The following is a 102,581-nucleotide window of genomic DNA, read 5'->3' as shown; positions in this document are numbered from 1 at the left end:
AAAATACAGTTACAGGAGTGACATCCTAGCAACTGGACCATATGTGCATTAGACACAAGTCATGGGGCCCACCCACACTCAAGAAGGAGGGATTGCACAAAAGCATGAATGTCAGAAGGTGGGGCCCAGGGGCTACCTTAGAGTCTATTCACACCACTATTCAACAAGTTCACAAACGATAATATAAAGATACTGAGTTTTCTCTAAACTCCTTTGAGCAAAACAATTGTGAATGTTACCATTTTTAATTTTTATATAAAGAAATGGTAAGATGAAAGACTTTTGAAATTAAAGAACCTGGCCAGGATTGTATAACTAGCCAAAAATCTGAGTAGAAAATCGTATCCAAGTTTATGATTGACCTCCCAACTTAGTCTGCAAGTACATGAAATGATAGATTTTTAAAAAACATACAGTAGTGAACCAGTTACTTGATTTCACAGTCTGCTCAGGGAATCTGAATGTAGTTAAGTGATTTCAGTGATTGACATGCTGCTGGACTCTATCACTTCTATGTGGGTGCATATTTGTGAGCAGAAGACAGGGATTCCACAGAAAAACAAAACAAAACTTCCACAATCAAAATTACAAAGCACAAAAGGAAATGATCGACCATGAGCAAAAGTCAGGAGATTCCACAAATAGCAGAATTATCCGAACTTGAGAAAATAATACAGTTTGAAAGAATATAAAACATGTATATCTTAGGAACAGAGAATAAGTTGCACAACTTGATGAAGAACAACTACAAAAAGCCTACAGCCAATGCAAGAAACTGGATGCTTTTCCCCTCAGATCAGGTACAAAGCAAGCATGTCCTCACACCACTCTATTTACCACGGTACTGAAAGTCCTAGTAAGTGCACTAAGACAAGGAAAGGAAATAGAAGATATGCAAATGGGAAGGAAGACATTAAAACTGCCTTTGCTTTCGGATGATATAATTGTCTATGTGGAAAATCCCCCCAAATCAATAACAGCAGAAAGTCTGAAACTAATAAGTGAGTATAGCAAGGTCACAGGATACAAATTACTATGAAAAAGTCAACTGATTCCTTATATACCAGAAATGAACAACTGGGATTTGAAAATCAACAAACAGTACCATTTACAATAGTACCAAAAAATGAAATACTTGAGTATAAACCTGACAAAATATGTATCTTTTGATCAGAATCTATATGTGGAAAACTCTAAAACTCTAATGAAAGAAATCCAAGAAAATCTAAATAGCTATTCTATGTTCATAGATTAGAAGACTGAACAGTGTCAAGATATTATTAGTTCTTCCTAACTTAATCTATAGATTTAGTGAAATCCCAATCAACATTCCAGGCAGCTATTTTGTAGTCAGTGACAAACTGATTCTGAAGTTTATATGAAGAAGCAAAAGACCTAGAATAACCAATGTGATACTGAAGAGGAAGAAGAAATAAAAGAAGAAGGAGGACGAGGAGGAAAAGAAGAAAATTGAAGGAATCACAATACCCAGTTTCTAGATTTTCTATAAATCTACAATAATTAAGACAGCTTGGTATTGGCAAAAGAATAGACATATAGATTAATAAAACAGATTAGAGTGCCCAGAAATAGACCCACACAAATATAGTCACTGATCTTTGACAAAAAAGTAAATGAAGTTAAATGGAGAAAGGACAGTATTTTCAAAAATGGTTCTTGAACAATTGGACATCCATATGCAAGACTTTACACATCTCACAAAATTAACTCAAAATGAGTCATAGACCTACATGAAACATAAAACTATAAAACTTCTAGACAATAACATAGGCGAACATCTAGATGTCTTTGGATTTAATGATAAATTTTTTAGATACACCAAAAGGATGATTCATGAAAGGAAAAGTTGATTAAAATTAAAAACTTCTGCTTTGGGAAAGACACTGTTAAGAGAATTTTTAAAAAAGTTAAAGACTGGGAGAAAATATTAGCAAAACATATATTTTTTAAATGTTATTTTTTATTGAAGTATAGCTGATTTACAGTGTTAGTTTCAGGTGTACAGCAAAGTAATTTAGTTATACATATACATACTATATATAAAATTATATATAATTTATGTATTATATAAAATACATAATCTTTTCAGATTCTTTTCCATTATAGCTTATTCTAAGAAATTGAATATAGTTCTCTGTGTTATACAATAGGTCCTTGATGCAAAATATGTATTTGAAAAAGGACTTGCGTCCAAAATATAAAAAGAACTTTTAAAATTCAAAAATAAGAATGCAAACAACCCAATTAAAGCATGTTCAAAAGATCTGAACATACACATCTCCAAAGATGATAGATAGATAACAAATAAGTGCATTAAAAGAGCTCAGTATCATTTGTCATTTCGGATTTGCAAATTAAAATAGCAATAAGATACTACTACATGGCTATTAGGATGACTAAAAGCCAAATAACTGACAGTACCAGTTGCTGGCAAGGATATGGAGCAATAGGAATGCTCCTTCATTGCTGATGGGAATGCAGGCTAGTACAGTACCTTCGGAAAACAGTTCGGCGGTTTTTCACAAAACTGAACATAGTCTACCATGTGATCCAACAACTGCACTTTTAGGTAAAGGCATACCTTGTTTAACTGCACCTCATTTTATTATGCTTCACAGATACTGCATTTTTTGCAAATTGAAGGTTCATTCTTTTACAAATGGAAGGCAACCTCACATTGAGCAAGTCTATCAGCACAGTTTTTCTAACTGCATTTGCTCACTTCATGTTTCTGTGTCACATTTTGATAATTCTTGCAATATTTAAAATTTTTTCATTATTATTGTATTAGTTATGGTGATTTGTGATCTGTGATCTTTGATGTTACTACTGTAATTGTTTTGAGGTGCCACAAACTGTGGCCACATAAGAAGGTGATCTTAACTGATAAATTCTATGTGTGTTCTGTTTGCTCCACCAACTGACTGTTCCCTCATCTCCTCTCTTTTCTTCAGGACTCCCTATTCTCTGAGACACAACAATATTGAAATTAGGCCAGTTAATTACCCTATAATGACCTCTAAATTTTCAAGTGAAAGGAAGGGTTGCACATCTTTCACTTTAAATCAAAAGCTAGAAATGATAAAGCTTAATGAGGAAGGCATGTCGAAAGTTGAAAAAGGTCAAATTTAGGTCTCTTGTGCCAAGTGGTTAGCCAAATTGTGAATGCAAAGGAAAAGCTGTTGAAGGAAATTAAAAATGCTACTCCAGTGAACAGAAAGCAAGACAGCCTTGTTGCTGATATGGAGAAAGTTTGAGTGGTCTGGAGAGAAGATCAAACCAGCCACAACATTCCCTTAAGCCAAAGACTAATGCAGAGCTAGGCCCTAGCTTTCTTCAATTCTATTAAGGCTGAGAGAGGTGACGAAGCCGCAGAAGAAAAGTTTGAAACTAGCAAATGTTGGTTCATGAGGTTTAAGGAAAGAAACCATCTCCATAACTTAAAAGTACAAGGTGAGGCAGCCAGTGCCAATGTAGAAGCTGCAGCAAGTTATTCAGATCTACCTAAGATAATTAATGAAGGTGCCTACACTAAGCACAACAGACTTTCAATGTAGACACACTTTTATTGGAACAAGATACCATCTAGGACTTTTTGTATCATAAAGAAGAGAAGTCAATACCTGGCTTCAAAGAATCAAAGGACAGGCTGACTTTCTCATTAGGGGCTAATGTAGCTACTGGCTTTAAGTTGAAGCCAATGCTCATTTGCATTTGCCATTCTGAAAATCCTAGGGACCCTCAGAATTATGCTAAATCTATTCTGCCTGTGCTCTATCACTGTATCAAAAAAGCTTGCATGACAGCACATTTGTTTACAACACAGTTTACTGAATATTTTAAGCCCACTGTTAAGACCTACAGCTCAGACAAAAAAAAAAAATTCTTTTCAAAATAGTACTGCTCACTGACAATATACTAGATCACCCAACTGATCTGACGGAGGTGTGCAAGAGATTCATGCTGTTTTCATGCCCCTGCTAACGCAGCCATTCTACAGCTCACGGATCAAGGAGTAATTTCGACTTCTAAGTCGTATCATCTAAGAGATACATTTTGTAAGGCTGAAGCTGCCATAGATAGTTATTCCACTGACGAATCTGGGCAAAATAAATAGAAAATCCTTCTGGAAAAGATTCATCATTTTAGATGCCATTAAGAACATTTGTAATTCACGGGAAGAGGCCAAAATATGAACTTTAACAGGAATTTGGAAGAAGTTAATTCCAACCCTCATGGATGACTTTTTGGGATTCAAAACTTCAGTGGAGGAAATCACTGCAAAATTGGTTTCTAGCAAGGAAACTAGAGTTAGAAGTGAAGCCTGACGATGTGACTAAATTATTGCAGTCTCATGAGAAGACTTTAACTGAAGAGGAGTTGTTTCTAATGGATGAGCCAAGAAAGCGGTTTCTTAAAATGGAAAACACTCCCAGTGATGACGCTGTGACGGTGGTTGTAATGACTCAAAGGATTTAGAATATTACATAAACTTAGTTCATAAAGCAGCAGTAGGATTTGAGAGGATTGACTCCAAGTTTGAAAGGAGTTCTACCTTGGGTAGAACACTATTAGACAGCACTGCATGCTGTAGAGAAATCCTTCACGAAAGGAAGAGTCAATCAATGTGGCAAATTTTATTGTTGTCTTATTTTTTAAAATTGCCACAGCCACCCCAACCTTCAGCAATCCCCACCTTGATCAGTCAGCAGCAATCAACATTCAGGCAAACCCTCCCTCCACCAGCAAAAACATTACAACTCGCTGAAGGCTCAGATGATGGTTAACATCTTTTAGCAATAAAATATTTTAAAATTAAGTTATGTACGTTTGTGCTTTTTTAGACATAATGCTATTGCCCACTTAATAGGCTACAGTATAGTGTAAACATAACTTTTACATTCCCTGAGAAACCAAAAAAATCATGTGACTGTATTCATTGCAATATTCGCTTTATTGTAGTAGTCTGGAACTGACTGAAATATTTCCCAAGTATGCCTATATTTACTGGATTGATTTGAAAACTTATGTTCACACACACAAAAACACACACATTGTAGCAGCTTTATTCACAATCACCAAAAAATGGAAGCAGGTGAAATGTACGTTAATAGGTTAATGGATAAACAAACAATGGAATATTATCCAACTATTGAAAAAATGAGCTATATCCAGCCAGGAAAACACTTGTTGAATCTTAAATGCATTTTGGTAAGTGAAAGATGCTAGTCTGAAAGGGCTACATACTGCATAGTTCATTTATGTGGCATTCTGAAAGAGGAAATACTACAGCAGTAGTAAAGAGGTCAGTGGTTTGCAGGGTTTTTGGGGTGGCGTAGGGTGGTGTGTTTGTGTAGAGAAGGTCGAATAGTTGGAGTACTGATGAATTTTACAGTGTTCTCTTAGTCTACTTGGGCTACTGAAACAAAAGACCACAGACAGGGTGGCTTAAACAACAGAAATTTATATTCTCACAGTTCTGGGGGCTGACTGCCTAGCAGAGCCTTGGGGGTAGGGAAGCTATCTGAGGACAAAGAAGCCATCTGCAAGTTAAGAAGAGAGCTCTAACCAAAAACTGAACCCTGGCAGAAACTTTATTTTGGACTGGATCTGGAACCTGCATCCAGAACTATGAGAAAACAAATTTCTGTTGCTTAAGCTACCCAGTGTGTGTGGAATTTTATTACGGCAGCCTGAGCAGACTAAGACAAGAGTGGTAAACTACTCTGTATATTATTATAATTGTGGATACATGACACTATGTGTTTGTCAATACCCATAGAACTTTCAGCACAGAGAATGACTCAATGTGTGCAAATTAATAAAAGCTCACTTAGCAGGTTGGGGGATCCCAGAAGTGAGTGCAGAATGTGACAAGACAATCTAACTACATTACTAATGTATGAAACAACCTATGTAAGAAAGTGGAAGGAAAAGAAGCTGACCTAAGTAATTTTGGAAATGATTGAATTCCGTAAAATTAAAGGCAAAAGAAATGATACATAAATACTGTACTCTAGTTGAAAAAGTTGTTTTCCATGGGGGTACTAGTTAAACATGCTGATGTTGTTTCACATGTCTAGTGGAATTAAACTATTATAAATAAATGGCTAATAATGGGAACCAGGTTTTCACTGTTAGAGTGGCAGTGGGCGTTTACAGATAAGCAAGGAAAAGGTTAGAATGATCCATATGGAAAAGGATTAGAGTTGGAGACATCAGAATGTACTATTACATTAATATAGACAGAGATGGTTCTACAGAGAAGTATTTATATGTATGCCATGCATATACATATATTAGCTTGCTCTGTCAGCTGAAAGGGCCTAGAAGCAATGACACTCTGGTAGCAATGAGCATATGTGGAACTAAGAGCTTGGTTTCTAATACTGTTCTCCAATAAGATAAACCAGCATTTCTTGAAAAAATGACTGAGTCTGGGACTGAGGCAAAAAATGTACAAAAACAGCCTGGAGTGTTTTATACTGCCAGAATGTAAGGAAGTATTTAAAAACTAAAACAAGACAAAATCTTACAATGATGGGGATATATCAAAGGGACACAGACGGCAATTGAATGAGCTTCCAATGGTCAAATATGGAACAGTTTGAGCAACAAAATAAATAATAGAATATTAGATTATAGCCCAAAATATAAAATAAATATCTATGTATGAGTCCATTCATACTGATACAAATAGATAACTGAATAATAAACAGGTGAATGGACAAATCTGTGCAGAAGGATTCCAAGTAATTTGTGTAGCTACTCCACCTTCAAGGCGGTGGAGTGTATGTCCCAGTTCTTTAAGCATGGTGATTTCCTTCCAAGGAGTACAACATAAGAGAGGAGGAAAAAGTAACTCTACAGTGAAGATACTTGATAAACACTACTTCAGCCAGGTGTTCAAGATCAACATCGGTAGTGACAGGTCATGTTGATATGAGAGAGTGAGAATGGCACTTTATCTCTAGGCTCTTCCTCCCCTAAACGTATACCCTGAGTCTAACAATGAGGAAAACATCAAAAAAAAAATCACAGTTCAGAGATATTCTACAAAATACCAACCAGTACATCTCAAAACAGTCAAGGTCATCAAAACAAGTAAAGTCTGAGAAACTGTCATAGCCAGGAGAAGCCTAGGTAGATATGATGACTAAGTATTATGATATCTAGATGTCATCCTGGATCAGAAAAGGAAATTAAGTAAAAAGACATTCTGAATAAAGTGTGGGCTTTAGTAATAATGTATCAAAATTGGTTCACTGATTACGACATATGTACCATACTAATAAAAGATGCCAATAACAGGGGAAACTAGGTGCAAGGTATATGGGAACGCTACACAATCTTCACAATTTTTCTGTAATCTAAAACTGTTCTGAAAATTAAAGGTTATTACATTAAAGGACATTGAAGTTGATTAAAGAGAATACAAAGGATAGAAATCATAGTGGAATAAAAATATTAACATTAATTGGGAAGATTTAAGTAAATATAAACACATTTCTAAAAACATTGTCACTGAAATTAAATCTTCACAATGGGTGGAACAGCAATATCACACACAGATACAGAGAGAATTTGTGAACTGAAAGATGGAGGAAATTACCTTAATGTAGAGAGAGTGATCAGAGAGTCAAAGTATTAAAAACAGGCTAAAAGTGAGGGAGGCAATAGCTCAATGGTAAAGTGCATGCTTAACATGCATGAGGTCCTAGGTTCAATCCCCAGTACCTCCAATAAAACAAACAAACAAACAAAAAGACCAGACTAAACACAAGGTGAAGAGAATGAAAAGTCCCCATGTACAACTTCTGGACATTCTGGAAGGATGACAATAGAGAAAATGAGAGGGAGATGATATTTGAAGATCTGATGATTGAGAAATTAGCAGAACTGATAACAACCTAAGGATGTATAAGTGAATTTTTAAACTATTTTTTAAATTAAAAGATAACCACAGAAGATGATAATGGGTACAAGTCTGATCCTCACTAGCTGCACCTGAAGGCACAGTTGTCATTTCCTCACCACAGTGTGTGACACTTTTATTTTAGTTTTAAAACTGTAGACACAGCCACTGATTAAAAACAGGATGTGGGTGAGTAGTCATGCACAGGACTCGCCAGGCTAGACATGAGCTAAGACAGTGGTTCTGAAACAACAGTCATCAGACCAGTGCTGATTTGCTGTGTAAGAATCACTTGAGAAACTTCTTAAGATGCAGATTCCCAGGCATCAGATCCCAGAGAGTCTGTCAAATAGATCTGGGCAGGGTCCAGGAATTTTCCTTTTAAACAAGCCCCACGAGAGAGTCCCACATGGATAGCCAAGGAATCACACTTTGAGAAACACTGCTCTAGAAGCTTACTGTTTCTCTGCCAGCTCTGGTCGTGGTGAAGGGTTGGATTCTAAATGATAAGGAAAGTACAAGGAATATTATGAGAAATGTCAAAAATATTAAGTGTCTTTAGAAAAAACTGCTTCCTAGGAATTTCCTGTTTGATTTCCCATCATGGCTGTGTGAAGGCTTTACTCTTTCCAGTATCTATGACCCTCTCACTTTCAGCCAGTGACCTGGACTCTTACTCCACTGAAGTGGAAGCCATCTGGAAAGTTTCCTTAATTCTTTTAGCCCCAGTGATTTCTGTCTCTCTTTCCCTTGGCCCCCATTTCTGAGATAAGATACTGACTGAAGCCATTCCATGTTTTTCTCACCTCTCACATCTTTTCTACTTACAGTTTTCTTCCATCAGGCCTATAAATGTTTTCTGTTTTTCCTTATTCTGAATTTAACCAGTTAGAACTGCTTTACCAGCATAAAGTAAAAAGAACATCGTATCTCTTCAAAATTAAAATTGATTTCATGAGACCATAATCTGCTCAACTTCTCAGGAGAAGATTAACACTCATAGATCCCATTCCATCTTTCTTCCTAAATTCCCTGAAAATCATGGGTCCTTGCTTGGCTGTGCTTCCAAACTTCTTGAAAAGAGAAATGGAAAATTTGAAAATCCAACAATGAGCCCAAGTTCAGTTCCTGCTGCATCTGTTGCGGTCACAAAATGGCATTACCAAAATCCTGCTCCATAGAGTTCAAGGCACTGACACCATTCCTGGTCCTGAGTCTTCAAGATTTTGATACTTTTTTGAAGAGAAGCCAGTCTAAGTCATTTGGTATTTAATTCAGCCAAAAGAATGTGAGCTCCCAAGATGGCAATTCTTTTAGTTTTCTTTCATGTGCTTGGTCTTTTGTCTTCAAGACCCCTCTCATGAGAGGATGGCTGAGTTGGAAAGAGCTGTGGTCTAATTTTCACACTGGAACAACCTCTTTTTGCATGCCTTGCAAGCTTCTGGTATTGAGTAAAGCCCACTGGTTGAGATTGTTCCTTCCCTTGTGGTGAAATCTTTTTGTGAACTTTTCCTGTTAGTGGACCTCATTAAGGACAATCTCAATTCATCAGAGGTCTTAAATAACTAATTACAGAGTTTAAAGAGAGAAATCAATGTTTCTTTCCTGACTCCAATGTGTCCAACTTCACATACCAAGGGCAGCCATTGTTAGCTGAGGAAAGGTCGTTTTATCTTTACATCTGGGATGTAGATTGCAATTAGCTAATTAAAGAACCACTCTAGTGATTCTTCCCTTAGTAACAAAATCATACTCCAACATAACGTGCTATCTCCTCTTCTAGACTTAGAGAAACTTGTCATAATTTCATGTGCCTTAAATATATGTGTATATATACAGATACATGTCTCATGAAATTGATTTTATATATATATATATATACACAGACATGCATATGCATACATCTGTATATATGCATCTTCTTCTGACTGATTTCTTCTTGCATCTGTTGCTGAATTTTTTTCCTTCTGTTAACAACCAATCTTGGAAAGTGTCATTGACAACCTTCTAAAGAGCAGTGCTATGTCTTTTTCATTAAACCTCATCTTCCTCAACCTCTTTGTAACATGTGCTATCTGCTTTCAGACTCTTCATGAAGTATTCTACTCCTGCCTTCCTGATTGTTCTTTTTCTAATTCAGCCACCTACATGGAGCCATTCCTTAGGTTGTCTCCTCTCGCCTCTCCTTTCCTGGGGTTTCTCATCTTCTGTCACAACTTCAAATATCACTTCTGTATATCTCAGCTATTTTCCCAGACCAGAATTTCTTGCTCTCAGTCTAACTCTCTGACCATATCTTTCCCTGTCTCTCTTATATATCCTGTATTTTAATCGTGTTGAATGAACAAACACTTCTGTCTATGACTAGAAAGATTAGGGAAGATACATAAATGAGGGGTGTGGGTCAGGTAAAGACAAATCACTTTGTGATAGACACTCAGCCTCAGTGTGAGGACAACAAGGAAAGAGGACACTCAAGAGGTCATGGCCCAGGAGGCCAGCTGCTACTCAGCTCTAGTGAACTGCTTTTTAGGTTTTGTCTCCTTTCTTTTTTCCTTCCTTCCTTCCTCCTTCTTTCCTTCTCCCCTTTTCTCTCTGTCTCTCCCCGCACCCCTCCACCCCCTCTACCTCTTTCCTTTCTCTCTTTCTCTCTTCATAGTCTCCTGGTATCTAAATATTGACAGCTAAATTTTAAATTTTAGAAAACACAGTGCAAGCCAAAGAAAATACATTTGCCAGCCATATGTAGCCTGATGAAAATCATTTTGCAACTTCTGACCTAAACATAGATTATTGAAGAAACTCCCTGCACAATCCACACTCCTACTCCAGACTCTGCCTGCTCCATTCCTCCTACACAATTGCTAGGTTAATCTTTCTAAAGGTGAAGTGAAGTGCAGATCAAGTCATGTCCCAAGTGAAATATTCCTTTGTTGATCAAATTAAGCATAGAACCTCAGAAAAACCCTAAAATGTTTTCAATGTGGTCATCATTTCCCCCTCTAGCCTTACGTTCCCTGCTCCCTTGCACGTGTCTCCTGCCTCTGGGCAGTGGAAGGGGCTCTCTCAACAGATCTCTCATTAATGGCCTCACCAGAGGGACTGAAGCTCTGGGTTCCCTCCCTCACTCACAATTGGTGTGCCCGTGCACTTCTGCTCCTGCTAGTTGAGATGTGCCATTCAAGATTTTGTTGTTTTTGTTCCCAATTGCACTTGTTATTTAAAAATTGTTGCTGAAACTGGGTAGGCAGCTTTAAAAGACTGGAAGGAAATAGCAAAAATCCAAAATTCTGCACCTAGATTGCTTCATAAGGGTTTTAATTCTCCTTTTGCTTTTAAGAAACTGGGATTAGATATTCCAAATAATGTTTTATACAAGAATGATGACATTGTAATTCCAATTAGCGGACCTGTACTCGAAGAAGAATATGTGGCCTTTGGTCAAAATGGTGGTGAGTGAATCTATACCTGTATATTTTAGGTTAAAAAAAAAGTCCTCAGGTGCATATTATTTTATGATTACCTGCTTTAACAGATTTTGTAGATTAACCAATTCTGTGTCAACATTAACTTGAATTGTATTTGGTATTTTGCACCCTCACTCCACCCCAAGATTTCCTGATATTTTTGTTTTGTTTATGCTGTTCTTTCAGCCCATATGTCCGTCCTCTTCATTTCTAATTTTCTGAAATTCAATCCATTATTTGTAAATTGGCTCAAATATCACCCTCATCACTCCACATGTGTACAAACATGCACATGCATGCACAGCTATACCATGCCCACAATTTTCCCCTTGATTTCTCTACTTTGATACAAGCACTTCACCCTTTATCCACCCTTGGTCTTTTTGCTTCTCTTGCTTGATGGCACTGATTCTACTCTTCTTTGTTGTACTGGATAGTCATTTGTGGTTTTATATTATGCCTTATTCCTTGAAGGCAGATTTATTTACATATTCAGTCTGTTTCTCACAGTATCTAGCATGGTACATACACATGGGACATATCTAGACTAGCTGGTTTCTTATACCCCCAAACTCTTTCCTCTCCTTTCACTTAGGATCAAATAATGCTGACCGGCAGGCTCATCTGGGCCTCGAATGGGTGTTCCAACTTGTTGGTAATAAAAGAGATTTTTAGTGATTGTATTTAAATATTCAAGAGACTTTACCTCAGAATTTGCAGGCCGGTCAAACATTAAGTGAATGCTTCTCTTTCCCTGTTGGCAGAGTTGGCACATGAACCAACTCTTGGTAAAAAGATACACTGAACTTAGAAGTGGTATATTGCCAGGCCAGTGCTGAGTTGATGTTCATTGCTTTTAGAAAAATCTTTGGATTTTAATGCATGATCATGTTAGCAGTATCTACGCTGATTTTACAATTTGAGACATTATTTTAAAAATCCACATGATTTACCTTTGTGTAATTGGAGGTTTTTGATTGTTGCCATTTTAGGGGGAAGAACTTCACACTCAAAATGGTCCAAAAGATATTTATTGACATTTTTGTCTTAAAAACAAAAAAAATTTTAAATGTTGTGTATGCATCACTAAGCATGGGACAGACAAAAATCTGGCAGTCATTTTCAAAAAGCAATAGAAATATCTGTGCCCTTCAGGCTTATTTTGGAAACAAAAAAAATAATTCGAAAATGTCAGGTTTACAAGAGCAGAATCCCCTTGTGAGGTGCCAGAACAAGGAACACGTGTAACAGGAATCAAGCACGGATTATTGACAGGCCTCAGATGAGAACGTTCATGAGCATAGTTGCCTGACAGTGACAAAACAATTTTTTATATTTTATTAAACAAGTTTAAAATGTTCACAGTTAACTCCTTTCCACTTCCTCAGAGGTATTTTTGTTAATACCTTGATGAGTTTTCTTATAGGCCTTTGTCTGGGCATTGATATATTCAATTGTGCTTTAAGAATATTTATTACATATATACTGAATTGTAGCCTTTAATATCTAAAAATCCAAAATTTAGAATTTTTATTTATACTGAATCACATCATACATAATGTTCAGTAACTTGATATTTTAAATTTCATCAGAGGTATATTTCTGAAGACTTTGATATATGAAAATATCTCTGCTTTCTCAGGTGAATGTTATGCAGGTAAGTTAGTACATCCTTAGGATCACAGCCCTTTGTCAAGATGGTAATAAATATTGTTTGCTCTTTGGCTTTTAGTTTTGCAGGAAAACAATCCAAAGCCAGTTTGTTTCTCTTGTAAAGTGTTTTTTTTTTTTTAAATCCTTATCCTTGGAATTAAATTTTTTGCCTATAAATCATACAAGGAGCGTGAGAGGTATGAGTTTTTATTAAATTTGTCTTTTGATCTTTTAACCCCCCAAATTAATCTTCTTTTTCATCTCTGTGTTAGTTTTTTTTTTTTCTCTGTGCTTATTGGCTCTGCATCGTCTCTCTTTTCTCTTTTTCTTGTATGTCCGTTTTTCATCGGTTCAAAATCTTAATATTCTATTCTCCAAGTCTTTGATCTTTTTTCCAGATTTCCAGCTTTTTCTTTTTTTCTTTTTTGTTTATAAGCATGCTCTTCACAAATCAAGGACTGTTTTTCTATTCAGTATGTACACTTATTTCTGTAAAATTTAGAATCAAGTGTTTAATGTCTAAAGCTTTCTTAAATTTAATTAAGTCCCTTTGAAATTTCTTATTACAGGTAAAATTTTTTTCTTCTAATTAACATTTTAACCACATCTTTTTCAGTTTTGTCTTGGGGGAGGGGAGGGAAGGCAGGGGGAGGGGCAAGGAAACGGTAGAGGGGGGGCGGGAGCGGGGGAGGGGGGAGGCGGAGGGAACCACCTGAGGTTCCGAGATGAGCGGCGAGCGTCGCCCTTCTGAGGTAAGGGCGGGACTGTGTGGGGAGCGAAGGAGGGGGACGGAAATGTCGAAAGAGAGAGAGGAGAGGTATTGGGGAGTCCGAGGGCGTTGAGTCTGAAGGACAAACTGTGGTACTTTCCTTCCTATCTCTGAAGCGGAGTTGAGGCGACGGGGCTGAACTCCGGGCGGGGAACATGGCGGCAGCCCGTCTACGGGAAGGGGCGCGACCCGGGGCTGGAACCTGAGAGGAGTCAGGAAGGGCCCCGCGTGGGGCTCACGATGACAGGTCTCAGAGAGAGGACGAGGGAAGTTAGGGTGAGGTGGGAGGGAGGGGGCTTGAGGTGAAATATCTCCAACATAACGCCGGGTTTGAGGAGACCCATCAGGAGGTGGAATGTGGAGATAATTTAAGTAGGAGCTTTAAAGGGGAATGGGTTGTTGGGAGGGAACCTCCTTCTCAGAGAATCTAGGAGTTGGGGTGACTCTTCAGGTTGGGGTGAGGGCGTGGATTTGATGAGTGTCAGAAAGAAGGGGGAAGACACGTGAGGTGGAGCCAGCGGGGGTGGAGTGGTATCTGTCGAGGGGATGTGGAGGAAATCTGGCGTGCAGTGTGACTGGGGATCCAGGGGTTGAGAAGAATCATCTTGCCAACTATGAGAAATAGTGGGTTAACTATCTTAATCAGCCTCCTGTTCATTGTGACTGCCCTTGCTTATGCTAATGATTTCCTGATTTTCTTAGTCCTTGCCTGTGCTAGTTACAGATATCCAGTCACCCCACTCCCACCCCATCCTCCCTATCCTATTTGAGGTTTAAGATTATCCAAAGCTTTCTAGTCCTGATCATGGTCCTGACTCTTAACTGAATCATTGTCCTCATTGTAGCCCTGTGGACTATCAAGGTAATACTAACCCTTAGGTTTCAACTGAGGAATGTCTTCTCTTTCTCTATTCTCCTGGAGAATTTTTGAAAGAGTGGCATGGTCTGGTACCTGAAGGCTTGGTAGAACTTAACTGTAAAATCATCTAGATTTACTATTTTCTTTGCAGAAAAAACTGTAAAATTTGATTTGATTTTCTCTACTAATTTTTGGATTATTCAAGAATTCTGTTGTTTCTTGAGACTTTTTTTTAACAGTTTATGTACTTCTAGAACCCTTCATTTTGTGTAACTTTTCAAAGCCTTTAGCATACTATTTTTCATAGTATTTTATTTTCTTTTTAATCTCTGCTAAATTTTTAGTTATGTTACCTGTTAAAAATCCTAATATTGTTTGTCTCTTTCCAATTTCCTCCTTCAATTTTGGCAGAAGTTTGTCTGTTTGATTAGTCTTTAAAAACAAATTTTTATATTTGTTGAATTTATTGTATTTTTGTCTTTGATTTTATTAATTTCTGCCCTTTAAAAATTTTCTCCTTCCTATTACTTTCTTCAATAGTCTACTGTTATATTTCAAATTTCTTATAATAGATTTGTGTTTTCTAAAGTAATAATTTAAGGCCATAGATCTCTAATTACTAGTTTAGTTATATTCGACAGGTTTTGACAAATATTTGATATTTGTATTTTTATTTTTGTTTAGTTCTAAATATTTTAAGTTTGCACTAATATTACTTATTTTACAAATGAGCTGTATAGAATTGTGTTTTACATTTCCAAATGTATAGGATACTTTAACATTTTTGTTATTTATTTCTTAATTCATTGCAATGCAAAGAATATGGTTTGCATCATACATATTGTTTAACATGAGCTGAGATTTTTCTTTAACTTGATACATGGTCAAGTTTTTTTTATTCCATGTGTATTGGAGCAGATATCTGTTCTCTAATTTCTGGCTACAGAATTATATATAATTCACTTTTCTATGTATAGTCAATGAGACAGGTGTGTGGAAGTCTTCCACTTTGGGTTAGATTAATCAATTTCTTGTGTTTAAGTGAAATTTTGCTTTATGTATTCTAAAGCTATTTTATTAGATGTATAAAAGTTTAGAATTATTGTATCTTTCTGATGGCTGGCAACTTTCACACCATGTAGAGATGTGTTTGTCCCTATAATACTTTTTGTATTAAAGTCCATATTTTAAATATTAATACAGGTATTACAGGATTTTTAAATTGTTATTTGCTTGACATATTTTCCATACTTTCAGTGTTTTGGGATCTTTAGTTTTTAGATGTGTCTCTTGTAAACAGAATAGAGCTAAATGTTAAAAATCTTATCCTTAAAAATGTTAAAATCCTTACTCTTTTTAAAAATTTGGAATATTTAGTTGCATCTTATTTATTTTGATTACTTATGTTAATAAATTAATTTTTTTGTCCTAGCATTTTTATATTGTGCTACTAATTTGCTTTTTCTGTGCTTTTAAATATGCTCCTTTTTAAATAAGCTGATTTTGTTTTTGTTTTTCACTCTATTGTGTTGGGTTTGAGATTTTATTTCCTATTTCTATTCTTTCAACGGCACTTTTGAATTTGTAGTATGCACTTACTAACCTAGCAAGGTTTGAAGTTAATAAAAACAACCTCCTCTTTTGAGGAAAGCAAGAATATTATCCATTAACTGTAATCACTCTTCTCTTCATTGCGTGATGTTGTTTTCCAGTATTTCACTTCTGTCTTCTAACTCTACAAATTAAATATAATAACAATTATTATTTTGTAAAGACAATATTTATTTACCCTCATCTTTGTTGATTCTTACTATTTCTGTTTGTATCTCAGACAGTCCTGAGATCATTTTCTTTCTTCCAAATATTGATCCTTTAGAAGATCCTTTAGTTAAATTCTAATGGTGAATCCTCTTTTTTTAATACAAAAAAATTTTATTTCACATTTTTTAAATAAAGATTTTATGGATTCATAATTATAGGTATGTGGTTTTTTCTTTCAATGCATTGAAGATTTTACTTTATGACTTCATTCAATTTTTGCTCTTGAGAAGAGTGCTGTCATTTTATTATCCTTTATAGGTTTTTTTCTAAGTGAATAATTTTAGTATCTTTTTTGTCTATGATAATCTGCCTTTTCACTATAATACGTCTAAGTGTTGATTTCTTTTATTTATCTTGATTGGCATATATTTTGCTTTCCATATCTAAGACTTCTTATCTTTTATCAGTTCTGGAAATTTTTGAGCCATATCTCTTAAATATCACCTTGCCTTCATTCTGTTTTTCTCCTGCATATTTAATTAGGTGTATGTTAGATAATTCTATTCTATGCTTCTGTGTTTTAACCTCTCTTTTGCATTTACCATCCCCTAGTTCCACTGTTAAGTTCCATTTTGATTTCTTCACATTTTGTTAATTTTGGATAATTTCTTCAGATTATTCTTTCTGCTCTGTCTAATCTCCTATTTGATTCATCCACTGAATGTTTAATTTTGATGCTTATATTCTGTGAATGTTCTACTTGGTTCTTTTTCAAATTTTTATCATTGCTTAGTACTCTTTTGTTTCCTGCTCTTTTAAAGAAAATCAGTCTTTCATTTTTAAAAATACCTAGTACATAGCTATTTTATGGTCTATATCTGATAGTTCTATTCCGAAGATCTTGATAATACAATCTGTTGTTTCTGGTGACTCTTACTCAGAATGACTTGTTTCCTTGGTGTGTTCTTGATAACTGTGGCTCTTCATATCTGAGTCTCTTTTCAGAGTTCATAATCCTTTGAATTTTATAAGAGCATAGGGTAGTAGAACTTAATTTTCTTCTTTTTGATTCTTTGCTTGTTCTTGTTCTTTTATTTATTTAAAAAAATTTTGTAGCTTCTAGTTGAGTCTTATGTTGGAATCTTTGTTTATTACTCTTCTTGAATGAAGAAATTAATGCATACCTGCACTTTGATTAAGAGCAGTGTAAACTGACTATACTTCAATTAAGAAAAAAAAAAAACAAAGAGCAGTGTGAACCAGCACCCCTGGCCTGAGCTGGGGGCATGGATATCTTCAGATCAGGAATGTTGCCTCACAAGTCTTCATCAATTTGTTGTAGTTTCCTGACCTTGCAGCACATTTCCTTTCAGGGTGAGCAGGTGAACTAGTCAGAGGTCATACTGGGTTTCAGTAGAGCATTTTGGCTTACCATGGTCTTGAACATGAGCATTCTGGATTTATTTCTGCTCAGTTGCATTCATCTTTAATTGCAAATCTGGCCTTTGTTCCCCTTTTATTCTCCTTCTCCTCATGTTACTTCCAGATGGTGATTTGAGATCAAATATCCTGGCCTAGGTGGCAGTTTCTCCTGTGCTATTTGCACAGTATTGGCTTTGACTTTCTTTGGGCTCTACTACAAGTCTTCTGTGGAAGCCATGCCCTTAATCCTCCCTATATTATAGCAAATGCCATTGGAAAAGTCTTTGAGCGATTTTCTGGCTTACTTTGAGATTTATAAACTTTAAGTTTATAGCTTTCTCCCTTATTTTGGCCCGTATTTTACTGAACTCGGTAGATTTTGTATGAGTGTCCCTCTTGATTTTTTATTTTTATGTTTGATTGTTTTATAGCTCTTTTCTGAACTTGTGACTGTAATGTTCTTTTCCACTTAAAACTTTTTTTTGGTACTTTTGGTAGATTCCAAGGAAAAGTATAGAATAAATATGCATTTAATCTGACATATTTCCCTATAATTCCAAACCAAACAATTTTAGAAAGAAATAGTTGAATGCAAAACCTGATTCTTTTTCAGTGTAAGCCTGCAGGATGTGTTTTGATATGAGATACCACTTATAGTGGCCAACCCAAGCAGCAAAGCAAGAGAAAAGGTTTATACACTATGAACTTCTCCCCAGAAAAACATTTTTAGGAGACTCTCTTTCCCTCATTTTACTTCGATCATAAAGAGTGATACCTTGCATTCCTGTTTCTATCCACCAGAGTCTTATAGGTATTTTGGGTCACAAAAATACTGTGGGAGCCTTTACTTACAGCATCCTCTCTCCATAGAACTTGGACACTAGTTCACATGGAGAGTGGGGTTGACAAGTCCAAGCAAGATTAACCATCACCAACTGTAGTGTTTCAACAGTATGTGATCAGGTTGAAGTCTTTCCAGGAAGCTTCTCTGTCCTGCCATTATTGCAACTTGGTGCTTCACAGGACTCAAGATACACCTGAACATGTTTGTATAGAGTTTGTCATTTTTATTTGAAGAACACTGTTGGATAGAATTAAAATTTTAGTTAGCATTTATTTAATGCTTGCTATGTATGCTCTATAGCACTCTTCAAACTCTTACTCACACATTACCTCATATTTACTCATCTTAATTTGAGGGCCAGTTATATTATTATTATTATTTTTCATATGGGGAGATTGTGGCTCATTGACATATATTTTGCCCAGGGTACACATAGCTAATAAAAAGTGACATTAATCCAGTTTTACAATGACTAAGTGTTTGGGTTTGCAGTCACATAGCTCTGGAATCAAATCCTGTCCCTACTTTTTGCTAGCTTTGTAATCTTGACCAGAATGCTTAGCTTTTCTGAGCCTCAAGTTTTCTCAGACATAACATGGAAATAATAGTAGCATCTCCCTATAGAGACATATAAGGATTAAATGGGATAAATTATGAATAGAGTTTAGCACCATTCCTGGCCCATAAACACTCAATAAATGTTAGCTATAAAAAATAATTCATATCTTCATTGAAAGCAAGAGATTACATCAGAGGAAGGAATTCCTATAAATCAATCTGATAATCAGAGTTTACTGAAATTCATACCTAGTGATACTTGTAAGAGGAAAAGAAAAGGGAATAGTTTTGTTTATAAATTCAGTTAAAAAATAAAGAAAGAAACTCATTATGGAGACTTTCACAGGCTTTTCAAGAAAATGACAATAAATTGTCAGACTGTGTCCCAAGTTACACTGCTCATTTTGAAAACTTTGATCCCATAAGTTATGGTTAATTACACCAGGAAGCTGTTGCTGGGAAGTGGAAATGTTTGAGCAGAAGCTTGTGAGATTTACCAGTGTTTTTAAAGAGTACAGTGAAAGGGTTGAGAGTTTGGACTTTGGAATCAGATCCTGGTGTTTCTGTCTAATAATTGTATGATCTTGGAGCATTTTTTAATCTTTAAAATGGAGGTCAAAATATTACATTCTTCACAAAGTTGCTAGGTGATTAAATGAGATCATGAAAGTGAGTTCTCAGTATAGGGCCTGGTCCACAAGTAAATGTTAATTGTATTTAAAAGCTGCAACACTTTGACATTTAGCTCCCCAACTCTCTTAAAAGGGTGAACGTTGGGAAATTCTTTCATTGGTTCTAGAATTTGTCTTTAAGTATAGATAATCCTGCTTGAGTTCCTATAACTTAGATCATTACTTTCCAACTAACAAAATTCACCTAAAATAAATCCATTCTTGGTGCCCTTCTCTAGACTCTCAGATCTCGTCTCTAAAAATGCCTTTCAGAGAGAAGAAATTGCCTGTCTTGTTAGCCTCTTACTTTCATTTATTCCCTTTATCCTTAAGCCTGTAAAAAAGGCAAGTTTCTCATTATCCTTTGTCCTGAGCTTCTAAGCTAACAAGAGTAAGTGTACTTGTGTAAAGAGATGGTTAATTCATTGCCAATAATAAAATGTCTCAGTGTAATTACAGAGGATGATGCACTATTTTAAGGGAAAATAAAAATATGCAATTCATTTAATTTTCTTACTTCTTGAATAGATGCTATTTTCTTTAAATACAAAATGATATAGTTTTGCTACCTATAGTAGTGGAGAAACTGAATTAGATGTGAATGTGCTCTAGGTATTATACACCATAGGTCGGATGCTTCTAAAGTCATGTGTCATTTATGTCTTTGAGCAACTCACTGAGATTAACTTTTAAATTAACTTAATTTTACAGTTAAGGACATTGAGGTGCAAAAAAGGTGAAGTAACTGGCTTAAGATGACGTGGCTGGTAAGTGATGGATCGTGGATGCAAGCGTGTCTTTCTTCCTAGATACTCTGTGCTCTTTTTGCAATAGCATATGACTTTCCAGTAAAGTAGCCTAAGCATGTGAATCAAACTCTAATGCATAATCTAGCATTTGACATATTTCCCCAGGTTTACCTTAATTATCCATATATACTAGTTATTTTTTCCTCCATTGATGAGAAATATTGTCTAGAGGGGCACACTGGTACTTGCTGATTTTCAATAAAAAGGAAAACTTGTTCTCTACTTTCATATCATTACTTTTATATTTTATATAGAGATAATGTGTCCCTCTCTCCAGCCTCATTATCCAATCTACCTTAGACATTTTACCATGAAAAGTTGTGTATAAATACTCCAATTTTAACTCAAGTGCCACTTTATTTTGTTTATTTGTGTTGACAAAATATCTTCTGTATCTGTTTTTAAAAGTGAGCTAAAAAAGCTTTGAACCTTTAAATGTCTTCTACTTTTTATGTGTGGCTAAAAGAAGCTATTTCCCAGAGGTAATGAGCTAGTAAAACTGGATGCTTACAATTGCCTTGAGACTTACAGAGTTAAAGCTTTGTAAAGTTTTCTACTACTCAAGTCTACTTTCATGAGATTCTTAATAGAAATTTCGTTGCATCATGTATAAGGCTATGAAACTAGGTTTACCAGAATACCAAGGGCCATGCAGTTCAAGGCAGATCTTTCCACTGGAAGCCTCGTGCAACTATGTTTGTACTTCCAAGGACGTAGCCTGAAAGCCCATGCTATTCTTCCTCTAAGTACAAAGGGTTCTGGACATTATCTCTGTAATACAAATACAGATTGCAGACTTGTTTTCTTGGTTTTTTTCTGTTCACCTCCACAAATACAAAACTTTGACAGACATAATGTGATTTTTTCAAATGCCTGTCACAGCATTCAGACCTTTGCTTTGTCTGGAAGCTTGATGCATGGTTACTAGATTAGCCAACAGAAAGGATGAAAAAAACAGAGGGGAAAGGCCTGAAATGCAGTGGTTTGGAGCCCCAATTCTCTGAAGAGTTTTTCTTTCAGCATTTCATAAAATTTGTTTCACTAGACTTTTCTTTCACTAAGGGGAACTAACTTACTGAACCAAAAGGCTAGATTCAGATTTTTTTTTCACTGAGAAGCTCATTAGAGGACTTCTAAATATGCCTCCGTCGAGTAGACTCATTTAAAATTTTCGTATTACCAATGACACGTTAACAGTCTTGGCCACCTTTTGAACTCACACAGTTCCAAATTTCCTCAGTTCAAAAGTACACATAAGCTGATGATTAGAAATGAATTTGCTTTGTATTTTCCAGGCATGTTTCAAGCTTTTTCTCTCTATTTCTTTCATTCTCTTTGCCTTTACATTTTTTTTTCACTTTCATACTGTTTTTTCTTTGCCGACATCTATGCTAACCAAATTTTATTAAAGTTATGTAATAGAATGGTGGTGCTTAATGAAACTTTGTGAAAAATTTATAGTCTTGTGTAAAATGTAAAGACAAAAGTACAATAACCTGTTATAATAGAGGGAGGACAGAAAAATCCTACAAATCCAGATTCCCTGGCCTTCTTACAGTGATCACAGAATTAGATACAGTATTTGCTTACTTTTGTTGCTACAGAGGTCTCACAATGCATTGTTCTGTAATTCTCTAGTATCTGGTAGACCCTCATTCTTAAACTTTGTTACTTGCATATTCTTTATTTTTATTATTAACTTTGAACTTTTACCATGCAATGCAAAGAATGGTATAAAACAGACAAGAATGAAGTACAGAAATTGCTGCCTCAGTTCCTCATTTTTATTTCATGTGTCATATCAATCAAAAAAGCCCACTGGCTTTACATCCAAAATATATCTTGAATCTGACCACCTCTCACAGTCACCATTTCTTCTCCCTGCCCACCTTCAGCAGTAGTCCAAGCCATCAACTTTTTTTGTCTGTATTACTGCATGTTTTGAAATCCTAAATGATTTTCCTACTTCCATTCCTATCTGTCCTGCCAAACAACCAGAGAAAGCTCTTTAAAATGTAAATTAGACACCTTATCTGTTTATTGCTAAAAACTCTCCAATGGCTTCCCGTTAAATTTAGGTTAAATACAAACTCCTCATCAAGGCACCCATGTCCTTGCAGAATCTGGCTCTTGTTTATCACACTGACCACATCACCAGCCACATTCTGATGCCTGTGTTTCTCTCGTATGCCTCTCTTCCCTAAACATGTCACACTTACCACTGTGGTTCCCTCTGCTTTATCCATCCTTCCTCCCAGTGTTCAAGTGGCAGGCTTCTCATCACTCAGTTCTTCACTTCTCAGAGCCTGCCGTGATCATCCAATGGAAAGAAACTCTTCCTTGTCCCCATCTCCCCATCTCCTTGTTGCTTTTCCTTATTCTGTTACCCAGTTTCTTTTCTTTATTAACACTTATCTCCGTCTGGAATTATCTATTGATTTGTTTGGTTCTTTAATGTCTGCCTTCCTAAAACAGAATTGTGAGTTTATGAGAGCAGGGTACTCATCTGTCTTGTTGACTGCAGTATCTTTAGCCTTGGGAAGAGTGCCTGGCACATTGTAGAGGCTCAATAAATGTTGAACAAATGAGTGATTATCTGAAAAGAGTCATGCATTAAGGAAAAAAAAGATGCATATTACCTCCTTCTTAGATCTGAATTCTTTCTGAGTTAGCCACAAGAGGAAGATTGGTCTCAAACAAAACTAATGTTATGAATATAAAGATATTTAAATAGTCCATCCACTTGTCATTTTAGTAACTAAGAATTTACTGCAGTTTCCTAGATACTCAGTGAAATGATTCCCAGAGGCTAAATATGTAGCACATTAAAATAACATGAAAAAAAGCTTAGATGTGTGTATGACAAAAAACACACAGGAAATCTATTTTTAGTGATATGTCATGATTCTTAATTACTATCTCTGCTTATTCCAGAGAACAAGAAATGTGTCATGACAGTCTCTTGGGTATTTCCCCTAGGATTTATTGTCTAAGTTGTAATTCAATATGACTTGCAAAGACTAATAAGAAATACAGAATAATTGGTGGTTCTATACATATGAATCATTATGGGAAATCAAATCGGGCAAATATGGAGATGGGAAAGGTGAGAATCAAGGTAGAACGATTGTCTGGTAGTAAGTCTGTCACCAGAAAGGTACCTAAAATTCCAAATGCCCAATTTTCTTCTGAACACCAAACAGCTACTCTATAATTGCTTGAAAGGACATACTTTGATAACTGGCGATACTGAAGGAAATAAATCCTGTGATTTTAATCATTTCTGGATTATTGGTTAATGGTATTACAGAAATTTTTGCCAATTCTAAAGAATCACACTTCTAAGATTTGATTCCTACATCCTGAAAGCCGGGTGATAGTCTCTACATTTTTGAAATGAGGAAATGGAATCTCAGAGAGTTGAAGAGATTCCCATAAATTCAGGAAGTAGGAGGCATAGTAGAACTTGTAAACTATATGCTTGTGTCTGAATACTTATTATCTCATTCTCATTTCTCTCTTTTGTCTCGCTTGTTAACAAATGGTCTGGGATTAGAGGCTTCTGTTGAAAGAAGTAATATTATATTCAGTTAATGTTTTGTAGTAAATATGATGCTAGCAAGTCTGTTATTTCCATAAGACCTACAATTTAGTTTGTCAATATGAAGAAAAATAATGGTTTAGAGTTATGCTCTAATGTAATAGAATATTAGTGTTGGAAGAGACTATAGAGGAGATCTTATTTAACCCTGCATTCAAAACAGAAGCACCTTCTGAAGCGTCTTATAAGACGGTGGTATTGGATATGTCATTGAAAGTGTCTGCTATTTGTGTCCTTGCTTAAGAACTTTCTTCTAAGGGCTGTAATGTTTGCTATCACATGACCACAGCAGCCTTGTCATAGCTGAGTGGAATATACTGGATAACTAGCTCTCCCAAAGGCAGCAGCTATCTGGAGAAAGTGGTAGTAAGACAGCTGAGTGAGAGAACTCTAATTTTGATGCCTTATACTGGAGGCTGACAGGCCAATACAATAAAATGGTGTCCTAGGAAGTTTTAAAGTAAGTCATAGGGAAAATCCTCAGATAACAGAGATGGCAGAAACCAAACAACAGAGAAACTAGTAATGACAAACTACGGAGCAGGTTCTCCTGCTCTGGAGTGTAAGAAGCCATGAATAGGAGAAGCCATGAGAAAGAAAGAACTTAAGTCAGTTGTGGGGCAGGTCAAAGCAGTTGGAGCAGCAAAGAGGAGAGGCATGGTCACAAGCATAGTCAGTGCCTGGGGCTGCGGTCTGTTGGGTCAGTGGAACAGTTCTTTGATAACTAAAGATGTTATTGAATTCTGGACATCTGTAAATAAAAATCTATTTCTTCTTTAATCACAGCTGTGAGATTTCCGAGACTTCCTTTTCCACTAATGAATTTTCAAAGTGAACCTCATTAACTGAAATCTGGAAAAATACCTGTTCCTTGGCTACTTCTAAGAGACTAACAAGTCTAATTCTACATCAGCCTGTTTTCTTTTCAAATATCTTACTGAATCATATTATTATGTTACACCTGGACTTAATCCCTTATAACTATAATTTGTTAGTCCTAGTTCAGCACTCTAGAAAAAACCAACTAAGTATACACCATGATCTTATAACAATCTGTTAACTATGGAAAGATAAGTACCTAATCTTAGCAACGCCAAGCCTCCAGCCAAATATTTACATCAGTTAAAATATTCTCAAATTCCCCAGTAATGTCACATGACATAGTACCCAGAACTTTCAACTTTATTGTCAATGTTTGATTCTTCTTTAATTTGTCAACATTCTATTTCAAGGTTTCATCCAGGACCAGACATAACACCCTAATCTCCCTTGATAAAGGCAGTATACTTCTATTAATGTAGTCTAAGATTTCATTAACTTTTAGCTTTATCATCATCTTTTGACTCATGGTGGCCCTTCCTCTGGGCATCTTTTTTATTTATTTATGAATTTATTTTAATTGAAGTATAGTCAGTTACAATATATCAATTTCTGGTGTACAACATAATGTTTCAGTCATACATATACATACATATATTCATTTTCATATTCTTTTTCATTATAGGTTACTACAAGATATTGAATATAGTTCCCTGTGCTATACAGAAGTTCATTTTTTATCTATTTTAAATACAGTAGTTCATATTTGCAAATCTCGAAATCCCAATTTATCCTTTCTCATCCCCTTTCCTGCAGTAACCGTTAAGTTTGTTTACTATGTCTGTGAGTCTGTTTTTGTTTTGTAAATGAGTTAACTAGTGTCTTCTTTTTTCTTTTTTTTTTTTAGAGTCCACATATGAGTGATATCATATGGTATTTTTCTTTCTCTTTCTGGCTTACTTCACTTAAAATGATGATCTCCTGGTCCATCCGTATTGCTTCAAATGGCATTATTTTATTCTTTTTATGGCTGAGTAGTATTCCATTGTATAAATATAACACACCTGCTTTATCTAGTCATCTGAATATGGATATATTTAGGTTGCTTCCATGTCTTGGCTATTGTATATAGTGCTGCTATGAGCATTGAGGTGCATGTATCTTTTCAAATTAGAGTTCCCTCCAGATATATGCCCAGGAGTGTTATTGCTGGATCATAAAGTAAGTCTGTTTTTGTTTTTTTGAGAAATCTCCAGTCTGTTTTCCACAATGGCTGAACCAAACTACATTCCCACCTACAGTGTAGGAGAGATCCCTTTTCTCCACACTTTCTTCAGCACTTACCATTTGTGGACTTTTTAATGATGGCCATTCTGACTGGTGTCAGGTGATACCTCATTGTAGTTTGATTTGCATTTCTCTGATAATTAACAATATTGAGCATTTTTTTCATGTGCTTATTGGCCATTTGTATGTCTTCAGTGGAGAATTGCTTGTTTGGGTCTTCTGCCTTTTTCTGGATTGAGTTGGGTTTTTTGGTTATTAATTTGTACTAGCTGTTTATATATTCTGGAAATTAAGCCTTTGTCAGTCACATCATTTGCAAATATTTTCTCCCATTCCATAGGTTGTCATTTTGTTTTGCGTATGGTTTCCTTTGCTGTGCAAAAGCTTATGAGTTTAATTAGGTCCCATTTGTTAATTTTTGCTTTTATTTCTATTGCCTGGAGAGACTGCCCTAGGAGAACATTGCTAAGAGTTATGTCAGAGAATGTTTTACCTGTGTTTACTTCTAGGAGGTTTATAGTGTCTTGTCTTATATTTAAGTCTTTAAGCCATTTGAGTTTATTTTTGTGTACGATGGTGTTCTAACATCATTGATTTACATGCAGTTGTCCAGTTTTCCCAGCACCGCTTGCTGGAGAGACTGTCTTTTCTTCATTGTGGAGAAAAGGCATATTTTTGCCTCCTTTGTCAAAGATTAATTGACTGTAAGTGTGTGGGTTTATTTCTGGGCTCTCTATTCTGTTTCATTGATCCATTTATATGTCTATTTTTGTGCCCCTGGGCATTTTAAATGGCATTGTTGACCTGATTTTGTTCTTGCATAATCAGACTTTAAAAATGCCCAATGCCACGTTTAAATTGCTCTTTATTAAATTTAGTTTTATTAGTTTAGCTCTGTTGTAGCCTTTTGGTATCTTTTCCAAAATGCTTCCTGTAGAACATTCATGTGCTCACAAAGGTAGTAAGAACACACACACACACACACATTTCCCATCATGTTACAAGTTTGGGAAGTTCTGGGTTAAGAAGAGGTTAAATAGATTTATCTCTGCATAACCTCTCAGCCTAAACTCTAGAAGAGAGGAACAGCATGAGCTGATTTTCAAAAATTGTTTACTATGAAATTCTTTTTTGTAGATTACCTACCAACATTTGCAGGAACAGAAGTATCTTTGTGACCTCAGGCACATTATGTATCTTCCAGAGCCATGGCCTCCTAATCCATAAAGTAGAAATAATAATATTTGACTTATAAGATTATTATGAATGTTAAAAGAGGTGATGATTTGACCCACAGAAATAGCCCAATGTTTCTTCTTTTTCGTTCTAAGACTTTTAGTTCACTATTTATCATTTTTCTTGATATATTGTTGTAATTATTCTTCTTAGTCTGCAAAAATGTTTGTCTTCAATTTTTCAATGGACTTAACAGACTCCTCTATGATTCTTTCTCTAGTCTTCTATTCTAGAATTATTTTAGTTTTCTATTCAAACATCATATTGAAATTCCACTTTGTTAGTTTTGATCAAGTTTAATTCAGTGCTGTTTCTTGAGAATTCTCACCAAGCACGTTGGCCCTGGCCTTCTTAGCCATGCATCATGAGTCCTCATTCTTCCTCTCCATCCCTTTTCCCACTTCTGAAGTGAAATCACATCGAATCTAGGGCTTTTCAGACTCTCTTTCACTGTCTCAGTCCAACCTCTTAATCAGACAAACAGCTCTTGCCTACTGAGATGAATAGCTCTTTGCAATGAAGTAATTATTTTAATTGGAAACTCAATCTCAAAGTGATCTTGGCTGATATTTGCAAAGCTTTTCAGGTTTTTTGGTTTACTTTTAATTTTAGTTGTGGTAGAAATTGGTAGAAAAATTAAAGAAACACACAAATGAGACAGGGACTTAAACCACACTTGCAACTACTCCGTTTTGGTGTATCTTCCCTTCATACAGAAGTAGCAGAACCTCCCCTGTATCTCTCCACCCAGGTGTCTGGGGCTGTCCCAGAGAATGCCCCAGCTTCCTCTGTCAGCTGTAATGTACAGTGACCTAGTGAAGGGCAAGGTAGTGAAGGGAAGGGAGCCAGCACGAAGAGATGTGGCTAAGCTAGCACATATGCTTTAAAATAACAACTGCTAATCATCTAGAATGTTAGAATCCATTTTACTTTATTTTCGCTGTTCCTCCTCCTGATTATAATTAGTCTACAGGAAATTCTATGTTAGGAACTTATGTGAATTAACAGAACTCTCGGAATTACTCTGAGTCCGCCCTTTTCTCTCCTTTGGGAATCTGTAGTCCCCATCCTGGATGGCACTGCTCTGGAGAACTTTATCAGCCCTTCACCTGCCAGGGAGTGGATGCAGGTGTTCTGGGTCCTTCTCAGGCAAGATGGGAAATCGGCATCCCCACCTTTTCGTGCCTCGCAGTTTCCTATACCACTTCAAAGCAGACTTGTTCCCTCAATTCTAAAGAAGGAAGCTGTGTTAGACCCATAATTTTATTCCCATAAATAGACATGGTGTTGATAGATAACTGGTTTGTGTGTGTGTGTGTGTGTGTGTGTGTGAATTATGTTGGCAAAATTTGGAAGAGACAGTGTTAATCTTTGACACCCCTTTCCACTCAGTTTCCTCCATAAAAGGCAGGATCATTCAGATTCATCCTCCCTTTCTTAGCAAGACTGGAACCTGTTCCCCGCTTGTATCTAGTCCCCAGATTCTTCCTTCCTGTGTAGTGATGTGGAAGTTAATGGGTTAATCAAATTAAAAAAAATTTTTTTGTATGTGACTCAAAAGATTTGTGTTCATGTTATCACTATGCTGAATTCTATCTGGGTGATTCTGGCAAGTCTCTTAATAATTCTGGACCTCAGTTTTCTCATCTGTAAAACGAGGGCAGTGGGCTAGAATGACTTCTAAGGTGCCATCCAGTACTAAGTTATACTTTAGTTAGCCATGGGTAGTATATGTATCCAAGGTGATGGAAATTTCCTTACCTTCACAAGTGTGCCATTTATTTCTTTGTAGAAATAGCATGGGGCTCAGAGCAAGATAGCCTAGGTTCTCAACATTTCTTATTAAATTATGTCATTATATCAGTCAAAGTTCAATCATGAAAATAGAAACCACTGTGGGGGACATAGTGTGCTCCCTGTGACTTAGAACTCACTGCTTACTCTTCAGAGAGCTGTGGAAGTCAGCTCTCTAAACGACTGAAGAGTGATTGTGATAAGTTGTCCCACTAAATGATAATAGTAGTGGGCTTTCTTTCTCCTTATGATTTTGATTGTATTTCAGAAAACTGTGGTCCAAAGGCTTCTAGAACTTCATAAAAGCATTTGTGGTGTAGGAATCCTTTTGGGGTCTTTTCTGGCAATAGGTTTATTGGAATAATTCAGGGAAGGGTGATATTTTCAAAAGAATAAGGAGAGTTTTGACCTAATGATATGATGAAGGAAGAAAACACTATTTAGGAACATGAAAAAATATATATGGATATAAAGTTCATATACCCCAGGCTGCCTGTAGATGAAATAAACAGATGCTAACATGCATTACTGGTCAGAAAATTTGGGAATCACAGACTCCCATATGGAAACTTTCAGTAGGCAGCCAATTATTCCAAGCTTTGTTTTTCTCTAAGTGAAAACTTGTCTTCTTTGAAAAGCTGAAAGGGTCACAGACTATTTCCCTAAGGTTTGGCTATACATACAAGGGAGGAGTATTATTTGCAGATTGCTCATGCTTATTACATTTCCAAGTGCTGCTGGTCTGTAGGAAATGCTGTTGATGACATCCAGAAGGCATGACTTTCTTGAACTTGATAAAACAGCAACAGCAAAAATTATTAGTGGTGAGAAAAGACTTAAAAAAACATGAAGGTAAATAGAAAAACAGAATTTAAACAGAAGTTTAGAAGTCTAAACAGTACACAAATTATAAGCATTAGCAAGATGTGGAAGTCCATTTATTTTCTGTATTTTTTACAGAAAGGACAAGGGTATAGTAGCCAGCTTTAATTATAACCATGTATATATGAAGTAACTATAGCAACATTTAAACAGAGGAGCTCTTTCATCATTACACATTGCTAGAGAGGGTATTAAATATCTGTAGAGTACTGATTTTCTTTTTTTTCTTTTCATATTTTTTTCATTATAGGCCAGTAAATAATATTGAATGTAATTCCCTGTGCTATACAGAAGAAACTTGTTGCTTGTCTATTTTACAAACAGTAGTTAACATCTGCAAATCCTAAACTCCCAATCTATCCCTCCCCACCCCCTTTCTCCTCTGGTAACTATAAGTTTGTTTTCTATGTCTGAGAGTCTATCTCTGTTCTGTAAATAAGTTCATTTATGTCCTTTATTTAGATTCCACATATAAGTGATAATCGTATTGTATTTTTCTTTCTCTTTCTGGCTTATTTCACTTAATGTGATGATCTCCAGGTCCCTCCATATTGCTGCAAATGACATTATTTTATTCTTTTTATGGCTGAGTAGTATTCCATTGTATATATATACCACAACTTCTTTATCTAGTCATCTGGATATGGATATATTTAGGTTGCTTCCATGTCTTGGCTATTGTATATAGTGCTGTATGAACGTTGGGGTGCATGTATCTTTTTGATGCAGGAAAACACTTGTGGGGCATGAGAAGGGCTGTGTCCCAGGTCTCATTTGAGCCTCTGGGATGTGCCCCGCCAAGTGTGGGTCCTTGGCTTCATGCAGGAAAGAATTCAAGAGTGAGCCACAGTTGAGTGATGGTAGATTTATTCAGAGAGATACATCAAAAGAAAAGAGAAAGGCCACAAGGTGTGGGAATTGGGTCCTCAGATTAAAAGTAGGTACACATTCCATAGACAGAATTTGGGCTGTCTCTGAAGAGGGAGAGAGAGGGGCCGCAAGGCACCGTGTTGCTGGTTTTTATGGGCTTGGTGGCTTCATATGCTAATAAGTAGAAAGACCAGTTAAGGGAAAGGGGCTGGGACTCCCAGGAAGTTGGCCATTTCCCACTCTTTGAGCTTTTGTGGATAGCCTTGGGACTGCTGTGATGCCTGTGGGTGTGTTATTCACCATGTTGATATATTACAATGGGCATATAATGAAGCTCAAGATCTACTAGAAGTTAAATTTCTCATCATCCTGAGCCTCAAGGCCTACTGGGGGTTGTTTTCACCATTTTGATGTTAATTGCTGTGGCATTCCTTGAATGGCTGTGCCCTGTCCCCTTCCATCCTTTCTCATTTTCAAATTAGTTTCCTCAAGATATATGCCCAGGAGTGGGATTACTGGTCATAGGGTAGTCTATTTTCAGATTGAACAGATGAGGAAGAATAGTTGCTTCATAAGGCAAGTGATAAATTAATATTGGATGTAAGTCAATTGAAATATTTCATTTAATATTCTAAAACATTCTTAAGATTAACTTTATGAACAGCACTCTTTTGGAGCTGGCTGGTGTAATAGATAGAGAATGGCTTTTGTGGTCAGATATACCTGAGTTTTAATCTTGCTCTGCTCTTCACAAGTTCCATAACCATAAGTAATTTATTACCTTTCTAAGCTCAGGTTTCCTTTTCCCTATAATACAGGTAGCAAGATTTTCTCATTAAATTGTTGGGAAGACGACAAGAGGGAAATTACATAAAGGGCAAAATGGAGCTTAGTCTTTCACAAAGTAGTTACACCAGATTCCTTCTTGAGGGCGGATGGAAAACTGGGGAAAGGCTTGTTATCAGCTAGCAGTCAGCTTGCCCATGTTCAGAAGGTTCAGAAATCTAGGCTCCACTGAACAACCTAGCATGCCAGATGAATATCAGAGTTTGGGGTTCTAGCCAATTGTGTTATTTTGGCAGTCAGCCATGCTGCTTTTTTATTAAGAGCCTTAAGAACAAGAGTCAGAAATAAAGGAAAAGCGTAGTACTAGTTGAGAGGATTACACAGGCTTAAAGAAGAAGCTAATCAAATGGAACTGGTGTGAGCTCTACTAACCCAGCTTCTAGGACAGAGAATTTTAAATCAACCTTTGGCTGCCTTCCTCTGTAGGCTTTGGTTTTCCTTTTAGATATTTTAATGGTAAATAATGCTTCTCATGAATATTGAAATGAAGTTCCTGGAAATATTCTTCATTTCTTTTTCACTTGGGACTTTGAGCAACCTTCTTTGTGATTAGAATGTAAAGGCTCTATTTTCTTTTTCTGATTGGTTATAAAGGATTTAGGCATTTCAGACATTAAAATGTCAGAAGCTCACAAGCAGAGAATAGAGATGCAGATGAGATCCCTGAAGAGGAAAGTCAAAAGGTCTCACCTTATGACTGTTGATAAAAGGTCTCTTTATAAAATATGTGTTGTCATGGTGAAGGGGAGCAGGGACTGAATTGGGAAGGTATTAGAGAAGACACATATAATTACACTTAATGATATATAATTATAATTATAGCATATATGAACTATAGAGAAATGTACACTTCTTTGATCTAGCCTTGGACATCACACAGCCTGCTTACCGGGTACTGTCAGGCATTATGCAAAAGAACTCAAGATTCCAGGAGCCAGACTGTTTTCTTTTGTCTCTACATTATCTGAGTGATAACTTCAAAGTTGAGTGTGGGAGTTAGGTGTGGAAATTGTCCTGCTAGTTAACATCAGGGGATACTTTGAGAAAAGTTAGGGAAGCACTGATAAACAAACTTTCTTGACATACTTAAATGTCAGTCTAACACATCTGAATATTTGCTTAGCAACACTTGTACACCCAGCATTCTGACAGTCACTGTAGGACATACAAAGGAGGTGGGATATTATCCCTAACTTAAAGGAGATAAAAGTCAGATATCAAAGGCAAGTTGCATTTTTATTATTTATGGATGAATTCTTTTAAAATTCTGTGTAAGAAGCTTTGGGAATCAGGCATAAGAACATGTACTAAGCACCAATTTTTCAAAGAATTATTTGTTTTTAGTAATAAATAATAAGACTATAACTTCATTGATAATACCAGTATAATACATTAAAGTGTGTCCATTGCATTACAGGATATTTCCTCAGTCCTTTTTATACTCTGCGAAACCTTAAACAATCTATTCTAGTTTGTACTTATTTAAGATAAATCAATTTTCTTTTTATTTAAATTAGTTTATTTGAAAAAGAAATGGGAATGAAAACAAATATGGCTTAAATAGAAGGTAATTATAAAAATAAGTACAATTGAAACAAAATAATGTAATTAAATTCTAGATAAATGCTGTCACCTGCTGAAGGCCTGTGACCTCCTTTGTTTAGAGAGTTTAACAAATGCTAGAAAAGTGTGAAACCGTACTAGCACCATAGATTTTCTTCTTTACATAAGTAAAAAAATTAAAATCATTTTCTTACTATGTGACTTAATGTTGTTTAGTACATGTCCAACAGCCATAAAAAAAATCATCATGTTCCACACTTTGAATTCACTGCCTTAAGGCTTTCAAGGTCAAGATCATATACTTTATTTCATTTACCCTTACAAAAACCTTAAATGAGGTTGGCATTAACATATTGTTCATTTATTAGACAATTTTAGAGATATGAAAACAAAGGCATAAAGAGATTAGAAGACCCTGCTGTGTTTAGTGAGTGTTAGATAGAGACAGGAACCCAGATTTTTGAGAAACAAAGCTCTTTTCCATTGTACAATTTTTTATATTATTTTATTGCGTTTTTATTTTATCGTATTATTTTATTATGTTACACCCTAGTATTATGTTACACATTATACAACTATTATTTCAAGCTCTTTTTATTCGTTTTTTCTCCCCAGCTTTATTGAGATATAATATTGTGTAAGTTTAAGGTATATAATGTGTTGATTTGATACACTTTCATATTACAAAATGATTACTACCATAGAGTTAGCAAACACCTGCCTCACTTCACATAATTACCATTTCTATTTTGTAATAAAAGCATTTAAGATCTACTCTCTTAGCAACTTTCAAGTACATAATACAATTTATTAACTATAATCACCATGCTGTGTATTAGATCCCCAGAACTTATTCATCTTACAACTTGAAGTTAATACGCTTTGACCATTGTCTCTCCTATTCCTCCATGCTTCCAACCCCTGGTAACCACCGTTCTAGTCTCTGTTTCTGAATTTAGGTTTTTAAAATTCAACATATAAGCGAGATCATATAGTATTGTCTTTCTCTGCCTGACTTATTTCACTAAGCTCTTTTTAAATTAAATATCTCAAATAACTAATAATAAAAATTATCAAAAATAATTCTTATCAAGAAACAGGAAACTAATTTTCCTTATTTCAGTACCCTGAAATTATAGGCATTTTATCAACTGGCATTTAGTCTCTGCTTGTGATTTATTTCAAGAGATATCTAGGTTGGTAAGTAAATTTCATTCATCTGCATTCATATATAGTCCAATGGATATATGGAGAAGGAAGCAATTTGGCCTGGGTGGCAGTATAGCAAATGGATTAGACTCTCCAATGACCTCAGATTTAGAGCAATGAAAATAAGGTCTAATGACACTGAAAAATGTGAGGTGACAGCGGAAGGGGAAGCAAAGATCTGAAGATCAGCTTTAGAAAGGCTAAGGTCCAAAGTGGTTTACAACTTATGAGAATGTCAAGGACGACCAAACAGTCTTAGCTACACTTAGGACAAGGATAAGATCATCGAAAGAATAGGCTCAGGAACAGGGGTATTTCACAATTAGGATATAAGGTTGTTGGCTGACATGCGGGAGTAGAGCTCTTTAATTTTCCAATTGTCTTTTCTGTGAGATAGATTTCTACATTAAATTGTACAGAATAAACATTGGTAAGGCAGAATAGAAGATAAAGATGGGATAAAATAGTCTAAGAGATAATCCTTCTACTAAAAATGAGTTCAAGTTTCCTGCTGTGGCACATCAGGAGTACAGTATCCTAGGATGCAAATGAGGAGAGTGATATGGGAAGAAATTTGAAAGATGAAGGAAAAGTTGAAGATAGGAAAATGCAAATGTAGACTCACATTTTAAAAAGAGGAACAAAGAAGAGTACGTTTTTCCGTTCCAGATTAGTGAGCTTTAAATTAACATTGGGCAAGATTCCAGAAGGAATTATTAAAGAGATAATTCAGAAAAATGTAGAAGATCCAACAAGAGTTCACTATGCCAGAATAACATCATTTTATCTTTTAGCAAGAAATATTGACTGTTATATGAGTGTATCTGATCTTCCACAGGCATATCGGAAATACTTTCATAAAACTTCTGGGGAAAGGATGCAGCAGGTTTGATTTAATGCAGTGATAAATATCCTATTGGAAAATGGTTCACGTGTGTCTGAACAAGTGTTGCTTAAAGAGATGGTGTCATCCAAAGAGTTGCTTCCTAGGATTCTTCCACATTTAACATTTCTTACAGGATAGGTCTGCTGGTGATGAATTCCCTCAGTTTTTGTTTGTCTGTAAGAGAAAAGTATTTTTCTCTCTCTTTTTTTTTTTGAACGATAATTTCACAGGATATAGAAATCTAAGTGAGTGGATTTTTTTTTTTCTTTCAACACTAAATATTTCACTCTATTCTCCTCTTGCTTGCATGGTTTCTGATAAGAAGTCTGTGGTGATTCTTATTCTTGTTCCTCTATAGGCAAAGTGTTTTCCCTTCTCTGGCTTCTTTCATGACTTTCTTTTTTTTCTGTTTGTTTTTCTGCAGTTTGAATATAATATGATTAGGTTTTTCTTTTGTTTTTCTTTTTTATTCTGCTTGGTATTCTCTGATCTTCCTGGATCTGTGCTTTGGTGTCTGTCATTAATTTTGGAAAGTTCTTGGCCATTTTACTTCAAATATTTTTTCTCCTTCATTCTCTCTTTTTAATCCTAGGATTCCAATTAATGTATGTTATACTCTTTGAAATAGCCGCATGGCTCTTAGAAGTTCTGTTATTTTTTTCTCATTATTTTTTCTCTTTGCATTTCAAGTCTTGGCAATCACTATTGATCTGTTTTAAGCTCACTGATTGTTCCCTCAGCTGTGTTGAATCCATTGATGAGCCCATCGAAGTCATTCTTCATTTCTATTAAAGTGTTCTTTAATTTTGAACATTTTCTTTTGATTCTTTTTATTGAAGTATAGTCGATTTACAATGTTGTGTTAGTTTCTGGTATATAGCACAGTGATTCAATTATACATATAAGTATTCATTTTCCTATCCTTTTCTATTATAGGCTATTACATGGTACTGAACATAGTTCCCTGCGCCATACAATGGGACCTTGTTGTTTATCTGTTTTATACATAATAGTTAGTATCTACAAATCCTCTATTCCCAGTTTGTCTCTCCCCACTCCCTTTCCCCCTGGTAACCATTAGTTTGTTTTCCATGTCTGCAAGTCTGTTTCTGCTTTGCAAGTAAATTTGTGTCATTTTTTAAAATTCCACATGTAAGTGATATCATATGCTGTTTTTCCTTTTCTTTCTGGCTTACTTCACTTAGTATGACATCTTTTGATTCTTTTTTAGAGTTCTCATCACTCGGCTTGCATCACTTATCCATTCTGGCATGTTGCCTACTTTCTTTATTAAAGCCCTTATATATTAATCATAGTTATTACACTATAAATTACCAGTCCAATCTGTCACATCTGAGTCTGGTTCTGATGATTGCTTTGTTTCTTCAGAGTGTGTTTTTCTGTTTTTTGTTTTTTCTGTTGTCATGCCTAGTAATTTTTTGTTGACACTTACACAGGTAAATAGGTAATAATAGGCTTTTAGTGTGAGAATTTATGTTAATCTGGCTAGTAGTTTAGTGTTCACTATAGCTTTAGGTGCCAGAGGTTTCATATTCTTCCTTAATTTTGTCTCCCCTCTTGACTGTGGGCTTCCCTGTGTACTTTTCCTCAGAAAGAGTCTGTGTCTTGAAGCTCCTTCATTAGTAATCGACTTTTATACTGGAGCCTCCTTGCTGTGGTGGGAAGATGTGGGGAGCAGAAACATTCAATAATTTTATGATTAAATCTCAGTCCTTTTTTGGGCAGTGTCTCTGGGCTGCCACCTTCACAAGTGTTTCTCCAGTAGCATAGCTTTTTAATTTCTCCCTTAGGTGAAACAGGGAAGCTACAGGGGGCTGGAGAGGGAGGAATGCCCCTCTCCAGGTGAAATAAGGCTCAGGGAACATCTATCCCCATGGAGAGTAGGACTTTGTTATACAGAAGACTCTGGGGCACATTTCATAATGATTATTCTTCCCTTTTTTCCTGCCAGGGCCGGTGGAAGATCCTTCTCAGATCTTCACCATGAGAACCTGGCTGGTTTCTTGAAGGTAAACCCAACAAATGTGTGGGGGCACCCCTGAAACTGTGGCCCCAAGGAATTCCTACTCTTGCACTAGTCCTCACTTAGCTTCTAGCAATTTGTCAAAGTTATTGTGTAAGTGTTCCTAACGGTTTTGGCTCTAGTACTTTCTGCTCTAAGTAAGCAGATATCAGTTGTGTCTCTCTGGATAACCTGTATCTCCAGATTTGGGTGTGTTTTGCCCTCAAACCTCAGTTCTCTGACAGGGCCAAGAAAAGTCAATGATTCTTAGTTTATTCAGATTTTTAATCATAAGGATGGAGATAATGACTTGCAATGTCATTACCTACTAGGGCTGAAACTGAAAGCCCTCAATTCTTCTATGTTTGACATTTATAATTCCCAGTCTAGGTGAAGATGTAGAGCATATAGTCAGTCAGTGTGGGGAAGAATTAAAACAAGAGGAACAGTGACTACACAGGATGGCAGATTTGTAATATTGACAAGCTGGAACAAGGCATGAATTTAACCAAAGTTCATATAAAAGAGATAAACTTAAGTTTCTGCCCTTGGGTGCAAAACATGTTTTTCAAGGATAGAAGAGGAGAGCTGATCTTTAATGATGACATCTGTGAAAAAGATCTGGGGCTTTAGTCATCATTTAGATTGCTGTGAATCAACAATGAGGATCAGATTCCAAAAAAAAAAAAAAAATTAAACCATTGGTTCACCTAGGTGCTTATGGGTGTTAAATAGGAGTCAAACCTCAAATACATTGGATTAAACTACTTTCCTTATTGAAGAACTTCTTAGAATCTTTAATGTGTACAAGTTCATCATGATTTTCCATGAGGATAAAGAACCTGTAGCATTTGCCAAATTTATTTGACCATCGATCTGTTTTGAATTCTGGCTCTGGCAGTTAATAGTTGTAAAACGCTGGGCAAGATATGTGACCTCCACGGATCTTAGTGTTCTCATTTCTAGAATAGGAATAATGATGACTCTGTCACGGTCATGCTATGACAGTTAAACGAGAATAATGTTTGAAAACACTTGCTGTATTGCTGGGCATATAGGCAGTGTTGAATAAATGCTGAAAATTTTAAGTTTTTTTTTTAAATTTCTGGGCATTACGTTGAAAAAGATACTTAGCAATGGGTCATATTTAGACGTCTAGAGCTGTTATGATTTAGTCATTTATTAATCAACACATTGCTCTAGGAACAACCCTTAGTTATTGGTCACAAAGATGTCAGAAGGATCCCAGGTGATGAGCAAAGACAATGGTGGACACTGAGGAAGAGACTTAGAACCGTGGCTTTTTATCAATTATAGTGAAATGATTTTAATATTTTAATACACAATGTGTCTATACTAGTTTATATCTGACCCCTGTCAACCCTGTACACAAGCATATGACAGTATGTTCAGGGGAGAATGTTTGACAGTTTAAAGATACTCAATACAGTGTTATATGATGAACAGCTAAAGGAACCAGAGAAGTTTATTCCAGAAAAGGGAAGACTTGGGGGATGGGGGTGGGCATGAAAGCTGTCTTCAAATATCTGAAGGGTTGTCAGGTGGAAGACAGACTAGACTTGTTCTGGGTGGTTCCAAAGGGTTCAGTCAAGCACAATTGATATGTGAAAGCTTTAGGGCATGATAGTTCACCTCCACACGGGGATAAGTTTTCAGAACTCAGAGCAGTTCAAGCACAGCTGCCTTCATGAAGTGATGAATTCTCCATTATTTAAAGATTTTTTTTTTTTTAAAAAGAGAATAGTCAAATGCCTGGAGTGGGTCTTGTAGGGGAGATTTAACTACTGAACGGTCGGTGTCATAGATTCAACTCAAAGATCTCTTCATCCCTGAGCCTCTTTGATTCTATGACCAAGAGACAGGAGTCTCAGTGGTAATTCTGCCACTTCCATGAACTTCTTACATACAATAAGCTGATTCCCTTCTTCAGCCCCTAAAATGAAAGAGAGCAGAGAACGACATGAGGTAACTAGCAAGATGTGCTGCTAGTAAGTTAGACTATGAGTGGAGAACCTCTTTACTCTTGAAGGCTACTAACCCAAAGAGAGACAGAGAAAAGCAGAGTGTATATATCATAGAGACCGCAACTCAAACCTAACTGAGGTCAGTTTTTTTTTAGAGAAGCCTGTTTAGATGTTTCAATTTTTCTTAATTCAGTATGTTACTTAATTTAGTTACATATTAATGGCAGTTAATTTAGTCAACAAGGAATCAAGAGAGGATAAGAAAGATTCAGAGACATGCAGAGAGAAGAAGAGAGAGAGCTGAGGAAAAGGAGGGTAGCTGGCAGAAGGATATTCTCTTATATTCACCTGGCTCTTTTATTCTTTTTGTGCCTCAACTTCTGCTTCATGAAACTTTCCACTTTCATGAGATTTGAGTTTTTCATCTATAAATGGAAGGGGGTTGGGTAAGAAACTTTGTTTATTCACTTAACTGACATTTATGAAGTTCATCCTTGATGGCAGGTACTGCCCTAGTTCTCTGTGATGCACACACAGGTCCTGGCTCACCCTCAGGTGCTGAGCCCACGTTGAGTCAGTGACAGGATGGCTGTGATCCTGCCCTGCCAGCACTGCCTTTGGAAAGCTCCTCACTGGACTCAGCCTGAAATGATTTCCTTCAGTCATTTCAAATGAATGATTGTTGGAGACTGTGAACACTGAGTGCTCCATCTATGCACATATTCTTATTATCCAAAAGCCTGTGCACAAAGTGTGAGGGATTAGAAATGAGAAAGGAAACGAATCACTGTTGAATTGTCACCAATTTGCCCTTAAGGATGACTGTGGGTTCTGAGTCCTGTCATTCTCTTACTCATTTTTTCCTTTTCCCTCAGGATTTTGGTTGGAAAAAGTGGCAAGTCCCTCCTTTAAAATTGGTTGCAAAAGCCAGCCTTAGGCATGAATTTTATTCTCAGTTGTAGAGTCTCCTGAGAACATAGCCTGGGAGATGTTACCCATTAAATTATGTCTCTTACTGCAGATAGTAAAAACTAAGTATAGCCTTTCGGCTTTAGGTACATATTAGCTCTTTCCTTCAAAATCAGCCTTTCATAGAGGTTGCTAGGACTTCTCCATCCTTGGCTTTTAGTGAGGATGCACTAGTTTTATCAGGCAGCTCATTTTTTTGATTAAAAATGCAAACAAGTGTAAAATTGTTTCAAGTTTATGCATGAACACCAGACTAAAGAATATTAACCATGGAAATTCAATCACTGAGATACTGTTAAGTAAAAGAAGTGAAGACCAACCTATTAGAACAAATTTTAAAAAAAATCAAACACAGGATGGTGGAATGCATTAAAGGTGGCCTGTGACTATAATATTAGTTATTTGTTCTCCTGGGGCTTCTATTACATGGAAAAGCTCTTTAAGAAATTTGGTCCCCTATTAGAATAACTGTTTGGTCCATGTGATTTGGTTCAGTAGGAAATATTGCTATAAGTTTATAAACAATGGATTATGTTTAAGAGCTTGGGCTCTAGAGCCAGACTTTCTTAGTTTAAATTCTGGTTTCTGGCTCTGTCCCTTACTAGATGGGTGACTTTGGCAGGTTACTTAAATTTTCTGTGCCTCAGTTTCCTCTTCTGTAAAATGATGATAACAAGAATACTTGTCTTACAGGTTGTTGTGAAGATTAAAGGGCTATTGTATTAAAAGTTCGTCGACCAATCTTGGTGCATAATAAGTACTTAGAATGTGTTGGTTATTATTATTACTGTTCTTTTTATATTATTACTTTTACCCCCAGAACTTTATTTGTCCCACGTCTTTAAGTTTTTAAGTAATATGAGTAATGAAAACAAATTTGTCTCCAAGATTTTTTTTTTCCTTGCTTAGGTGTGCCTTTTATTTTGCCTTATTTAGGTGTGTTTGAAAGTTAGAAAGCATAGTATTGTTTATTAGAATATATGCCAAAATCACCCAGGTGCTTGTTTATGGTGTATAATCTGGGCCTCAACCAAGTCAGAATATCTGGGAGTATAGTCAAGAAACCTGGATTTTAAATGAAGTGCTTAGAATATTCTGAGGCAAACTGAATTTTGAAGATGACTGAGTTATGCAAGCATAGCATCTTTTGCTTAATCATAGCAACAGGTCGATTTTTACAGCATATGTTAGACACCAGCCACTGAGATCTCTGGATAGGATATCATTAAAACCTCACAAGAAGCCTCTAACAGCAGGTTATCATGACCTTAGTTTTTCAGATCAGGAATTGTCATTTTCATGGGTTAAATGATTTTCCCAAGACCTACTGGAGAGGGGGAACATTGAGGGATGGGATGAGGGTTACCTGGTCAGAATTTAGGGTTCCTGAAAGTGTCAGACAAGTCACTATTTGTCTGAGCACACATTCCTCCTCTGCTGAGGCTTTCTGCTCTGGGAAATCTAACCCAGAATATTTACCTCCAAATGAGTCCGAGCTGACTTAGAAAACTTTCTACATGAAGACTGTATTAGCCAATATGTATTTTACTGAGAGGGTCTGTGCAATGAGCAGTTAGGAGGGCAAAGACCAGAACACTCAGAACAGTCTTCCGTTGAGCCATAGAGCTGTGTTTATTTCATTTTCTAACGTAAACTCTGCCTATTTGCCAGTAGGTGGCGTCTTCTAAATCCACACCACAACCCTACACCATAGAAAATTCAACTCTTAGATCCTGAATCCCTGAAACTTAACTGGAAATAAATAAAAACAGATTCATAAATGAAGGACAAACAAGGGGTCAGAGACACATTCAAATAAATTTTACTGTCACATTTTAATGTCAGTAACTGCTATGGGCAATGCAAAGCATATGTATGGATCATGATCCAGATGGTATACTTGTCTCTACAGAAGTGCAAAAATGAATCACACAAAGCCTGCAAGGATCTGACAATACATTCACAAATAGCATCGTTACTATTATTTGGCTCTCAGTGTGTGTCAGGTACTGTGCTAGGTGATCCACGTATATTTTGTGAAGTGATTTAATCGTCTCAAAAACTCTGAAAAGTAGGCATTCTCCAGATGTTCTGAAGTTCTGAATATTAAGTAATTTGCCAAAAACCATTTAGTTTTTCAGTGGAAGAACTGAGGTTTAAATTGAAGTCTTTTAGTTACAAACGTAAGCTTTTCTGGTAGTGAGGTAAGACAGTCGCACAAATAATAATACAAGGCAAAATAATGAGGTGCCATAAAACAACATAAGACTGAATTGTTAAGGGGGCTCAGAGAAAAGTACAGGTAGAGCCTCTGGACTAAAGTGTCAGAAAGTGCCTTGTAAAGGGTGCAGTGTTTGAGATGCGCCTTGAAATATGGCTCTGGCTTTTGTAGAGAGAGTGAAGAAGATGCTAGGGGATGTGAGGAGGCAGGCGTTGCAGGCACAGGGGAAAGAATAAGCCAAGACACGGAAATGGGAGTCTTGTTTGGTAACACGGAATACTTCTCTGTGGCAATGGTAGAAAAAAGAACTGGGCAGTTTTGGGTGATTAACCCAGAAAGTAGCTATATTATGTTATAAAGAGCTGGTATTTAATACGACAAGCAAGGGACCAATAGGCAGAAACTGAGTGAGTGTGTGTGTGATCAAGGAAATGAGAAAGTCTTTTAACAATGTATTTTTTATTGAATATCTACTATGAACCAGATAATGCATTTGGGATTTACAATAATATCATTTGGAGGTGGGAGACTATTACAACAGTCCATGTGAACACTTCGGAGAGCCTGAATTTACTTTGTTGTGTAGACCCCACTGAGTAAGTGTGCTGTTCTTCTCCTACGTTCCTCTGAGTCGAATGGTTCTCGAAGTACATTTCCTGTTTGGCTTCAAGTTGCTTTGGGGTGAATAAGCTAATCAATAAATGGAGCTTTCAAATCACTACTCTCCCCATCTAAAGGTCAAGAGAATCTGCGCAGCTGTCCAATGTTCCTCATTTGGATTCAAAACAAAAGCTTTACAAGAAATTCTAATCTATCTGCAGATGTATTTCACTCATTGAGAGTGTGTGAATTTCTCCTGCTAACCCTGAGATAGTTTTCTGAGCTAAATTACCTGAGGCATCTTAGGAGAGATTATATTTGTTCATAGTCACATCACTACCACCTTCTTACAAAAGCAGAAACAACTTGGTTTTTTTTCCTTTTTTTTTTTTCTTAAGGAAAAATGTATTTAATTATTTTGTTGCCTTCCTCCTCTGAAAAACAACATGTTGCCTTAAACTCCTAGTGACATTCAAAATAGTTCAGGAGGGATGCTGCTGACAGTGATATGGTATTCATGCAGCTCTGCTTCCCTAGGGGGGTTATAAAATGCTTTCCCACTACCAAAGAGAATGTATGCACATGCAGTTAAAAATTCTCTTTCTGTGGTTTTATAAACACTTGCACAAATTCCACTTCTAACTAATGTGTATAGAGAGTCTGTGAATAGATAATCCATTCTTTCCATTAAAGTGCATCAAGAAAAATCTCACTGTAAGTAAGACAGGAGTATAATTGCCTGGCTAAAAGCTCTTGAGAGCCCAGTCCACTGGGGACACTCCTTCATGCATCTAGGATAGTATACTCTTAAAATTATGGCCAAAAGAGTGAAATAATTTTGTTTCATGTGGCTTCCCCTTCCTTACCTGTGTGATTGCTCTGCAGCAGTCTCAAACGTAATTCATTTTCCACTGCAAGGACTGATGTGTGAGAGAGTTCTAGGGGTCAAGGTCTTCATAATCTGCCTGATATTTCATACATTTGTAGAATCAGTTTCCACCAAATCAACGCATTGGTTGTTTGTAGACGCCATAGGCTGGTGCTCACACACTAATCCCAGTTCAAGGTAGGAAGGATGAAGCCACGGTACTCACCCACATGTGTGCTATTGGATGGAACAGATGCCACCATTGTTTGCAAGGATCCTCTACAACAAGCCATTCTAAAGAGTGGCGATCACTGAAGTTTTCCCAGGGACTACAGGAAGGGACAGGACCAAAGCCACATTAGATCTAACTTCCATGTGTGTGTGTCAGTCTCGGGAGCAGCCCCTACATTGTCTCCTACTGTGAAAAAAGAGCCTTTCAGTAATGTAACTCTACCTACTCAGAAGTCAGATTTCAGAGTTTGGCTTGTAAAAAATCCATGCATATGTAGATGAGATAGGTGTTGTCCTGTTCCTTCTTTCTCAGATAACAGTAAAAATAACATCTACTCTTCATGGGTCTCTCCCATGAACGAGCCCTGTGCTAGGTACCTTGTACACATTAACTTGCTGCTTCTTGTCATGCATCAAGGGATGTGTCATTATAAATATTATTATGAAGGAAAGGGCTCAGGTAGGTTAAGTGACTTTTCCAAAGCTACATGGTTAGTAGAAATAGTAATAGTAATTACTTAGTTAACTAAATAACAATAAAAAACAAATATGAATGAATACCTATTATGCCACACTGTGCTAAACAATTTCCCTGGAGTAACTCATTTAGTTTTTACAGTAATTCTAGGAGGAGTATCATATTAGAATCTACCATTTACTGATGGGGCATCTGAATCTCTTCAAAGGGTAGGTAGGCATCTACTACTGTCTGTTTCTGTTTGTCCTATGGCTCTTCTCATTGTCTGTGCCCATTTTTCTGTTCAGGAGTGGACAATTGTCCCAGACCAGGCCAATTAGAGGATTCTGTCCCTCTAGTCACAACTAGCTCAGAAATTAACCCCTACCCCAAAGTAGCCCAATGAGGGCCATCCCAGAGTGTTGGCCTGGAATTAATGGGAAAGAAACACTTCTCTCTTTCATATTAATAATTATCTTGATAATGTAAGCTTAGGGTTGCCAGAGGAATATTTGCTCCGACCTAGGAGTACTTACCTGAGAAAAAAGCCAGTATAGAGGAAAGTAGAAAAATGACCAAGAAAGAAAGGGAGAAGAGAGAGAGGGAGGAACTTTCCAGAAGCCAGAATCATTCTCATTTCTGTAGAATTTGTTTTGAATTGAATCTTTCATTTTCAACCAATGAAACATTGTATAATCAAAGAAATGGACAGCAAGAGTGATACGTAGATTATAGACCTTAAAATGTGGGATTGGATCACTAAGAGGAGCGATGAGAAGCAGTGAGAATTCACCGATTCCTGATTGTGAAGCTGACCATTGTTGCTATAAACTGTCCCCTTGAATCTTGATTCAGACTATTTCCTACTAAAGATTGAATTTTAGGTGACTTGATAGAAAAATATCAAGATACTAGAGAGTTTGTCATTTTTGTATAGTTTTTAGCAAACTGCTACAAATTTCAGTCAAACCTGTACTGATGGAAAAGTGAGAGAGAAGAAAATACAATCTTATTATGAGAGTATCAGAGGTATTTTTGGTCAGTATCAAGTAATCCAAGATAGCTGAGATTCAAAAATATATACCTCACAAATAGTTGGAAAGGCTGAATTTTCTGCCCCCAGCTAGTCAATGAAAATGAAGGCAGAAAAACAAGATACTCAATGTACTAGTTTCTTACGACTGCTGTAACAAATGATCATAAATTGAATAGCTTAGAACAGCACAAATTTATCTTCTTTCAGTTCAGGATGTTGGAAGTCTAAAATCATGGTGTTGGCAGTGTTATAGTCCATTCAGAGGCTTCAGGGGAGAATCCATTCCCTTGTCCTCTTCAGTTTTTAGAGCCTGTCCGCATCTCTTAGCTCATTCTGTGTAGCAGTTCAACCTCTTACTTTCATGTCACATCTCCTACCACTACCTTTCACTTTCTTGCCTCTCTTTTATCAGGGCCATGTGATTATTATGCTGACTCAATTTGATAATCCTGAATAATCTCCTTATCTCCCTAATTTAACCGTGTCTGCAAAGTCCCTTTTACCCTGTAAGGTAGCAGTTCCCAGGGCAGGGGAGTTAGGAATTGGACACCTTTGGGAGGTGCCATCATCCAGCCTACTACATTCAGCTGGAAATCTTACTGGACCTAGAGAAAAGGTTCACCCAAGTACCTCCTAACAGTTACCTTCCTTGGAATCGAGAGAGAAAGGTTGCCTGTGACGTTGTTTAAATCCTTGGATCCAAACAAGTGCAAAGCCAATTCTGGACTTTCTAGTGAAATGATCTGTTAAATTCACAGAGTTTAAGGTTCTTTGAATTGAGCTTCTGTAATCTGCGACCCAAACATGCCTGGTTCCTACACTGGCCCAGGGGTCACAAAACAGCAAAGCTAGGATTTCAAGCCAGGTCATTTGATGCCTGAGTTCATCCTGTTGACCACTGTAGGAATCACCAATGATAATGCTCCCTTGCCCCTTATTTAAGGGGCCTCTTAATTCTTGCTTAATGCTCTCCCTTCCCACCCTAACCCTGCATATCTTGGCCCCAGGGATTTACCTTGCGGCTTCTTTGTTCAGGGCTATATTCTCCTCTAATCCTCACCAAAAATCCCAACCTGTTTCTTCCAGTGCTTTCTAAAAGAATGGTAAACAGGGACTCACTGGGAGGCCAGGTCCCAGATTCTAGAGCTGCAAAGAGTTAAACCTTTCCTGGGGTATAAGAAGGGCTTTGTCTTTAGAGAGACAGCTGACAGTCCCCTCCCAATCTGACCTACCTCCAAGGTTGAAAAGCATGTTTCTTTCTTTCTTTCTTTTTTTTTTTTTTTTGGAAAGCATGTTTCTAATAAGATACAGTTCAGTTTTCAAATTCTGTTACATTAAATTCTTAAAACTCAAATGTTATCCATAGACTTCACTATTGGCTACCTGGAAGAAATCATCCTTTACTTCAAGACCTTATATTGCCAAAATGACAGCTGTTGCTTCGCAGTGGGCTTAAATATAAACACAAGGTACAAAGATGGCACAAAATATCAACTTAATCTAATTCATACTAGGTGGTAGGCAGTTACTGTTTTTTGAAGTGAGGTATATATATTCTGGTTTCTCTTTGGATTGTATAAATCTTTCACCTTTTTTTTTTTTGAAGTGAAATATATGATTACTGATTGATTTTTTTATGTTACGATATTTTATATTTCTGTAACAGTTCATTGCTGGGCTGTCCCTTCAATTTGGAATGTTAGTCCCTTAAGTGAACCAAATCAGGTTATTCTGGCTCCTCAGGGTCCTTCAGGGTTTCACATTCCCTTGAGACATTACTATATCCCCTCTAGAAGATTCTGAGAGTTACTGGTAGGACTTTGAGTTGAAATATTTCATGTGGTACCACACTGTCTCAGAGACATGTTGAAAGTCCATAGTGGTGACATGGTTATGTGTCAACCTGACCAGTCTCAACTCTGTTTCCCAGAATTCCCTTTCCTGTGTGATTCTAGAAAAAGAACAGTAGGCAAAAAGAGGCATTCTTGTCTGGGATTTGTAGGGCAACATTGCAGCAGCTGCTCTTTGTAGCTCACCACACACTCTGTGACCCATCCACCCATTGCCTGGGGCAGCCCTGGGTCTCCACCTTCCTTTGGATCTTCCTTCAGCTTCCCTGATCCAGGACCATGGTCAGGGGACCAGCTTCTCCTGGAGGACACCCACACATACCACTAAGTTCAGAAGCAGTGAGAACTGACACAGTTCCAACTTGTCTTTGTGTCTCCAGTTTGTTCTTGCCCCTCACATCCATCTTCCCTTCCCACCTTCCTGCCCTGAAGACTTCAAGCTCCAGCACCAGACTTGACACGAGACTTACAGAGGCAGCTTCAGCAGTACCTACAATTGTATAAAGTTAAATCCCTTCAGATGGATGGATAGATAGACAGATAGGTAGGAAGGTGGATCAATCTATCCATCCCTTAATAGTTCTTTCTGTTTCAACCATGATTGATACACTGCCTCTTCCCAACTATTCAAATCTCTGTTTGTATAAGAGTTGTCTCTAATCTGCCAAGATGAAAAAAAAAAAAAGCCAATCTCTTAAATTTATTTCTCGTTTTGTTTCAGTGCTCACTAACTGTCTCTGAGCTATAACGTTAACTTGTGGCTTGGCTTTTCACATATTATTAAAGGTCAGGATTTTATGACTTTTCCCCAAATCCTGTTTCTGGACCTAATATAGCCTTAACATCAATCATTTGGCATTTGACAAGTGAAATATGGGTTTTTACATAATGTTATTTTGATACTTTTTACATTCCCATATGAAGATTATTTCATTATCATGTTTTTATTATAGAGTTGATAATGTTTACATTTATATGATATCCTTTACCATTAAAATCATAACTAGGGGAAAAAATAACTCCAGTAAATTCTCTTAAAAAAAAAAAAGGTCCTGTTTCATGCAGTGAAGATTATGCACTAGTATTTGAATTAAGGATCATTAGTGCAAATTCTAACACATTTAAAAAATCATAGGTTGTTACAAACAATGTGTGACAACATACCTCTTAATGGATAAGATGCCCTGTGTTTTATTTGGTAGTTAGATAGACCCGTCTTGAAGCTAAAAGTTTCTTGTGTTGCCGTCTACTTGTAGGAAAACTAATGCACATGACAAACCATTTTACCTACGTCTGTTATTCTGTAGGACAGTATAACAGAAGTGAACACACGGATTAGCCAAGGCTGGTAGAACTCTGGGTCATTTTTCTATCTTTATGAATCTGAAATAATTCTAATGCCAGAAAAGAAATGTCAAGCAAAGCATTAGAAAAAAGATAATCCCCCCCACCAGATTTTAATTCCTGTGAAAACTAAGCTGTAGGTATAAACTGCAAGTTGCTTTAGGGTCATAGAAATCTAAGAGTAGGAGAGAGAAACTAAACTCTGCTGTGTCCCTGAATTGAAGTGCTTGGCAGTTGAAGGAATTGACAGTGGTTGGAGACAGGCCTTTAAAGCTAATGTGAGTGCTCCTATATTTCTCTGTTTATTGCTGGCCATTCAGTTGAATTAGTACTACTTCTTTCCCTTAAGGATCTCACAATCTAGTTTGTCCCCATGTGTTCCTGGCTTTGGTCTTAGTCTCTGCATTTCTCACATCTACATTCCTCCAGTATTTTCTGTTTGCCCTAGATCCTAGGCTATTCTAACTCTGCTGGTGGCAGTGGACCAACCTGGCCCTGACCCCAGACTCCGGTCTTTGAATTAAGTGAATAGCCCTGTTATTCCTGGTGGAAGGAAACTCCCTGACCCTCCCAACCATGTTCTCAGCAGCTGGGGTGTCTGTTTTGGGAAGACTGGGACGCCACCTCAGGCCCTCTGTTGCTCCTTCCTGGCTATAACTACTAATGATGCCTACATGGTTAATTCATCAGGCTGGAGCCCAGTGGGTTCTCTGGACCAAGGAAACATCAGCACCCAGACCAGTGATGGCTCTTGGCTTCATCTAAGCTGTAAAAACTCTCAATAGTAGGTTTACTAGCTGTGTGACCTTGAGCAAGTTTCTTAATCTCTGTGCTTCATTTTTCTATTCTGTAAAATGAGGCTTATAATGGCACCTACCTTTCAGGGCTATTTTGAAGATCAAATGTGTTACCATCTGTGAAGCATTTAAACAGTGCCTGGCATATATAAATGCTATATAAGAGTTTGTAAAAAAAAAAAATTAAAAACAAACAAATGAAGAGTAGCATAATATGCCACACCAAAATATGTCTTTTGGGCATAAGGATTATTTTGAGCTGATTATTTTTGAGAACTAACAAGCACTAGAGAAGCACAGGAAACAGAAAGTTATGTTTTGCAAGGGAAATTGGCATTTATAAAGGAGATCTCCCTATGTAAGGGTGCTTCCCTCTCTGTGCTTCAGGAAGAAAAGGATGCCTTTAGCTACTTCTCTAGCTAGTTTAGCTAGTACTTCTCTTCAGGAAGAGAAGGGTGACTTTAAATCATAATAGAATCTTGTCAGTGGAGAAGGCTTCCATTTAAATTAGCATAACAAATCTTACCCTTGTTTACTGTGCCTTTTCCTGGAAAACTCTAACTAGCCTCCCCATTCCTCCCCCAGCACACACCTTTCTCTTTTTTGTCTTTAGGTGGAGATGGTATTTAAGGTAGCTACTTGGTTCCCCTGGATGTCTCCTATGTATATATGAGGCATACTTTGCTAAATTAATTCAACAAGGAGGCCATTAGACTAACAGCTAAGGACAACCAATCACAAACAGACAACTAGGTTTTAAGCTGTAGTCAATCAATAATTTCTTTACTTTGTTCCTGCCTTTTCTCTATAAAAGTCTCTCCCTGATGTCCTTTCCCATGGAGTGCTCTTAACCATTTCTCGTTCAGCATTGCCAGAGTCAGATAGATTTTTGCTCAGAAAACCTTTTAAAATCTTTACTATGTCTCAGTATGTCTTTTAAAAACACGTTAACAAACTTCTGTTCAATTTTCTCTTGTTAATCTGTCTTTTATTACAAGGATGTTAGACAAGAACTTAGAAGAACAGAAGGAAAATTAATTTTCCTCCCATACAGAAACAAACAAAAAATCAGTGTGTTCAGTAGAGAAAAGCCAATAATGACAAGGGAAAGGATTCTAGGATTGTAGAGATGGCCTCCAAGTCCCTGGGAAAAGAGGATGAGACCAGAGTGCCTTGTATTTGTCATCTCTGATGTAGACCCTAATGGGCTCAGCCGTAGACACAGTTTTAAAGGTGATAAATTTGCAATTACTCTCTGATTTCTAATCTTCCCTTTAGAAAAGATCTGAAATGTGTTCTTTGGAGAGTAACTTTTATTCATTTGTTCAAAAGTTGTTTTTTTTTCTTTATTGAGTACCTACTTATTTCAGGACAGATACTGTATGCTGGGGACACATGCAAGTTAATCATGGTCCCTGCCCAGATGAAGCTTCGATCCTAGTTAGTGAAAGAGACATTACACAGATAATTGTGCAATTACTTATTTAATCACAACTGTGAAGAGCACTCTGAAGGACAAAGATCATGTGTAAGAGGAGACCCATCCTAATCCTGTGGGTCAGGGAAAGTGTCTTTAAGGAAATGGCATTTCAGCCTAACAGCTGAGAACTCAGAGGAGCTGGTTAGGCCAGGAGTTTGGCCTTGAAGAAGAGAAGGGCATTCCAAGCCAAGAGAGCAGCATGGACAAAGGCTGCAGAATCATTTTGTACTAGATGAGATTCAAAAAAGAAAAAGAATGAATGTCTTACTTTAAGAAGGAAGGATTGGTAGGCGGCAGATGTTTTACATAATCATCTCTTTCCCTCAAGGACAGGCAGGGTTGGTGCTGTATTATTTTACCAGCATCTTGCAACATCAATAGGTAATGTTGAGAGCAATTCTGGCTGGGGGAAGGGAAGGGAAGCAATTACGTTAGAATTGTACAAGATGGGGTGGGCTTCAATAGATGTTTAAATAAACTAGAGAATAAGAAGGTATAGGCCAAATGAATTACTCTGAAATGTAAAATTTTTGGTATTAGTAAGATGGCAAAATTTTTGTTTGTTCTTAGCTTTGCTTCTCTGGGCTCCTGAAAACATACCATGGAATCTGCTGCCAGAACCACTCACAATAAAGTTGTCTTGTTTACAGGTTTTTGGTAAGCTGTTTTTATTCTTTAATAAATAAGAAACGATGCCATTGTCCTTTACAAAATAGCTGAGGTTTTACTTGAACAAAATCTGTTTGGAAATGTTAAGCTGGTTACACAGAACTAATATGCCTCAAGGTGGTCATTCTCTCTGGATTAAAGCTGTGGAACAATTGTGGCTCCTGTTACAAGGAAAATGACAAAGGGCCATTATGAAAGGGGACAAAAATCTCTGTTCCCAGAGGGGGACTGACAAGCTGAAAGTCCCCCTCTACATGGCAGCACAAAAGCCTGATTGCCTCAGATTGTTTGTTTATGTAAATCAAAAGGCTGCCATTAATTGTGCAAGTGGGACTGCTAAACAGCAAAGAAGGTGGTGATTGGCTGGATTCTTGCACATGAGTTGGTGGCAAATCTGACAAATTCTATTACTTTTGTTCTAAGCTCCATCTGGACACCTTTAGGAAAAGAAGCTAGTTATTATGTACTAAAGTAAATAATCTGTACTCTTAGAGTAAGAGTTGGAACTGTAGGATTTAAAGGCAAGAGAACTTATTAAGGGTCTTCCCCAAAGCTCTCTCCAAGTGAGACTAAACTGTACATCATGACAGATGTTCCAGTGACATTCAGTCCGGTTGAGTATAATGGAGATACACCACCTGAAAATGGTCAACAAAAAATCACTAAAATCACTGAGGAAGCCGCTGATGTGGATGGTGCCCCATCATACAGCAGGGTGGAACCTAGTCTTGAAGATATACCCACAGGAGGAAATCGGGAGAAAAGTGAAAAATTACAAGGGACCATACTGCTCAACTCATCTATGGATGAGAAGATTCTAAAAGGTAAAGCATTTTCCTTCTCTCTAATTTGCTTGATTTGATTTGTAAACTCACTCAGGAGTCTTGGGATAAACTGTTATGACAGGAATAAGCTGCATACCCTCCCGCCCTCATCCATGCCCTAATGTGATGCCTTATTCTACAGGCCTGCATAGCATAAGGACTAAACTTCTGCCGTGGGTAAAATCCAGGCTTATTTATTTGATAGCTCTGTGACTCTAGGGAACTTTCTCAGTCTCCTGAAGCCTTAGTTTTCCCACTAGAGGAAGGCAGAATAATAGTACCAACATCTGTAGAATTGTTGCAGAAATTACTGTATTGGTTAAATGTTAACTACTGTCATTTATTATTATATGAACATTACTGTTTGATTAAAGGGAATTCAGAAATTCAACTTTTTCTTCTAAATATAGCAGAAAATTTCTGAATTCATGGTAATATACTTCATGTAGACATTAAAAAATGGGAGGTTATCATTATAAATAAAAGTAACCAATGAAGAGATGAGTTCAAAGAGTGAAATAGTTATTTTTAATCATCACAATTAAAAAATCAAAGACATCTACCTAGTTAGAGTCTAAATTGGGAATTTATTTATAATAAACTAATTAAATGTTAAAATATTAATCTTGTGGATTTTTTTCCCCAGAAAAACCAGAAGAGAATCTCTATATAGTTCATAAGGCTATCACAGATCTTTCTCTCCAAGAAACAATTGTTGATGAAATGACATTCAGAGGAGGTAAGAGGAACTTCCATTTTGTACACAGAAACTGTTTGACTAGACATGGAAAACAGTTTTTGCATGGGATGTTGCATGAGTGTGGTATTGAAAAAGCAATCCAGGCAACGCCTTCAAAAACTCAAAGCTGCTATAGGCAGATAAAGGAGTCTGGACTTATCTGTGGATTCCACCTTAAAAGCATTACAGACCCTTCAAGACTGAGATGGCATGGATCCGTGTAACTGATTGGCATGTTTCGACTAGACGATATGATACCTGCGTTTTAATAAGTTAGTTCACTACATTAACATTTCTTTTTGATTTAGTATCTTCAAATCTATGTTAGGCACCTTGCAAAATGTGAATGCTTCAAAAATGGGTTTATCCTAAAAGTTTGCCATTGACATACAGTTTAAAATAAATCTTATAAATTTATTTGATTTATAGGAAAATTCTAAACCTCTGATGTAAGCACAAAATGGTTACCTAATTCTTGTCAAAAAAAATCTTCCAGATGATGAAGTTAATTTTAATTTATTCTTTCAGAAAATGAGAGAATAGAAGGAACATTGATTTTTAAGGGACTGTATTATTTTCAAAGAAACTCAAGAGTCTAAGAGACACAAAATCTCTTAGACTTCTCTTCTAAGGAGACATCTACATTCAAACAGTTTCCAAATGAGTACAGGATAAAAATCTATTAATTTATCATTCATTTCCTCTCTAGCAGCCATAAACATCTTATCTCAAAATTGAAGTCAGCTTGGTAGACCTAAGCAATTTAGCTTAGTTGGGAACTTAAACAAAACATTGAAGAGATTATCAGTTGAAATATTAGAACATCACATAAAATAGCAGATGTTGAGGAGGACATGGATGTGATTGGCAGTTTCCTGAGTTTTTTCACTCTGCCTGGACACCTCTCAGACTGCCTGCTGACTACACACAGTGGTCTACTGGGTAGTCACTCAAGAAAGAATGTATTAAGCAACAGTCATTGTCATGCTCTTACACTTTCACAGGTTATTTATGAGATGTAAGCCCCGTGAAATGGGCTAAGTAACCTCTTTGCCCTAACCCTTCTGCTTCCAGTGAGTAAGCAAACTCTCAGAGGCAGAATCTCAGTCTTTCATCTAGAGCCCCTTTCAGATTTCTGACCAGGAGACAATAGTTTTCTAGGATCTTTTATTTTTATTAAATAAAGAATAAAAGCAGTCTGGATTTTTAAAGTCGATAGTCTCAGGGTGAATTTTTCCTTGCAGGAATCCTTTTGTGTTTGGTAGAACATACGTTTCTCCTATAGGGGAGAAGGACACATTTTGGTGCCTTTTATTTCCACAATGGCAAACAGCTATAAAGTCTCCAAAGAGAATACTCCTAGACTGAAAAACAGGAAGATGCTAAAATTATTGAGAAAAAAATCTATAATTTAAATTCAAGAAGTTATTTCATGCATGACAACTCCATGCCTGAGTCATGAATATGAGCAAAAAGATCAGTTTCTTTGGTTCTTGTGGGGAAAAAAAGAAAACAACACAAAGCTTAAGATTATAGCAGACATTCTAATGTGTACTTTTAGTTATAATGTAAGGAATATTGACTGGATGCCAGTGACCTGATAGGAGTGGTGAACAACTAGTGAGGGGTGATAATCCATCTTCACATCTGTCTCTTTGTGTAAGTTTACAATCTGGTTCTAATAGTTGGGGGAAAAAATAAAAAGAGAATGAAAAATCTTTGATGGAAATGGACTTGTGAACACCTTTCAGTGCAAATAGGAAATTATGAAGAAGAGCAAAGAGGAACGGTGCCTCTCACTTTATTTAAAAACTCTTAAGGTGTTGAAAGGGAATAGTGAACACAACCCTGAGTCAAGCAACTTCAGCCTGAAGCTTCCCACAGAAGTCCTTTAGGGGTGAAAGCCCAGAGAATAGCCTCTGCTGTCTTATTACTAATTCATTTTAGCATGCTCAATAAATATTATTGAGGATATGCTGATATGACCTGTTTGAAAAGTGTAAAGTTTGCAATGAATTAAGCCTTTTAAGAGTCCCTATATGGCACCAAAAATTTGAGTTAATTAAGGACATGCTTAAAACAATAGGCTAAACTAGCACTATGTTGATAGGACCTCAACATGATTTTTAAATCTTGGCTGTTTGGAAATCAGACCTTAGACTATATTGTGTGTCCTTTGGTGGGCTCGGTGCCTCTGTTAGCCCAGATATGACTCTTGACCATCTGTGGTTCCCTGCCCCTCCTCTGAGCTGGTACTTTAGGACAACTCTGACAATTGTGGTGGCAAATACTGAATTTGCTACTATGAGCATGACCAGTCATTGGCAGTCGTTTTTACTGTTGGAAGAAAGCCTTTTGTCACTGTGAGATATTTTTCTAATTTTCCTTGAGGAGTATGTGGAGGTGGGGGGAGTGTGTGTGTGTGTGTAGAAGATAGGTCCAAATACTTTTTCATATATTTACATATCCAGTCATGATAGCCTAGACAGGATTTTTAAGTGTGTCTCAGGGAATACCAGTCTCACTAGAGACAGTAATTCGCAACAAAAAAGTTCCAGAGTCAAGTGAAACTGGGTTGCTGACTTATTTGGATGCTAATATTCATTAGCATTTAAAAGGCTTGGATAGATTCTGAAGATGCTTACTTAACTGTGTTTAATGCAGTGTTTTCCAAATTAATTTGATGGTGTAACCTGTTTTATTGTGTAAAACATGTTAGTAACCCACAGAACAATATCCCATAAATCACATGTTGGAAAATGATTGTCCAGAAATATAATTTGGAGAATATCTGAGTGTTTTGGAATCTCTGTACATATCAACTACCACTTGATTTTGCTACAGGGCGTCAGTGGGAGAAGATTCCTTTGAGCAGTAGTAACCAAGAAATAAGTAGACAGAAAGGAAGAATTGCTGAACAACCTCTAGAAGAGAGAGAAGATGAGGATCTGAAGACCAAAATTCGTCAGGCAACTGAAATTGAATGGTTAGGATTCCGGAAACCTAGCCAAGTTGATGTGTTATATTCTAAGCCTGATGAAGAGCAAGAGGTTTGGGATGAAGAAATTAATGATGATGATAATTGCAAAGATGATGAAGATGAAGTTCAAGTAATAGAATTTAAGAAAAAAGGTGAAGTGGGTTCTCAATTAAAAGAGGAAGTTGATGCAAGTGAGGACTCCCCCCTGAGCAGCCCCAGTTCCCAACCTGTCACACCAGATGAGCAGCCAACCTTTGAGAAGAAGAGTGACATCTCCAGAAATGCTTATTCAAGATACAACACAATATCCTATCGGAAAATCAGAAAGGGGAACACCAAGCAAAGAATTGATGAATTCGAGTCTATGATGCATTTATAAACTAACTAGAACTGAGAGCTTCTCACACCCACTAAAGCAAAAGCTAATTTTATTTTCCTGAGATGCATCTTAGTATGCCTTCTTTGAGTCATCCCCTTTAAAGAAGTGGAAGCTTAATCTCTATTTCACTGTAGAATAATGTGAAAATAACCATAGACAAAAATCCAGTCTGGTAACCTCAAATCAAAAAGCTTCACTCTTGGACGTTTGCTTTTTAAAACTTCACTAATATAGACCTATGTGATAAGCACTAAATGGCCAGCACTGCAGGGGAAGCTGGCATTTAAAAGTTTGGCTTTCAAAGTAGTAATGCTAGGAATTGTAGTTGTCAAATGAAAGAGGACTATTTGAAATGAAATGTGTTTCTTTTAGTGTCTTTCTTCTGTACACTGAGGGTGATAGAAAGCCTGGTATTAAATCTCTTTCTTTTAAACATGGTTTTATAGACTCTGGCAATAAACTTTCCAAAATATTTTGCCTCTCCTATTATCTTCAGAAAAGATTTAAGTTGTTTTTCTTGGCATCTACAGAGTGAAATTCTGTACAGGCCTCCTTCCTAGGTATTACCATTCACTGAATTTTCTCACTAGAAGGACTGAGCAATTGTCAGTCAGGAAAATTCTATTTACTAAATGTTGCCTTTATGTTCCCAAGATGAATTAAATCCATTGTGAAGTTGCTACAGGGAGGGGCTAAAAAGATTGGTGGGCAATAGACTACAGAGTTATAGCAGATAGTTTATTTCTGTGAATATAAATAAAATCTTGTCTAGCACAGTTAAAATCATTAAACATGAAAATGACAGCTTTAACACGATTTTAAGAAAATACCCCTCTCTATTACTACACTTTCTCTTATTAACAGTATCTCAGAATAATTTTCTTTCCTTAGAAACCTGAGACAACTCTAGTCATAACTGTACTAGTTACTATGAAAATGGAAATAATTATCTTAGAATATTTTCAAAGTAGAGTGGGAGCATGTATTTTTAGTGAGAAAGCTCTGATGGTTTTGGGGAATATATAATTTACTGGACCTCAGCCCAAATCAAGATGCTTAAAATTGTGCTTGTGAAGCTTCACTCAAACCAATGTGTCAAATAATGTATTGAATATTTATGAAAAGGGAGAATCTATATTTATATTCTTAGATAGTTCCATAATTTTTCATTTCATGCTTCTATATATATTACCCTAAGCTTTCTGTCACCGCAGATAAAGACATTTTTTGGCCCTGAAAATGAAAAGACAATTCCTTATTGTCTGAATGTAATACAGTCTTCATTGTACTATTCAACCCTTTGTTTATTTATTTTTCATTTTGTGAAAAACCCTGGGTTAGCCCTTCTTAGATTATTGCTTATTTACGTGTAAGAAATCCAACACATTCTAAAGGCAAGTTCTTTAATTCTTGTCATATAATATGTTTCCACAGTATCAATTACTATTATTTAGTATTTATGAGGCTCAATTTTGAATTCTTTTTTCCTTTTGTTCTTTCAAACAGATACTTTGCAACCTGACCATGTAAAAGTCTGTCACACTTACTCGATCGAAGCTATAGGTTTCATTCTTGACAATGCAAGTTTTCAGAGTAAAGCTGGGGAAATCAGGTCTTTATTGATAAACTTATGTAGAAGATTGATGCACTAGGACAATTACCTGTGTATTTAGATCCTCAAAATCTTTCCACCTGGACAACCTACTTTCTTTTTGGATTACTGATGACCTCTACCTACAGTTTTTTACTTAACTCTAAAGCACAGTATTGTGTTATCTGTCATGGAACATGACCATGGTAATCTACCATCAACAGAGCCTGTATTTTGAATTATTTCAGCAGAGGTGGTGAATTCCTGTGGAATGTGAGAGAGGTGGGTGGTCTGTGGCCATTTGACACTGGCAAGCAACTAGCTGTTCTGGGGCTCCAACCCGTAGTAATCCTGGCCTTTTTACCTTTGTGCTCTTACCAGATGATTAACCAACTGTGAACAAGATTCTGTCACCAAAGACTATTTCAGGGTATGTTCAATGATTGAGTGTTTAATGCTTACGGATGAGGCAATGTACTTGCAAAAGAGCTCTATTCTGTGGCATTCATGCCCATTGCCCGATGCTGCCATCTTGCAATAAGGCCACAGAGTTAAGTGATCATAAGAAACATGATGTTGATGGGTGGCTGTTTGGTTCTTTGTAACCTAGAAAAGACATGAGTCTGATTCAGATTGCATGGGAAATATTCAGCTTATTTGGAAAGCATATGGGACCAGTTAGGAACACAAACTGGTAACTACACATGAAGGTTTCCTGCTTTTATGATTCAAAGTTTAGGGCTGGAAGAAGGACTCTGGTACCTGGTAGGAGGGAGAATTGATTTATTAGGAGAACGCTGATATTTCTTACATGACTTTTTATTTTCTTTAGATGCTGAGTAAACAGGAAGTAACAACAGATCTATTTCTCTGTCAATATAAAACTTACCTTCAATATACTGCTAACTTTGAAGACATAGAATATATCAGACTCTATCTACCTGTTTTTTTTTTTTTTTAACAATTTAAATAAAGAGCTGCTGTGACTGACTTGCTCTCAAACATTTGTGTCCTTGATTTTGGAGTCTAAACTTTATTTTCTTCAGCTGCCTTTTAAATTTTAGAAAGACCCTTGCATATCAGCAGCTATTAAGACCATCAATAAATAGTGCTTCAGAAATCAAGAGAAAATTTATTTTAATTCATTTGCATTATTTATTTCAAAAAGGTCTTAAATGATTATATATGAAATTGCAAAAAATTTCTGGTGGCTAGATATGTAATGTTCATGAAACATTTCTGTTATTTTTACAGGAATTGAGCCATTGTTTCAGATGGATCTTAATTGCAACAACTTGAAAATGTGTATAGGTATTTGTAGCCATTAAGGTAATACATTTGCAGTAAACTATGCTGACATTTTTACAGTAATTGATTCTACATACTTACATGGGGTTGCACTTTTGGCACATTTTCAAATGTAGAATGGATATTTAAGTTTTTCAAAATGATAGAAAAAACATTTAAAATAAGTAATAGTATAGAATTATGGAAAGAAATAAAACACCCAGCATATCATAAAAAAAATACATTTGACCATATGAGAAAGCCACTACTTCTTTTAAAGCCTGAACTTTCATTGCTCTATAAAAACAAGAGGGCTATAAAAAATAATGTCAGAAGTTATAACATTTGCCAATATTAAAATATTAAACAATATAATAAATATGAATACCAAAATGTGTATAACAGCTCATGAAGAACACAAGGTGAGTAGGCTATACAATCAACATAAAGACAATGACACAGGTAATAATGAGCAGTGGAAATTATACAGATACATGGGAAAGTACAAAATCAAGTGAAGTTTGTAATAAACTGCCAGCTTGGAAAACTTTTGGAAATGAATTTGGCAAGTAATTTGAATTTTTCCTTAGGAACTTAAAATTACAAATTTGATTCTTTTATAATAAATTCAGTGGTCAGAGGCAGAAAAATTGGGCACTTAAAAATGTTCAGATTTACTCCAAATTCCTTACTACTACATAGTTTTAATCTGGTTTTCCAACTTAAAAAAATGTTTTCAGGTAATCAATAGCAAAATTCACTAATTTAAATTTTGCCTTCTCTTGTTTTTATGCCTATGTCTTATAGCTAATATGTATAAAACTAGTAACATTTGGGCAGTTGTTTGAAGGAGAAGAATTAAGGCATGTGAATAAACCTAAACTGAATTAACAAGCATTCTGATCATTTATAATTTAGAGTTTGTTTACTTTCAAGTCTGGAGAAAAATACACTGAGTGAAATTCCATATAGATTATTTCGTTCAGAAGGCCAGATGCAGATGAAGCTATGCACTTAAAAGAGGGTTAAAAATATCAGAAAACATTTCTTAATGTCTTAATTTTCTTTATTAGTAAAAACTCTTGATTTTACTTTCTCCCAATTCAAAGCATAAAATATAGAAACACATCCACACCTGTATATGTGTATATGTGTATATACATGCATACATACACATTTTGAATGGTCAAATAGACTATGCTATCAAAAATTTGAGTTTAAATATCTAGTATAAAGACTTTATATAGATATTTATGACCAATATCCTTTAACTAAGAAAAATCTATTAATAGCAAAATAGAAAAACTTTGTTTTCAAAGAAATTATTTGTTACTTATTTGATGGCAGCTGTTGTCATTAGGAACTCAACATGTTAGAAGAAGCTCTGTTTGCTGGAAAATGAGAATTTTATGTTTTTGCAAAGCAAAAATTCCCATAAACTTGCAAAGAGATCCTAATTTGCAGTGGTAAGTATTAGTTAACCCATTAGGTTGAAAACCTAACCTGTTTAGTGTAATGGTATTTTTTTTCTCCTTTCTTTTAGATACAGACACCACCAGCACCTGAAATACCATCCATTAAACCTCATCAGGAGTAGATAATACTTTATGTGGCTTATTCAAACCTGTCCATGGAATGGCTATTTGCCACAAATAAGTGTTTGTGTACATTAACTGGTTAGCATTCCTTTTCTCATTTCAAGGCATCTTGACTCATAACAACTGTTGAGTGACTTTATGGAAAAGTTATTGTAAAAGCGCTATGGTGACAATGTACACAGTGAAGTGAAAGTTACGTGTCTTGGTTTGTGTTTTAAATTAAAGGACTAAAATTTTTCACTTCCCATTGCTGTTTGAATTGAGCAATCTATCAGCTTTGATGGTTGGAGGGACAAAGAGTTGGTAATTTTATTCACAGAGAAGCAGTCTCTCTGTGTTCACTTCTCCCTCTCAAACTTGTTCTAGGAAATAGAAAAGAGCATGTCTTGCATGAAGTCAAGTAGATAGACCACTGTGAAGTGTGTGAAGATAGCTATTTTTAAGCCTACACTTCAGTTATTTAACAGAGAGGGATGCAGCTTCTATTTCCTGTCTATAAAACATCCAAGAGAGAGACCAAAGAGGTTTGAGTCCATAACCAAGGGATTTTAACTAAGCCCACCTGAGTTGACTGCCCTACTTAGAGAAAAGAAAAGAATTGAAGAATCATAGCAGCATGATGTAGTGAAAGTGGCTCTCTCTTGGTTTTTCTTTTTTCTTTTCTTTTCTTTTCTTTTCTTTTCTTTTCTTTTCTTTTCAGCCTGATAAAATGGAATCTGGGTTTTAACTCTTACTGGTAGCATGACTTTAGACATCCCTCTCAGCCATCCTCCTCATCTGCATAATGAGGAAAAAGAGACCAACCTCACTGAGTTGTGCACAATAGTGAGGTGTGGCGTAAGAAGTGCCTAGCACATAGTAGGTACTCAAAAGTTCTCATCTCTTTTCCTCTTACGCCTTGTAACTTCCTTTTTTTTTATCTAGGATCTTGAGGCTTTTATCTGAGACATAATTTCTTTCCTGTGTTTGAATGTGGAAGTTAAAGATATTACAATGAATAAAGATGGTACTGTCTGGTGCACCTCAGTCCCATTCTTTTGCAGGAGAGCCCCTTGAAAATCATTCTAAGCCATTCACGAATTCAAGGTTGGCTGGGGAAATTGAATTCCTATACACTATAACTGGTATCTTTGCCTCTCTATAATCCCTAAGGTGATTCTAGAAACAAGGTGTTTTAAAATCTAAGAGTATTTCCAAATTAGTGTGCAAAACTAACAATTCATCATGATCATGGCATGTGCTGGTGGTTTTTGCCCTTGTGAATGACAGCTATTTGAATGTCAGCAAGCAGAATTGAGAAAATTTGATGCTGGTAGTAAAACACAGTTGTACCAACAACAGCTGTGTCATCCTTCAAGAGAACATGGTGAAAGCTCTGAGTATCTGTCAAAAAGGAGAAAGGGATTGTGCAAGCTGGGAGGCTCGGAAGCACTCAGGTGGTTTGGTAAATTAGTTTTTGATCAAAGAAGTTCTGTAAAATATTATCAACTATGCTTGTGTTCAAGGTAACAACATGCATAGACATTTTTCTAAGAAAATGCAATATCGAAAGCTAATCCAGGGAGAACTCTGATGTCCCCAGGAACAGAGCTCCCTGTTGACCTCAGGGCTGATTAGGACCCTAATGTGTCCCATCCAAGGGTCTATCATTAGAAGTACCAGAAGACCTAGAAGTATTTTATTTATTATTTATATTTACTTATTACAGTTTTCTGAAAATAAAAATTAGAGGCCAATGCTTTAAAAAATGTTAATAGTAGATTTCACAATTAGTCAACCCTCTTAAAGTTAGGTCCTTAAGATTCCTAACTACTGATTAGTTCCTTGCTTCTTAGAGTAAATGAGTAAAGACATGGTAAAAGCTGTTTTAAAAATTCTACCCAAGAATAAATATGTGATATATGAAAACAGTTCTTTGTTATGTTCACAATATGGATTCAAATATAACCTCACATAATAAGTATATCAAGGTAAAGCCCAGATTAAAGAATACTGAACAGACCACAGAAGGTTCTTTTGAGGAAAAAAAAATTCCAATTTCTTTAGCTGGTGTACCCAAAGGTAAGTATATCCAAAAGTTCATTTTTTTCTGGATAGAGTTGACATTTTTGGTAGAAACTATTTTTGAGTAAAAAGATTCTTTGGACTGGCAGAAAACCTTTTAACATTTTTCAGCTACACGAAGAACTCCATGAGGCATCCAGCGTAGTTTGGTCAGCAATTCAGTTAGTCCTCTGGCAACTGACTTGTGTTTTATCTCCTACATGGCTCTGTTTTGAAAAGAATTATCTCATTTTCTAGTCATGCTCTTACCTCATCTGCAATGTCAGTTATTTAAATAAAACATCTCAAATATAATGAAAATATGCAAAACTATTTCCCCTTCCAATTCTTAGCAATTTCTCTGCTTTTGTGTAATTAATTGGAGGTTAAAATTAAATTTTAAATAGGAAGTCAGAACTAAAGATGCCCAGTTTTACCATCAGCTCAACCACACAGATTTTTAAAACTACATTAACAAGCATATAGCATAATTATCCTCCAGAGATCCAACCCCAACCAATAGATTTACGTATCTCTTTCTGAAGAATGTTGTGGAACTGATTTGTTCAGACTTGTGGCCCTGGCTCTAGAGATTCAAATTCCGGTCCTGATTCTCTCACTAACTGGCCTGAGATTTTTAGACAGGTAATATGTCTTCTGGGGATCAATTTTCTTAACAAAATGAATGAATGTAAGGCTATTAGGATTTCTAAGATACTGTCTGGTATGCCTAAGTATTGGCATACCTAAGATTAGGGACTCAATTTCGATTAAAGAAATATTGGAAATTTCCCAGAATTCATCAGTGTTATCATTAGGTCCACATCTGGGTCTTTATTCTTTTCTCTCCCCATAGAGATGCCAGATCCTTTTCCTTTTTTTGCCAAGGCTAGGACAGTTTTTCTTAACTCTCTTCCTAAATGTTGTTAACTCATTCTCTTCCCCTTTCGTTATGTAGCTTCACTGTATTTCTACCTTGAGATCTTTTAGAGCCCATTTTTAGCACACTTCATGCCTGCAAATGCTGCTGAATCTAAAGTAGTATTTTCATATAAAAGAACTTCAGTATTTTTCAGTGCTCTATTTCTGCTTCATTCATTTCAACTCCTTTTATGCGGGTCTAGAGTACGTTCAATAATTAAAAGTATTTGGTTACTATGGTGTGCTGTGATCCAGCCTCTATTTCTTTGCATTTTTTCTTTCCTTTTTAATATCCCCGTAAGTCTAGAAGTTACTAGTGTGGCCATTTTTTAAAGTTCAGTTTAAAAGCACAAAACAAATGGAAACAACATCCATATCTAGAATTGAATAAGCATTTGACTTCCTCACTTAAAAATTTTTTCCACTGACTCAGACTGGGAAAAACATTACGCAGTCATCTAGATCAAAACCCTACCATCAAGGAGTAGTGTATCAAGGCTATTTCAGACTGTTAGGTAAACATGCGTGTAGTCAGGAGAGATTTCACCAAGATGATAGCTGTGTGTTTGGAGGACTTTTAGCCTAGGAACTCAAGTGATACTCTTTTTTTTTTTTATGAAAAAAATAGCAAATAAAGGACCAGGTTCTCATTGATTATACCTACTTGTGGACCAAAAGAGCTGGTTATTATCAAACTCAGCCATCGTGAGTGCTTCTGCAAGTACTTCCATCTTCATTTCTGGTCACCTGTTAGATGGCACGGGGAAACTTGCAGGTTGAGTTCTAGCACAGAGTGGAAACCAGGCAATTCAAAAGGCTACCTAGTGCTAAAGAAGGACTCCAGTCCAATGTTGGACTGTTTCCCTGAGTTAACTTTTGGTATCTCAAATATTGTTATTTTTTAAAATCTTTCTTTCAAATGTTACTCATTTTGAAAATTTTGAACTACCATGGAGAAATACAGTCACCAAGTTCACCATCATTTTTCACAGTGTCTAGTGGGTTTATAGATAAATACATCAGTTCTTCAGTCTTCATAATATTTTTCAAATTTCCACTTTTGATATGGCTTCACTGGGTCACAAGCAGTAACTTTCAGGGTCTTCTGAGAAAAATTGCCCTCCAAGCATAGCAACTGATGATGGTTTCCAAAAACAATGTGATTCACCTGGAGAGAAAGGGGATCTGAGAATGAGCTACAGACTAAATGTGACAATTGTGATGTAAGGAAGTGAAAACCAAAAAAATTTATTTTTGATTTCTTAGGAATTCTCCTGAACTAAATTAGTAACACAAACATGGGATTTAGGCATTATTAAATTTGTCTCTGTTTCAAACTCAGTTCTCATACTCTTCAAACTACAAAACTTTAAATTTCTAAGAAAGCAAAAGATGAATTTTCTGATGATATGGCTGATAACTGTATTACTTAAAGGAAGTAATTCCAGATGGAATTTATTATACTTGATGGCTGGCTCTCTCACTGATGGTGATAAAGAAAAAACACACACCATCACAAAAAGTGAGTTAGATAATTTAAGTCCATGCCTTAGAATGCAAATTTGGAATACAAAATGCTAGAAAGGATGTATTTTTTTAATGAGCTCCCTACCATAATCTCTGACAGTACAGGTGTTTGATGTCCAGGATGTCCAGAAAGTCCAGATGTAAATAGGAAAAAAATCAAAGATATTTCAGAGAGTTCTATTATTGCTTAATGTTTATTGAATGTCCTAGAAATGGCTGATAGTTTACTAAGAACTTGCTCTTGATTTTATAATTTTTCTTAACCTATCAATCCTCTCAATCATCCATGACTGTGACAAAGATTATCTTAATCATATATATGTTGTTTTGACGTGCTTTAAAAATTTATCAAACAAGATGACTTCATGATAATTTATTATAAAGATGCTGTTACAAAACATACTGTCACCCTTGTAGGACATTGGAAATATGATGCCTGAGTATGCTCAAGGTTTTGTAAAAGAGACATGTTAAGAAGATCATTCTGGATTATCTACAGTGTTCTGCTGGTGGGTTGTAAAGGCATAACTAAATAACTTATCCTCAACAAAAGACATGTGATGTGGAAATCAGAGCTAGAAGAACATTCCATATCCCCAAATCCTAGATGCCACTTTTAAGAATTTTCCTTTTAGATGGTCACAGTCCAGGGCATGGCAGGGGAGGGGCTGACCCAGAGAACACCTTTTAAATGCAGGTTTAGAAATGGATAATTTTAATGGCTCTTTGGTATCCAGGGTCAAACTCATTATTACCCTTCCTGTTTCCATGAATCTCTCAACTCCTGATGCTTTCTAAAAGAAGAGATATGCTCCTGTTATTCATAGTCTTAATCTCCATTTCTCTTGTTTTTTAAGACTTGCATGTCTTAGGGAACTTCAGAGGTTTAATATGAAAACTACCAAAATACTGAAAAAAGAAGAACGATACTTGTCAAGATATTCAACTCCATGACATCTAGCAGCATGAAAAGGGGACCCAAGGCAGAAGGCGACTATGTGACATGTTACAAAGTACAAAGTCATAGGCACAAACAAGGTAGGATAACAACTTTCTAATTTTTGCCATCTTAATTAAATTACCGTCTTTACACTTACCACTAGAGGGGCCAAAATTGGTCCTATATAAAAATTAGCTTATAAAGGCATAAATTCTCAATGGAGCAAATCCAGTTTATAAGAAAACCCTATGTGATTTAAGGACTGCATGTTTCTAAATATTTTCTTACCAGCCTGAAATCTTTTCTGGTAACAGATTCACTTCTCAAGATAAGGAATGTATTCTTTTTCTCATTTTTAAACTCAGTCTCTCTCTCTCTCTCCCCTTTGGCACAGAGTTCAGAAAGCAGAAAGTTAGGACGTAATTTATTCAATAGATGTTAATGGATTTTCCAACACTATGCAAAATGAAATGAGCAGTTTACATACTAGTAATTCCTAATTTTTCTGAATAACTCAATAATGATCACTATCACTAAAGAGGAAAAAAAATGTCCAGAAGGAACTGAAATATAACAGGGAAGATCTGTAGGGAAGGAGTTTGGAGATTGTTTGCTCAGGTCCTAATTCTGACCCTGAGCAGAAAGAAAAATGTCATACAGAGAACAGTCACTGGCTGTGATATCAAAAAAAAATAGAGGTACTCCAAGGAAAAACGTGTGCTTGCTTTGGGGCCATCCCTGAGCAAAATGCTGGTCTCCATATACTCAGTGCATTTGATACATCTGGTGGCTACCTACTAGTGAGACAGTAGAAAATTAGAGATGGCAGGCCTGAGATTATTCCTGCTACTCTAGATCCTACACCAAAGCTTATGGCTTTGTATCCTGTTAAAATATAATTGGGAAAATCAGAAGACTTTGAGAGTGAATAGGATGGAGCATAGGTGTTCTGGTAAATATTAACAATTGAACCTCTGGAAACACGTCCCCTGATTTGTAGCATGGGTGTAAATACTTCTTTCATGGCTGATTTCGAGTTGCCAACATGGCATCAGTGAATGTGAAGTTGGCAAGAGATGCACACAGTCAGCTCCCGCAAGTTTCATGGAGCTGGCTCCAGCACCCATTTAGAGCCTAGGCCTCTGGGAACCAGAGGGCATAAGAAAGTGTCTCTGCATAGAAGGGAGGCAGGACTCCTACTAAAGTGCGGGACTCTTGGGAAACACACTGTTTCTTGCCTTCCCCATATACTTTCCCTATAAAATTTCCTGGTAACCAGTGAGAATTGATTCTAGCCTGTGAGTCTTACTTTAGGTATTGTTAATGGACTGAAGCAAATGACTTTTAGAAACAAAGATGATAATAGCAATAGAACTGAAAGAACTGGATGACTTCTATTTAAAATAAATAAAAATGATACAAATTCCATTTACAAACCAAAAACAGACTCACAAACATAGAAGATAAACTATGGTTACCAAATGGGAAAGGGCAGGGGAGGGATAAGTTAGGAGTTTGGGATTAACAGCTACACATTACTATGTATAAAATAGATGTAGTGCAGGGAACTATATTCAATTTCTTATAATAGCACATAATGGAAAAGAGTATGAAAAGGAAAATATACATGTATGTATATGTATAACTGAATTGCTTTGCTGTACACCTAAAACTAACATTGAAAACAACATTTCAATAAAAAATAAAATAAAACTTTAAAAATAAAAAATAAAATAAAATAACTGATCTGAAATACATTTTGTAAAAGGAATTTTAAAAGATTCAACAGTTTATAAAAGTATCTGTTTATCTCTCTGTATGAACTTTTACACTGCCTCTATTGTCCCAAACACATTTAAAGCTTCTGATTGAGGAAGCTGACAATGAGTGTTTTATGTCCCATTTAGTTGAAAGTTGAAAGGAAAAGGTGCAAATATTTTGCTTACCAGTTCTGGACGAAAGACTGATGTTGATTTATGCAGCCATTTTAGCCCTTTGTTTCTGTTATCACAAGGGTGCAGCCTCAGGGCTCCGTTCTCAGGGACAGGAGCTAAGCACCATTCTCCATGTTTAATAAGTCTTAACCAGGTATAATTAAATTGTTGAAGCTGTGGGGAAATGAATTAAGGAGAAGGCCACTTCAGGCAGAAAACACAAATAGCAGCTTTGTCAAACATTTTTGTTAGTAATGCTGAAGAATACAGGCACTCTGGTCAAATGTTTTGTATTCAAAGTCTGGTATTGCAGCTTTCAATGCTGATAGTATGGGCATATTATTTACCCTGTCTAATCTCATTTTTAAGTTGGATAGCAATAGTGTCATTCGGGGTAATGAAAAAAACTTGGGGTAATGTCTGTCTAGTGTTGTGCACACAGTATGGCCTCAATAAGTGTTAGTTGCAATAATCAAAATTATTTGGTACAATTAGTATGTATCTGCAAATGGATGCCATTTAAGGTGTTCTGAATCCCAGACAACCCTAGTGCATGAAGTATTGGAACATTCAAACCACCACATGAGTAAGGCCTCCAGTCATTAAGGCTACAGAGAGTTTCAAGTCACAGTCTTAAACACTTTGATGGAAATTATTGTGCCTCTTTCTTAAAAGACTATCTAGACAACTAGACTCCTAGATGCTTTGTTCTGTTATAGGAAAGGTTAAAATTTCTTTGCTGATAGTACAAGGAATCACCAGGTTGTGCTGTGTTAGCATCCCCTAGTTCCCAGGAACTGCTCTTTGAGAAGTCTAGTTTTAAGGAGCCACCAGTGTCTAAAATAAATACTGATTTAGGTAATGGAAACATGTTTTAAGTTTTTATAAATATTTTTCTCCAACTTTTTTACAATCTAGTTCTATCTGCCTGGTCAATTTACTCTAATGCTCTGGGTCTGTGGGAAATTTGTGGTTTTGCGCCAATGTAAACATATTAGAAAAAATTGCTGGTAAAATCTATCTAAATACTTTTATCTAATGAATCATTTGTAATATAATTGAGATTTAACTTTGATTATCAAGTATGTTACTGTGTTAGAACTCCCCATTCAAAGGGTAGTCCCTGGACCAACATTAGCAACACCTGGAGCTAGATGGAAATGCTGAATCTCAGTGCCCACTATAGACCTCCTGAATCAGAATCCGCATTGCAACAAATTCCCCAGATGATGTGAGTGCACATTAAATTTGAGAAGCATGGATATATGTCATAATACAAGGAGTTTTATGCCTATTAAGAGAGTTAACTATTACCTTGAAAAGGGACATGTCAACTGGTTGAAAAGTTAGTAACTAAGGCGATGTTTTAGGCGAGGTGAAGGATAGGGTTTGGTGTTTCAATCCTAGGGTCTTCGTCCTTTTGAGATTTTTGGATGAATGCTGTAGTCACTGGCTTAATATTAAGCCTCCTTAATTCTGCCAAAAATAAGTTAACTTTGTCCATGTTCCTTTACCTTTTATTACTCAAATCAACCACAAGAAGCAGAAGCTAAAGTGAGTAACAAGACATAAAGGGAGATGGGTGTTTGTGGAAGGCATTTGCCCCCTGGCATACCCTCAAGAGAGTCAGTAGTTATGGAGACCAGGTTATTTTTCAGATAAAATACTGGTTAATCACAAACAAAAAGTCACCACAATGATGAGTCCTGAAGGACTGCATTATTTAATATTTTACTTTTGTAGAATTTGGGCTGCTTGTGGTTTTGTTTTTACAATTTATGACTTTATTTCCTCTTTGAATTGTTAATAAGTGAAAATTATTTCTTTCAACTGTGTTTTGACACTTTGCTCTTTTCTGTCTCTCCTTTCCTAATTAAGAAAGAATTCCCTTAGCTTCAAGTTTACAATCCATAGCTGAATTATATCAACAGAGATGACAAAAATACTTTTTTTCTAGTAGCAACTTTGAATTAAGAGGTAGAGATGGGATTTGCTTGAAAATACAAGCAGTATCTCTAAGTCAAGCAAAGAAGTAAGTCTTGGCAAGCCTAGATTATCATCATAAAATAATTTCTCTATCAAAGAATTATCTGCTGTCTTAGGGGACTGAGTTCAATGCCTGAATCGATGTTCCTGTGAGTCCTATTTAGTACTCAAACTGATAACTGTCCCCACAGAATGAGAGTGGGTAGAAAACAGATTATGGAGAGGGAGGTGCCTTCACTCAGAGCTCCTCTCCAGCCCTGTAGAGTCCCTGCTCTGTTCTCCCTGGCCCTGCCCCTTCCACTGAACCAAGTGCTCTGAGTTTGTCAAAGTTCTGCTGGAGAGTTTTCTACTGTAGATCAGGAATTCTGTGATTTGTATTATTCTTTTAAGGCGTAGGGGAATGGGGCTGGGGCTGGGGGGATAGGAATCAGATAATAAAATTGGTACCTTAGAGTAATTATTTTAAAATATGTACTGCCTTAATTTTCTTCTATATATTGTTCTACAGGCTTCATGTGCATTATCTAATTCAGTCCTCACACCAGCTTTGGGGTAGGCACTCTTATCACTGTCATTTACCTAAGGGTTAAGGAATTTATAGTTAACACATTTTCACAAGTGATGGAACCAAACTGGCTCCCTGGTGGGCTGACTACAGTATCCACCTTTATGCCCTCAATCACTGTCTTTACATTTAGAGGTAGATCCTGTTATCACCAACTTTATGATTACACAGAAATTTGGAAATTAATTATTGTTACTATGGGCAAAGGAGAATTTCTCAAGTGAGTGAGGAGCATGTCATACCCTGCATCTGTCAACTACACCTGCACCAACTATCAACTGCACCTACTATGAAAGAGAAAACCCCGCTCAGCATACCTTGCTACTCCCATCACAGTCTTCCAGGATGGCTGTGGTGTTTTCAATGGACATGCATTTACCCAAGGCCACATTAATAAGCTAGGAAACAAAATATAAAATATGCATTAAGAAAAAAATATTTTAAAGTAGAACAGGACATCCAGTAAACACAGAATATGAAACTATAATCAGGTTAAAAGATAAGTTAATAGCTTAGCATTACTTCGCACTGTACGATTTTATTGGTTGCTATCTGCAACACAGACATAATGTAATCTTGCTAAAGTACAGCTTCAATCTGTCAATTTAGGCCTGTGATTCAGCCACAGAGCCAACAAACAGAAGCTTTTAATTAACCCTTGCCTGGAATGCTGAATAGGAAATGAGCAAAGGTGGCGTGAAATGTAGTTATTTTCTTGTCTCAAGTTTGTCTGATGCATATATTAAAAGTCAGTACACATCCTTGCAATTTAATCAAACCAGCGGTCTGGGCTCTGTTCTCTGGCTGACCCCTCCAAGCTATTTGATTGCTGAGGCACTGAATCATGGATAAATTGAGTCCTTCAAAAACAGCGGATTCCAGCTGACTCTTGGTCAGAATCTTCCTAATGACTCAGGCAAGCTACAATTCATTACAGGGAAGTCACAAAAGCTAATACAGAGCCAAGCTTAAAGGCACTTTCTGGCAGACCCCCAGGTTTTTAATGGATTTACAGGGTCTAACATGGAGACGGCTTTCTATAAGTCACCATTCAATGTGGAAAAATGTTGATTCCCTTCCTCTCTTTGACATTTTGGGTAGAGCTAGTGAGATGGTGGGTTAAGAGTACAATTTAGACTTCTCAAATCTCTAGAAGAGCTGTGTAGAGCTGTCTACACTCAGGAAAGCTCCCTGTGCTGGGAAATGGGGAGGTTTTGGTTGCCAGAGACACAACTTCCAGGTTCCATGGTGCCTACCACAGAGCTCTAACTCCGGAGCGCTATGTAGCTCACAGAGTTGTCAGACTTCATAACAAACACAGTGCTCAGTGTGTTGGTCCTCACTTTTGCATGGATAACTTTTCCTGCAAGAAAGTAAGGGACATCTTCAGGGCCCAGAAAGTGCAGAAAAAAAACTAAAAACAAGAGGGAAAATGGCAGATACTGATAAGCAGGGGGACCAATATTGAGCACAGATAAGCCAGAGGGTTGGAATTGAGATCTTCCACATTCAGATAGAAAGCTAAAAAGTTAGACCCTCTGTGGAATGATGTACTGGGAAAAACCACTTACCCATCAGCATAGAGAGGCAAAGGGGGAGCTAGATTCTCCCAGCAATGTAAAATGACAGATTTGGGAGAAGATAATCAATATGTTGGAGCAGTCAGAAGGCACAGAAGGAATCAACCACCACAAACTTTGGAGAAAAGAGTTACATAGACTTACACGAAGGTAGAAAAATCCTGGAGTTTAAAGAAAGGAAATGGGGTCCCAAATGTTCTCTGGATCTTAAAAGAAATAAATAGAAACTCCTGTACTTCTGAATTATTCAGAAAATATCTTATTTTCAAATGAGTTTTAAAAACTCCAGCTTCAGTCCTGCCAAACAGATTGCCCTAATCCAGAACTTCTCAGAACTTTTGGTCCTGAGTGCAGGTTACTGTTTAGCCTGGTGCCCTGAGAGGGAATATAGAAAGAGAGTTTGCCAAATGCCTTTGATCATGGGATACGATTGTTGACAGCATAAATAATAACTGGGCTTAGAAAAGTGTTAGGGAACCCCCTGATTAACTGATTTCTTTGTGGTTATTTCTCACAATCCCTTCTTCCAAGCACTGAAAGGCATTAGGAGAGAAAACTTTTCTATCCTTTTCCTCCCCCTCCCCCGCTTCATCTGAAGATCTGTTTCCCTTCCCTCCTTTTGGAAATTATGGGAGAAACTGCTTTTCTTCAAATAGAAATGGTCTATGAAGTGCTAAGGAATTGTTATTATCTCATTAAGAATGGTTTTTAGAATTGGTTTTTCACTTTTTATTTTTTAAACAAATTGAATCCATGCTTTTATTATAAACCATTTCAATCTTTTTTTTAAATCAGGAAGTATATAAATTTTAAATTATCCATTTTGAGTTATTTCATTTTCCAATTTAGGAGGTGGGAGTTCCCCACAGTTTATCTAAGAATTGGTGAACACTGGGCTGGAGGCTGTTTGCTAAGAATTTAATCCAATATAAATTATTGGTGAGGTTCTTTTAGTTTCTTATTTTCAAATATTTTTGGTTTCGTGAGAAAAGATTCATTCTTATTTTTAAAAAGTCAAACTTTCCTAAATATGTAGGTTGAAAGAAGAGAAAATATGGAGCAAGTAACAAAAAGTTGTGGATTTTAATTTCTTGGAACATTGCACAATTATCTATCCAAAGTAATGGTCTAGTTAACCCTATTCTGAATTGCCTGGAGAAAGATCCTCTTCTTCTTCTTCTTTTTTTTTAATTGATAATAATGCTCCCTACTGGCTGCTTCAGAAGGGAGCAGATATCTTTATTAAAATTTGTCCAAGGAAGGGAACAAATAGTGAGGAAAATAGAAAGAAAGAATTAGTTTAAAATCATTTAAAAAAACATTTTCTGCACTTTGATGTATTATAGCTCAGGATTCAGCAGAAGGCTGTTTCATTAGGAGAGCTGTTCAAAAATTTCATGGAAACTGTTATACAGGCTAGCCTCACAGAGGAGACAAAAGGTAGTTTTTTAGTTCCCTCTGGTGGTTACAGTTCAGCAATGCTCTTGCTGAGATTGTTAGGACAGGAAAAAATTACTACAGTGAGAATTTCTTTTTATTTTATCCTGCTCGGGAAATCAAAATTTTAAAACATTAATTTATTTTGCAGGCATATTTTTTGAACAGTATTTAAACCCAGGGTATTCTTCCTGATGAGTTATCCAAGATAAAATGGGTTGAACCACCTGAAGTAGCCACTATTCCATTTTGACCTACAAAGATGGCAATTGTGTTATATACAAACAGGTTACATACACTTTTTTTTGTCAGTTAATTTTATAAAAGCAGCACAAATTCTCAGACTAGTTTCCTCTCTTTTATACTCTTCCAGGATCTCCCTATAACATTGAGGAGAATGACCTTACTAAGTGTCCTTGTCATCAGGAGATTTGCTAGGCAGAAAAGGTTGGTTTGTACAATTCACTTTTTAGGGAGAACTGAAAAAACTTGGCCTAAATGAGCAAGCTTACTGATGGTTGAGGCTTAAGAACCTTTTGCATGAAGAGAAAGGAAACTCTGAGAGAAAATTAGACAGGACTGGGAATGTTTGTAAATAAAAATTAAGTAAGAAATGAAACAATACAAGAGATTAAAATTTTGCATGACTGGGGAAGACCTCCAGGCTTGACTAACCATCTTTAAACCCAGTCTCTGGTAAATGGTCCTCATACCTTGCCATCCTCTTCAAATTAAGAATGGCTTTGAAATGGCTCTTTTTTTTCTTTTTTTTTTTTTTCAGTTTCTCTTCTTCCTTGATTTTTTTCTTAGCTTCATAGTCTATCCAACGTATCAACCTTGGCTTCTTTCCTTTTGGTAAATTATCTTGTACCCTGGAATTTTCTCTGCCAATTTCTGTTATTTTCTACCCCTGTTTGAAATCTATAAAGTTCTAATTAAATCCTGTCATCCCATTGCTTAATCCTACTCAGTAACTTTCCATTATACACAGAAGATAATGGGGGGTGGGGGAGAAAATCCTTTCTCTGCCCACAAGGACCTGTGTGACCTGACTCCTTCTTCACTCTTGACCTTAATCTGGTGCCATTCTTCCCTCCTTCACACCCTGATAACAACATTCATCTTTCCAGTTCTTCAATGCCTCAAGCCTCATCTGTCTTAGATATTTTGCACAAGGGGCATCTTCTACCTAGGGCTCTCTTCTTCAGAGCTTGGCCGACACTTCATCTTTCAGGCCTTGATTTCAGTGTCCCCGTGGAGTTGACTACTCTAACTTAGAAGGATTCATCACTTGTGGCCAGTTCTCTAAATGAAAGCTATAATTTTTATTTACACTTTACTTGCTTATTTGTTTGTTATCTTTCTTCCCTACTCAACTTTAAGCTCCACAGAGAAGGGATCAAGTCTACTTTATTCATCACCGTCTAATCTAGTTCTAAAATACCGCCTGGTTTATTGATACTCAGTAGGTGTTTGCTGAATTAATCAATGAACATGGCAGCCTGGAAGCCTTCCTCAAGTTTACCTAATGTGCGTAATCCCCAACCACACTTCCTTTCCTCTGCACTCATACCTGGTGTTTATTTGTAATGTAATAATTCACTCTTCCCCACAGATTTTCAGAAGAGTTTTTAAATTTTATTTTTGTGGCATCAGATTTTAAATTGCTGCTCGAACTTACCACACCATTTGCCCTCACAATGGGAGCCTTCAAGTCAGGAAAAACATTCTCCAAGTACCATTTGAAACTTTTGCATTTTAGTTTCTTCCGAAGTTCCTGTTGTTGGGTGAGGTTGCCGACATCTAGCCCTTGGTCTATGAGGTGATCCCCATGACCGTAGAACAGGTCCTTGTACTCATCCAGCCAGACCTCGGCCACCCGCACCAGGTTCCGCTCCACTGTCTTCATCCGGTCTTTGGGGAAGGAATATGGATTGTCATTTCGGAATATGTGGCCCACTCGGGAACAGGGAATGATCTCAATCTCACCCCCACACATCCACACCTGAAACAGTTTGATGATAAGGATCGATTATCAAATGATTGTCAAGAAATCATGGGTAATGAACAATGACAAAAACCACCTGGCAAATTTTTCTGTCCTGTTGAAAGTAGTATTCTTCACTTCTAAAATCTTTTTCAACAGAAAATTAAACTTAACAGGTTTATCTACAATGCTGTGGATCATTTTAGGATTATTAAAATATTTTTTCCTTTCCATCCTGAAGTGTAAATCTTTTTTTTCCCCCTAAAGAAATCCTCACAGAATCTCAATGTATAAAATATGTAGCATGAATTCCTGCTTTAGTTGAATCAAGGGCAGGAGTATATATTTCCATTTTTTTCAACTTCCCCTTCCATCAGGGGGTGATCAGTGTGACTTGTGGGATACAACTTGACGACCATTCTTCTTGATCAAGAGCTCAAAGTAACACTCCTGTTACTATGTACACCCCACTCCATAGGAAAGCAGGTGCTTTGGATGCTCTCCACTGTGGCTGCTGCCACAGCTTTCTTAGGTATTAGTCAGTGATTATATAAATACTCAGAGTTGTCTGAGATGTGCAAAGTTGCTGTGGCCCGTTGGTGGCCTGCTCTAACCACACTGTCACTTGTACTCTCCAAGATGGCCCATTGCTAAATAATTTCATTACTTCCAATATATTAGAAAACATTTCAGGAGAGTTATTTAGTATCAAGTATGAATCCCACAGCATTTACACTGAATGGCAGACGATTATTTCCCCCACATTCAGATGCAGAAACCGTGTTGTAAAATATTAGGGAACTCAAATTAATTTCACAGGAGCTATTGATTCTTCCAAATTCAATCTGGGATATGAAGACATTAATCCAGAGGCCCTAATATTTCTGTGAAATTTCCTCCTAGAGGCAGTTACATATCTGACTATAATAGTAAAATGAAACCCTTTAAAAATGATAAACTCTTAATTGTAAAGAGAATTTGAGAAACATTTGGTAATACCTTGAAGGAGAGCTCCATATTTTCTCCACCCCAAACATCGAGCCCAGGGTCATATGTTCCAAGTTCAAAAAAGTAATTTTTATCAATAGAAAATAATCCACCTGCCATGACAGGACATCTACAAAAAGAAAAATTTGTTTTTTAATCTGGAATGTCATAGGAGCTCAGCTGTTAGAATGGGTCCCCTGTATAGTTGGGGTGCAGCTAGGAGACATTTCAGAATAGCTACCAAGGAGGGGGAGGTCTTGGAATGAAGTCATAAGTGGCACTTCAGTGATGAATCCCTGGTTCAGGTGGCAGAACTTGATTAGGGTCAGCAAAGTTGGGGCCTGGAACTAGGATTCTTATTCATCATTTACTCTCTGACACAAAACTCTCCAAAGATGTTATTTTTCAAAACAGTTATTTAGTGCTCTTTAGGGAAGACCAGGCAGGCACTTTTGTATTATATGTATATTAACTCAGGCCTCACAAAAATCCCTTGAGTGTATACTGCTAAGAAATGACACAGAAAAGGTAAGAAACTCTCCCAAGTTCACAGACTGGTGGGATATGCATCTGGGGTTCATATTTAGTCAGTCTGGCTTGACTCTTATGATCTCCCCTCCATTATACTGCCTCAACTGTATGCAGACTTTCCTGACAGCTTGTTACATGGCAAACACTTTTTAAAGCACTTTTTATATAGCATTATCTGATTTAATTCTCAAAACAATCCAATGTCTATTAGTCTTAATGTACAAATGAGGAAACAGAGACAAAGAGGTTAAGTTATTACCACTAGTAAGTAGTAGAGTTGAGATTCAGTCCCAGAGAGTCTGACTCCAGAGCCTTCACTGCTGTTACTGATCATGGGGAACAGAAAGTACATCTGAGTCAGCAGTTAGAAGCGGCAGCAATCACTTCCCATGGTGGCCACTACTGAGCCAGCTGAAGGCGGTATGGGTGGAGAGCCTACCTTGTGTTTAGGCTGTGCAGCAATCTCAAGAGTAAAGTAATTCCTGCCCTGCACCTACTTCCCTTCTCCCATGATTTTCCTGCATATTCTATCTGTATCCCAAATGTCCTTTCCAGACTATCAAGTGCATTATCTTCCTAATGTTATGCTGAATATAATGGGACTCTGAACAAGGCAAAGAGATTCTTCAGGTGTGGGATCAGAGAAAAAGTGTTAAATTCAGGCAGATCTGGGTTTGAATCCCAATATCTCCTTTCACAAGCTGTACATCCCTGGGAAAATTACTTAACTCTCTGAAGTCTCAATTTCCTCATCTCTATAATGGGAATATTACACTCTCTCTTCTAGGGTTATAGAGAGGGTGAAATGCACAATGCTTAATAAAGGACTACATGACCCCTTCCTAATCTTACGTTTCATACACTTACCTTATTATATCAGTTTCTTTAATTTTGTTTTTTGCAACAACGTCTGGAGGAATGGTTCTCCAACCAAAGTTCATGGGCCACACAAAGATGCCTCTTTGAAAGTTGTCCACTGTCATGTAACTAATCCAGGAAAAAAACAAAATTGCTACCTGAGATCATACACATGATAAACCTGACATCCTGTCTCATATAAGTGAATGAAACAAGTGCTTACATAGATGATTTTAGATCACCACAGACTTTTTAATAATCTTTCAAGAAAATTTATGAGTATAATTTGCATCAGTGATTAATTGATTGGATTGCTTGCCTTTATTTTATACTTTTCTTTTAATAACATTATGGCCATTTTTGAGGGAAAAAATATATATCCCGCAAAAAGAAGAACTAATCTTAAGGAAAATAAATACTTTGGGGTTCAGCTGAATAGAAAAAGGAGAGACCAGGACAATGAATATTAGTATTTATTGGCATTAAGAGTTGAGAATTTGTGATAACCAGATGAATTATTGCATTGACTTGCCTTGATCCCAGAATATATATTATGTATTTCCATTTATTTAAACAGAAAACTGTATTACTTAGATTTGCAAAAATGTACATATTAGGAGTATGACCAGTACTTTGTGCTGCTTCTGGTTAAAGACTCACTTAGAAGTGTCTTGTGGAATATGACAGTATTACCTCATATCCTTATCATTGATGACTTCAATTACTGGACAGGCTACTTTCTTTCTACTTAAATAAACTCTTTCCAGAAGAGGTTCCAACCAACCAACATTACATTCCACATGAGAATCTAAGAATGTCAACACATCACCTAGAGAGCCAGAGAAAAAAACAATTATTTGAAAATGCAGTATACTGAATCTGTGTATTTCATACTGAAAGGTCCCTAGGATTGCTCCAAAAATGCGGTAGTAAAGGCAGTGGTATTTTCTTCTCGTTGAACTCCTTCCTTGTCTCTCTAATTTCATTCCACAATGAAATGAGAGAAGTTTTGTTTCTAGCAATCCCATGGGGCAAAAATCATTTATGTTTAGAAAAAATGGATAAGCCACTGAAAATGGGGAGCCAAGTCTCTGAAGGGAATATTGAGTATTAAAGGTAGTTGCTTATGTTTCTTTTAAGGAAGTTGGGTCACATTAACTCTGGGGGTGGAGGACTGGGACTTTGTTTTGCAGAAGACAAGGAAGAGTCTGAGATTCCAAGTTTGGCCTTAGGAATGATGATGAAAAATTGCTCCACATAATAGGGGTGAAAAGAAATTAAAGTGCGGAAACTAGCAAGACTAGGAGGTAGTGTTAAAAGGTTTACAGAATTGGGGAATGAGGAATTGTTTAATGGGTAGAGTTTTAGTGTACACAATGAAAAGAGTGCTGAAGATTGGTTGCTCAGTAGGATGAATATACTTCACAGTTCTGAACTGTATACTTGAAAAATGGTTCATTTTATATGCGCATCCTACCATAATTAAAAAAAAAGAGTTACAGGAGAAAAAAAGAGAACAGAAACTTGGAGGCCAGAAATACTTATTATGAATTCTGGGTTTTTTTTCTATTTACTCCCTTTGGAATGAAAATCTCAGTAACATCTGCATTGTTCCAAATGATTTTATACAAGTGGAGAGAGAGAGTCTGTGTGTGTGTGTGTGTTTGATTAACAATAACCAGAGGAATCTGGGCCCTGGCCAAAATCCTATGTGCAGTCTTTCAGGCCCAACTATAGGCAATTACAAAAGCTTTACCTGGCAGGCCTCATGGGGGAAGGTTCACAGCCAGTGAGTGCACTGCAGTCTGACTAGAGTTACTGTCAAGGACTCAAGCCCTCCCACCCCCTCCGCTGGACATGCTTTTTACACAGAGCTGCAACCTGGCCCATTTAATAGATAGTATTTAGATGATAAAAGTTGTGCTGATATAAGAGAATGTCTTCATTCACGATAGAGATATGGTGTCATGATGTCTGTCAATTCCTTTTCAAAAGCTCAGATTAAAATGTGTACATATGTAAACTTGTGTCTGTGCATGTGTGTGATGAAGCACATATTGCAAAAAGCTAAAGATTGGTGGAATGAAATGATGGCTCTATAAGTGTTCACTGTACTATTATTTCAAATTTGCTGTATATTTGGGAAAAAATTAAACTAAAATAAAAATGTAACCAAAACAAAAATTAGCAGCTTCTTACCTGTGGCATTCCTTGCCCCTGCCAACCTGGCTCTTATTAAGCCATGTCTCTCTTTGAGGCGAAGAATCCGAACTTTTGGAAACTGAGACATGTATTTATCCAAGTTACCTTTTAAGTAGTCTATATCAGGGTAAGGATAGACAAGGAAACAATTTAATTAATGAGATCTTTAATTAATAAATAATAACAGAAGTATCTCTTCAACATCAAATTCCAAAAACTAAAACTATGACATTTACAATAGTCACTAAATTTTATTCTTTGAGCTATGATATCATTTTCTTGGCTGGATTTTTGTCTGAGTTCAATATTCTAAGCTGTCTGTTTTCCACAAACCTGAATCCATCTTTTCAGTGTAGCCAAATTACCCAGAGGAGGGCTCACTGTTTATTTGTCAGGACAGGTATAAACTTAGCTTTAAATAAATGAAGTTGAGGTTTCTGCACAACCTTCCCCCCTTGCAAAGGCCCCTTCTAATACCCAGGGAAGAGGCTAAGCATTGTATGAAAAGTGAAAAATTCACAAAAAAAAAAAAAAAGATATTGCAACAGCAGTTGGCAAAGACCACAGTCACTTCCTGCTATGACATCCTCCTCCATCACACCTCCCCTCTCTTGCTCTTTTTGAGGGGTTTTGTGGGGTGTATTTACATAGCTTTCAGTCATCTGTATGTGTAATTAAGCCATTGACAGTTATCCCAGGTAGACATGGCTTTTAGGAATACTTCTGCTGCTCGCTTCCCTACTAATCCTGTGTTCTTTTTCTTAAAGAGGCCCCCATAGAAGCTTCAGGTTCCACAAAATCTGAATACGTCATTCCTAAAGGGACTGTTATCTGCTTGCTAACCAGATACTGTTTCTGTTTATGCTTTCAAGGCCACTTCTTAAAGTTTTCAACTAGTTTTCCTTAGGTGCGTCTCTGCTCCTGGAGCTCAGTGTGATTCTGGTAGGCACTCTGAGGCCACGGAGACTGGCTCCGGTCCTTGTGGCCGTGATCGAGGCTAAGCTGCTCTATTAAAGTTGTGGTCTCTGCTATTTTTTTTAAAACATTTTCTTAAGTGAGTTGCAATTTGGGAATTTGTAATGTGGTGGTCACAGGACTTCTGAGAGTCATGGGACCTCTTATGTATACAAATTATTTGACAATCCAAAGAAAGAGATTTTTACTGTAATAAACAAAAGCACAAGTAAAAACTGGTGGATTCTGCCTTTGAAATCTGTTAGAACCTCATCTCTCTGGTCCCATTGGCAATTTATCTTCTCAACACTTACTGAGCAAATAATACGCTTTGCTCTTAAGCAAGAAGCCATAGGCCTTCCATTTCATTGGTTTCTATAGAGTCTAACTCTGTTTATTACCAATAGGAAACCAATCCCAGTAATTGTGAGGTCTTTGCTTGTTAGATTCCATAAAAGGATATTTGTGCAATCATAGGGAATATCTTCTGGTCTTTGGAACTTCAAAGCACCCATCTCCGAGGAGCTGTTGTTAGAAAATCACTCCTACATGGCAGAGAAGTCATAGCTGAAGGGAAGTGTGAGGTGGCTAACTGAAAAGGCCCTGGATGGTAAAGCTGACTTTCTGTGACCCATAAATGTTTGGCCTTATGCCTCTAAGATACAACATGAAAAAATGATTTGGCATTTGTAAAATGTTTATGCTTTATCAAATTACTCTGTAACTTTGCCATCCATCCAAACTGCTATTGCCTCATATCAAATTTTGATCTTCTAGGAGTGGTTTTCTTACCTTTGGTGCTGAAGTCATCCACCAGTAGAATTTCCTTGATGAGGTGTGGGGGAGAGCGGTTGAGGACACTATGAACTGACCTCAGGAGAGTGGACCACACTTCATCCACAAAGCACATGATGACACTGGTAGTTGGGAGGTTATTGTGAACTAGCTGCTCTGCACACCTGGCCAGAACATAAGGAGAGCACAAGGGATTTGCCAACAAGATCCACAAGATGGTTTTAAAAGTCAGAGTGCGATTGTGTGTATATGCACATATATTCACATACTCCATTTATCTATCTATCCATCAATTATCTATCTGTATACAACTATGATGATTTTCTCATGTGATTTTTGTAGTGAGAGGTATAAACAAACTAAAAGAACAGAGGAAGAATACCCAATAACAGCTGTTGCTAGAGAACTAGTGATGCAAGATATGCAAACTTCCTATGGAGGCATCATGCCACAGTGGAAAGGTCATGGGCTTTGCAGGTGGTTTAGACATTTTGAAGCCCACTGTGAATATGTCTCAGCTCTTTGTCTCTTAATATCTCACTTTGTCTCTCTATGCCTCAGTTTCCTCATCTGTAAAATGAGGTAATGGTTCATATTGAACAGAGGTTTACAGCCTAGTGAGAATGCACCTAAAATGTCCAGCACAGTTTCTGGGCACAGGAATTCACCAATTGGTAGCTGTTGCTCTTCAGATTAGGTCAAATGCTACAAGAGTCCATTCTTATTCCCTTATTTAATGTTACTTAATTAACATTAAATCATTTAATGTTACCAAGTAGTTTATGACTGCTTTCCCAATTGACCTTCTGCCAAGTGCCAAAGAAAATGTTCTTTCCCACTGTATGTGAATGTATTTATGGATTATATATTATATGGATTATATGAAAATTAAATCCTCAAGCTTCTCTATTTAAGGGTTCCTTGCTGAGACCCTCTGTGCTACAGACTAGTCACAGTGGAAACCATTTTGCTGGCATGGAAATGAAAACAAGGCTACAGCAAGAGCTGGTATTCAGGTGAGTTGTAATTGGTCTTGGTTTTTTTTCCATGTCCTGAAGTGCATCCGGTCTCACTGCTGGCATTCCTCCATCTCCGGCCTGTGTAACTCTTCACAGGATGGTACCCAGTGGAACCTCATAAAGAGTATTTTCCATCTTTCTAATACAGCTACTGTTAGTATTGTAATAATTAAATTATGATGATCATAAATAAATATTATCAGTCCTCTGCATTATTTCATTTTAAATCTCAAACCACCAGCATCTCTTCCCCTTTTTATAGAAGAATAATTGAAATCATGGGAAGACTAGTCCATGATTATACTGTTACTAAATGGCAGAGTTAGGACTCAAACTCTGGTCCAGTCTGGCTCCAGAAATAACTAGTCAGGAAGTCTTAAGTCCACAAGAATAAAAGCAGCTGAAAGTAGATGTGACATTTTGTGGAGGCAGGCACTTCTGCCAGACAACATAACTATGCTGTGTTTAGTACATAAATAAGAAATAGATAAGAGTAAAAACCATAGGGAAAAAAACACATTTGCATGGCACTTTACAGTTGGTAAAATACTATTATGTACATAATTAAATTAAATCTTTAGCATGCAGCCTAAACTAATCTGGTTCTACACCAACGATCCATGCTTTGGAATATCTGTATAACATGAGATATCCACCCCCGACCCCAGTTAAGGGCTGTATTAATTTCCTGTGGCTGCTATAACAAGTTACCAAAAGTTTTCCTTAACATTTGTTCTCTTGATTTATCTCTCACTTTTGACTATGAACAGAAAGAAGACATCAGGCCATACCTTCAACACCTTGCTTGGAATTCTCTTCAACTAAATATCCAAGTTCATTGCTTGCAAATTCTGCTTTCCACACAACTGTAGGACACAATTTAGCCACACATTCTGCCACTATATCACATAGATCACCTGTCTTCCAGTTCCCAACAATGTGTTCTGCATTTCCTTCTGGACCCTCACAAGAAGCACTTAGAATGCTCATATTCCTACCAACATTCTGTTCAAGACAATATATGTATCCACAAAACTGATAGAAGCTTTCTTTACTGTGTTCCTCACTTCCTTCTAAGCCCTCTTCAATGGCATCTTTAACACCCATATTTCTACGACAGTTTCTTCAAGGCAGTCTAGGCTTTGCCTGTTATGCTTCTCAAAATTCTTCCAACTTCTCCCCATTATCCATCTCTTTGGATAGTACTTGGATAATACTTCCACATTTCTAGGTATTTATTACAGCAACACTCCACTTCTTGATACCAAAATCTGTATTAGTTTCCTGTGACTGTCATAAAAAATTGTCACTAACTTCATGACTTAGAACAACAGAAACATATTATTTCACAGCTGTGGAGGCCAGAAGCTGAAATCAAGTGTCAGTAGGACCGTACTCCCTTCAGACGCTCTCAGGGAGGTTCTGTTCCTTGCTTCTTCTAGCTTCTGCTGGTGTCCTTGACTTGTGATTGTATCACTCCAGTTTCTGCCTCTGTCTTCACAGCACCTTCTCCTCTGTGTCTCTGTGGGAGAATTCTGTCTGGCTCTCATTTATAAGGACACATATCATTGCATCGAGGGCTCATCTAGATAATTCAGGATAAACTCCTCCTCTCAAGATCCTTAACTTAATCATATCTTTTCCCATGTAAGGTAATATTCAGTTTCTAGGGGTTAGGAGGGAATATATTGGGGGGGGCATTTCTTCCAGCCTGCCACAAAAGCTTATTAAGTTGAAGTAAGAAATCGACTCTTTTTGGAAGGAGAGAGATGACATATCTATTAATTTTTTGAAAATATGAGTGACTTCTCCACCCTTCAACAAAAGGTAGGTTTACTTTGAATTAACAGAATTATTAAAGTAAGGGAATAATTTTTTAAACTATAGGCTTCTTTGAAGTTTAGGAATTTGCACATTGAAGACCATGAGAGTGTTAATCAGTGATACCAAATTATGAATTATAATATTGAACTCAGTTATAGAAAAAAAATAATTAGAAAAAAGGGAGGAAATAATATGAAAGAAGGGGTTTCCAAGCATTAAATATTGTAGTATTTGGTTGCATAAATGCCAACAGTTCCAACAATTAAAGAACAATTTTGTATTAGACAAACTTTAAACTCTGGAATTATTTTCACAAAGCAGACAAATTCTCTAATGTAAGAGTCCAATTCTCAGCATCTCAAAGACCAGAGCATCAAAGACCAGAAATCACGAGAGTAAAGTTTCCCAGGGGGGAATGGGTGGGGATAGAGTACAATGAATTAAAAAGTAAAATGTAGGTAAATGGTGTGGTCCCAGCCTATCTTCCCAACTGCCTACAGGTCATTCTACTATCCTCCCACACAATGCACTTAGCCACCTAGGCCTTCTTTTATTTCTTTGAAAGATGTTAAACTTCTTTCAGCTTTTATTATTTCCTGAACTTCTAGCACTATTGCTACCTTCCCCAGGCCTACATACCTGGCTGACTCTGTTCATTTATATATTAGCTTAAATAAATATTCCCTCTATAGAGAAGCCCTCTCTGACTACAGTCTAACAGCTAACCCTCCTATAATTCTCTATTATGGTCAACTGTATTTCTGCAATAGCATTAATTTATTGATTTTATTTCCTTATCTTCTACATCCAGAATTTCTTGATGGCAGGGCAAATCTGCTTACTTATTAGAGTGTCACAAGCTTCTAGCACGGTTGCACCTAATCAGTATTTGATAAATATGTATTAAATGGGTGGGTGGATGAATTAATGGAGATACAGTAGAACTTAAATCAAAATTTTAAATGGTGGAAGGAGAGAGATTTTCCTGTGAGGTAGAAAGAAAAAGGTGGTCATGTATACAGATAAGCTTTTGCATATGGGATGAGAAGTTGAAAGGAAATGTAGTTCATATTGGAGGAAAGGTTATTTGCTAATGTAATAGAGTAGGGACTTGAGAAGAATTGAAAGTATTTGTGACAAACAATGGGAGAGAGTACTGGCCAGCTGCCCATAAAAGGATTTCTGAGGGGCATTGAACATTTTCCTGAATTTGGAGATCTCTAAATTTTAGTCAAAATACAAGTGTATTCCACCAATGTCTGTCAGTCTGGGTAGAGAAGGAGATAAAGCAGATTACTGGATTAATCTGGTCTAGGGGTCATCAGAGAAAATGAGATAGAAAGAAAGGTGGTAGAGGATTTTGAAGGTACTGATGTAGTACTAAGGTTAAATGTTCCATCTTGGGCTCTAAGTTGGGAAAGAAGAAGTAAAAGGAGTTTATTACCTGAGTGAAAGGAAGAGTATAAAAAACATCAGTGACCTCCTACAACTTCCTCATCTCTAATTTCTTAGTGTAAAGGAATGAAAAGTGCACATTTCACACTTACATACTCTTTATTATATTTGGTCCTGAAAAAAAAAAAAGAAATCAATTCTAAAAAAGAAGGGTCAACTACAGAAATTCTGCCTGAGCCATCGGAACCAACAAGCCTTGCTGTGAATGAAGCTCTAGAGTTGCTTTATTATTAAAACTTAGTTGACTTTAGAAACATCTAGTTACAAATGAAAATACATTGGGGAGAGTTAACTAAGCAGACTAAAGCAGATGAATCTTCTCATGTTATAAATCAGTAGATTTTGGGGGTCTCTTTTAGAAGAAAGTTCTAAGAGACAATATTAGCCAGTCTGAAATTGGAGGTTGAAAGAATTCTCAGAGATTTGAGAGTCTGGGGGAAGGCACCTCCATTCACTGAGTATCTGCTCCTCCATTCCTCTCAACCTGTCATGAGGACTTAATTTCACCATAAGGAATCTGTACGAGTAGATCATAAAGGATTCCACTAGATCCACAAAAGGATTTCTATCCCAGGGAATAGTACCTCTGCCAGTTACTGATGCATTTAAAAGGAATCACGTTGAAGATGACCCTGTGGAAGATTATGTTGTCCAGATCATATTGGTGCTGGCAAAAAGGGGCAGAATTAAAAGATGGGGAAGTCAGGGCACAGAAGGAGATGTGAGAAGCTTCAAATACAAAGTCAGAGTGTGTCTTGGTTTGAGTGGCTGAGATGTCAGGCCTCTAACATTTACAGGTGCCTGGTTTCCTGCATTACTAAACAGCCTATTCACGATTCCAGGTGTCTAGAAGACTCAGCATGCTTGTTTTGTTCAAAGGCTCAGTGCATCAGACCAGAAAAGCTTTCAGCCTTATTACTTCTTACATCATTCTTACATACCAGCTGTCATCTACTGCCCACAGTTTGTAAAAAGTTTCAAGTGATCCTACACTGACCCAACTGAAGCAATTTCCTTTCCTCCAATTTGCCCATTGGAAATCTTTCTGCTACATTAGAAGGAAGCGTTGTAGCTCAAGTAAGGTCTAACTTAAAGGCAAGATAGCTCTGGGTTTGTAATCTTTTTTGAGGTTAAGAGGCCATATGTTTATTATATATGCCCATTCGTGACACGAGGTATTTAGGGTCTACAGGCCACATGCGACACTGAAAAATTAACCCCATGTGTTGGAGGGAGATCTAGATTTAGATTACTATAGTCAATCCAAGCACTGAAAACAAATGGGGACTCTAATGTGTGGGTTCCTCTGTCCTGCACATAGCTGATACACTGCTGGGCTTGAGAAAGATGACAAGGGACTAAGAATTGAGATCTTTCTGACACTTAGCTGCATGACCATGGGCAAGTCACATAACTTTCCAGACCTCAATTTCCTCACTTTCACAATGAAGATAACAATGTCTTCATCACTGAATGTCTGTGAAGATTTGATGAGATAATGGAAATAAAACTACTTTGTAAGCTCCATGGTTAAAAAAAAAACAAACCCTTGTGAAGTCCTGTGATTATCCACAATGCGGACACTCACACTTTGGACGCATTGGCCTTTTCGCAGGCAGTCCTTTAATCCAAATCTATCAAGGGCTCATCGCTTATCAAGAGACTCAGCAAGTGATGTGTTTTGCCTCCTTGGCTTGTACGTGCTGAAGGCCCCGCCACTAACCTGACTTTAATGCAGCCTGTTGAATAAAGAAGGTTTTACATCAGAAGATTGAGGGAATGATAATATTCCCTCATTTCTATGAATTTTTCATTTTACTCTAAAACAGTCAAAATGGACTATGTGGGTCAAGTCTCAGTCTTAGGTTTGAACAGAAGGTCGAGGAGAATGTTTTCTCAGCTTCTATTTGCAATTCAACTGCTGTCTCTGTGCGAGCCTTCAGGGGCCTTCCCTCTCCAGGCTCCGGTATCTTCCAGAGGATCAGAAAGACCTTCGAGTTACTGCAGCTTCTTTTCCTCTCACTGATAAGAGGGTATAGTTATTTAAAAAGTTTTACTTTTATGTTTTGTTCTTTCTAAGGTGGACCACTCTGACATTTAGTGAGAATCACCTGACTACTAAGTCAGAAGATTTCAGTCACACTTACCACCCTGACTCCAAAGGCCTTCACCAGCTGAAGCTGAATCCTGAGGCGACCGTATCCCCATCAAAGCTACTGGACTCAGGCTTAGAAACATAAACCACTAGCATCGACATTCGCCACTTCAACCATAGTCTATTTTGAGTAGGCAGCTGTCAGGGTGAGGTTGGGAAGGGAGAGAGAGGAGCAGGAGGGGCTGTGACATGGCAGAAATAATTCTGCGTGAACGTTAGGGCACCTTGGGGGTAGTTCTTTCTCCCGGAGTCTGTGACCTTGGGCAAGTCACTTCCCTCCTCGGATGTCTCTGTAATGTAAGGGATGGGATTAGAGAGCTTTTGCATCTAGTATTCTGTGATTCTCTATGCAATTTTAGCTTCATTTACCCATAGGTGCATCCCTCTGGGTCATGAGACCCCTGAGAAAATACAAGTTAAGTTGTTTTTGGCTTTAAATCTTCTGACGTTCTCCCACTGCTTCTCAGAAGAACCTTAGCAAGTGATCTGGACTCTGCTTAATGCCATGGTCTCATTTTCACTCTCACTGCTCTCCCCTAACCCACGTCTGAGTTCTCTCAGTTTCTCAACGGGTTACTCTTTTCATCCCCTGTTCCTACGTTTCGAATTTCCTACCCTTTCAGGTCACAGCTCAAACCCTCCTGCCCTCTTTCAGGTTCAGCCTTTCTCCCCCTTGCCCGAGTAGGTCCCTGGGCTTCCGAAGAATAGTTTGCTCTACGTGCCTTGAAGGCAGGAACTCGTGCTCAGATGCTAGTCTGCAGAATAGGTAGGAGCCTGGAGATATTTGTCCACTGCTGAGCTCTGGTTGTTGGGCAGTTTTAAAGAATCACCTTTGCTTAGTGCTATGTAGAAAATGATTTCCTAGAAATTTTCTCCCTGACAAGGGACCTGACATGCAAAACTCATTCCTCTCCCATACTTCTGACCTTCTGTGTATACAGAAGAGAGATGTTTGAATTTCTGCTAAAGGCATATGATTATAAGGATTATAAGGAGGAGCTGTAGCCACTGGAAAGAGCACTAGAATTAGAAGTCAGAAGATTTTCTTTTGAATCCGAGATCTGCTGCTGGCTTGCTGGGCCAGCAGATCTATCATTTGTTTTTTTTTTTAGAGCCTCACTTTTCTCCTCTGTAAATCATTATGAGAGATAGTATGTCTTTCATAGTGCTGCTGTAAAGACTGGTTAGAATAAACACACACACACACACACACACACACACATGTAAAATCGATACACACACACATCCCACTGCCTGAAACATAACTAAGCACCTTTTTAGTGAGGCTCAGCAAGGGAGAGAGTGCCCTTATTCAGAGAACCTTGGCAAGCCCGAGAGAGGTGGAGGTGGTGGTGGTCGCTATGCGGGCAGAGCTGGCGGGGTCCGGGAGAGAGCCAGAATTAATTGCCACGTGAGGACAAATCAGAAGACTAAGGGTTGGAGCTCAACCCTGCCATTCATGAGCTGTAAGTCCTTGGGCAAGTTGCCTTTGGCTGTGCTTTTTCCCCCTCATCTGTAGCACTTTATCAATCCAGCACAGCTATTGTAAGGATCAAAGGCGATGATGTATGTGAAGGATGAAAGGCTCCAGCTGCCCAGCTTGTGAGAGGCATTGAGCAAACAGACGTGGGTTGGACTGAACTGCCGCCATCTGAATTACCTGCCACCATCTGAAACCTCGGCTTCCTCTGTAAGTCTCAGTTTCTCTCTAGGTGATGCTGGGACGGCGACAGTATCTGCCTTGAGGAATGGTTTTAAGGAACAAATGAGAAGGCAAGTCTTAAAGGCTTCTAAATACTGAATGTCTCTGTATTGCTCCTTCTCACACATGTCCATGTAACAACATTTTAGAAGTGGAGTCAATTTAGAAGATATTTTAGTTTAGAATAATATAGTTTTTTTTAAACATGGGGGGGGACTCTAAAAAGCTCCTTTCATTCTGAAAACAAACAACAAAACAGAGCTTTTAAATATTGCTATTTTTCCCAAATTTTCTGGCCCTTGAGCAAAAAATGTTCCCTTCCTGAGAGGTTGTGCTCTGAATGGCTCACCCAGAACATTCCAACAGGAAGTTATTTTCTGGAACAGGAGTACCCAGGGCAATATCACTGCAAGAATTTAATAAAGAATTTTATGATGGTTAAACTGGGCCCTGAATTAGATGTGTAAAAATGAAGTATACACAGTTTGAAATTTCTACATTTACTAATTCCTCTTTCCCATAAATATTTAGACCATGTCAATGTAGGTCTTTGGCAGTATTTAGGAGACAAAGTCACTAATTTGCTTAACAGGTCTCAGTTTTACATTAATTAGGCACTGCTTAACTGTTTAGTAGAAGTGTGTTTTATGTCCTGTGATTCTCTTTCTCCTTATCATTCCCCTAGTTATGGGGAGAGTTTGATAAGTTAAAGTATCAAAAACTCTGTAATCAACTTTTGGCCACATTTAACCTTTGTTTTGTTACGGTCTAGCCTGCACCTTTTAAACAAATTTTGCTTCATATTTGCGGCTCTCAGATATTAACTTTTTTCATGAAATAGCACACTGTGCTCTAACACACATGAACACACAAATGTACATGAATGTGTACACACATACACACACAATTCAAAAGCAACATGGCATTGTGTAACACTCACAGGGGCGAAAGCAGGAAATAACCCATTTAAATCCACCCTGTGGGGTTTTTTTTCCCCTGCTGTTGTTTGGTTTCTCAGGGAAGTCTCATAGCTTCTCTAGCCAATTTTAGATAATGTTCTCTTATCACTGTTAGTCACAAAAGCAGTCTCCTGTCACCAATTAAATTTTAATCCTATTAAACTAAGGATTGAACTACATTTAACTGTAAAGTTTCTCTTGTCTCCCAGCCTGATACACATTTAGAAGCCTGAAGTTTGGAAGGCTATGTGGTCAGTTTGTTTTCTCTCTTCTATCTCCTCCTTCTTCTCCTCCTCCTTTCCTCTCCCCCTCTTTCTCCAGTAATTCATTAGTTGTGGTTTTTGACCTCACTACGATTGGGAGGGTAGGAGAGAGGTGGAAATTAAGGTTCTAGAAAGGTTTTGCTCCCCCCCACCCCCCGGTAATTTGGTCTGGTTTGTGGCAAACACAACGTGCTATCTTTTGCTTTCCACATGTACGGAAAGAAAACTCTCTTTAGCTGTGTAAGAAGGAATCAAATTATTGGTTGACAGTCCTAGCTCTGGGCTAAGAAAACAGTCCAATTTTAATTGCTTTATTGAGGGGCCTGCCAGAGTACTGTAGGAAACACAGAGCATTAAATTAAACAATCGTGTGACCTCATGACGACACAGCAGTACTAGAGGAGCATGCTGTAACTCTTCCTGTCCTCCAAAACACTAACTGCTGGCAGCAAACACTTCTTGAGTCATTTTTCTCTGAATCCAGATTCAGGAAGTACACTCTTAAAATAAGTTCATTTTTGGAGTTTCATCTTCACTCTAGCTGCAGGCCACAGGACAGATTTCTCTAAGTAGAATTGCCCCACATTTCCAGTAGAGTGGACCATGTTTTAGCAAAATCTGTTTGTGTGTATTGATTATTGCTGGTTGAAACAAACTACAATAATTAAGAGTAAGAACTGTGAGGATTTGCTTTTTATAAAGAAAGGATTAAATATGGGCATTTAAAATGACTGTCAAAAAGTGTTTTAATTGAAGCATACTTTATAAGCAAATATTCTAGGCAAAAATGAAATTGTATTTTACTTACTGACATAAAACATTCTTATAAATAAAATAAGGGAATTTTCATCCACTGAAAGCCAAACATTAAAATTACAAACCAAGCAGCAACAAAAATATGAATTAACAAATAAACATGAATTAGTGACTAGATTGTAGTATTAGAATAGGAGGTATTTACCTTAAACCAGACAGTAACATATTCCATTCATTCAAAACGAAAAATTAGGAAGTCATTATTAATTCATAAAAAGACTCCTTGCCAGCCTAATTTGAATAGTTACATACCATTTATTTTTTAATAGTATCAATTTTCAAAAATCATTTCTGAGAAACTTATCTTTAAAACCATATCATGTAAACTTGTATCTTTTGAGTGCACAGCACTGTGCTCAGAGATAAGGGGTTACAAAATAAAGTAAAAGACAGAGTTTCCTTCTGAAGCTTAGAACTTCACTGGGAAGGCAAACCAGATTCTCAAGGCTCTAGTTAGTCAAGAGCACACAGCAAGGAACATCTCAGTAACCATGAGTGCATTAAGGGTCATTGGAATTTAGAGATTACAGTCAAGTCATGGTGCAGGGGGAGGTAAATTACAGTTAGATTTTGAGCAATGTCAGGTTAAAATGTTCAGGGGGAGAGGTGAGGACTATGCAAGGTGAAGATGGTAGTAGGCTGTGGGAAGGGACCTGTTAAGAAAAACATCAGTGGACAGTAATAAACATGATGTGTAGAGAAAGATAGTGAGGCTAACTTTCCTTCTTCTGAGGGCCCACATTGGCGAGCATGTCATGTGCAGCAAGTTACAGCCACACAGCAAGGGGCAGAAATCTGGGTGGCACTGAAAAAGACAGTGAGAACAATGCTGATGACAGAAAGGAGTTTCTATGCTTTTGGAAAAGGCCATGATTGCATGTCACCATCTTAGAAATGATTCTTTGGAACTCAAAAGAAAAGGAGAGAAGAGCAGGTTTGGAAAAGAGTGATTTTAGAACAAGTACAAGTGAAGTTGTCCTGGGAATCCTGCTTCTCTCCCCTCTTTCTTTATCTCAGCTTCATCCTAGCATGTCAGTTAAATCATCCTTAAGAAGATATAAACTAGTACCTACTAAGGATCTTTACTGAGGGGAACTGAATTTAAACAAGCATAACTAGCAAATCTATGGTTTTTACCTTGCTTTGGTTCAATGTATTATTCAGCAGCCAGTTGTGATATGCCAGTTACTGTGTTAATCAGTCCGTTAAGATGGATTTGGGGGAAATGAAAAAAGCAGTAAGGGAGATACTCCCTAGAACTCTTAAAATGTAAAGTTTTCAGTGGGTTGCTACTGTAGTTTATCTTAAAGCCTGTCCTGTGTTCTTATAGTTCTTTCTTTCTTTCTTACATGTCTCTCTCATACATGTATTCTTATTATATTCTATAACAATTCCTCTCCATGCTGACTTTTTAAATTTGTTATCTTAAAAAATTCATTGTGTATGTTCTTACAAGCATCTCATATACTTTTTTTTTAGCAAGGCTGAAAAAAAATCAAAGTAAGAAAACTTTAAATCATGCCAACTTGGTGAGTCAAATATTTTTCATTTGTATTTTCTCCCAACCTTTATCCATAGAAACACATAATTTGCACATATTTGTAGTCAGAGTGTTTAGGTAAAAGAAAAAAAAATAATTTATTCTCTTTCCAGTAAGAGTGGCACAAAGGGGTTCTGTACATAGGCTCCCTGGTGGCTAAACTGTCCCCTCCTTCGGTAGAGTAGAGCATCAGGTAGGCAGCTTGCCAGGAGCACCTATATTTAGCCAAGGTGGGTTGTGTGATAAGAGGGAGGGGACCTGGCCACACGCTGTCTGACTCATCCTCTCAAGCACACGTGTCACTTTCTCCTACCGTTGGACAGCCTCCTTCAGAAGACAGAGCCTGACTGTAACGCTCCTGGGCAGGAGCTCTTACTTTTCACAGACCAAATTTCAGAAAGTAACAAGCACTAAGAGCCATCAAGCCTTCAATAAATCACGTGGACGATAACATTATTATTACCTGCTTTTGGCTCTCACACAATTGCCCTTTCTCTGGTTTGGAACTGCAGCCTGTGCTTCTGTGCAGCGTCTGATTCTTCCCCCAAGCCCTGTAGCAGTCTGCCAGGCCATGGAAGGGATGTTAAAATAAAGCTACTTTACTACTTCATTCTCTGGCATTTTGTGTTCAAAGTTGGCATACATAGTATATGGCTGTATGGTATATGCTATACAGGGTATGTATAGTAATATGCCATACACAGTGTGGCATGTATGGTATTTGCCATATACTGGATTTTTGGATATGCCATGTGTAGTGAGTATATATATAGTGATATAGGATATCATAAATATACATCATACACATGATATGTGATATACAGGATTTCATATTGGAGTTGGTCCAACATAATTTTGTGGATCCTTTTTGGTGGTAATTGGAAGAGATGGGAAATAAACACCACAACATAATTTTGAGCATGGATTTTAATAATTTCTCTACAATTACTAGCTCTATGATCACAGACAATATAACTTCCCAGGGTGTCAGTCTCTTCATCTTTATTTTAGGTAGGTATATTTTTGTTCTCCTCAAGGCCGTGAGTTTCACCAGGTTGAGAAACATGAATGACACAGAGCTTGGTCTACACAGGTAGTTAGTGCGTGGCTGAAAACCACTTGCCAGTGGCTAAGAGCTGAAAGTGGCTAACATCACAAGGGGCTCCTCTTACCAATATGAATACAGGCACATCTGTATCTACTTCCTCCTAGTAACACTGACCACCCAGATCACAAAGAAGGTTTTTTTTTTTTTACAGAAACCAAACAAGGTCATTGTGTACATACCACGTCTGCTAAGTCTGAATCTTGACATTCCCTAATTCCAACTTCCTGGCACACATTGTCTGGCTCATGGATTGAATACCAAGGTGTACGTGGAGTTGTATTAGCAGTGAATTGCTAATGAATGTATGGCTGCAAGATACCCTCACTTATGTGTGGGCCAAACAGAGCCAGGAATCAACTGTACTTGAATCAGATCAAATGTCTGTGACTTGATCTACCTTCTTGTGATGTAGTTACAGAATTTAACTCTTTAAAAACTGGTCCATAAAGGCTCATTGGGCAGCTTTAGAGCCATGCTGCCTTGGGAAAGTGACATACTGAGTGTCCTTATTTGTTAATTTGAACCCATAATATCATCTGCTTCCTTTGTAGGGTTCCTATGAAGTTCATGTGACTTGTCTGTGGGTGCTTCATAAATGATGAAACTCTAGAAATATAAATAGTTACTATTATATGCTTGTATGTCCTGCAGGTGTTTGCTTCTTATTGGTTGATTGATTTTTTCCAACATTATTATTCCTGTATCACTGAACTCCTGAAATATCTACCATCCTTTCCTATAAAGGATATTAAATTCTAGGGAGTAGATTCACATCATTTGCCATTATGGTGATCATTACTGATGACTAGGCAGAATTCTGCTGTTTAAGATATGATTCCAGAGAGGCCAAGAAGCCTCCTTCTCTGTGTTCTTTTCCTAAATATGTTCCTGAAAAACTTGCTAATAATAAGTTCTGAAACTGGGAATTCACTTCATTGTCACTGTTTTAATGGAATTACATTTTAAGCTCTACCATTCATGTATACCTTATTAGAAATTGAGTTCATCTAATCATTTTAATAGGTTTTCAATAGAGGAAAGGAAATGGAACATGAGCTAATAGAGGCTAGGGCCAACATCTCAGAGAAATAAGTGTAGAAAGAGAGTGCAGTTGGTGAGCTGCTACTGAAGTATCTCTCTCTGTGGATGGTAGACTGTTTGGACTGTGTCTAACGATTATTGTTGCTTTAATTCTCTAGGTGACCAAAAATTACACAAAATTAGAAATAAACCTTGTCTATATAAGACCCCAAATACTCGGGGCTGAGGAAAGAGAAGAGAAATGGCTCTTACCCAGCAGGTCTTGTGTCTTCAATGGCTCTGTCCACTGGGATCAAATCGCTGAGATAGACGTTGAAATTTCCTTCTTTCCATCTTCTTTCTACCTCCTTCTCCTTTCCATGGGGAACAACTACTGGACGTCCAAACTGACCTGGAGCTTTGGGGTCCCTTGGAGAAAGTGTCACATCAATTCTTAACACACGGTGCATTCCATGGTCTTCCGGTGAAAGGGCTTTTATATGACTTTTGTTGAGTTGTGCAGGCTGGGCCTTGGCAGTTAAGTTAATTCTTGTTGGCTCAAGCCCCCCAGCTAAGCCTTGGTTGGTTTGAGACACTACTGCTCTCTGTAGAGCAACTGAAGAGAAAAATGCCTCACTTCTATTCCTGGCAATGTGACTCCCTAGGCTTTCACCCAATTCTACAGGAAACACAGTTTTGGTTTTAGAATTGGGGACCTCTTTGGTGTCTGTCTTTAGCTCCTCCTCCTTGGTTATAATCACAACATGGCTTTCAGACAAATTGAGTTTCTTCCCATCAGCCACTTTGGCTCCGTCACGCTTTGGCAAGCCTCCGAACTGTGTCTCATTAATAGATTGCTTCTTTAAGCGACTTGAATTGGCAATGAACTTGGAAAAGGGAAGGTTCTTACTGCCTTTGTGTTTATTTGCATTTAGTTCTTTGCTCTGAGTCTCAGTTTTATTTAAGGCTATGGCTTCCCTGGGTTTTGGCACTGGTGGGCTGGCAGGGGATGTCCTTTCATGTGCTACTGCCTGGGATTGCTGCTTTGATCTGTCTATTTTAAGACTGATGGTCACATTTGGGCTCCTCTCAGGTGCTTGTTTCAATGGGCCACTGCTGAGATGATGACTCTTCAGGGCCTCCTGGTTTATACCGACAGGTCCTGTGTATGTAGATATTTTGGGCAATGCAGTTCCCCTTGCTGCTATGAATGGGGTTTTCTGAGCCCCCTGAGCTGTCGTTTGCTTTGGTGTCACATGGTGAGAGGAATTCTCAGGTCTGATGTCTCGCCCCTCTGTCTTCCACTTAGTAGAAGTCACTGAGGGGGTCTGCAGATACACAGGACGCCACAAAGGCGCAACCTTGCCCCTTCCGTGGGCATTCTGCATTTTTCTTTCCTTCTGGGTTTGGTCCAAATCATCCTCAACCTTGAGCTTACTCTCCTCAGTCTTTCTAAAGTTCTCTTTTCCCCACACGCCCTTCCCATGTCCCTTCAGTGGGGGCTTCATCTCTTTTATGCTGCTGTAAAGGATCTTCACTTGGTCTGGCTGAGCCCTGAACCCTGTCCTCTCCCTCCGGACGATGTCTTCCTTCAGGACCCGAGTGTTGATCTCACTGAATGAGAGACGGAGAGCTGCCATGTCAAACAGCAGCCAGATGACAGAAGCTACAAATATAAATGCTAGGACTCGCCCACTTCCTCGGAAAAACTTTCGGATCTTGTTCATGGTACAAAGGCTTCCTTTGCAGCCTGCCCTCCCTCTGAGCCTGCTTACCTTGAGTGGAGAGGGAGCTGAGGTAGCAGCAGCAGCAGCAGCAGAGTTGCCAGAAAGCGCCCCCCTCCCCTGAACACAGCAGGAAACAGCAGTCCAGGGGGAAAGCTCAGCTCCTACCGCTTGTCAGTCTGCCTGCGTGGCATTTCACAGCAGAGCATCCGTGTCTGCTCCTGCTGGCCCCTGGCTAAGCCCTGCTCAACATTGCTCTTAGGCCACTCTAGGAGCAGCGGATTCCAGCCACCGGACAGTTCAACATATCACTTGTCCTATCTCCTTGAGCCCATGTCCACCTTCCTACAAGCCCAAGAAAAGGTGGGGGCCGGGCTAGGGCTGCTGCTCTCTCTCCTCCCAGTTCTCAGTCTGCACGCTGTAACTCAACACCACTTCTCATAAGGAAAACATTTCAAGCCATTACCCAGAAAACTTCGTTCAGCTCTCACCTTCCGTGTTATGTGAGAGTGTGTGTTTTCAGGGCAATTAAAAGGAAAGAAAGCTATCTAACTCGGAGGGCATGTGTTCCTGGTTTGTAACCCCACCTATCCCATTCCTGCTTATTAACCCTGTTGTACCCAGGATGATTTGTCCCAGCAATTAATCACTGACCTTAATGTTTCTGCTTTGAGAGGTTACAGGTTAAAGAAGGGGCCAAGTATAACCTCAGTACCAGAGATGGATTTAGAAGTCTTCTTTGAAGCAGGTATCAAAATGTTTCTTTGTCTTACAACATTTTGTTTTAAATGAGTGCATCTACTCGTATTATTCGATTCAGTGGACATAAACTTAATTAGTTATATTGCTGTAAATATTTCTAAACACTCTAAGTTTTGGTACTTATCTCCTCACAGACATAACAACAGTTTGCAGGCTGTACTAGGGCGGGAACCAGACTCTGAGCGGCACTGGTGGACTGGTAGAACCTTGATTCCCCCACAGGTTTTATGGTAGAATCATTCCGAAGAAATTCCCATAATTTGATTAATTGATGGGAGAAGGGGGTGAAGATGACAGTTGGTCTGTACTGTATTTTTAAGAAGCTCCCCAGGTCTTTCTAATGTACAGCCAAAGTTGAGATATCCTGATCTAGAATAAAATGCCTCAGCGTTATTTTTGGGGTTTTTGAATACTGGCCAGAAATTTTGTGAAATTAAAACCTAGTAATAACTAGACATTCTTATAACAACTGAATCAGAATCTGCATTTTAACCTCATCTACTATAAACATCAGTCATACAATTTGAGAAGCACTATTTTTTGAGGATCCTGAGTGATCTGCAGACAGTGATGCCACTTATTAGTCTAGTGTTCAGAGGGGTGTAGCATCCCTGATTTGAGATAAACTTAGGCTCCCAAAGTCTTAGGAAGGTAAGAAGGAAAGAATCCTCTATACATATGCATTGCTTTCTGAATTTGGCCTCTAAGTTTGTACTTTGCCCAAGGGAGGGAACCCAGATAAATGCAGCTATGGTAACATGTTTCTTGAATCTAATTCCTCCTTTCATTCAGTATCTGCTCACTCTGATTTGTAATATCCACATGGATGGCAGCACTGGTAGCTTGGCCATTTTCTCCACACATCCCTGCCTTGATTTATCCATCCTTCCAATATTTGTTGAAGATGTCCAATTGGTCAAGCCGTGTTAGGTGTCGAGGCATATTGAATAAAAGGACATGGTTCTTGTCTTTGAGATTTCACAGCCTATCAGTTGACACAGTTAGGCATATACACACACACAATAAGTAATACAAGAGAATCACCGTGGAATTCTATGGGGGAAGTAGCAGAGTTTTCGGATGCATGGACGATTTTCAGAGAAGCTGTCCCTAGATTTGAGGGATGAATAAGAACATAATTATCTCTGTTCATACTGTGGTCTGAGAAAAGAAATAGTTGGGTGGTTAAAGGCAGATAAATTAGTGAAAACATAGAAGTGAAGAGAGAGTATAGTACCTTATGAGAAGCACAAGTCTCTAAGAGTATAGTACCTTATGGAAACACAGGCTTGTGTGTGTGTGTGTGTGTGTGTATATATACCCGATATTCCCCAAACTCTTTGCTAAGCTCGCTCCATTGAATCTCACTCAACCTTCACAACAATTCAGTGGAGAAGATATGATAATGATAACTATTACTTTGTAATTGAAACCAAAAAGAGAGGTGAAGAGGGGATGGAAGAAGCTGGATCTTAAATAAATGAGTGTTTGATGCTACAGTCTATGTGCTTAAATATCACGCAGGACCACTTTTCTAGCTGTAGGACCTTGTAAGTCAGTTCATTTTATGTGTTTACTCAACAATAAAAAGGGAAATAATTTCTGTTTTGCAGATTAATGTGAAGATTAGAGAAAATTATTTAAAGTTCTTGTCATTTTGAATGCACTCTGTAAATGATAGTCAGTGCCGTTAGTACTGTTGCTGATACTTTGTTGTGATTGGAGTGTGGGGTGCATGTAGGAGACAACATACGCGTTCTTCCCAACAATTGAAGAGAAGACTGATGACTAGCATGGTTTTGGCAATAGGACAAGAAGTACATCTGAGCATTTTAATTTTTCCTTGCTGTTCTTATTTCCTTTTATTATGGATTCAATCAATAAACAATTGTTCAGTAAGAACTCCCTACATGCCCAAAGTATGAGGTAGGTTACATTGTTTCTGCCCACAGTGAGATTAAAACTACAATGGGTAGAGCACTGTCAACATATCACAGCTATTTAGGACCCACCTTCCAAAATAAAGTAAGATTTTTTTTCAGTGTCATGGATAAGTGGTTTGTATTATAATATTGTTCTATATTGTTTTAAGTGTGAATTTAGAATACTTTGAAAATACTTTACTACGATTTTTTATATAAGATTTAAGTCTTATCCAACCACATTCCCACCCCAAATGGCAGCTGCATTTACTCAAACTCCTGTTTGAAAAGTCAACACTTGTTACATCTTTACTATGTTTAACAGCTTTAAAACATTGCTTGAAAAACATCCTGAGTCTTCTATATTTGATCTAAGAACAATGATTTTCCTCTCTCTCTCTCGTCTCCCCAGACTAATCAAAACAGAAATTACTTGCAAAAGAAGAGAAAAAAGTTTTAAAAAATTAAAGGAGAGTCTTGGCTTATGTACTCTAAGTAAACCTACTTATTCACTCCAGTTTAGTCTTTAGTTCTTCCTCATATAGAATTCAGAATGAGACATGAAGAGTATACAAGGGAGGAAAGAAACGTTGACTAAGTCCCTGGAAAAAATAGAGTGATTGCTAGATCTGGTCTCAAGTATTGATTTGGCCACTAATAGACATGACCATAGGTATGTCACACACGAAACAGCTCCTGTTAAAGGTCTCTTCCCAGCCTCTTCCATGTCTTTTCCCTGGTGAGTCTGAGAATCTGTAAGGATGGTAGAACCTGATTATAAGCAACTCTACAGACTCAATACTTTGGGTCTTCAGAAACTCAGTAATGATTTCTACTGGTGGTCTCCAACAGCTATACATTTCTCCTCTTATTTTTCTCTCTTAATTTGGCTCCCAAGATGTTCAGAGCAATGACAAAGTATGGGTAGAAACAAATAAATTAAGAAATTTTACCTTAATAGCAGCCAACATATACATTATCCAACAGATGACCTTTTGTATAGATAAATGATGCTACTTTGGGTTGAATTTTAGAAAAAGACAAATTATTCAAGAAGAAAACACTATCCTGTGAACAAAATTACCTATTCTGGATATTTCATACCAAATGTGACCTTTTGTGTCTGGCTTCTTTCACATAGTTTAATGTTCCTACTGCCAATGTATGAGGGTGTCAATTTCTCTACATATTTGCCATTACTTCTTACCTTACATTTAAAAATTATTATTTTAACCATTCTTGTGGGTGTGAAGTGGTGTCTCATTGTGGTTTTGACTTGTATTTCTGTAGTGATTAATAATATTGAGCATCTTTCCCCATGTTTGTTAGCCATTTGCATATCTTCTTTGAAGAAATGTCTATCAAGTCCTTTGCCCATTTAAAAAATTAGGTTGT

At 37.2% G+C, this 102,581-nt stretch overlaps 2 protein-coding genes across 6 annotated transcripts; one reads left to right on the top strand and one right to left on the bottom strand.

The window, feature by feature from the left end:
• Positions 1–13,767: 13,767 nt before the first annotated feature.
• ERMN (ermin) lies at positions 13,768–57,627 on the top strand. Of its 5 annotated transcripts, none has more exons than XM_072962087.1 (6): positions 13,768–13,808; positions 20,652–20,707; positions 37,715–37,772; positions 52,863–53,096; positions 53,743–53,835; positions 56,680–57,627. In XM_072962087.1, exons 4-6 carry the CDS (start codon positions 53,075–53,077, stop codon positions 57,192–57,194), a joined length of 630 nt encoding a protein of 209 aa, XP_072818188.1. In that variant the 5' UTR covers positions 13,768–13,808; positions 20,652–20,707; positions 37,715–37,772; positions 52,863–53,074; the 3' UTR covers positions 57,195–57,627. The 5 variants fall into 5 exon arrangements, with proteins under 5 accessions (XP_072818188.1, XP_072818191.1, XP_072818189.1 ...); XM_072962088.1 differs by lacking the exon at positions 13,768–13,808 and adding an exon at positions 14,617–14,687; XM_072962089.1 differs by lacking the exon at positions 13,768–13,808 and adding an exon at positions 18,827–18,912.
• Positions 57,628–65,617: 7,990 nt separating this feature from the next.
• GALNT5 (polypeptide N-acetylgalactosaminyltransferase 5) lies at positions 65,618–98,987 on the bottom strand. The gene is made up of 10 exons (XM_006196180.3): positions 97,052–98,987; positions 82,915–83,081; positions 81,166–81,285; positions 79,660–79,795; positions 78,976–79,095; positions 77,590–77,707; positions 76,285–76,608; positions 71,904–71,984; positions 69,048–69,209; positions 65,618–65,802 (listed from the first exon to the last, which is right to left on the bottom strand). The coding sequence occupies exons 1-10, from the start codon at positions 98,503–98,505 to the stop codon at positions 65,662–65,664; spliced, it is 2,823 nt and encodes a 940-aa protein (XP_006196242.1). The 5' UTR covers positions 98,506–98,987; the 3' UTR covers positions 65,618–65,661.
• Between the last annotated feature and the right edge of the window lie 3,594 nt (positions 98,988–102,581).

This window comes from Vicugna pacos, chromosome 5 (assembly GCF_048564905.1).
Source record: "Vicugna pacos chromosome 5, VicPac4, whole genome shotgun sequence".
Lineage (NCBI taxonomy): Eukaryota > Metazoa > Chordata > Mammalia > Artiodactyla > Camelidae > Vicugna > Vicugna pacos.
This window is presented reverse-complemented; position numbering and strand designations above follow the sequence as displayed.

Bases quoted from the DNA above. Each gene is read 5' to 3' on its own strand.
- ERMN (XM_006196181.4), top strand. From the start codon at position 52,856: ATGACAGATGTTCCAGTGACATTCAGTCCGGTTGAGTATAATGGAGAT. The intron at 53,097-53,742 runs GTAAAGCATTTT...TTTTTTCCCCAG, and splicing joins GGATGAGAAGATTCTAAAAG to AAAAACCAGAAGAGAATCTC. The intron at 53,836-56,679 runs GTAAGAGGAACT...ATTTTGCTACAG, and splicing joins TGAAATGACATTCAGAGGAG to GGCGTCAGTGGGAGAAGATT.
- GALNT5 (XM_006196180.3), bottom strand. From the start codon at position 98,505: ATGAACAAGATCCGAAAGTTTTTCCGAGGAAGTGGGCGAGTCCTAGCA. The intron at 76,609-77,589 runs GTATTACCAAAT...AAACTGTTTCAG, and splicing joins ATATGGAGCTCTCCTTCAAG to GTGTGGATGTGTGGGGGTGA. The intron at 65,803-69,047 runs GTAAGCAAAATA...CTTTCTCTCCAG, and splicing joins CAGTCTTTCGTCCAGAACTG to GTGAATCACATTGTTTTTGG.